The sequence below is a fragment of the Pipistrellus kuhlii genome, unplaced genomic scaffold (genome assembly GCF_014108245.1).
Source record: "Pipistrellus kuhlii isolate mPipKuh1 unplaced genomic scaffold, mPipKuh1.p scaffold_m20_p_18, whole genome shotgun sequence".
NCBI lineage: Eukaryota > Metazoa > Chordata > Mammalia > Chiroptera > Vespertilionidae > Pipistrellus > Pipistrellus kuhlii.
The window spans coordinates 6011630-6154501 of NW_023425493.1; the positions used below are offsets into that span (position 1 = coordinate 6011630).

A 142872-nucleotide genomic window follows, 5' to 3' on the forward strand; every position below is an offset into this window, starting at 1 on the left:
AGCCCCAGGAGGCAGACAGCGAAGCCCACGGAGGTCCTGGGCCCTGGCTTCCCTGCCACAGGCCACGGGGCCGCTCCCTCCCCCGCTGCCATGTCCCGGGCAGATGTCTCCCTGTCTTGTCAACAGCAGAGCGGCTGTCAGGATTTGCATTATTTATCTGCTCTGTAACATTTACTGGGATTTAGTGTTTAATAACTGTCATGCCAATATATCTTTTCTTAATCCCTTCAGATCTGCTGCTGAAGCAATTTTAAATATTTATCAACAGTGTTCGTGTGTTTGCTGGTCGGGTTGCAATTCTTTTGTAATTAAAGATTTACAAGACACCGCCTGAGATTTAGGGAGGGCCCGGCAGAGATCAAAGTGGGAGGAGAGGGAGGAGCTGGGCCTGGACAGCCTTGCTGGGAATCCAAAGCTGGAGTAGACCTGCCCCCGGGGAGGGCAGACACCACTGGCCCCCAGGCTCTCCCCTTCCCCAGTCACACAGCTCCCCATGTGTGAGGGGGACACGGGAGACGCCGGCCTGCCTCCTGCTGGAGCCTGCCGCCTGCAGGCCTTGGCCTGGGCGCTGGGGGCCGCCCGGACGGGGAGCGAGACAGAAAGTCCCTGCTGACACGAAGTTCACATTGTAGCGGTGGAGATGGACAGTAGACATGCTAACGCATTTCAAAAAATCAATTTGAATTTTGAAAAATGCTATCAAGGGAGTAAACAGACAATGACTAAAGCTGGGATGTTAGCATCAGAGCCTTTATTATGTATTTATTTACATATTTAAATATATTTTATTGATTTCAGAGAGGAAGGGAGAGGGAGAGAGGTACAGAAACATCAATGATGAGAATCATTGATTGGCTGCCTCTTGCACGCCCCCTACTGGGAATCAAGCCCACAACCCAGGCACGTGCCCTTGGCAGGAATCGAACCTGGGACCTTTCAGTCCCGCACACAGATGCTCTATCCATTGAGCCAAACTAGCTAGGGCTATTATTTTTTTATTTTTAAATTCTTTATTGTTTAAGATATTACCTATGTCTCCTTTCCCCCTCATTGACCGCTCCCTGCCCGCTCCTACCCTCCAGCACAGGCCCTCACCCCCCTGCTATCAGTGTCCATTGGTCATGCTGATATGCATGCATACAAGTCCTTCGGTTGACCTCTAACCCATGAGGGTCTTGCATCCGGTTCTTTATCGCAAGCAATAGAAACCAACTCAGGAAAACTTAACCAAAAAGAAATTTCTGGAAGGTTAAGGGAAGTTCATAGATCAAAGAAAAGAATAAAAGAGAAAAAGAGTAAGAAGGCACAGAGGAGGGTTGTTTTGTGGCCGGCACCAACATTCTCCTCAGAGGGGGTGGCCTTGGTGACCCATGTCTCACGACAGTCGTCTGTACTGGGGACACTCTGCCCAGGAGTCACAATCCGGGGACAGATGGTTCTCACTCTTTGGCCGGGGGAGGCAGGGCACCTGGACTGACAGTTTTACCAGAAGGGAATCCACTGGGGGAGGGGAAGTTCTCCAAAGCAAACACCGAGTGAGGAGCCCAGGAGATGGGCTCTGGGCCAGGGGCAGGCTGAGCCAGTGGGGGAGCATTACCCAGAAGGCCTTTCTGAGGATGTCTGACCTGAAACCAGCCGCTGAGAAGGAGCAGGACGCGTGAAGAGCTGTGTGAGGAGGGAACGGCGGTGCAAACGCTAAGGGGCTGGTTCCGGATGCTCTCACAGATTGGACTTGGGAGTGGGTCCAGCTCCAGTCCCCAGTGTCTCCAGGGGCCATGCGATGAGCCCAGGTTTTTGTTGATTCCAAACGGAATAAAATAGAAGGCCAGGCCCAGAGGGCATTCTCCTAGCTCCTGGGACAGGGAAGCCAGAGAGGGCGGAATTTGGGTCAGAGAAGTCATGTTTCTGGAGGCCTGTTGTGTTTGGTAAATAGAAGCTGGGAGGGTGGTGCATGCACTGCTTAGCTGCTCTCCCGTGGGGAGATGTGAACAGAGCATCACCTCAGGGCAGTGACAGAGTGAGCTCTCTGACCGATGACTTGAACCTTTCTCCTCTACTAGGTGTTGAGTGTTACCCATTCCCCCCAAGTACAGTTTTAGCAGCACCCCGATGACCTCGATTGGTTGTGTTTCAATTTGCATTCATTCCAAAATGCTCCCCAATTTCTCTTTTCTTTGGCCCATGGGTTATTTAGAAGTGACATTTAGTTTTAAAATATTTGGGGATTGTCTAGTTATCTTTTTATATTGATTTCTAATTCCCCCCCCCCCCCATTGTGCTCAGAGAAGAGACTTGGTATAATTTAAATCATTTAAAATTTATTGAGCTGTATTTGTGCTCAGGAGATGATCTCTCTTGATAAAAGTTTCATGTTTACTTGAAAAAAACGTGTCCCCTGCTGTCATTGTGTAGAGTATTCTGTGAATGTTGATGAGATCAAGTTGGTTGATAGTATGGTTCAAATATCTTGTGTCAAAATATCCTGACAACTTGTTCTATCCATTATTTAGAGGAGGGTATTAAAATCTCTGACCATGACTGTGGATTTGTGCATGTCTCTTTGCAATTTTATCCACTCTTACTTCATGTGCTCAACATCCCACAAATGATTGGGTTTTCCAGGCTGGCCAGTAGGAATGGGCCCTATTCCCAGGTCGTGTGTGCTGAGCAATGTTTCCTTAATTCTTAGTTTATTCTTTGCCCCACCTCCCAGATTCCTTGTGGATATGTGCTGATCAGTGCTCAGCTGAATACTTGAGGGGGACTCAAGTTAGATCTCCAGACTTCTCCCACTGTGGGACTCTCTTCTCTCCAGTTTTTTTCTTTTTTTAAATATATATATTTCATTGATTCTTCACAGAGAGGAAGGGAGAAGGATAGAGAGTTAGAAACATCGATGAGAGAGAAACATCAATCAAACATGCCCTTGTCTGGAATCCAACCCGGGACCATTTAGTCCGTAGGTCGACGCTCTATCTACTGAGCCAAACCGGTTTCGGCTCTTTTCTCTCCAGTTTTATTTGCTATGAGATCCACCTGCCTTGTACTCTCAGCCTTGTCTCCTTAACTCAGGAAGTCCAGCAGGCTCCACCTGGGATCCCCGTCCTACCTGAGACCTGGAAATTCTCCGAAGGTAGTAGGCTGGGGCAATCAGAGGGTTGACCTTATTTATTTCCCATTTCGAAGAGATCGCTGCCCGTCATTGCCTGGTCTTGTAAATGTCTTATAAATGGTCATTGTCTTAAAAATAGTTGTTTAACATTTTGTCTGTTTTGTTGTTGTTGTTGTTTTAGGTGGGACACAGTAAATCCTGTCTCTCTTACTTTGTTTTGGCTGAATACCAGTCTCTCTGAATTTGGGAGACCAATCTTGAGATACCACGTGGAGCCTGTGGCAAACTCAATAGGAAAATCCCAGGAGGGTCTAAGACTTTGGGAGCGAACAGATGCTCTTTTTGCCATGTCACTATTCTCTTGAGAAACAGTTTGGCTTGTTGCTGGCCTGAGAGACTAAACCACTGACTGCGGGACACATGAGCATTCAACCAAAGCTGCTCATCATGGCTGACTAACACATACACTCAGGCTGTGCAAGCAGCACTCTATAACCAAGAGCAAGTGACATCTGTGGGACTGGGCCAAGCGGATGCCAATGGCTCGTGTAAGGTGTAGAGCCAGTCACTCAAGCTCTCGGTGTGCTCATTCCTGTTGCTCTCCTCTTCCTCAGTCTACACGTATGGCCTCAGGGAGAGTTGACTGAGGAGGAGGAAAACCAAGACTGCATTGCAAAACTCTTTAAAAAACATATATATTTTATTGGTTTTTTACAGAGAGGAAGGGAGAGGGATAGTGAGCTAGAAACATCGATGGGAGAGAAACATTGATCAGCTGCCTCCTGCACACCACCTACTGGGGATGTGCCTGCAACCAATATATATGCCCTTGACCGGAATCGAACCTGGGACCTTTCAGTCCGCAGACCGACACTCTTATCCACTGAGCCAAACTGGTCTCGGCTGCTTTGCAAAACTCTTGATGACATGTTGGTATCCACCCAACGTAAACAACTTTAGCATGATAGCTTCATCCAGGAGCCCACAGAAATCCTGCCAGCAAGAGGATGTGGAACAGTACCACCGATGACTTTGCTTGAGAGGAGAGAGGGCATAGGTAAGGCTCTCACCAATTCACGTGCTTTGCCAATGACTTGGCCAGATGGTCAAGAACTTGGAGGGGGTAAGATTCAAGAACTGGTGACAAGGAAGTTTAGGGGAAAAAGAATGTAGATGGGCCTTTTGGAATGGGTGCAGAACATGAGGATATTTGTCTTCCATGTGGATGTCTACCAAGCTCTTGTTAGTAATCGGGTAGACAAGATGGCCCATTTTCCCTCAGGAGCCACAGGGTTTGCTCAGTGGGTTTATGAACAGAATGGTGGCCAAGTTGAAGGCTTGGCATAGGCTCCGTTACATAAGCTCAGCAAGGTAACCTGATGGCCACCATTGTTAAATGTCCAACACCCCCCAAACAGAACCCTACCCTGAGCTCCTGACGTGGTACCATAGCCTAGGGGGACAGGCAGCTGCTTGAGGCCAGGCTGGTTATTTCAGACCCCAGCCATGGAGGGGCTGCGATTCATTCTCCTGGAACAGACACCTAGTCCAGTAGAACAAGGGTTCTTGCCAACAGGGCCACTGTTGTGAAGATGTAGGTTTGTTTGTTTGCCCAAAGAATAGAGATTAGAATAGAACGTGGCCATGGCAGACAGACCTTGCTGCCATGGATGGATCATTAAGAGGGTCTGGAGACAGCCTGTGAGGTGGCACATGAGCCAGAGATGGCTGCAGGAATGAACAAATAGCCACGTCTTGAACCATCCATGCTGAGCTCAGGGCTCAGTAATTGTCATGTTGGTGAGGGCATGATGGCCTGGCAGTGTGTAGACGTATGTGTTGCATGCCAACATTCCTGCCTTCTAATCAGCGGGGAGGACTTTTTTTTTTTTTTTTTTTTTTTTTTTAACGCTTTATTTTTATTTCAGAGAGGAAGGGAGAAGGAGAGAGAGATAGAAACATCAATGATGAGAGAGAATTACCAATTAGCTGTCTCCTGCAGGCCCCCTACTGGGGATTGAGCCCGAAACCCGGGCATGTGCCCCTGAGTGTAATCAAACCCGGGACTCTTCAGTCTGCAGGCTGACATTCTATCCATGGAGCCAAACATTCTACGGCAGTGGGGAGGGCTTTAAGGCAATGACTAAGAGGTCTCAGACGAAAGGCAAGAGCGTGAGGCAGTCTGATCCCTTGTTTATTCGGGGTCTAGCATAGTTTCATCACAGAGTAGTTTCATTTGCTGAATGAGAAAAAGAAAAAGAAAAAAAAATGCACGAGCGGGTTTGCATGTCCTTGGAGGTGTAAGAGATCTCAGAGGCAATCTGGTCCCACTCCAGCCGCTCTGAGACTGTTGGTTGGCATCCCACACTGCTTGTCCCTCTGTAGGACAATGGGTCAGCTAAGATGCATCAGCGCTTTCCACTCTACTTTATCTGCATTAACCTCTTTTAAGCCTCCTAACTCAAGGCTTGGGAAAAAATAGTTCCAAGTAACCTCCTCAAAGCCATGCAGTTAGTAGAGGACAGAGTAAGAGTTGCAGTCAGATGTGCTGACTCGGTAGCCTGAGCGGGGAATGCAGTGATAGACTGTCGGGATACGTATTGTGACCGGGTTCTCACCGCCTCACCAGATGATTTGCACCCTCGGCAGCCAGTGTCTGAGTGTCCTGCCTGCGACTTCTGAGAGCCACGCTCTTCCCACTCCCACTGCCCGCCCCACAGCTGTCTGCCATGGCTCTCCCTGTGAGTGTGGAAGGTGGCGCCTCCCTCCCCACCCTCCTGCCGGTGCCCTGGCCGACCGGCCCTCGTTCCCGGAGGCTCTTAGCATCGGCTCTCAGGCAGAGCCACGCGAGTCTGAGCCACGTGAGTCTGAGCAGGGCAGAGTTCCGGGCCCAGTGCCTCCTGTCTGGACACGAAGTGTTATTAATGCCGGCTCCCCTCACATGAGCTTTTTAGGCCAGAGAAATTCTTCCCCTGCTCCGGCTGCTTGGTTGAATCGTGAAGGACTCAGCTCAAAGCTGGGAGTCCCAGGAGGGCAAGAGCAGCACGCTCCCGGGGCCTGGCCTGCTTCATGTGTGATTCTGGTTTCTGGGTCTCAGTGCTGAGCAGAGAGGGAGGCACGAGGCTGCACAGGAGCTGGGATGCTGCTGGTGTGTGGGGTGATGCTTGGCAGCCGTCCCAGCTGGGGTGGAGCTGTGAGGTGTGTGTGTGTGTGTGTGTGTGTGTGTGTGTGTATGTGTGTTCGCATGTGTGCACATTCACGTGTGTGGGTGATATAGCAGGGAATCTTCTAGAACAGCTGTTGGGCGTCTGTCTCAGCCTCATCTATCTGAGACTTTCCATTCTCCCTAATCTTGTTTCATTGGAAAAAGCATCTTCCAGACTGAGCTGAATTCCACCCACGAGTGGCCTCTGGACCTTCCCTTGTCCCTCCAGCCCGGTGCAGGGAGATAACTAAGGAGGCTGCCCTTGCCGGTAGCCCAGGAGGCCCAAAGCCCCACTCTGGTGACCTGGGCCAAGGCCACAAGGGGTCAGCACTGTGCCTCACCTGCGCCTGCACAGGCCTCAGCCTCTGCCGGGGTGGGTGGCCGTGTCTCTCCTCCCATGTGACCCCTAGTTAATCGCCTTGCGCTTCCTCTCAATGAAGAAGTAACATGGCTCCTGACGCACAGAAGAGGACAAGGGTGAGGGGTCTCCGAGGCTGTGTGTGACCTTTCCGAGTCCCCAGATGGGTGAGGGGTGGAGGAGCCAACCGAGCGAGGGGAGAGGAGGGTAGGATGGGGGCAGGGCGGGGTGTCGGGGGGACTCTGCTCTGCTTCCCACCACAGCATGGCTTCCATCATGACATTGCCCTGTGCTAGCTGGGCCACATTGCACTGCCTGGCACCTTGGGTAGGCAGGCACCAGATGAGGATGGCACTGGAGAGCAGAAAGGGTGTGGGCTCTGGGATTCCACGGACTCTGGTTTGAATTCTGGGCCTGCTGTTGGTAAGTCACACAGACTTTATAGTTTCTTTATCTTTTGAATGAGGTTAACACTTCCCACCTCCTGGGACGGCTGAGACATTGAAGATCGTGTGCGTAAAAGCCCTGTCTCACAGGGGACACGAACAAAGCAGAGGAGTGACCCTGCCTGCCCCGCCCACTCTCTCCAGACTGCGTGGGGGGCGGGCTCTATTCTTCCGGGCTCTGCCGGCTGTCGTTGGCTGGAGTGGTGATGGCAGCAGCATTTACACAAAATTCCCTGATACTCTGTGTTTTCAGAATGTGCAGCTCCGAAGGCTCCGGGGAGCCATTGGCAGTTGGGGTGCATCCCTTTCTGTGTGCCCCCTCCCCCCCGGAAACGGCTCTCCTGGATGTCCCCAGCCCGGGGACTGGCTGTTTAGCAGCGTGTGCTGTCGGGGAGATTTTTGTCTCGCTAGGTCTCCATGCTCCACGGGGAACGGCCATTAGAGTCCCGCTCCCAGAGATCCATCACTGTCGCACCTGGCTCCCGGCCCATCAGCCCGGATGGCTCCCTGGGAAAGGCCTTAGATCACAGCGTCTCTCAGCAAGGCTGGGGAGGCAGGTGGGTCACTGGACAGACACTGGGAAGCCAGGAAGGGCTGGGAGAGACCATATCCTTGTCACCACTCAGGGCCACAGGGCAGAGGACAGCCAGGTAAATTCAAAGATGGCGTTAATGCAGAGCTTTGGGACAATTTCCGAAAGAACACCCGGGACTGGCTCATTGGCATGGCCTCCCTGTCCTCATTGCCCCTGAACTTGGAGGAGACACTGAAGGTCAGAGGATAGGAGATAAGCCAACTTCTCTGGCTCAGAGGAGGCCTAGTTAAGGTGACCAGACGTCCCGCTTTTGGCAGGACAGTCCCGATCTTTAACAATTTGTCCCGTGTACCGCAGCGTTTTAAAAAAAGTCCCGATTTTAGGAAAGATTCTTTTAAATCTTTTGGACTTTTTAAAAACGCCATGGGACGCAGGAAAAATAGTTAAAAATCGGGACTGTCCTGCCAAAGGTGGGACATCTGGTCACCTTATATTTGGAAGGTTAGCTGTGCCAGAATTCCAAACTCCTTTGAAGAGAGCATTTGGAACTGGGTCTGAAAGTGGCTCCGTCTGATCCTTTCTTTGGTCACTGCCGCTGCCCTCTCGTGATGCGCTTGGTAGCAACTCAGCCTCAGCAGAGGGTGCTTCTGTCAGCCTTATGCCGAGTTTCTTGAGGCCACATCGGGCTGAACAAGTAAACAAAAGGACTCAACTTCCTGTTTTTCGGGAAGAACTTTTAACAAGTAGAATTGTTCAACTAGGTGGGCTGCCTTCTAGGTAAAGAGCTCTCTGTCACTCAAAGTAGGAAAGCTGGGCCTGGCTACAGTGGCTCCGTTGGTTGAGCACTCTCCTGTGCCTCTAAGCGTTGCTGGTTCGAGTCCCCGTCAGGACACATACCTGGGCTGCGGTATGATGGGGCTGTGCTACAGAACTTCTATGGTGGGTGTGAGGTGGGGCTAGAGGACGCTTCCACATCAGAACGTCTATTATTCTACACGTTTTGTGCTTATGGTACAAACTTTTGAGGACAGGACTGGATTTTACTCATCCCTCAAGCACCCCATAAACCCAGGGATAGCAGCTTGGCTGATGATTGAGTGAATGATGCCTTAATGGGCAGATGAGCCACTGAATGGGTGAACTAGCTCTCATCTTCCACATGGTCCTCAGCCCCTGGCCACTCTGGAAGCCAAAGCCAAAGTTACACTTTCCTGCGGTCCTTCCCAAGGGAAACAGAGTGGGAGATGGGACCCAGGAGAAAGAAAGGAGACCAAGATCTGAAAGGAAGGGCAGCTGGGTAGCTCATAAAGTGTTTCAGATGTATTGAGCTTCTCCTACAGTGGCTTTCCTGTCTGTGCATTTAAAAAAATGTCCTCATGTCTGTATCTCACCCCTGGAGACTCTGATTTAATTGGCCTGAAGTGCTGGGCATCAACTGTTCAGGCTCCCAGGTGATTCTCATGCCCAGCGCCGGCGGAGAGCCTCCTTCTCACCAAGTGCTAGCTGCTTCACGTATATTTGCTCACTTAATGTTCACAGGCACTCATGTGTCAGGTCATGGCTTCTCAGAGCGTGGTCCCCAGCCAGAAGCATCCCTTCGAAGACTTGTGTGAGAAAATGCAAAATTTCAATCCCCACTCCAGACTCTCGGAGTCGGAACCTCTGGGGTTGAGCCAGGAGTCTGGGTCCCTCCTCCTGCCCAGGTGATTCTGGTGCTTGCTCCGGTTTGAGGACCAGGGGGTTAAGTCCTAGCAGCCCTCATTCATTCACGGGCGAGGCAGACAGGTGGGTAAGGATCCCAGCAGGGACTCAAATCCAGGTACAGGCCTCTGTCCAGATGGAATGTCTCCCTCTTACTTAGGGCGCTCCCCCGCCCCCATGGCTTATGGGAGGTGACTGGGTTTGCTAGCCCCGAGCTCATCCTTCCTCCTTCTCTTCACGTGGTGCCAACATGCCGTGCCATCTGGAGCCAAATGCTCTTGTCCTGGGGAAACAAAGGGCAGAACCCCCCAGGGTTCCTTCTAAGCAGCTTTATTAGATGCTTAAAATAGCTCTTGGCAGATGGCGTGTAGAACGGGGCCCGGAGCAGAGCTGCAAATGACATTCACAACGTGTGTTTGTACAAGCACATGTGCACACAGCACGTGTGTATGTGTGCGGGGGGTGTCCGAGAAGTTGAGGAATTGGGAAAGGGGTGTAAAGGAGAACTAGAGAAGGATGGGTGGTTCTAACCGACCCAAAATGACAAAGGAGAAGGGCTTGAGACTGGGTTTCCCAAGTGTGGGGACGCTAATCAGTCAGAGTAGGCTGGATGACCAAGGCCCATTTGCCAAATCCATGTGTGCAGGCGAGGACACAGCAGTATCACTAGGTGACAGGCCCTTTGGCCCTACGCATGTGGGAGGGCAATGACTCAGTAGAAGCGATATACGAACCGTGCAAGCGCACCCTATGCAACCTGTTTATCTTTATGTAGCACAAGAGTCCTCTGAGTGTGTATCACTGACTGGCACGTGGCCTCCTCTGTCTGCGTGTATCACTGATGGGCACGTGGCCTCCTCTGTCTGCGTGTATCACTGATGGGCACGTGGCCTCCTCTGTCCCCGTGTATCACTGATGGGCACGTGGCCTTCTCTGTCCACGTGTCTCACTGATGGGCACGTGACCTCCTCTGTCTGTGTGTATCACTGATGGGCACGTGGCCTCTGCGTGTATCACTGATGGGCACGTGGCCTCCTCTGTCTGCGTGTATCACTGATGGGCACGTGGCCTCTGTCCGCGTGTATCACTGATTGGCACGAGGCCTCTTCTGTTTTCGAGTATAGCTGATTGGCACGTGGCTTCCTGTTTACGTGTATCACTGATGGGCACGTGGCCTCCTCTGTCTGCGTGAATCACTGATTATCATAAGGCTTTGTCTGTTTGAGCGTGTATATAAGTTGCCATGGAGCCGAAATCGGTTTGGCTCAATGGATAGAGTGTTGGCTTGGGGACTGAAGGGTCCCAAGTTCAATTCCGGTCAAGGGCATGTACCTTGGTTGCAGACATATCCCCAGTAGGGGGTGTGCAAGAGGTAGCTGATCGATGACTCTCTCTCATCGATGTTTCTGACTATCTCTCTCCCTTCCTCTCTGTACAAAATCAATAAAATATATTAAAAAAAAAAAAAAGTTGCCATGGACCAGCTGGTGCTCAGAAGGGACTGGCTGAGTGAGCTCTACTGTGGCTCTCAGGGTTGGGGGACCCACAGGGCTGGCAAGGGAGTGGGAGGCAGGGGTGCAATCAGAGTCAGAAAGCTTGTATGTTTATGGGCTGGAAGCTTGAGCTTTGATTTGAAGGTTAAGGGCAGACACAGGAGCCCGTGCTTGGCAGAGGAAGACACTGGGGACTCACTTTCCTTATTTTAAGGGCAATGTCCTTCATACACAAACCTGATTCCCATTTAGGTGCGGAGGTGGTGGCTGCTCATAACCTAATCCCCCTGACAGAGCCCCAGGTGTGGGTGGCAACTCCCAGCTGCAGTCTGGAACCGTGGCTGTGACTCTCAGACCCTCTGATGCAGCAAGTTTTGGTTTTTCTGGGTTTCAGATCCAGAAATTTCAATCCAAGGTGGCTTCTCCCAGAAAATTCCACACATGCCTACAAGCAGGAAAACTTGTCAGCAACTCACAGCAGCGCATGGCCCCTCCATGTCCACTTTGAACCCCTGAGGAGGATGGCCAGTGAATCAGTCCAGCCCTGCCCTGAGCCAAGAGACCAGGGTCTAACTTCTCTCCACCCTCAATGTGAAATGAATGGAGATGATGATGATGGTGAGGCCGTTCGCAAGCAGGGGCCTGAGCTAGGTGGTTCTGCAAGGCAGGCTGCGGCCGTGGGGGTTTCACCAAGCAGTGGCCTTGTCTCCCCAGGGCTCCTTGGCCTCAGTCAGCTCCACCCTGAGGGGTCCTGGGACCTGCCAGCCACGTGCCCAGCTCCTACAATCCTTGTTGGTGCAGGTGGTACCGTCTCCTCCTCCTCCTCTGTGGTTAGTACAGAGGCTGGCATCCCACACCCCACAGAGGAGGGCACTGCCCGCACGTCCTTGTGTTTAGGTAGAAGGTGGTTAGTGTGGGCAGGTGATGAGAGCATGGCAATTCGGAATTAGAAGACCTGGGTTCGAACTCCAGCTCTACCCTTATTGGTGGTGTGACCGTGGGTAACTTCTGTCAAATTTCCAAACTGCAGTCCCCTTGCCTGCAAAATGGGGATTACAAAGTAGGTATCCATGAGCTCAGCCACAGGCCAAACGTAACCCATGTTATTTTAAAAAATATTTTTATTTATTTCAGAGAGGAAGGGAGAGTGAGAGATTGATAGAAACATCAATGATGAGAGAGAATCACTGATTGGCTGCCTCCTGCATGCCCACCACTGGGGATTGAGCCTGCAACCCAGGCATGTGTCCTTGACCAGAATCGAACCGAGAATCCTTCAGTCCACAGGCTGATGCTCTATCCTAGGGGTGTCGAACTCAATCAGAGAAGGGGCCAAAATCTAAAATCCAGCCTAAATCGCGGGCTGAATGGTTTACTGAACAGTCATAAACTGTCATTGTGATGGAAACGCAGTGGAGTGCAGTGATGACAGCGAGGTGCGGGCCATATTGCAAGGCCTGGCGGGACGGATTTGGCCCGCAGACCTTGTGTTTGACACATGTGCTCTATCCACTGAGCTAAACCAGCTAGGGCCCGCACGTTATTCTTTTCACGTGGGTTGAGCCTGGGTTCCTTCTTCCCTCCTCACAGGCTGACAGCCTGGCTTTTTTTTTGACTCCTGAGGTGGCGATGAGCGGACGGGGAACAGCTCTTTAGTACTCCTTCATCCTGCTGTGTTCTCTTGTTGCCAAGGGAGCTACCATTTTCCAACAGTGGCTTTTCAGGGCTCCCAGACACCCAGGCTCAGGCCATTAGGCCCCTTTGCACACAGCGGTGCTGCAGAGGTGGGTGAGGGACTGCAGTGATTGGAAATCTCTACCAATAGGGGGGTGGGGGGAGAGCTCCTTGCTGGGGACTAGAGAAAAGAGAACCCGAAGGGGCACGAAGCTTCGGGGGGTATGGCGGAGTCAGGGGTGGGATGCCGATTCCTGAGTCCCGCTGGGCAAAGGAAGGTCAAGCAGTGGCACCAGCTTTTGGGAAGACAAAGAGAGATGGCTCAGGAGGGCACTGGGGCATGAGAATGCCTCGGCCATGTGGCCTGAAGGGGCCCTAGGGACTGTGTTTTCTAACCGATGCTAAGAAATGGGTGCCAGGGCCAGGGGAAGCAGTGGTGGGCACTCCTGTCACCTGGACCCCGGCTTGGGCACTGCTCAGCTCAGGGTTGAGCTGCTGATCAGCTCCTGGCTTGCCAGCTATGTCTGAGCTCAGAGGCTGGACACCAGAATGGACCCCCTCTCCCCAGGGGCTCCCCCTGCTCTCCCAAGGCTTCCTGTCTGCAGCTGAGGTGTCCGAGGGAAAGGAAGGTAGCAAAGAGGCCTTCCGCCTTCCAACCCAGGCATGGCTGGGCTGCTCTGAGCGCAAAGGAAAGGCGCAGGCAAAGGCTGCTCTGGACATAATTCCAGCAAAGAAGAACTGATTGGGGAGGGGAGAGAGCAGAGCCCCCAGAAGAAGCCACTAGGGGACTTTAGATTTCATCGTATCTAAAGAAAGGAAGGAAGGATGAGGGGGGCAAAACGAAACACACCCAGACTTCTAAAGCGCACGTTTCAAGAATTCAGATGCTGTGATTCTCAAGACAATATAGTTCAGAGGTTTTAAAACCGAAGTCCCGACAATGAAGTCATAAATTATCCTGACTCAAAAAAGAGGGCAGCATCTAAAAATAGAAGTGGCTGCATGGGGAGATCTCTAGAACCTGCACGTGGCTTTCAGGAGTTCTCATGTTCTTGAAAAGCTCTCGACATACTTTGAAAGTAGATGAATCGAAATCTGTCTTCGGAGCAGGGCGGGGAAGACAGAGCCTTTGAACCCGACCCTGCCACCTACTTACCAGCTGTGAGACCTTGGACAAGCCAGTTAGCCTTTCTGAGCTCTGCCCTCTACATCGGTAACATGGGGACAAGAGTATTTACTTGGTAAGGTGGCTGCGAATGAAATACAGTGGCGTGTGTGAAATCGGTCCTAGAATGGCTAGCACACAGCAGGTGACAGTGTCAGCCATCATCACGATTCTATGAAAATACAGGGAGATGGTGTTGATCAAAGGGCAGCTGCGGAAGGAAAGCACAAGTGGGTAAGGACCGTACTGGGGAGGTGAAAGCACGTGACCTGACACATGGGAAACCCATGAGGAGCACACAAGGGTTTTTCTTTTCTTTCTTTTTTTCTTTTCAAAATCATCAATAAGGAAGGTAGACCTGAGGCCTGGAACAGCCAAAGGGTTGTCAGCGGTGACAGAGCAGGGCAGGACAGGGACTCCTCTAGTCGCCGCTGCCTCCCCCTTGGGATGACATGCGTGAATGACAAGCACCGCTGAGGCGGGACGGGAGGCCAGTGGAGCTCGTTCCTCGCTCCCTGGCATGATGAGTTCCGTGTTCTGTGTCACCAGGCGGGGCACTGACAGACGTGCAACGTGATCTTGGAGCCTTAATCTGTGTGAGCTGCTTTTGGCGATTCAGGGGAAAGGCAGAGGGGTCAGGAGCCTGCGAAGGAATAAATGTGGCTTTGATTTTCAAAAATGGAGGGAAAGATAGATTTAGAAGATATGGGAGGTATACTCGGTGGCAAAGTCCTAGAAACGGTGCTTAAACTGAGATGATTATCGCAGTGGGCTGACTCCTAACTGGCCTCTCTGCTTCGGCACTCAACACCCCACACCCTGGGACCCCAGTGCTGCTCTCAGTCTAGCAATCAGAAGGGTCCCTTAAGTCAAGTCAGCTCAGGCCCCTCCCATGGCTCCCCCTCTCGCTGGGAAGGAAGGCTCAGTGCAATTGCCTGGCTGTTCTCTGACCTGGGGCTCACTGTTACTCTCCCCCCTCCCTCTCTCGCTCCTGCCACACTCGCCTCCTTGCTCTGGGCCTTCACCCATACTACCGTATTCTCTTTGCCTGGATCAAGCTTCCCGCAGATAACTGCTCGGTCTTCTCCCAAAGGTCACCTTCTCCTCAAGGCCTGTGCTGAGCCCCTAGGTGAGCCCTCACCTCCCCTCTTATCACATCCCCTCTCACCTTCTTCCCTCCCTGACATTTCCCCCCATCGCCATCGCCATCACCATCCGGCATTCTGTATACTGACGTATCGGGCCTGCTTGCCAAATTCCTCCCCTCTCTAAAATGCAAAGCCGGGCTCAGAATTTCATCTGCACCCCCAGTTTCCAGAACTGCGCCTACCACACAGTCAAGTTCATGAACTATCTGTGATCACGAGGGAGCGAAGAGAGAGGGAGCGAAGAGAAAGGGAGCAAAGGAAATGGCTTGGCACACTTAGGAAGAGTTCACTAGCCCCACCAATGTGGCTCCGTGGTTGAGCGTCGACCTATGAACTAGGAGGTCGCGGTTCGATTCCCGGTCAGGGCACATGCTCGGGTTGCAGGCTCCATTCCCAGTGTGTGGAGTACAGGAGGCAGCCGATCAATGATTCTCATCATGGATGTTTCTAACTCTCTCTGCCTTTCCCTTCCTCTCTGAAATCAATAAAGATACATATATAAAAAAAGACAAGAGCCCTTACTGATTTGGCTCAGTGGATAGATTGTCAGCCTTCAGACTAAAGGGTCCCAGGTTCGATTCTGGTTAAGGGAATGTACCTTGGTTTTGGGTATATCCCCAGTAGGGGGTGTGCAGGAGGCAGCTGATCTGTTTCTCTCTTATCAATGTTTCTAACTCTCTATCTCTCTCCCCTCCTCTCTGTAAAAAATATATAAAAAAAAAAAAAAAGAGCTCACTAGACTAGGGTGACCAACCATCCCAGGTTGCCCCTAGACTGACAGCTCCTAAAACACAGGACTTCCAGTGCTAAGACCAGAAAAGTCCCTCTGGCCATCCTATGTGGGACAGCCAGCCTCTTTTCATCTGTGACACAGGGACTAGACTCAGATTCCAGGACTGTCACAGACTCACTGTCTCCTCGTTTTGACAGTGACTCCAACGAAGTCAGCCTAGTGGGAGAGAGAACACAGAAATGCCAGCGCAAGATCGTACGGTTAAGTGGTTTGCAGTTGTCTGAGCGACCACGCCAGGCATGCTGATTGATGGCCCGTGTCAGGCTGGTGGTGAGCCACAGCCCATGCCCACCCAGGTCTGCTCCGCAATCTGTCTGAGCCGGGGATGGGGACATGGAAGGCAGGACTGAATGGAGCAGTGGCATGCACTGGGGAGGGAACGCTAACATGTACAGTAGTTAGGCTGGGTTTTGAAATCATCCTGATAGATGGAAATGATAGGCCTTACATACTTAACATTTAAACAGAATTAAATTGTGCTTTCTATTGAGGGTTAAAAAAGCAACCCTCCACGTACAGAAGAGACCGGGGAAATAGCTATTTTGCTTGTTTTAAACGCAGCATGTGTAGCTGCCTACATGCTCAGTCCAGTGTGAATGCTGACTTCAAATGCCACTTGGCCTGTGTTAATAGACAGAAGGGCATGGTCCCCGCCCTCCCGCCTGCTCGCAGGCACCTGAGCACATGCCGGCTCTGAGCCGGGCCAGGCGGCCCACTCCCATTCCCTCCGTGTCTAGCTTTTCTAGGAAACAGCCCCCCACGAGGAGCCTCTTTCTCCTTCTCCCTGACGGACTGTGTCCTCTCTGTTCACCTCACTGCTCCTGGCAGCCAACGCGCTGAGGACTGTGGTCGGCAAATTGCGGCTCGTGAGCCACATGCGGCTCTTTGGCCCCTTGAGTGTGGCTCTTCCACAAAATACCACGGCCTGGGCGAGTCTATTTTGAAGACGTGGCGTTAGACGAAGTTTAAGTTTTAAAAATTTGGCTCTCCAAAGACATTTCAATCATTGTCCTGATGATATTTGGCTCTGTGGACTAATGAGTTTGCCGACCACTGGCTTAGGACATGGGGATCCGGTTGAAAGACAGGTTACGTCGCCATAACTGCCTTTCCTCCCCAGAAGAAGGGGTTCATTTGCAAGGACTCAAGCAGCTGTGGCTCCAGGGCACCTGGGAAGTAGCAGTACAGCCAGACACTGGGTGTGCGGAGCCTGGACACCGGAATAGACCCCCCCCTCTCCCCAGGAGCTCCCCCCCCCCCCCGCCCCTGCTCCCCCAGGGCTTCCTGTCTGCAGCTGAGGTGTCTGAGGGAAAGGAAGGTAGCAAAGAGGCCTTCCACCTTCCACCCAGGCTGGACGTCCGGGCTGCTCTGAGCTGGTGGGAGCTGAGGCCTCGGGCCTCCCCCTGTGCGCTGCTCACTGTCCGGGTGGCTCCACTGGGCCCAGGGCTCCTAGGGGAGGTGTGGGGTGGCAGCAGGTGACGGGAGGGGGCTGCAGGGCTCCACAGGCTTCCCAGGGCTTCTGGGTGCTCACTTAGGGGAGCAAGAGCTTGAAGCTCTGTGCCATGTGGGTCCATCCAGAAAGGCAGCAAAGAGAGGGGAAGGGAGGGGAGAGGAAGCAAAGGGAGGAGAGGGGAAGGGAGGGGAAGCGAAGGGAGGAGAGGGGAAAGGAGGGGAGAGGAGGGGAAGGGAGGGGAGGGGAAGGGAGGGGAAGGGAGGGGAAGGGGAAGGGAGGGAAGGGGAGGGGAGAGGGGAGAGGAGAGGAGGGGAGAAGGGAGGAGGGGTGAGGGAAGTTGAGGGGAAGGGAGGTGTTGATTTTCAACTGCAGTTTTCCATGATCCGCAGAGGCCCTGCCCACCTCCTCCCCTCCTGCTTTTTGGACCTCGGATGGCCAATAGGCTAGCTCCCAAGGCCAGCTCCAGTCAGTTGGCGGAGCTGCCCAGAACGTAGCTGTGGTGACCCCAGGGCTCACCAGGAGAGAACACTGGAGGCCACAGAGCCCAGGTTGTGGCGCCGGTAGGGGCGGGAGCGTGTTTGCTGTCTCTGCTTGCCCACCCCCTCCACACAGAGCACATCACCACCCCTGGGAGCAGCCCACCAGCGAAGTGGGAGGAGCAGAGGCCCCACCCGCTCTCCCTTTGGGGCCTGGGGCAGGAGTGGGGTGTTCAAGCACGACATGCTGGGTAGAGCCCTGAGGACCTCAAAACGCAGCCCCCAGACCATCAGGATCACTGAACACGCGTTAGAATGGCGGAGGCTCGGGACCTTCCCAGGGCTAGGCTAGAGGCTCCGCGGGGAGCCTGGGGTGGGCCCCACCACCCATGGGCCCTGGTGACTCCGAGGCAGGCTGAGCTCAGGGGCAGGAGGCCTCTGGGAAGATCTGCAGAGAACCCTGCTCTCCTGTGCTCCCCCAGGGAGGAGCACTCCCCTCTGGCTGGGGTGAGGTGCTCTGTGTGGGTCCTGGGCCGATGCTCTGCCTGGCCTGGCTTCCACCAGTGACTCCATAGCGGCTCAGCGCAGCCTCTGAGGCATCTGCTGACATGTCTGGAGCACAGGGCCCTCAGGCCCACCTCCTGCTGCTTTTCAGTTCCAGTAGCTCCATCACTTTCTCCAGACACTCCCCAAAAAGCTGCCCCGCTGCCTGGCCCACGGCAGCCCCTCCCCTCGCCCCCGTGGCCTCTCATGTCCTCTTCACCCTTGGGCTTCGGAAGTCGATCTGTTTAAAAAAAAAAAAAAAAAAAATTCTGTGAAAGCAAACCAGGCTCCCTGCAGATTATACTGAAATGGACCGGAAAGATAAATGCACCGAGTTCATTGTCCCACGGCCCTCACCCCGCCCCCATCCCCTATCACCCCACACAGGCTGCGGCCCCAGTGAGCCAAGTTCTAGCTGTCTTGATGATTTGCAATTCTCGGCATGACTCTGCCCCTTGGGTTTGCTTAATTAGAAAGAGGCCCGGGAAGTGCTTCTTACGCACTGGCATGTTAATTGCTTATCAGAGAATGAGGAGGGGGTGACAGTGTTTGGTGATGGAAATTTCCACTCCCTCCTCCATCTCTGGCTTTTTCTCCCTTTCTCTTCCCACTCTCCTCCTGGCCGCCCACCCATGCTTTCACCCTCTCGTGTCAGCCTCTCGGCTCTTTGTCCCTCTTCCCAGCTCCGAGGCTCAGTTACAGGACTGTCTAGGAGGCCAGGATTGAAAACTGAAGGGAAACCAGTGCCCTGGTTCCCCATTTCCCCTCCTTTTCTTTCTCCTCTTTGGTTCCCACCCCTCCCTCGCTCCCCTCTAGGCTTACAGGTATAACCCCCCCCCACTCCCGCGGCCTCCCCCCTCCCACAGAGAGCTCCAGTTTGTACTCAGGACTCAAAGGACTATTTTCCTTTTGTCTCCTTTCCCTCCTTAGCATGTTTTTCTTATTTCGTTTTATTTTTTACAAAACAGGAGAAAAGAGCGAACTGGGCTGGGGGAGGTGACACATTCCTCCACAAAGGTACAAAATCGCCTATAGAAAGTCAGCCTCTGAGCGCGCGCCATCCTGGCTGCCAGGAGGCGGCGGTCCTGGGTAGCCTCATCCTTCCGAGCGGTGCCCACGGCGGGAGGAGAGGCCTCCTTCAGCCCTTGCCCTGGAGGGGGAAGAGCAAGCAACTGAGACTGAACAGAGGAACGGCGGAGGAGGGGCACATCTTGAGGGCCTGGGGACACGCAGGGACAGCCAGGCGCTGCCCAGGAGCCTCTGGGCATGTAGACAGCTGGGGAGGTGGGAGGTGTTCGCCAGAGTCCTCTGTCCCTTGCAGATGCTCCTCCAAAAGGCAGCAGAGGAGCCCCCCGGCAAGGTGAGGGCCGCGTTCTGGAGGTGGTGGGGAGCAGCCCCCGGGGCCACCACGCCCCGTCTGCCATGGCCCAGCTGTCTGGCCTTGAAGCCACGGGTCCATGTCACTTCCGTGGCAGGGCGTCTGGCCCAGGTGGCTTCCCTTTTGTTAGAAAGTAGTCCTCCTCCTCCTCATTTCTCTACGGCTGAGGACAGGCCGAGCTCCAGGGATCGTGAGACAATGGTGGTGACAGCGTCTCTTCTCCTTCCAAGGACGCGGGCAGCTTCCTCCCCAGATTCCAGGGCCGGACGAGGGGTGCAGACACCACCCGGACCGAGGGGGCACCCCAGCCCCAGAAGGCCCAGGCTGGAAGGAGAGGCCGCCCGCCCACCCCCTGCCGGGGCTGGCCGGGGCCACGGTGGGCGGCTATGCCGGCGGTCAGCAGGAGGACAGCCAGGGCCAGGACGGCTATGAGCCCAGGCCGGCCCCCGAAGGCCCGGTGGCAGGGAGCGGCCTCCTTAGTCCTGGCCCACACGCAGGCCACCTGGGTGTGGGCGTCGGCGAAGGCCACTCGCAGGCAGGCCCAGTACTCTGTGGCCTGAAGGAGGCGGGTGATGTTGTAGCTGTGGGTGCCCCGGGGCAGGCGGGCCAGGGCGGCGGCCCCCTGGCCCCGGGGGGCGGAGGCGGCGCTGGACCAGGTGAGGTTGGCGGCCACGGTGTTGGGTGGGGGGACCCAAGAGAGCAGGATGCGATAGGGGTGGGTCTCCTGCACCCGGAGCTCCAGCCCCCACCCCTTGTCCCGGCCTCGCTTCCTGGGAGCCCGGCCCACCTCCACACTGACCGTCTTGGTGTCGGCCCCCACCAGGTTCTGGGCCACGCAGGTGTACAGCCCCGCCTCGGCCGCAGTCACCCTCCGCAGCTCCAGGGTCCCCTCGGGGTGCACCCGGCGCCTCCTGCCCGCGCGGGCGTCCGCGGTCAGCCGGGCCCCCGCCGGCGTGACCCAGTAGACCTCGGGCTCGGGCTCGGCCAGCGCCCGGCAGTGCAGCGCCAGGCTCTGCCCGGCGGCCACGCGGAGGCTGGGCGGGAAGCTGCGGGGCGAGATGAGGGGCAGGCAGCGGTCCGCCATCTCCCGGAAGGGCACCTCCCGCAGCGGGCGGCGCTGCAGGTCGGGCGGCTCGGCGCACAGGGTGGACTGCGGCTCGATGAAGCGGACGCGGGTGCCGGTGGCGTTGGCCCAGCGGATGACGCAGTCGCAGCGGATGGGGTTGCCGTGGAGGCCCACCTCCTGCAGGCGGGGCAGGGACTCCACCGTCTGCCGGTGCAAGGCACTGAGCGCGTTGTTGTTGAGCATGAGGGTCTCCAGCCGGGGCAGGCGGTGGAAGGCGCGGGGGTGGACGAAGGACAGCCGGGGGTTGTTGGCGACGTCCAGCTTGGTCAGCTCGGGCAGGTTGACCAGGGCGAACTTGTCGATGGAGACCAGCTCCTCCATGTTGTTCAGGCCCAGCTCCTTGAGGTGCAGCATGTTGGCGAAGTCCCCCGGCCCCACCCGCTGCAGCGGGTTCTTGTTCAGGTCCAGGAACTTGAGCCCGGGCACCTGCTCCAGCGCCCGCCGGGGCACCCGGGCCAGCTGGTTGTCGTAGAAGGAGAGGCTCTCCAGGCTGCGCAGCCCCTCCAGGGCGTAGCTGGAGATCTCCCGGAGGCTCATGCCCGCCAGCACCAGGCTGCGCAGGCTGGCCAGCGGCCGGAAGTTCATGTCCAGGAGGGCATCCACCTGGTTGCCGCCGATCATGAGGATCTCCAGGCTGGGCAGCGCCTCGAACCAGCGGCTGTCCACGGCCCGCAGCAGGTTGGAGTTGAGGTGCAGCCGCAGCAGGTTGCCGAGGCCGGCGAAGGCCTGGGGGGCGATGCGGCGCAGCTGGTTGTGGTTGAGATAGAGCTCCTGCAGGCCGGCCAGCCCCGCGAAGCTGTGGTCCTCCAGGCGGGTCAGCTGGTTCTCCTCCAGGTGCAGGCTCAGCAGCTGGGGCAGCGCCCGGAGGTCGCAGTCCCGGGCGTCGGCGAAGCTGTTCTGGGACAGGTCCAGCTCCGTGAGGTTGGCCAGGTAGCCGAGCTCGCTCCGGCCCACGCGGACGATGCCGTTGCTCTGCAGGAGCAGGGTCTGCGTGCCCGCGGGCAGCGCCGGGGGCACGGCCGTCAGGAACAGGTCGTTGCAGTCCACGGTGGTGGCCTCGCGGTAGGACGAGCGGGGCGTGTACCAGGGCCGGATCTGGCAGGCACACTGCGGGGGGCAGGGCACGCGCCAGGGGACCACGGGCACGGCGGCGGCGGCACCCGCCACCCACGCCAGCAGGAGGGCGGCCGCGAGGAGCCTCATGGCGGAGCCGCGGGGGAGGGCACCATCCACAGGAAAAGTCTCAGGTCCTGCCCTTAGCGGTTCGCAGGCTGAGGGTCAGCAGCCTGCCAGGGCCTGGGGAGCCCCGCTCCCAAGGCAGTCATGGGGGCCGGCTGGGCGTCACTTCCCGCCCTCCTGGGTGCGGCTCTCCATCCTTGCCCGAGGGGCCCGCTCACTCATCGCCATGCCCAGCAGGCAGCCCTGGAGGAGAGCAGGCAGAGTTAGGCAGGCGGAGAGAAGCAGAATCCATCCCTCCTCCCCGCTCCCTTGTCTGACTCAAGAGGCGCGCCAAGAGCTGAGCGGCTGGGTCTCCTGGGCCCTGACCTGGATCGTAGGCTTTAGTGTCTCTTTCTAGGACCCGAGGCGGGAAGTGGGTGACTGGGAGGCTTCAGGGCAGGAGGAAGAGGTTGGGCCTTGGAAGCTTCTGGAAGACTCGGGAAAGGTGTGTGTGTGTGTGTGTGTGTATGTGTGTGTAGTGGAGAGGGGACGCTGCAATCATTGTCACGTTCAGAGTCCTCTGAGCCCAGAGAGAGGTGGAGTGGATTCTCCAACCTTCCTCATCTCTCTCCATCTGCCCCCTGGGCTCCCTCGGTAAATGGAAAATGAAGGGAGTCTGCAGACGTCCCTCTGAGTGCTCTGGGCAGAGGATGGTGCGGCTTCTGCCTTCCAGTGTGGGCTCCCAGGACCGTCTAAGGCAGCGCCCGCTGACCCCACCCCAGACTGTCTGGGGAAGGCGATGGTCCTGCCTGAGGGATGCTTACTCCTCCTGGGCGGGTGCGGGATGACCATGGGAGGCATGGCGCCCGCCCTGCGCGGGAGAGCGGCATGCCTTTTACATCAGACTCCCTCCCTCCCTCCTTCTTTGGCAGCCACCTGGGTGCATTTTGTCACGGTTGTTTTTCCCAACCAGGACTTATGTGGGCACTGACCCATAAAACTCAGGGCAAGCAAACACATGGGCACGCGTGCACCTACATACGTGTGCAAGGGGGGCCTGAGGGGCCCAGCCACCCCAGCCATGCCTGGTGGCCAGGATCAGGGGAGGGGGTTTTGCGGGACACTCCTTGGGTGGAGAGGCAGCAGGGATAGCTGGTTCCCAAAGGGCCTTGTCATGGAACTGGGTCCAAGGCCAGAAGTCCCGCTTCCTGCCTACACCTGGCATGAAGGGCAGAACCCACCAGCAGGAGATCTTGCTGTTACACACACACCACTCCCACCAGAGCGCCGTGGGAACAGCTACTGACTTCTGGGAGCTCCTGTTCCTCATTAGGGGGAAGGGAACTGTGTTGCACACGGAAAGAGTTCAAGAAATGTTAGTTTTGCTGAAACCGGTTTGGCTCAGTGGATAGAGCATCGGCCTGTGGACTGAAGGGTCCCAGGTTTGATTCCGGTCAAGAGCATGTACCTTGTTTGCGGGCACATCCCGGGAGGGGGATGTGCAGGAGGCAGCTGGTCGATGTTTCTCCCTCATCGATGTTTCTAGCTCTCTATCCCTCTCTCTTCCTCTCTGTAAAAAAATCAATAAAGAAAAAAAAAAAAGAAGAAAAGAAATGTTAGTTTCCTTCCAGCTCCATTCATCCCCCGGGGTCGGAAGGCCCTCTAACCAGGGCTTTTAGGAGGAACAGAAGTTGGGCCCTAGAACTTGACAAGCCTCTACCGTGTTTCCCCGAAAATAAGACATCCTCCGAAAATAAGACCCACCTACAGGTTTCCTTCTGAGTGAAATATAAGGCATCCCCCCGAAAATAAGGCCCCGCTAGGCTAAACATGAGAGATTTGGTCCACTGGTTCTGAAAGAAATGGAGTCACAAGAAATTCACCAGCAAATTCAGGAATTGGATTGTTATGATGATGTTCCAGAAGATGATGACATGATTGTCATTGAATAAATGAGTAAATTCTTGATACTGTAGGATTCACAGTTTGTCTGGTTTGTGTTGACTACTACCGTACCGTATACAGGTAATAAATTTCCTTTATTTTCATTTAACAATAAATGTGTACCGTATTCTTCTTCATGGAAAAATAAGATATCCCCTGAAAATAAGACCTAGCGCATCTTTGGGAGCAAAAGTTAATATAAGACCCTGTCTTATTTTCGGGGAAACAGGGCATTATGGTATGCTTGCCAATGGTGTGCTCAGTGTTGCCCCAGGTGATGGGGTGGGGAGATGTGAGCAGAAATACACAATAGTATGCCCCACCTTCTAGGACTGCCTCTCTAGGCAGCACCCAAAATGCAGTGATTGCGAGAGCCCAAGACCATTCATGGGCAGAGAAGGCTGGAGTGGGTGGGGAGGGGTCTTCAGCTGAGCCCTAGGCATCTCAGACCCTGCCCGAGTCCAGGGTGTCTCTCCTTTGTTCTAACAATTTTGTGATGGAGAAACCATTTAAAACAATTAAAACCGCCAAAACCGGTTTGGCTCAGTGGATAGAGTGTCAGCCTGTGGACTGAAAGGTCCCGGGTTCGATTCTGGTCAGGGGCATGTGCCTTGGTTGTGGGCACATCCCTGGTAGGGGGTGTGCAGGAGGTAGCTGATTGATGTTTCTCTCTCATCGGTGTTTCTAACTCTCTATTAAAAATCAATAAAATATATTAAAAAAAACACACACACAATGAAAACCCTTCAGGGCCGGCCAGCGCTGGCCTTTCCCTGCACCCCAGGCTGGGATGGGTGATTGAGGCAATGCTCTGGCCTCACCAGGAGGCCAGGCCCTGGGTGCAGCACCCAGAGAGAGAGGCAGGGGCCTGATGACTCACCTCTGATTCTGAGACTTAGCAAAGGCCCGAAAAGCCCCCCATACCCCTGCTGAGCGTGCAGCCCGTCCAAAGTGGAGCTCAGAGCTGCCCACTCACCTGCCATCGCCATGGAAGGCTGCCTTGCACGCGGCCCACTCACGCAGGCTGATGAGCCGTTTCTGCCAGGAGCGCAGAGAAAGCTAATTGTCTCGTATCCATAATCTCCCGGGTGAGCAGGAGTTCAGGCTAATCATGTGTGCCTTTCCCAACGGGGTTCCAAACTCCTGGAGCAGGGGCCGGGTCTTACGTGCTGTTTGTGTCCCCACCGTGCGTCAGAGGGTATGTGTGAGTGGATACAGATAGGGAAACGTGTCATCTTCCCACAACCCTGCGTGTAGGCATAGGAGGGATTTAGTCTCCCTTTGCAGGGAAAGCAACGGAGGCGCTGAGAGGCCAGCTGACTTGCCAGACTCGCACATGTGTCAAACACAAGGCCCGCGGGCCAAATCCGTCCTGCCAGGCCTTGCAATGTGGCCCGCACCGCGCTGTCATCACTGCACTCCGCTGCGTTTCCATCACAATGACAGTTTATGACTGTTCAGTAAACCATTCGGCTCGCGATTTAGGCTGGATTTTAGATTTTGGCCCCTTCTCTGATTGAGTTCGACACCCCTATGCCAGAGGTTGCACAGCTTCTACAGGTGGGGCCAGGATTCAGACCCGGGTCTTTGACTCTATAATGTGAGCCGCCAGCCCGGCCCACGCTCCCTGCCCCACGGACCAATGCCTGTCTCATAGGAGCAGAGTGCAGGGCAGCCTCCTTCTCCCTGGCTACCCTCAGGCGCCACACCTAGGCTCCCGGCTACAGTGACCCACTGGCGGGATGGCGGAGGGAAGAAGACTCTGTTGCTAGGTGAATGTGGCTGGGCCTGGAACCGCAGGGCAGACAGCCAGCAGGCCTCACGCAGACTCGGGCCTGCCTTCTGACTGGGGGCTGGGGCTGTGGCTCTTTGCCAGCACTGCTGCCCGCACGGCCTTCAGCTACGGGAGGCAGAAGGCCCAGGGCCTACAGTCAGGGAAGCAGGGTTGCCCGCTCCGGGGGCCAACGTTTCTCTTGGAAGGGCTGGCTCTGCAGGCCCCACCTGCCCCAGGCAGCTGCTCTGGACTGAGCAGAGTGTGGGCCTGATTATTAAACGAAGCTCTGGAGATGCTGCTGTCAGGAGCCAGAGCTGCCTTTTCCTCCTCTCCGGCCCCGCGCCCGCCCCGCACAGTCCCCGTGCTCCTGCCACATCTAAATTGCTGCTCCTCCAGCCACTCACAGCCTCCCTCCCAGAAATCCCCCCTCCCTGGCGCCTCCACCCAACCCCTGAGAGCTGGGGTACTGGAGGGAGGGGAGGGCGGCAGGCGGTGATCGATTGCCTGGCCTTCGCAGCGTCAGTGCCAGGCCCCCCTGAGCTGCGCAGACAGATGGGCAGCATAATTGAGTGGAGCGTTGATAAACTCTGGCTTCCTCGCTGGCAGATAAGCGCCGGGTGGAAGGGCTGCAGAGGGAGGGAAGCCATCTGTCCACCTGGCCTCTGCCCCTCCTGGGAGGTGAGCACGGCCCGCACTCCCACCTCTCACTTAATCACAGGCAACTAGGACCTCAGGGCTGGAGCAGGCCTCGGCGGGGCGCAGGCGGTGTTTGTCTAGTCTTCCAGAGCCTGAATTCCTTGCATGACTCATGCAGCGGGGGAGAGAGGTGAAGGGAGGGCCCTGGGCTTTGCAATCAGTGTGAACCTGGCTCTGCCCCTCGCAGTGTGACCTTGGGCAAAGTGGGTGATTCTCTGAACCTCAAACGCCCAGGCTGGGGCGTGGCTCACAGAATAGCTGTGGGCGTAAGGGAGATGCCATGCCTCTTAGTCCCTTCATTGGCCCCTGATGTTGTCTCTTATTCCATCTTCTCTTTTACTTTTCATCTCTCATCGTCGTTTGTATTCAACCTTTAAAGAATATTATTGGGGCGTAATATTTGTCCAGGAGAGTGCACAAACAACACTAATTCTAAGGGCACAGCTGCATGAATGCCTACATTTGTGGATACCAGTTTAACTACCGCGGAGCTCAAGACAGAAATATTTCCAGCATTCTAGAAGGTTCCTGGAAAGGTTCCTTTCCAGTCTCTTCCCGCCCCAGTCTGGTGTTAGCCACTGTCTTGACTTCTGTCCCCTAAACAAGTCTCATCTTTTTTGTTGTTGTTAATCCTCCCTTGAGGATATATTCCCCACCCATTGATTTTTAGAGAGAGTGGGACGGAGGAAGAGAGACAAACAGAGAGAGAAACATTGATGTGAGAGAGACTCATCAATTGGTTGCCTCCCTCATGTGCCCTCGCTAGGGCCAGGGATTGAGCCTTTGACCAAGGTACGTCACCTGACCTGAATCGAACAGGGGACCCTTCAGTCCCCAGGCCACTGCTCTAACCACTTAGTCAAACGGACTAGGCCAGTTTCATCTTTTTAACCCAGATTTCCTTTCTTTTTCCATCACAACCAGGGACATGGTCTTTGGAAACTTCAAAGGATGCCACAAAATCAGACTTCAAGTTCACCTAGTGCATCCGTGTGTTTCCTGAGGGCTACAGCTTCTCAGGGCCTCATGCTTCATCAGCCTTTTCCAGAAAGGAAGGCTGAGTCCTCTTCCTCCTTCCATAGTTCCTAGAAATTGCTCTACGCCTGAGGGCCCAGCTCAGGCTGGATCCTGGGGCCCAGGCCTGTGAGTGCCAGGCTGCCCCGAGGCAGGGAGATGGCAGGGTGACCTCCTGGCCCCGTGCGCCCCTGTGACTCCCCTCCCCAAAGCCCTCTGGGTCCTGGCCACTATCTGTGCAGTGCTGCTCACCCCCTTTCTGCTGCAGACTCCCCCTCCCCCCGTCTTCTCATGAGGGTTCTGGGGCACTGGGCAGAGGACAAGCCCACAGGTGGTCAGGAGGGAGGGGCCCAGCCTCACTTCTAACTGCCCCCAATGCCTCCACCTGCTTGCCTCAGAGGCTCCTCCCACTCAACGTGCCCCAAACTCAGCCATCGTCTCCATTTTCTCCCACCAAGTCCCATATCTGTTAGGCCAGTGTTTCCCAACCTTCTCTCATGATGAGAATCACCTGGTGGAGTTGTTAAACCACAGATTCCTGAATCCCAACTAAGAAGTGCTAAACTAGAATTTTTGAGAACATATAGGTAAAATTGCATACCTAACTTAGTGCTCTGTATATAAAATCTGTCTTAGAGCACTAGTTAAGTATACAATTTTACCTATATGTTCCCAAAAATTCTAGTTTAGCACTTCTTAGTTGGGATTCAGGAATCTGTGTTTTAACAACTCCACCAGGTGATTCTCATCATGAGAGAAGGTTGGGAAACACTGTGTTAGGCAGCACCGTGTCCTCCCCCCACCTCCTCCATGCTCTTTGATCTCTCATCCTCACCCTTAAGTGAGCCTCTCACGCCCAGTCACCTTGTGCTCCCACTCAACAACCAGACTTGCTGTTTCTTTCACCCCTTGGGCATCTCAGGCTGCCTGAAAAGCAGCTTCAACCACTGAGCTCCTCTTCAGCTATCAAAACCCCTCCTAAATGCCCCCTCCACCCAGGTGCTTTTTCAATTCCCTCGAGAAGAGTGGTTACGTGGTTACCCCTCCCCTCCCCCCGAGGACCAGAGACGCTGGGACAGACCTCCACACGGCATGGTTCCCGCTGTCAGGCTGCAGGGCTGCCGTCCCAGCCAGGCTGCGGGCTCCTCGAGGAAACAGTACTTCGCTATTGATCTCTGTCTCTCCAGAGGGTGGTGCAGGGCAGACCTCGCCTGCAGGGGCAGGGCGTGCTCTACTGCCACGAACTGTGAAGGGCAGCCCATTAGTGGGTCATGAAAACAGTTTAAAGCGGGTTACAATCTGCGTTTTAAAAACAGAAATAAAAACAGAAACATCAGAGTGCATTGTATGTAGCTAAACACGGTTGAGAAGTCCCCCCTCTATTACACACACACACACACACACAGAGACACAGACACTCCCTTTATTACACACACACACACACACACACACACACAGACTCACTCCCTCTGTTACACACATACACACACACACCCTTTGTCCCTTTATTACACACACACACACACAGACACTCCCTCTTTTACACACACACACAAACACACAGACACACTCCTTCTATTACACACACACACACTCCATTTCATACACACACACACACACTCCTCTATTTCACACACACACACATATACTCCCTCTATTTCACACACACACATACACACACACACACACACACACTCCCTCTATTTCACACACACACACATATACTCCCTCTATTTCACACACACACATACACACACACACACTCCCTCTATTTCACACACACACACACACACACACACACACACACAGCCCGTACAGGGACATGATGAAAAGGCATGCATTTGGCCTTGGGTTGCAGGTACAAAAGCTCGAAAACCATTGACCACTGAGCAGCTCCCTCTAGGTAAGCGGAGTCCCTTCGGCTCTGGTTGGCAGCACCGCACGGATGCAATACTAGCAGGGGTCCTCAAACTTTTTAAAGTGGGGGCCAGATCACGGTCCCTCAGAGAGCTGGAGGGCCGGACTATATGAACTACTAATTCCTACTGTAACACCTCGGCTGCGCTCACTGCCCAAAAAACCTGGCGGGCCGGATCAGACTCCTCTGCGGGCCACATGTGGCCCGCGGGCCGTAGTTTGAAGATGCCTGCGGCATAGAGCCAAGCCCCGAGGAAAGACGCGCCATTCCTGGGCCCTTCTCCGGCCGGGATCTCTGTGTGCTGGCCGCACCCCGCAGCCTGGCAGGAGTGCTTTGTAGGCCAGAAACCCCAAGCTCAGTGGGCCAGCCCAAGGCCCCACAGCGAAGTGTGGGAGAAGCAGGATGAGAGCCCGGTGGGTTCCACTGGCCAGCCCTTGCTCTTCCTATGATTCTGGTGCCAGAAGCTGGCTTCTAAGAGTGGATGGTGGTGGTGGTGGGGTTCTGGAGCAGAGCAGGAGGGAAACTGGAGGCACCCCCTGGGGACAGAGGAGGTGCCTGGCGTCCTTCCCTCCCCTCCTCTCTGGAGAGGCCTCAGGGTTCCAGTAAAAACCCCTTCTAGGCTGGGAGGGAAGGGACCTGTCCAGACACAGCTCTGTTCCCCGGCCTCCTGGTGGCCCGGCAGAGGGTGGTAGAGCTTGGGCCTGGGAGGAAGCCTGTCCCCTTATTTCTTAATCAGGAGTGGAGGGCGCCAGTCTCTCTGTCTGGTCGCACTGCACCAGAAGGACTGCAGGGAGTGGGGCCGTCCTGCCGGCCCGGAGAGCAGTACAGGCTGGTCCCACCCCTCCCTCTCCGGGACCCCTCTGTGCCCTAACCTCCCTCCGTCATAAACTACCTGTTTACTTGTCTGTCTGTCTCTTCCACCAGACTGTGGGCCCCTCAGGGGAAGAAGGGACTCTGCTCCACGTGGCCAGTTCCTCCAACTGTCTGCACATAGTAGGAGCTCAGAAAACATCTGTGGCAGCGGGAGAGAAAGGCAAGGAAAGGAGGGCAGGGAGAGAGGAGCGGCTGGTTGCTCCAGAGCTCCCGAAGGCCAGGTGGCTGGCTGTCTGGGCTCAGGCCCCTTCCGCCTCCTTCCTCACCAACTGGCCAGAGACACAATGGCCCCCAGAGCCTGGCTTCCTGGGGCCCGCACCCTGCCCCTGCCCCTGCTCCTGCCCCTGCCCCTGCCCATGGCTCTCCTGCTCAGCCACTCCCCTCATGGAGAGAAGGCACTTCTCTCTGACTCAGTTTCTGCTTCTGGATTCGACACGATCCTCTGATGATGCTCACCCTTCTGGAGCTCTCTCAGGCTCCCCTCTGGCCAAATCCTGTGCACTCCAGGCTCCCCCCCCCCCCCGTCCCCCCTACCCTCCTCTCCCCCTGTCCCCCCCCCCCGTCCCCCCTGCCCAGCCAAGGGCTTAGGCTAGTGGTTCCCTGTGAATCCTAGTGCTGGCCCTCTGGCCTTGGGCATCCTCACTCAGGTGCTCCTGTCTCATGGGGTGGGGTGTGTGTCCATAAAGCACCTGGTGCTCAGTAGAGTCCCCTTCCCTTCCACCCTCCTCTGTTTGCTGAGGCCCAATCCCTGGCCCCTAGACCACCAGACAGGCACTGGGAGGGTCAAGCGGTCCCTCCGGCCGAGTCTCAACGTCCCAGCTTGACAGCAGCCCAGTAATTCCAGAGGGGCAGCCAAGCCCAGATCCATGAGCCCTCCAGCCTCCCTCCCTACACCCCCCCCCCCCCCGCCCCGTTCTTTCTAGAATCAGGTGGGGGTGTGGGGCAGACCCTGTAGCATTCTCAAAAGGTTCCCTCTGGAAGCCAGAGATTGTACCTCAGGACACCCCTTTGGACACAATGGGTGCCTGAGAGCTAGACACCGGGGCAGGGAAGCAGGGGGAGCGGTCAGAGAGGCGCAAGCAACACTCCGCTGCTCCAGTGCCTTTGCACATGCAGGGCCCTTGCCTAGAAGTTCCCTTTCTCAGGTGTGTAATGTCTGCCCATTTCCTTTCTCAGGTGTGTCATGTTACACTGCACCTCTCTCTCGGAAGCTGTCCCTGACCACAGCCATCACCATGAACCAGCCCCTCGCCCCTTCCCGCATCCTCTGAGAATCCGGTCCAGTATGATGCTCATCTCTTCTCTCAGCCTGTGAGCTGCTCCAGGACCACAGGGAAAGCACCACAGATCTTCCAGTCTTGTTCAAGGTGGATGGGGGAGTTCGATGGGGGAGGGAGTGTGTGTTGGGTTTCTCTCTCCAGTGTTTGTGCACAGAGGGAGGGACCCCCAGGGCATGGGGGAGGAGCTGGCGGGGTGGGGGGAGGGGGGGAGATGTTGGGGAGAGCCTCGGGGGCCTGGACAGCTGAGGAGGAAGGGCAGTGAGTGGATCAAATGGGGAGGCGAGTTAAACAAGGAGAAAGGCCGAACCTCTTCTAACGGAAAAGGAAGATGAAATGAGAATGAAAATTGATGAGGCGGAGAGAGAAGGAGACTCGTTTCATCAGCAGGTTTGCCAGATGAAGCTGAGAGATAAATCGCTGGTGGAAGGAGCCTGGTGTCTGCCGGGCTCAGCGCCTGCTCCCTCTGTCAGCTGTCTCAGGCAGCCCGCGAGATGAATGGCTGCAGCTGAAGCCTGCAGCGGCCCCTTCCTACCCCTCCCCCGCCTCGCCTTGACTGCGGGGAGAGTGGCCGTCCTCCCTCACCTCCTCCTGCAGGCCTGCCCTGGCCACTCCTTCACCTGGACCCCGCCTTTGGTCCCCTCTCCAGTCCCACTGACCTCTCCCCCAGCAGCTTCTCCTCCGTCTCCCCTCCCCAAGCGGGGCCTAGGCCTAGGGGAAGCTCTGTCCACCTTCTGCACCCCTCAGCCTGCTTCTCTGAAGCCGGGGGGGGACGTGGGGGGGAGGCAGAGGCCAGGACACAGGCCTGGGTTTGAGTCTGGGCTTCAGGACAGGCGTTGGAACATGTCCTCTCCTTTCTCCAGGCCTTGGCTCCTCACCCAGGAAATGGGCGGGCTGGGCCAGAGCAGCAAGCGGTTCTTAAGTGACGGGCCCTGAGCCCCAGCATCAGCACCGTCTGCAGACTTGTTAGCAATGCGGTGTCTCGGACCCAGCCCCCTCCAGACTCAGACTCTCTGAGGGTGCGGCCAGGGGCCCAGGCTTGCCCAAGCCTCCAGCTGCTCCCCTCTGAGACCTGCTGGGCTGGATAATGGCCAAGTTGAGATTAGAATTATGTAAGTGTATATGTACGTGTATGTGTACGTGTATATGTATGTGTATATGTGTGTGTGTGTGGTGTATATATATATATATATATATATATATATATATATGTACATGATGAGCTTCTTATCGTTATCCTGACAGTTTAGACAGTTTAGAGTTTCCAGAACCCCCCTCACCTCCACTGTGTACACAAAGAGCATTCACCGAGCCCTGACTGGATGCTGGTGTGATGTGGGTCTTGGGGTACAAGGTTATGGGGAGGGCGGGCAGGAAGGCACAGATAGAAAACCGCTCTGCTGCAGCATGAGCACCGGTGTCACCGGCATTTACCGAGGGCAGCAGGGGCACAGGGAGGAGAAAACACAGGTGGGATGTTGGGCCAAAAAAATCAGAGCAACTTGACCAAACGTCATGGAATTGCCCCTAAAAATGGGTGAATTTGATGGCATGCAAGCTCACCACTTCAATAAAGCTGTTTTTTTTTAAAAAAAAAACCACAAGGGGAGTGCTGCCGGACTCAGCAGGTCAGCAGGCGCGCAGATGGTGGAAGGCACATGCGCATACTGGAGACGGACTGGGTAAAACGCGTGGCGTGAATCCCGAGGTGGCTGCCCTGAGGTCCCGTGTGCATGGCGTGGGGAAGAGGCCGGAGCGGCGCGCCAGACTGAACGGTCTGGACCCGGCAGTGCAGGAAGAGGGCCGCCAAAGGGCACATGTAGGGCTCCGACCACTCCAGCCATCACTGCTCCTAACCCGTCAGGAGGGGATTTCTCTTGCAATTTAAATCCTTCCATAGCCACCATCCTATGTGATTCTCACAATAGCCCTGCAGGGTTGTAGGTGCCGTCACTCCCGTTTCAATGGAAAGGATAGTAAGTGAGTTGCCCAAGATCACACAGCAAGTGAGGAATGGGGCCAGGGCTAGAAGATAGACTGTGATGCCAAGTCTAGGCCTTCTCTTCTCAGTGGGACAGCAGCAGTGACCATGGGAGCCACCGACTGAGGACGGAGCCAGGCCCTGGGCTGGGGCCTGCCCTGAGGGGCTGCACTACATGCTCACACACTGACATGGATGACTGACCCACATCACTAGTGTGAAATGCTCAAGGATGCACAGCTGGTCCAGCCAGGACCCCAGCGTGGTTATGGCTGGTGCCAAAACCTGTGCTCTACATCTTGACCCCACGTCCCCTCCTGCAGAGCCCACTGCCTAGCTCTCCTCAGGCCTGGAAGGGATTGGACAACTGCCAGCTGACTTCTTATTCAAACTCTGTGAGCCGGGGCCAACCCAAGAGACAGCCCTGGCCCCTGGCCTACGCCAAGCAGCCCTTCCTCAGGGGAGGGCCCTTCCCAAGCCGGCCTAGAGGCTCCCTCTCCCAAGCTGGTCTGCACCTCCTGAGCCCAGCACCCCCCCTGGGGGACCCCTGGCTCCCAGCGCCCCAGAGTCTGGTGGCTGGAAAGGCTTCTATCCATGATCAATAACAGGCATAATTCAGTGCCTGCAGCAAGTACAAAGGAGTGGAGGTTAAATCAATATTGAGAAGTTTCGAAATTAAACTAATTAAGAGCAAGCCTTAATGATTTTTACTGTCTGGGAGTAGCGAAGACAAAAGGCCCATATATTTCATGCTTCTACCCTAGCGTCTTGGGAACTTGGGAAGCAGAAGCTGGAAAGTGCTCCCAGCTCTCTGTCTTGCAGGAGAGGAGAGCGCCTCATGCTCGGGAGTAAGAGAGGGGGAGGAGGAAACGGAGGCTTGAGCACAGGATGCAAGCTGCATGCGTGGAAGGCCGTAGGCCTGGGTCAGGGACCAGTGTGGTTGGACTGTGACCTCTCATCTCCGTGAAGATATATTGAAGCCCTAACTCCCAGTCCCTGTGAATGTGACCTTCATTTGGAAATAGGGTCTTTGCAGAGGGGATCGAGTTAAGAGGAGGTCATACTGGATCACAGCGGCCCTAACCCAGTGGTTGGCGAACCGCGGCTCGTGAGCCACATGGGGCTCTTTGGCCCCTTGAGTGTGGCTCTTCCACAAAATAACCACGGCCTGGGTGAGTCTGTTTTGAGGAAGTGGCACTAGAAGAAGTTTAAGTTTAAAAAATTTGGCTCTCCAAAGAAATTTCATTCGTTGTCCTGTTGATTATTTGGCTCTGTGGACTAATGAGTTTGCCGACCACTGCCCCAACCCAATGACTGGTGTCCGTATAAAAGGAGGGAAGTTCGGATGCAGACACACAGGCACCGGGAGAATCATGTGGGGATAGCGATGGAGATTGGAGGGCTGCAGCTGCAGGCTGAGGAGAGACACCCCCAGAAGCTGGGAGCGGTGAGGAAGGAGTCTCTCAGAGGGAGCCTGGTCTGACCGACACCTTCATTCCAGACTTCTGACCTCAGAGCCGCGAGACAACGGATTTCTGTTATTTAAGCCTTGTGGCTCGTAGTGCTTTGATATGGCAACCCTAGGGCACGAACACAGGGATCCCGGGTGCTAGTTCCACTCTGCACAGTGACGCTGTGCAAGCTGGGCAAGACGCTTAACCTCTAGGAACCTCAGTGTCCTCCTCCGAGAGGCAGGGACAGAAGTCTTTTGCACAGAGATGTGAAATATGGACACACGAAAGCACGAGTGTGAAATATGGACGACGAGCTGTACGTGCTACAAAAACATCACCTGGCTCGCTGCTAGTGGGAAGAATCTGGGAGGGACTCGGGAGCCATCCGTCCGACGGGCAGGAAGCTCCCTGGCGGCTCGCAGGGCTGGCCTAAGCTCCAGTCAGATCACGGGCGTGGGGTGTCTTTGCATCATCAGAGACATATGTACAGGAAGGCTATTTATTGTTGTCCTCAACAGGGATTTTATTTGCTGCCCACGTGGCCCAAGTTTTCTCATCTGTAAAACAAAAGGGTTGGGCAAGGCTATTTTATTTTATTTTATTTTATTATTATTATTTAAAAAAATCATATTTTATTGATTTTTCACAGAGAGGAAGAGAGAGGGATACAGAGTTAGAAACACTGATGAGAGAGAGACATCCATCAGCTGCGTCCTGCGGACCCCCTACCGGGGATGTGCCTGCAACCAAGGAACATGCCCTTGACGGAATCGAACCTGGGTCGCTTCAGTCCCCAGACTGATGCTTTATCCACTGAGCCAAACTGGTTCTAGCTGGGCAAGGTTATTTTAAAGGTATTTTTCAGCATCATCCTCTGGGCTTATTTATAGACAATAAAAATATAAAAGTCTTAGCAGCCGACCTCATCCTTCAACCTCCCTCCTTAGCCCCGTAGTCGAGAACCATTCAGAGGGACGCCACTAAGCACTGGCTTTGCATCCCTCTGTCCCCTGTTGCCTGGGTTCAGGGAGGGGCCGGTTGCCCTCTGTCCTCTCTCAAGAGTGTACCCGGAATGGAAGGACAGGAAACCACACAGGCAGCAAATAAGATCTCTATCGATCATGAGGCGGCAGGCATCCCAAGTCCGGCTGGCTCCCCGGTCTGCTCATCGCAAACTAACCTTCCCAATGACCCTCTCGCGCTGACTCCTGGGGCCGGGCCTGGCAGTGGACCAAGGCGGCTGAGCATGGGCGGCAGCACGCAGTCCGGCATCTTCCGGGCTCCGGGGGTGAAGGCTCTCGGGTGGCCTCAGCCTTTCGGAAGGAGCTGCGCCTTGCAACCATGGGATTCTTTTGTTTATGTGACAACCAGCATCTCCCCAGGCGGGTGTCAGGGGGCGAATAAGCATCTGTCTGCACATCACCCTCAGAGGTGGCATCAGCAGTGTCACCATGATCATCACCCGGGGACCCCACCTGCAGCCCATCACCTCTATCAATAGCATCAGACCCACAGCTGCCGCTGTCCTCAGCTGGGACAACCAGGACCCTGTGCGCGCTGCCATCCTATCGCTCGGAATACCCTCCACCAGCATCACTGTCTTTCCACCTGCTCCACAGTCGGAGTCATCGCAAGCACCCCGATAAGCAAACTAAAGTGTATGTGGCTTCATTGCTGCGACACGCACAGCATCTCAACCAGATATGGTGTCTGCCACTAGGAAATAGACACGACCCAAGGACACCCTCTGTAATGCTAGCAAGAGAACAGCAGATGCGCCTGGCCCACAGTAAATAAACAAAGCGTGAACTTAGAGGTGGACCGCATTCATGGACAGCACCTGGAGTGAAGGGGTGGGGCTTAAAGGACGTGGCTGGGGGAGCTCCACATTCTGCTGGGCCAGTGGTCGGCAAACTCGTTAGTCACCAGAGCCAAATATCAACAGTAAAACGATTGAAATTTCTTTTGAGAGCCAAATTTTTTATTTATTTATTTTTTAAAAATATATATTTTATTGATTTTTAACAGAGAGAAAGGGAGAGAGATAGAGAGCTAGAAACGCGATGAGAGAGAAACATCGACCAGCTGCCTCTTGCACACTCCCTACTGGGGATGTGCCCGCAGCCAAGGTACATGCCCTTGACAGGAATCGAACCTGGGACCTTTCAGTCCGCAGATCGACGCTCTACCACTGAGCCAAACCGGCTTTGGCGAGAGCCAAATTTTTTAAACTTAAACTATATAGGTAGGGACATTGTTATTAACTTAATTAGGATGCTCCTAAGCTGGCCTTTGCTGAAAACTCAAGGGGCCAAAGAGCCGCATGTATCTTGCGAGCCGCTGTTTGCTGACCACTGTGTTGGGGGGTAATAAAAACAAGAATCGCTGCCCCATGTCCCTCTCCAGACCAATCAAGTCAATCTCTGGGGACTTGGCATTTAAAACACACACAGAACTCGCCAGGATTTCTTTGTGTGTAGATTTAATGTCAAAACAAGAAAACAAACACCCTATAAAACAAAAGTTCATAGTTGTACACACTGAAGAATTTAGAATGACATGGACGGATGTCTGCAATTCACTGGGAAATGCACCCAAAATAAGAAGGACTGAGGGACAGATGGAGCGCAAGCCTAGGCGAAGGTTAACGGTAGGGCCTGGAAGATGGTGGGCTATCGTTGCTCACCGGAAAATTCTTCCAACTTTGCTGTATATTTGAGTTTTCACAAAATGTTGGTGACAAGATTCCCCAACTGGTTTTAATGGGAAGCCTGGACTGAGAGCCGCCGCAGCTGAAGGAAAAATCCAGAAAGAAGAGCCATCCCCTGTCCCCCACCCTCCACGTGAGAGAGCACACACTCCTTCCATTAGGCCAGTCAGCTGGCCCAGGGCCTCCCTCCCTTCTCCTGCGGGAGGTGTGCAGAGGACGTGTATTTGTGAGGTTCCTCTGGGGAGGGGCTGCTCCCCTCAGAGCCCGGGCTGGGGAGATGAGGCATACTGCTGCCCCAGGTCCCCCCAGGCTGTCCTGAGTGCCCAGCGCTGGGCCTGGGGCTGCCACAGCCATCCCAGCGGGCCAGCTCTGCTTTGCTCAAATGCCCCCATTGCCATCCTGAATCTCCCTTCCCAAAGTCCAGGCTCAGCATTCTTAGCGACGATAAACCCTTTCCCAGGACAGCCAGACCAGAGCCTGACTGAGTGTGTGTGTGTGTGTGTGTGTGTGTGTGTGTGTGTGTGTGTGTGGACACGCAGGCTTTGGGGTGGACACTGTGGGCAGGGGCCACCCCCACGCCTCATCTGTATGCTCCTCCACAGCCGCCGGCCCTGTCTGTCGGGGGTGCCATGGCAACACCATGCTCCTTAAACACAGGGGCTTGTGCTGCCTTCGCAGAGCGGCATCGGGCAATTTAATTAAGGAGCTGGCAGCAGACAAACTTTGGGAGTTAAAGGCATTTTATTAAATCCCATTGTATTATGCAGCTCAGTTCCTGAAGGAGCCGGGAGCGGGGAGCACAGAGGAGAGACTGCTGGGGTCTTCTCTTCTCCTCTTCTCTTCTCTTCTCTTCTCTTCTCTTCTCTTCTCTTCTCTTCTCTTCTCTTCTCTTCTCTTCTCTTCTCTTCTCTTCTCTCCACTTTTCCTGGCCTCTCTCCTGCTCCAGGAAAGCATTCCCTCAGTGTGGAGGGGCCCCAAATGGGAGTGCCTGTCTCCACCCCCCTCCCCCGCCCCCGCCCGCCCCCAGCATTAGGCCTCGGCCTTGTCTGCAGACAGCAGTCTGGGGATCTAATCACCAGCATTGATCCCACGTGTAACGGTTCACAGAGTTATCCCGGCCAGGCCTCCACCCTCGCTTCAGCATCCACAGTGGCAGGCTGGATGTCGGCACCAAGCACAGCCTTCCAGCGCCTGACTTCGTTGAATCCTCCGCCCCCGTGGAATGGGAATGGGGCCTTCCCATCACAGACCCAGACACCGAGGCCTACAGGGACCTTCCCAGACCGTGGAAGAAGTCTGTGGCAGAGGCATGGTTCAAACCAGCTCCTGCCACCTCCTACGGCTGCTGACCTCTTATCTCACCCTGAGAATGGCTTCCACTCTAGCCACAGCCAGGCAAACATTCCTGCATGAGGTGGGGGGCCTGGGTGGGGAGAGTTGGGGGGTGGGGGAGTGGGCTCTCTGGGACTCATTTCTACCCAACCCCCAGCTTAGAATGTGCGTGTGAAAGGTCACACCCAAGCCCCAGGGACTGGCCAGCACACGCAGGGGGCCCAGCCTCTGTTCCTGGCCATCACAGGAGAGTGTCTGGTGGGGCCAGAAGCCAAGTCCATCTCCTCTGAGGACCAGGGCCAGGAAACCAGACATGCCATACGACACCGTGGCTAGGGGTGGGGGAGAACTTCCGGGGTAAGAGAGAGGGTGAAACCAAAAGGCATGACTGGCCAAGAAGTCACCTGGCACCTAAGCTGCCCTCAAAGGAGCGGGGCTACGGGAGTCACCCCGGGCTCATACCCTCCGGCGTGCCCCGAGACTCAGCTCCTGCCTTGGGGGGTCCCTCCTTCGTGCGCAAGTGCAGGGAGCCCCCCAGTGACCCCCTCTGTGGAGAGGCCGCTGTCCTCCAGGGCTGCAGTCCGCTTCTGGCCCAGCAGGGCCTCCTGTCTCCCCAGGTCAGTCTGGCTGGGGGAGAGCCCAGGCTTGGAGCGGGGCCAGCAGGGGCCACTCTGCAAACACTGAGCCTCACACTGCCCGGTCCACGGCTTCACATGAGGAAGACAGAGTGCCCGCCCCCCACACCGGTGCTGGGGACCCGCCTCTTGGGCTCAGCCCCCTCAGTTCTAAAACGGGGCTGTCGACTGAATAAACAAATAAAAATAAATAAAGTGGGGCAACGACCTATGCCTTGTATAGCTAAAATGGATGCAAAAGATAGCTGATTTCATTAGGGGCTTATTCTCTGCCGGGACTTGCCACCCACTATCTCTTTTCATCCTCGTAACAACTCAGATTACCCCCACTGTGCAGATGAGGAAACTGAGGCTAAAAGAAGTTAAGCCTCATGCCCAAGGTCAGACAGCTAGTAAGGAGTAACAATCCCATTCTCTCTCTCTCTCTCTCTCTCTCTCTCTCTCTCTCAACAATCCCATTCTCTCTCTCTCTCTCTCTCTCTCTCTCTCTCTCTCTCTTTCTCAGCATGCGTGTGTGTGTGTGTGTGTGTCATATGTGTATCTGTGCATGAGCAAGCATGAATGTGTGTATCTGTGTGTGTGTATGTGTGTGTGTGTGCGTGTGTGCATGTGTGTGTGTGTGTGTGTGTGTGTTGGACGACGTGGCAGGCACAGAGGCGCCGTGCCCGGCCGCGTGAACCAGCTTGGAGGGGAGCGAACTGGGAGACTGTACTCTGCCAGTGCTTGTTCTCCTGGGCACTGGGCCTGGGTGGTGCCAGCTTGTTTTCCAGGGAACTAACGGGAACATTCTCCTCGGCAATAAGGATAAAAACAGCAGTAATTAACAGGGCTGTGGCTGATATTTCCCCAGCGCCTCTGTCCCCAGACCTCCAAACGCTGGGTACGCAGCGAACCTGCTGGCTTTATGGCCACAGCCCTGGGCCTGGGGAGCCTGAGGACTTGCCCGATTTTCTGTCTCCTGCCGCCGGGAGGCAAGTGCAGGTGCACACTCCAGACCGCCTGTGCCAGGAGCTGCCCTTCGGGCGCCCATGGCAGAGCTGGGCAGCTGGCTCGGGTCCTCTCCTCGGGGCCCACGAGCAGCAGCGTAAGGGAGGGAGGGAGGGAGGGAGGGAGGTGTCAGCTGCCTTTGCCCCTCGTCCCCGGGGCTCCCCAGCCAGCCAGCCCTGCCTGGGGAGAACGCCCTGCTCTGCAGTCTGTGGGGCCCCGTGTGCCCAGGCCTGGTCCCTGCAGAGGCCAGCGGATGGCTCTCTCTGGGCCAGCCAGGAGTCACTGCACACCACGGTTCCAATTTAAACAAGTGATTAGGCAGCTCTATTAGGACCGCACGTGCTTCCCGCCTGGGGCAGACAGGAACTTCCCGAGGGGGCCTCCAGCTCTCCCCAGAGAACTCAGTGGAAGGGGAGCATCCCGGGTTCTGAGAGCCAGCATCCTGGGCAGCGTGAAGAGGGACCGATCTTTAGACAGAGCCCCTCCCCACTGTCCGGCAGCCCGCCCACATCTGGCATGAAGGGCCATAAGCAATTTAAATGGACAGACAAGCCAAGACTCTCTTGTGGCCAGTGGCTTCAACTCCCCCCCCCCCCCCTCCCGCACACCTGAAAAGCAATGACTGGGTGTGAGTTCTAGTCCTCTGCTTTCTCCAAAGCTATGGGACAAGGGGGAGAGAGGGCGCTCGGCCAGGACTGGCCCATCCTAAGCGCATTCCCCCAGCATGTCCAAGAGAAAGCCTACTTACCCCTGTGGGTGCAGTGATGAGTCTGGGAACAAGCGCAGCTGTACGCAGACACTTTTGTGAGGGGGTGTGTGTCACGTGGGTGAGTTTTTCTGGGGAGAAGGCCCAAAGCTTGCATCAAATTCCAATGGCGCCAATGACTGTTCTGAACACGGTGGGTTGTCGCCTTCCATAAAGGGGACTCCCTTTCGGAAGCCGGTGGTGGGTTTTGGGGACCGGACTCTGCCTGCTTGAAGAGGGGGCTTAGGGTGGGTTTGGGGACACGGAAGCAGAGTAGGACAGGCAGGGGGCTGTGGCTGCCTCCGTTACAGCGGCGGCGGCAAAGCGCCTTCCTCAGCACCTCACCTTCCCCATGTGACAGCTCCGTACCTACTGTTTCCTGTCACCTAGTGACAGCCTTCTGACGATGAAGGCGGCGACAATGTCATCTAAATCCCCCCAGAAGCCCGGGGGCTAGTCAGAGACCAGGCTCAGGAAGCCGGAACTAAATGCTCCGCAGGGCAGCGTGGAAGGAAAGGCCTTTAGATTATGGAAGACCCCGGTTCAAGTCCAGCTTCTGTCTCTTACCAGCTGTGTGACCCTAAACAAATGACTCCCCTTCTCTGCGTATCAGTTACTCTATCTGCAGCACGGGACTTCCTCCCGGGGTTATGGACAATTAAGCGAGGTCCTGCTCAGACTGACGTGGGCCCGCACACAGCAGGAGCTCAGTGAGTGAGTTCTCGCTCCAGCAGGATGGGGCGGGGCGGGTACCCCTCTAGCGCTGAGCTGCACCCCTGCAGTCCCAGAGAAGAGGCTGCTTGGTGAGATGTGGATGCAGCCAGAAGCTATTCCCCCTACACCGATGACCAAAATCTCCCCATCCCCCTGGCTCACCCGGCCCCCTCTCCTCCTAGAAGCTCCCCTTACACTGCTCTTCCCTGACACCCCACCGTTCCCGTCAGAGCGCTTCTCCGTCTCCTGCTGCCTCCACTCAGTGTCTCTCTGATGAGAGAGATCACCGGCTCACCTTGATCAGAGAGCAGGCCCCTCAGCTGCTCCCACCCCACCCTGCCCACCCTCCCGGCCTCGCCTCCTCTCCCTTCCCTGACCTGTGAGGAGCTGGCTGCTCTCGGTGCACTTTGCAGGCCTTTGAGCTGGTTGCTAGTTCCTTTCCTCCCATTCTCCAAGTTGAGAGCCTTTAATTATCCTCCATGTGTCAGCTCCGTTCTCATCTCCTTGGTGACACCATGCCTGCCTCCTGCGCCCGCAGCACCTACCCTAGTTTAGCAGGAGCCGTGGAGGGACCGTCTGCCTCCCTAGACTGAGCTGCCCAAGCAGGGGCCGAGCCTGCTCCGCCGGCTGCCCTCTGCCTTCCAAGGGGCCTGGCACATGGTGGGTGGGTGCTTAGTACATGACGGCCGGGGTAGGAGGACAAATGGTGGGGTTGCCCATGGCTGGCAGTGGGGTCCCTTTAACAGAAGGCTTCTTGTAAAGGCGGCAGTCCCCTGTCACGGGTGGCTAGCTTGGGTCCTGCTGGAGCTGGTCTAACCCTGTCCAGGCTGGATGAGCAGGTGGGTGATGTGTGAGGGCTAATGCGCTCATCCCATCTAGAGTCCACACATGTCCACTCCCAGCCACGGAGCCAAGGCAGACAGAGGGCTTGCCGGGCACCTAGAACCGTCCCTGCCTTTTGCACCTGCACGGGGAGGGAGAGGGAGAGGATGCGGAGGGGTGAGGAAGGGAGCTAACAATGGTAGCTGGCCGTGTTGGGTCTCGCTCAGTGGGACTGGCACCCTTAGCTCATTTCACAGATGAGGACACCGAGCCCCCTCTGAGAGGACTAACTTGCCCACAGCCGTGGAAGAAGGTGCAGAGCTGGACATCGGAGCCTAGATTGAGTTTCCTTTTTTCTTTACGGGGTGGGGAACTTTGTTTCTGCCAACGCCACTTGGATATTTATAACACTATGTGTGAGCCGTACAAAATTACCAGCTTAAAGATTAGCCTGCTCTGTGTGGTCAAACATTGAACTATCACACCCCGAATGGCTTGGCAGGGCCAGACCCAATGGTTTTGCGGCCTGCAGGCCACACGTCCCCCACCCCCGGTTTACAAGACGCTGCCTTCGTAGAAATCACAGCACAGCACCACAGAGACAGGAATGGGGCAGGGCTCATGGGGAAAATGTGTGTGTGTGTGTGTGTGTGTGAGAGAGAGAGAGAGAGAGAGAGAGAGAGAGAGAGAGAGAGAAAGAGAAAGAGAGGGAGAGAGAGAGAGAGAGGGAAAAAGAGAGAGAGAGAGAGAGGGAGAGAGAGAGATTTCCTTCACTGACAATGAAGACACAATGGATAGAGGATAGCTTGAATCAATTGCCAAGATATCTTTCCTCCAGCCTGTCTGGATGGCGCCCTGGGGTTTAGGTTGTGTTTACCAGGCAACCCTCTGAGCAGGCACCCCCTCCTGAGGAATGGCTATTTCAGCCGAGCAAGTTCTTCCTCTAGCTCCGCTAGCCACCTGGGGCCTGTAGTCGCCCATTTCTATCTGCCCGTTTCTATCCAACCATGTTTTTACTTGCATCACTTGGCCAAAGCCTTGACCCCAAAGGGGTGAGGAGGAAGATGGGAAAAGTGAGGGGAGGGGAGGAGGAAGCCCTCCATGGTGAGAGGAGTGGGGGGAGGAGGAGGAGGAGGGGGAAGGACTTCAGACAGAATGGGGGCCAGGTTGCTGGGACTGGGCCAGCCCATCTCATCAGGGAATTGAGTGCCTTTATTTCTGATCAGAAATATGTGACCTGAAAAAACGTGGGACTTATTTCTATGCTTTTTTGATGCATTATTGTTTTTCTTTAGTTTTTTGGTGAATGTTCCTTTCCAAAAAAAAACAAAAACTACTTCTGTTTCTGTTGAAATTGAGAGGAAACAGGGATGGCAGGCACCTGCAGTACAGCCCCCCAGGGAGAGCAGCCGGCAGCACAGAGGATGGGGAGAGGGGAGGACCGGCAATCACATCCAGAAAGGAATGATGGCTGGGAAGAAGGTGGTACTTCCTCCCGCACGGGAGCTGTTCCTGCCCCAGGTGAGCTTCCTGGACCTCTGGCAGCACTCCATTCCCAGGGGGTATCTGCAGCAACTTTCACATCTTCCTGTGCCCTGCAGTGAGGGGGTGAAGGGGGCGGGCCTGCTCCTGCAGGAGTGGGGGAGGCGGTGCCCACGGGTGGCCTGCAGCGAGGAGACTCTGGCTCCACGTGGGGAAGGAGCAGGGAGACAAGGGAGAGGTTGGAAAGTTAAGGGGGAAAGGCCTCGAGGAGCTGCATGCGGCCGGGTTCATAGTTCCTCTCCCTCAGGGGAGGTGCCATGCCCCGTTGCATGAGTAAAACTCTCTGCGACTGGGAAGGACCTGTTGCACCGTGTATTAGGAGCCACCGCCCTGTGACCCCTCCGCCAGCCACCAGCTGGGTGACGGATGACTTATCAGAAGCCGCTGTGACATTTCCAAGCGAGATGTTTTGATAGCGGTGCCGCTCAACAGGGCCAAAGAGCCAGACACACTCCGAATGTAAATGAGGAACATTCGTCACCTTTGTCTCAGCTGTTTAAGGGGGTCTTGTCTGACAACAAGGCCTTCTGTGGGGGGGGGGGGGGAAGGGAGGAGAGAGAGGTGTGCTGGAAGATGGGCGAGTGAGAGGGCAGGGGAGGGCTCCCCACAGCAGTAGAAAGTCAGGGTGATATGGGACAAAGTGGTGGGTCCTTTTCCCCACGGGTGCTGGAGTGGCGCCCTTCGGATAAGAACTTCCTGAGACTCGACGGGAGAATGAGGGGTTTTTATTTGTGCGGAATGATACCCCTGGGTTTCCAAAGTCCCACATCCCTTAGTTCGTTCGGTCATCCAGGAGGTGCGGCTGGGGGGTCAGTACTGCGAGAAGCAAAGCCGGGTCCAGAGCTCCTTTCCGTGTTGCATTTGGGTCCAGCACAGCATCAGACCAGTCACAGCCCATGAGCCCATTGTGTGTGGGGGTCACATGGCCATGGCCACATAGGCGAACGCAGGAGAGCGCCACAAGCCCAGGTCACACAAACCCCGAGTCCCAAGAGCAGCAAGAGCAAGCGAGTGCACTCCTGTGTTCAGGGGCTCGCACATCCCAAATTTCTTGCCTTTGCAGTGGCCACACCCATTCTGCCCAATGACCTTTGCTCTCAGGGGTGACTGACAGCAAGCACCTTCCCTATGTCACCCCAATCTTCCTGGACATGCGTTCACCTCCCCTTTGTTGGACCCCTATGTCTAGTCCATGCTAGATGAGCAGGTCGGTGACGTTTTAGGGCTAATGAGCTCATCCCATTTGGAGTCCACACATGTCCACCCTCAGCCACTGGGCCAACGTGGACAGAGGTGTAGCTTCCTGGAGAAGCTGCCCAAATGACCTGCTTCTAATATCTGGTCTTCCCTCTGCCCCTTTCCTGTTACTAATAACGAGGTTAATGACAGCAGTGTCGGGGGCAGCGGACGCCAGGTGTGGTGGCTCTCACAGAGAAGGAAGGCCTGTGCCGTCCGGTGTGGAGGCCCTGACGTGGCTCGGGAGCATTTGGAATGTGGCCCGTCCATGCAGAGACGAGCTGTAACGTAAACACACACCAGCTGGGGAAGACTCGATATGGAAAAGGAACATAAAGCATCTTGCCGATAACTCGGTTATGCTGATCACATTTGAAAAGATAATGTTCTGGACAGATTGGGTTAAATAACGTACTGTATTCATTTCACCCTTTTTACTTTTTACACGTGACTGTTGAAATATTGATATCACCTATGTGGTTTGCATTACGTTCCTACTGCACAGTGTTAGTATAGAGACTGTGGATCAGAAAGAGGAGGTTGGAGTCCCAGCTCCACCACTTACTCAAGGACTCCATTGAGTCACTTAAGCTCTCCGAGGTTCTACTTTCTCATCATTTCAAATGTGGAAATATGGTCCTGATTGGGTGGCTCAGTTGGCCAGAGCATCGTCCTGGGCACCAAAGGGTGGTGGGTTCAATTCCCGGTCAAGACACATACCCAGGTTTTAGGTTTGATCTCTAGTCGGGGTGCTATAGAGGAGGCAACTGATGGATGTTTCTCACATTGATGTTTCTCTCTCTTTTCCTCTCTCGAAAATATTTTTTTTTAATGTGAAAATACGGTGTGTTCTTGTGAGATTGTTGTGAGGTCTGAAAAAAAATGATACATGGAAAATACCTGGCATGAGACCGGCACATGGACGATCAGGGACTGTCAGTCAGTCCCCTTCCTCCCCTCATTCCTGGGAGCCATCGCTGACCTCAGCACTAACTAGCTTCGTGCTTAGCTGTTCTACGGGCCCTCTGTGAGAATCTGGGAAACTATTGCCTCTTTGTAGATATCTATTCTCTCAACTATAAAACGAAGGGATTGGGTCAGATGACTTCTGAGTTCCCCCAAAAGCTATAGGGTCCTTACTCTGAATTCCCTAACTTCAGTGGGCCTGGCTTTCCTCACCAGAATTATGGCGAGGGGTAAGAACTATAGCGACATTGGCCTGAACAGAGAGGGGGCACCATCAGCTCTCCCGCCCTCCTTATGGCACAGACCCCACTGCCATTAGGGTCAGAAACCCAGGCCGTGAGCAGCTGAGTGAGCCTAGGCGAGGAAAGCGCTTGATCATAAATCGTATCCGGAGAAAGTGGAGGAGACCTTCAAACCTCTGGCCAGGAGCATGCGCAGTGCCTAACCCCCGGGGAAGTGGACATCTCTCCTAGAGAGCTTGTCTCCGTTCCCAGCTCCTCCCCCGAGGCCCCCTTCCCAGGCCAGCGCCGGGGGGATGGCAGTCAGCATCACCTGGGAGACTAAGGCAGGAAGAGGATGCTGGCAGCAACCTAAAGACCTAGGGCCAGCAGTCCTCTGGGCCTCTGACCGAGGCCAGGAGAGGGCTGCCGGAGTTTCTCCCTGACCCGACATGCCAAGCCCTGACACATCAGGACATAAGAGCTTTCATGGCAGGTCTGGAGCAAGCACGGTTTCAGGGGGTGGTCCGTGGCTCCCTTCAAACAGAATCACCAGCCAGGGAGCTTGTTCATCGGGAAGATGCCTACGCTCCACCCCAGACTTCTGGAACCGAACTCTCCGGAGGCGAGACCCAGAAACATGATGCTAAACCCGTGGTCAGCAACCACATGCGGCTCTTTGGCCCCTTGAGTGTGGCTTTTCCACAAAATACCACGGCCTGGCCAAGTCTATTTTGAAGAAGTGGTGTTGGAAGAAGCTTAAGTTTAAAAAATTTGGCTCTCCAAAGAAATTTTGATCGGCGAAGGGGTTTGAGGAAGGCCCCAGAGCGAACCCATGGCAAAGCCAGGACAAGAGCTTAGAGTCCTGACCCCAAATGCAACTCCTCCAACTGGGGACCGGGAGCTGAAAAGCTTCGCACGTGGAAACCACCAGGCTGTGGGGTCCTTGAGGACAGGGCTGGTCTCATCTCTGCGCCCCAGCACCCTGCACGGTCCCCAGCACACAGCTGCTGGGACGAACCCACGATTGAAGTGCGAACGAATGAGTGACACCGAACCAACTGGAAATGGGGCTGTGAGGGGGGTGGTGAGGTGGAGGAACAGGGAGGGACTGGGACTCAGGACTCGGCCTCCTTCTCTCCTGCATCAGTGAGTGCACTGGGCGTCGTGCTGGGTGCAAGCCATGGGCAAGCGAGGGAAGAAGTGTCCCCAGAGAGAAGGGACACAAAGCGACAATGGGGAAGCAGGATGGGCTGCGTGTCCTGCGGAGCCTGACCTTTGTGTGACCCCGAGCAAGTCCCTGGCCTCTCCAGGCCTCGGTTTGTTTAGTAGGAGCTGGGGGTAGGCGGGATGACCTGAGCCCAATCCCCATACGGCCCCCCGTGACCGGCATGGGGTGGGCATGCAGCCCCTCCCCGCTGCAGAGCATTGTGGGAGGTGGGGGGAACCGAGGCCAGGCCGAGGCACCGGGTACCGGGGAGGCAGACGGACACTCCCGGAAGCTGGGTCCGCAGAGACCGCGCAGCCGGAGGTAACTGGCTGTGACGGAGGAGCAAGCCCACAGTCAGTTACATTCAGTAACCGCTGATGCCGGGGAGCCCCGTACACAGCAGGCCTCCGTCGCCCCTGCCAGCACCCGCTTTGCTCTGTTCCCCCCAGCCCCTTGCCAGCTTGGACATGGCCCTCAGCTCCTGGGGGAAGGTGGGCAGCTACAGGCTACCTGCCTCTGGGCAGGTGGGGGGGCAGCGGAGGAGGAGGAGGAGGAGGAGGAGGAGGAGGAGGAGGAGGAGGGAGCCGGAGTCACTTAGCCCTCATTAGTCCAAATTAGAACCGGGAGTGAGATGACAATTACAATTTGCAGTGGGTTAATTGTTTTCCCTCAGAAGCTGAGCGCTTTGCAGATTGGGGAAATTAATTGTTTCAAGTCCCAGGTGGATTGGCTTTGGCAAGGAGGCAGCTCTGCCTCCTCCCGGGCTGGACCTCCACCTCTCTGGCACCCCTTAGCCCAGCCACCCAGCCGCAGACTCGTCCTCTGGGGGCCTCGGACAGGGAGAGACTGAGGGCCTGGGGTCCCGGGTGGGAGGAGGCACTGGCAGAGAGGCAGGGCTAGGAGGCAGCTGGTCAGAAGGTGCAGTTGGTCAGAAGCAGCAGTGAGGCTGCCAGGAGGGGGCGCTCTAGCCTGCAGGTGTCCCTGCCTGACGGCCTCTCACCTGCCCCGCTGAGGGGTGGGCTCCAGGAAGCCTCCGTGGACTTGCCAGAAGTTCCCATTTCCACAGGGCATCTTAGAGTCATTGCAACATTCACCCATTCACTCATTCACCAAACACCAGTGCCTACTGTGTGCCACGTGCAAAACACACACTACCTCGTCTCCTGTGAAGCTTACAGAGGGGAGGAAGGATGGAGAATAAACAGTAGATAAGATGGTGCAGAAACCGGTGTGGCTCAGCGGTAGAGCGTCGGTCTGCGGACTGAAGGGTCCCAGGTTCGATTCCGGTCAAGGGCATGTACATTGGTTGCAGGCACATCCCTGGTAAGGGGTGTGCAAGAGGCAGCTGGTCGATGTTTCTCACTTATTGACATTTCTAGCTATCTCTCTCCCTTCCTCTCTGTAAAATATCAATAAAATATATTTTACAAAAAGATATCAGATGGTGACCAGGGCCAGGAAGGAACATGGTGAGAATGGCCCTTAAAGGTGTCCACACTCTAACCCCTAGCACCTGTTGAACCTGTTGCCTTTCATGGCAAAAGGGACAGTGAAGATGCAATTAAGGCCATGGACTTTAAGATCAGGGCGTGTCCTGGAGGATCTGGGCGGGACAAATCTAAGCACGGGTGCCTTCAAAGCCCAGCGCTTTCTCCAGCAGGAAGCAGAAGCGGGAGCCAAGCGGGAGAGGCCTTGGTGTCCTGCCTTTGGCTCTGAGCCGCAGGGGGTTGTGCACAAGGACTGGAGAGGCCTCTGGAGCCGCCAGCCAGCAAGGAAAGGACCTCAGTCCTATACCCACAGGACCAGGCTCCCAGGCACCCGGAGGAGCTTGGAGGCCGTTCTCCCCAGCGCCTTCGGAGCTGACTCCTTGATTTTGGCCTTTGAAACCTAGAGCAGAGGACTGAGCCAGCCCAGGTAGGTTTTTGACCCACAGAATATGTGTGGTACAGCAGCGATTGGAAAGGAGCTCAGGAGCTCCGGGGTGGGGAGGGGGTGGGTGGGGAGGGACAGGATAGTGTGGCTGGTGCTGCTTTACTCTGGGTGGCCTAGAAGGCCTCTGAGGACCGAGACCTGAATGACCAGGAGGCAGAGCAGGGTGACCAATCACCCCTCCTTCCCAGTTTGAGACTTCAACCCCGAGTCTCCCCCAAACCCCTCAGTCTTGGGTGACCACGTGGTTGGTCCCTGTAAGGCAGAGGGGACAGGAAAAACTCTGAGGTGGGGCTTTCTGGCGAGATGCCCCAGCCAGCCCCCCTGGAAGGAAGGCTGTCCGATGCAGGAGCAGGTGACAGGGCTGCTGGGAACCTCACACAGAAAAGTTAGAAAGGGGACTGGGCAGTTGTAGCTGACGTGTGGGGCTGGGGGAGGGCTCTCCTATCTGGAATCCTCTGGGCCCTCCCTCCAGCCGAGGGGCTTTAGAATGACTGCTGCCTTCACTGTCCCACCCCAAGGCTATTTCCTTTCCCCCCTGCTCTGTCTCTCCCGTCCCCCCCCAGGGCCTCCCCCGCGGCCCAGGTGTCTCCCTGGTGCCAGGGTACCAGGCGCTGCTGCTGCATCATCTCCTTGGGGAGGGGATGTTGGTGCATCTTAAGTTAGTGAGACAGTGGGAGGCTGGGAGGGAGGAAGCCAAGGTGGCAGGCTTCTGCCCAATCAGAACAGCACCTTTGAGCCGTAAGGATGCCTGAGAGGCAGAGAGCCCCACCCACCCTCCTCAGGGCTGCTCCACCTTCACCGGAACCATCCCTCTCGCAGTTCTGCTGGCGACTCCTGAGGCCTGGCAGGCAGGAAGCAGCCGGTTCGCCCCAGAGCAAGGATTTGTGACTGGGAAGAGCAAAGAAGGAGCCGAGTTACCTCTCTGGCTCTTGTCTCGTTAGCTGTGTGATGCCTGGCAAGTTAATTGCTCTGGGTCTCAGTTTTCTCTTCTGGACAATTAGAGTGATAATACCTACTTTGCAGGGTCGCTGTTGTAGAGATTAGAAATGTCAAAAAGTGCCCCACGTGGAGCAGGTACTGGATAAATGGTAGCTATTTCAATTATGAGCACTGAACCTCCTCTCCCGGATGCCAGTCCCCTTAAGCCGACGTTTGGCAAACCAGAGCGAGCCGGAGTCACCTGCGTCACCACGCAGACACCGGCCTGCTCCTCTGGTCCGGCCTGCAGGCCTGGGGTGGAGCCAGCTTCCAAGCAGGTGATTCTGATGTAGGCGGCTGGGGCCACGTTTGCTCCTGGAAAAAATACGAGCTGGCCCAAGGCTGTCCTGTACCTGTACCCACAGTAGAAGCTGCCTCCACCGATGGAGAGAGCTGGCTGGGAGTGAAGCCTTCATCCCCCCCCCTTCTGCCCTCACCTGAGGGTCTGTGCCTGGGGCAGTCTCACACCTAAGACAGGTGAGCTGATCCTCTCTCTTGGGATGTTGTGGATCCCTAGAAGATCAGAGGTGGAAGGCACCATTTTTAAAAATTTTTTTATTTTTGTTAATCATTACCTAAGGGTGTTTCCATTGGTTTTGAAACTGGAAGAGAGGGAGGGAGACACAAAGAGAGAAACATTGATGTGAGAGACACACATGGATTGGTTGCCTCTGGCATGCGCCCCAACCTGGCCAGAGATCAAGCCTACAACCAAGGTACACGCCCCTGACCAGAATAGAACCCAGGACCCTTCAGTCCTTGAGCTGATGTTCTCTATCCACTGAGCCAAACCGCCTGGGGCCAACCCACCTCATTTGCTTCCTTGTTTCTCAATGGAAGAAACTGAGGCTCAGAGCAGGGAAGTGACTTGTGCAGGGCACACACTGCAACTCTAAGCTTCTGCCTCTCGTCTGCAAGATGAAAGCACTTGGCTACATGACTGCTAGTCCCCCTGAGTTTGAGGAATTATTGACTTCAGGATTGGCTCCACCAGCCCAGGTGGGGAACTGGCTCCTGAGGGATGCCCAGGGCTGACTGACTTCCTTGATCACTAACTGACCTGATTTCCCAGCCAGCAAGTCTGCAAAACCCTCATTGCATCCCTACTCCAGGTCTTATTCTGTTTATTGTCTACATTTGGAGGGATTTATCATTTTTCCTTTTTCCTCCTCCCTTATTCTCTATATACATTCACTGAAGCATTGACTCCTGCCTGCTCTCTGCCAGGCACTGGGATCAGACAAGATGAACAAGATGCAGCTGTCCTAGGAAAGAGTCATTTAGAAATGATAAGTACTATTATTGAAAGGTTAGAAGACATGGAACACACATGGAGCAAATGCAAACGGCCTCCTTTCCACCCTAATGCTTACCGCTGTTACTCCTGCATATCCTTCCAGGTTTTTTTCCATGGTAATACCCATTCTTCCTGTTTGTCTTTCTCCCCGGTCTCATGTCTGAATCTTCCTTGTTTTGGTGGACCACACCCATAAGTTACTTTTGAAAAAGAGGCATGCTACTTGAAAATTTACATGTTTGAAAATGTCTTTATTCGATCTCCATAACTGGTAAGATTGACAGGAAATATAATTTCAGGTAGAAAATTATTTTCCCTCAACAAGGTTTCACTTATATGTAAAATCCAAAAATCAAAATAAACAAGCAAAACAGAAACTCATAGATGCCGAGAACAAACTGAAGGTTGCCAAACGAAACGGGGGTTAGGGGATTGGGTAAAACAGGTGAAGATATTAAAAAGTACAAATTGGCAGTAACAAATAGTCACAAGGATGCTAAGTACAGGACAGGGAATGTAGTTAATAATACTGTAATAACTATGATGTCAGGTGGGTATTAGACTTGACAGGGAGAATCACTTCTTAAGTCATAAATGTCTAATCACTATGCTGGACACCTGAAACTTGGTAATATAATATTGAATGTCAGCTGTAATTGAAATATAAAAAGAAATAAAAGAAAATAACTTTCTCTTGTGTGTTTCAGGAGCATTTTCCACTATCTGCTTGCTTGCAGGGTTCCGTTGAGAAGTCTGCTGTTATTCTAAGCCTGTCCTTTTCTTTCTAGATACTGCAGACTCTTCACTTTATCCCTGACATTTTGAAATTGAAAAACGTTGTGAATTTGTGAGGGTCTATTTTTCATTAATAGTGCTGGCCACCTAGTGGATCTTGCAATCTGGAAAGTGACCATTTTCATTTGAGGGAACGAAATATAGTTTCAATTTCTAACAGCTCACTCTTGTTCTCTGCATTTTCCTTAAAAAAAAAAAAAAATCACCAAATGCCCCTCAACTGATAAAATGGATAAATAAAATGTGAAATAGATATATATGCAATATTTTTCCTCCATAGAAAGAAATGAAGTACTGATACGTGCTACAACACGGGTGAACCTTGCAAACATCATGTGAAGTGAAATAAGCCGGACACAAAGGCCACATATTGTATGATTCTACTTAGGAAATGTCCAGAATAGGCGAATGTAGGGAGACAGAAAGCAGATTAGTGGCTGCCAAAGCCTGGGGGGTGGGGTGGAGGAAAGAATGGGGACTGACTGCTTATGGGCCTGAGATTTTGTTTTGGGAAGAGAAAAACGTTTCAGAATTAGATTGTGGTGATGGTTACACAACCTTGTAAATGTACTTAAAACACCTCCCCCCCACTGAACTGTATACTTTAAAAGGTTAAATTTTAATGATGTGAATTATACCTCAATTGTTAAAAAAGGCCCCTTGTTCTCGTTCTGTGGGAACAAGACAATCTCTTGTTTCTCTGAGAATATAAACCATGGTGGTGAAGGTGGTTTTTCTTTTACGCCCTGCATAGTGTTCGCTTTCTTCAAGCTGTTTTCTATTTATTTAGGCTTATGCCTTTTTTATTTTGGAGGCTTTCCTTAATAATCTAGGAATCCTTGGCTGACGGCTCATATCTACGAGCGAGGCACTCAAAGCTGCCTGGCAGCTCTGTGCACGGGCAGAGCTTCTAACTGGTGGGTCTTGCCATGGGGGGGGGGGGGTTGTTTCAGTAGAGTGACCCAAATGCTACCATTTGCCCAGCCACCCAGAGCCCTCAGGAGGAAAATGGCAAGGAGTTTTCCCATCTGGCTTGTAAATTTTCAGCAAATCCCCATTTTTCAATATATGGCCTCATCCCCACCCATACTTGTCCCCATGTCCCCAAGCCAGCACTTCCTGGGTTCAGCCTCTGGTGAATCAAGTTCTCCTAGGGATGTGGTTTGCGTAAAGCAGGGCTAGTTCCTGGTGAAGTGGGCTGAGGAACCACGCTGGGGTATCACGCTCCTGATTTGGGCCCCGCTCTGTGCCCTGTCTTCACATGGCACCCGTTTCTGAGCTTTCTGGGGCTCCAGGGTGGGAATCTGCCCAGGCCTCACTGCCTCCTCTTTGGGGGTCTCCAGGTTTTTCTCTCTCTGTCCTGCCGCGTCAGTCCGCTTCTCAACTTCCCACTGACACGCCCGTCTCCTCTCCCGTGCCCTTGTGGGCTTCTACCTTTTTTGCTCCTTTTCTCTTGCGTTAATGTGGCAGCAGAGAGAAACATGGAGGTGTTCGATCTACCAAGCTTAGTCACAATCCCTCTTTGCTATCTGTCGTTTGAAAAGCGGCAGACATTGGCCTTCTCAGGTCTATCATAAGGTGGATTCTTGTAACCACCAACCCTGATATTGTGGTAGCAGTTAGGCAGACACGAGCAGAGCAAGGACGATGGGCCAGGCACAGGAGGTCACCAGGATAGGAAGCCCCAGGTGCCTAGCAATGGACAAAACTGGGAAAACAAGGACCTCACCCTCAGGGGAACCTTTCCTCTCCCAGTGGGCCATGGGGTTTGGGCTTTTTTTTTTTTTTTAATAAATGTATTTTATTGATTTTTTACAGAGAAGAAGAGAGAGGAATAGAGAGCTAGAAACATCCATCAGCTGCCTCCTGCACACCGCCTACCGGGGATGTGCCCGCAACCAAGGTACATGCCCCTGACTGGAATCGAACCCGGAACCTTTCAGTCCACAGACCAACGCTCTATCCACTGAGCCAAACCGGTTTCAACGGGTTTGGACTTCTTGACCTTTCCTCCCTAGAGATAATGTCTAGGCCTCCGTTGTATTTCAGCTCCAGGCCCAGAAAAGCAGCAAAACCAGTAAGTGACTCCTTGGCTGACATCACGACCAGGTGCATGGACTCATGACTTTAGAGCACATGTGTCAAACACAAGGCCCGCGGGCCAAATCCGTCCCGCCAGGCCTTGCAATGTGGCCCGCACCGCGCTGTCATCACTGCATTCCGCTGTGTTTCCATCACAATGACCGTTTATGACTGTTCAGTAAACGATTCGGCCCGCGATTTAGGCTGGATTTTAGATTTTGGCCCCTTCTCTGATTGAGTTCGACACCCCTACTTTAGAGTCTTAGAGCCGACCAATCAGTGGAGACCAAGACATGAAGGCCCCACCTGGAAAGCTAATGAATATCCTACTGCGGTCCTCCCCCTGGGACCTCCCATAAGATCTCCAGCCTTAAAAGCTTTAGGATGAAGGATCCAGCCCAGGGAGCAGGCTGGTGCCTCTTCTTTCCCCTTCTCTCTTTCCCCCCCTCTCCCCTCCCCTCACATGTCACCTGTACCTTCCTCACTTCTAAGATCCAAAGGCCCTTCTTTTGTCTCTATAACTTGTTTTCTTTTTAAAAAAATATATATATATTATTGATTTTTTTTTATAGAGAAGAAGAGAGAGGGATAGAGAGTTAGAAACATTGATGAGAGAGAATCATCAATCAGCTGCCTCTTGCACACCCCCTACCAGGGATGTGCCCACAACCAAGGTACATGCCCTTGACTGGAATAGAACACGGGACCCTTCAGTCTGCAGGCTGATGCTCTATCCACTGAGCCAAACCGATTTCGGCTCTATAACTTGTTTTCTAAGCCCATTACTTCTATGAATGACTTCTGCTTGTGATTTTTCTAAATAAAAGCTCTCTCAAGTTTGAGTCTTGGCTCTGAATTCTTTCTTAGCCAAAACTCAAGTACTGAGATTGTTGAACCCAGGTCTGGTCCCACCCCACCGGCCAGACACCTGGTGGAATCCTCACTGCTGCCAACATGATGTGAAAAGGTGTGCTGTGCTGACTTGCAAGCACTGTGAGAGCGATTGAGGGAAGGCTCCTGGTAAGCTGAGAGTTAGGGGACTGCCCTCGCTAGCCATCATTACATCTCTCAGTCATACTTTACTGCATTTTATGAGGAAAATTACATGGTGTCTCCAATCCATGGACACGTGAAGGGCTATGATGTATCCCTCGAGAATGTCAAGGGTCCAGTGTACCTCTGTCGCTATGGAAACTGGTTCCCTGGCGACAGTCGGGCTTAGCAACATTCACAATGGTGCAGCGCACATTCTGGCTAAGGTAATGGGCAGAGCACAGCTCCTGGAGAGAGGGCCACACTCATCCTAATGAGCAGCCATACCCTGCAGGATGTCTCCTGGGCCTCTTCTCCCTGTGAACAGCTAGCATGGGGCCTGGCTGGAGCAATTCTCCTCAGAAAACGAGGAGGGAGAGGGTGAGCCTGTCTGGCCCACCACGATCTGGGTCCTTGAAATGCTCCTGGAACTGCTTTCAAATCCAGCTCCCAGGACTTCTGCTTCACAGTCCCCCACGTGAGGGAGAGAGCTGGCTCAGAGCTCTTTCAGTGGTCAATAGTCCACCATCAACTTTCAGAGTGTTTTTCTGTGTCTGCTTTGTGTCCTCTGTCTATTCCCTCCTTCTCTCTCTCTCTCTCTCTCTCTCTCTCTCTCTCTCTCTCTCTCTCTCTCTCTCTCTCTCTCTTTCTCACACACAAACACACACACTTACATTTGCTAGCTTCCCCTCAAAGCCTTTGGGGCTGCCCCTCTGCTTGGCTGGGTGTTGGGAGGTTGTGTTCCCACTCCCAGGAAAGCCTTTCTGACCTCGGCTGCAGGAAAGGCCTAAATGGGTCGCCCAGCTCAGCATGTCAGGACTGATACCTGCTGATGAGGCCCCGGCTTGTTCCGTGCAATTTCCAACTCATTTGTCTTTTCATTTGTAGCTTAAATTGGCCAATTTCATCTGGAATGTGCTTGGACTCTCTGGCAATCCACACATAACAAATGAGTGTCCCCATAGCTGGAGCAGAGAGAGGCTGGCAGGGGAAGGGGCCCAGGCCCCCCACGGCAGCACAGGACGTCCTGACTCTCTAGAATAGGGGTGTCGAACTCAATCAGAGAAGGGGCCAAAATTTAAATCCAGCCTAAATTGAGGGCCGAATGGTTTACAGTCATAAACTGTCATTGTGATGGAAACGCAGCGGAGTGCAGTGATGACAGCGCGGTGCGGGCCACATTGCAAGGCCTGGCGGGACGGATTTGGCCCTCAGGCCTTGTGTTTGACACATGTGCTCTAGAAGCACGCATGCTTAAAGGATGGGGACCAGACCTGATGTCCATGGGCCTGAGGTGGGAGGGCAGGACCAATCTGAAACACCCATATTTTTTCTTTTCTTATATTTGTTCCTATTACCGACCTCCCCTCCCCCCATCTTGAGGGTGAGTGTCAAGTACAGGGGGTGGAATACATAGTTGTTTGGCTTTTAAGAGTAGGCAGCACTGACATACTGTGGAGTGAAGGAAGCCAAATACTCTGATCACATGAATTCAAAACCAGGCAAAACGAATCCATGGCGCTAGGACTCTGAGCAGAGGTTACATCTTCAGGTGTCACAGATAAGTCACGGGGTGCTGGATCTTAAACACCAGTCATAAGGCTCTACATTTGCCACAAATCCCTGTCTGGACACTGAGAAACACAGTCCAGCTCTGGCATAAGTTTTGGAGAAGTTGGGGATACGCTGCTTGGAGCACACCTTGGCTTCATGATGACCGGAAATGGATTTTGCATGAACTCCTGAGGGACTGACATGAAAAATGGCCTCCTGGGGAACATGGATATTTGAGAAGGTTTGGTGAGGAGCTCGCAATTAAATAGGACACTGAGGTTGGAACTGAGACTAGCACCCATGTTTCCTCAAAGGAATAATTTCCAGAGGTCTTCTGGGAACTTCCTTCTGTCCCATGGTCTCTGCCTCAGGGCCCTCCCCTCCTTCCTTCATTTGGACCATGATTGGATGCCAAAGGTGAGAAGAAAGCATCAGCCATTGCTGGGGGAGAGGGCGAGAGAGGGTAGGGCAATAGCCTCTGAGATCTTCATGGCAAAGAGCATCCAGAGGCATCAGCTCATGGACCTGGGGCACATCATCAAGGGACAGGTAGGGGCAGGGAATGTCATACTGGATCAGTCCTGACATTACCTATAGGGGGTTCTCCCCCGTGTTCTCCCTGGTTAAGCTGGCCATGGAGGAGTCCCTGCACAACGTGTGAGGAGTACGGCGATGAGGAACCTGTGATCTGGGTGACCCGCCAGTATCTGGACCGCCCTGATGTGCCACGTCTTCAAATAGTGACAGCCATTCCGGACCCTCCATTCTGCTGTGTGCGCCCCTGGGGATTGTCTGCCTGTGGCTTCCCCAAGCAAACAGTCTTTTCCCGCCCTGGTTTCTCCCGGCTGCCTCATCTACTCTGGGAAATGCAACCCGTGTTCTCCAAATCAGACCTAATTAGGCCAGCAAACGGGTGGCACTCAAGTCATCACAGCACACTCCAAGCACGAGTGCAAATGCTGTTTGGATTACCCTGCAAGCTGCTTGTTGCGTCTGTTTGTGTTTCCTCGGATTACTCCGGCCCCTGCTCCCGCCTCCCATCGCCTCCCTAATGGAGAGGCAGGATGCAGTCCCCGCAGGCCCGCATTCATCTTCCCGGCCTGACCCTCTCGCAGGCTATTAAGCTGCTGTCGAGAGATAGAGGAGGGGAGAAAAATGAGAGCAGTGCACGGAGAGCCGTGGAGGGCAAATGGGATTCTCTTAGAACGGACCCATTGACAAATCGGGCCAAGAGGCAATGGCCTCAAGCTTTGCAAAGGAGAGAGCGCCCCGCACAGCAGGCCAGGTGAACGGACCTCCTCACTGGGTGGCTGGCAGGAAGAGGCCGGGCTGGGCGAGTCTCTGCAGGAGGCTGGACAGCCTCGGGACCAGGCAAAGGTTAGGAAGACCATCGCTGCCCGACTCAATAAAAAAATTTAGCAGCTCTCCCTCCCCTGCGCCTGATCCTCTCCTCCCAAAGAACCGCGGGAAGAAAAAGAAGAAGCCGAAAGCCCAGGCCTGTTGCAGGGTCAAGCTTCCAGCTTTGCTCATCTCTCCGCTGCGATCCTTTTATTCCTGGCACACCCGGCTTCTTGCTGTGCTCCCATCGGCACGTGACCCCCGGAAAGATGACCTTGCCGACCTCATGGGGCTGGTGGGATGGACAGGCGTGACCTCCTTTGCCCTCCACCCGTGCCTCCTCCTACGCCCCGTCCTGCTGCCCATTCTTTCTTTCTTCCCTCTGACTTAAGGGAAGATGTTTCCTCCTTTTAAAAGGAGGAAACCACCCTCATCCCATCCATCTGCTCAGGAAACTCAGTCCTTTATTTACCCTCTCCGCTTTTAAACCACCGTAAAAACGGTGCTCTTGTCTATTATCCCCTCTGAACGCAGACCCTGCCTGCTTCTAAATTGCTTTCATCTCACAGCCCTTCTTGATCCGCCAGCATTTTCTCAGCTCTCAGTCCAGCACAGCTAAGAACCTTCCCTTTTCGAAACCTCTCCCTGCCTTTGTGCTTTCCTGGCTCACCCTCCCTCTTGGTCAGCGCCTCCTGTGCCCTCATGCAATCTCTTGTCACATGGGCAGCTCGACCGCAGTGACAGCCTCATGCTGTCACTGTTTCTCCGCCTCCAGTTCACTAGAAAACCAAGCTTCCACTTGAGCCCTTCGAACACGGGTCCTAACTCAGACACGTCGCGCCCTCTGCCCCAGTATTGGCCCCACTTCCTACCCAGCCCACCCTCCCAATAGTCCATTTAATCTCCCCAACTATTGTTCCACTAGAGGCCCGGTGCATGAAATTCGTGCACAGGAAGGGGGTCCCCTCAGCTAGGCCTGCACACTCTCCAATCTGGGACCCCTCAGGACCTCTGGCTCCTAACTGCTCACCTGCCTGCCAGCCCAATCTCCCTAACTGCTCTCTCCTGACAGCCTGGTTGCCTCTAACCTCCTCTGCCTTGGCCCTGCCAACAGGGCTTTATTGGGAAGGATGTTCAGTCTAATTAGCATATTACCCTTTTATTAGTATAGATTCTCTTTAGGGAGATGATTCTTCAGCACTTCCTGTGAGGTGTCCCTGGCAAGAGGGTGCTCACGTGTCCCCAGGGTCTGAGGACACCTCCCAGATGGCCTCTAAAAGGTCAAAATTGCTTTGAAGTCTTGTTTGAACCTCTCTGTGAGCTTCACACGAGGTCTGCATTTGCTTTCCTCTAGCGTTTGCTCCCCAAGTCTCAGGCAATGAGAACCATGTTCCTTATCTCTCAGCCTCCAGCATGAGCCTCACCTCCTCAGGCGCCTTTGCCCTCTCTTTCCTACCAACTACCACCAGCGTCCCAGCCTGGACAGCTGACTTTAGCATTTAATTCTTCTCAATTGCCTGAGGGTGGGTCAACGCCATTAGCAGCACATGGAGGGAGGGACCACAGTCTCACCCTTTTAACTTCACCCAGGACCCCTGGCCTGGGTAAGGCTTCTACTGGACTAAAGCCACGGTTCACTTTTCACATCATGAGACCCCTCATCTCCACTGCGTCCCGGGAGGCCAGCGTGGCTTTCCTGTCCCCTCCCCTCTCCAGACAGAGAAATGACAGCGGCGCTTAAGCAAGTCCATCTCCAGGGTGGAGACTAGTCCAATGGTGGTTCCTTTGCACTCGCTTAATTGCATTTGGCTCTCCACACCTGAGGCTGAGGACGTCCAGCCGCCCCACAAATCCTCCCTAATTAAACCTCCCGAGGCCCCTGCCGCTGCAGGAACCGGGCTCCTCTGCGGCAGGGAAAAGGCCCTGGCGGACTTGCCAGCTTCGGGTGGGCACGTTCAGGACCCGACCACTGTTTCTGCCGACGGCACTGGGCAGCCTGGCCCGGGAACAGCTGGGAGGGCGGTGGTGCAGGAGGCAGGAGCTGCAAGGGTGTCTCTGCCTTGTGCTAAAATGGGCAACCTGCAAATTAGGTACAACATACCGTGCAAATATGACGCGTATTAATTTGGTGCAATTAGCTTTGGGCATTTTAGTCAATAACATGCCAGCCCTGTAGGTGATGATATTTATTGCCCCAAATGTCCTTTTCTGGTATTCCCAAGCAAAACCGAAGGTGCGGTTATGTGAGATTTTGAGAGAGGTGTATTCCTCTCTTGTGAGGGTCTGGGCACAGGGGTAAGGTGGGCATTACTGCCACCTGTGTAAACATAGATGCCACTCTACCCACTTCCTCACTGGCAAACATCATGGAGCCTCTACTCCACATGGAACACCAGGCTGGCTGCCAAGAGAAGAACAGTCTGTTGAGCTCGGTACATCACACATCCCTGAGGTGCCTGCTGCCAGACATTTATTAAGTGCCACTCATTATTCATGTGACCCTGGGCAAGTGAGCTTTCTCGCCTGTAAAGTGGGGTGGTGGGTACTCTGGCACACCCCTCTCACAGAACACGCCTCAGCAGGAGGAACAGACTGCCGAGACAGGCAACGACTTGGATGAACTCACGGAAATTATGCTGATAAAAAAGCTAATAGGAAAAAATTATAGACTCTGTGATTCCATTTACATAGCGTTTATGATACAACACACAGAGATGGAGAATAGTGGCTGTCAGGGCTTAGGGATGGGTATGTGGCTCTAAAGGAAGCCTTGTGATGGCAGAGCTAAGTGTCTTGGTGTTTGTGATGGCTACACATACACACACACACACACCCCGATGAATGCATAACCAGTGAAATTTTAAAAAGCACCATGAATTATATGAAGGCCAGCTTCCTGCTTTTGATATTACACTATAGTTATGTAAGATATTAATATTAACATTGGGGGAGGCTGCATAAGAGGACTCAGGACTTCCCTGTACGTTTCTTTGCAATTCTATACTTATACTGAGTGGCGAAGATTATTATGATCTCTGCACGCATAATAATCTGGCCACTCAATGTATATCCTATATATTAAAAGGCTAATATGCAAATTGTCCCCTCGACCAGGAGTTCAACCAGCAGGCAGGCCGGCCAACCACCCTTGTCCCCTCCCCCTGGCCAGGCTGGCTGGACCCCACCCATGTATGAATTCATGCATTGGGCCTCTAATATATATGGGCCTCTAACACACGCGCGCGCGCACACACACACACACACACACACACACACTGAGTGGCCAGATAATTATGTATTCAGAGATCATAATAATCTGGCCACTCAGTGTATTTTAAAATAAAAAGTTTATACTTATTTTAAAAAATAGGTATAACATAAGGTCATTTTTAGGGTTTGGTGAGTTAATATAAAACACTGAACATTGTGCCTACCATATGGTAAGCCCTCATATGCCATCGTTATTATTACATGCCAGACAAGGGGTTCCAACGTGGATAAGCCATAGTCTCTGTCCTCAAGAAGCCCCAGCAGAAGAGGAAGCACAGCAAAGAGCTTTAGCAGAACGTGCTGAGTGTGCTTAGCACCCACAGGGAGGTCTCTGGGCTTTGGGGGCGGTTCCTGGAAAGGATGTCAGGAGAGCCGAGTCGGGTTTGGTGGCACGACGGGCACGGGGCAGAAGGAACAGCCGGGCAAACTCAGCGGTGCGGAGCAGCTGGCGCGGGGGAAGCAGAGGCTGCTGGGCTTCCTGGAGCATTGGAGGCAGAGAGTGGAGGAGGAGAGGCTGGTAAAGCAGGCAGCAGCCAAGCCAGGGAGGCTGTGTATGCCCCCTGCCCGGACAGCATCATACTGGAGTCCTCCAGAAGCCTCTGCCAGGCTGGTGCAGGGCTCTGTGGGTACTCTGGGCACTCCTACTCCTGGCCCCAGAGCCAACCCTGTAAGGCACTCTGTCCCCGGCACTGAAGGAGGGACCACTGAGTGTATGAGGCGAGCAAGAGGCCACTGGGGCCTTCACTTCGGAGGTCAATCTCCTACAAATCCAACCGCAGGCCACATTCCTGACACACCTTTTCCCGCCATGGGAGTGTGTGGGAGGCGACCAATCCCTGCATCTCTCTCTCATCAATAGTTCTCTCTCCCTCCCTCTCTTCCACTCTCTCTCACTGGGAAAGCAATGGAAAAAAAATACCCTCTGGTGAGGATTGGCAAGAAACACCCCCCCGCCCCAAAAAAAAAAACCACACACAACACAAAAACAAAATCAAACACCCCACACAAAAACAAAACCCTTTCATGATGAATTCGCTTCCTCAATATTTTTGAACACTTCCTCTGTGCGACAATGGTGAACTAAAAGACAGGGTCTCCTATCTGGGGTCAGTGTCTAGTGGCAGAGAGATCTGACCTAATAAGCGCCCAGTTCCGTCATTAGACCTCACACTGTGCTGAAGGGAGCACGGGGACACTCTGAGTGCTTCCCAGGGTCACATTCTGCAGGTGCCTCCGGGGGCTTTGCTGAAGGGCTGTTGGAGGTCTGAAGGTAATTAACGTTGAGGCTAAAGTAGGGAAAGTGACAAAGGGCCATGAAAGAGCGCATGTGGAGGCCGGAAGGCAGAAAGGAGCTCAGCAGGCAGGGCACTGAGAGAGGCCAGTGTGCAGAGCGGGCATGGGGAGGGCGAGGGAGCAGGAGAGGAAGGCCAGTTGGGTCCTGCCAGGGGCTGCTGGCTGCTGCTCTCCCCACCCCCCTCCGAGAGCGCTCGCTGGGAATCACTGATGAGCTCTGAGGGGGTGAGAGCGGCTGACCAGGCTGTGTCCTTAAAATGTCACTCTAGCAGCTATCTGGAGACCAGATTAGAGGCGTGGGAATACCAATTAAGCGATTCCAGTGGCCCAGAGAGAGGTGAGGGCGGCCTGATGTGACACAGAGGTTGTGAAGGTGGGGAAGAGTGGATGGGTTTGGGTGCTGTTTTTCTTTGTGCTTTTGTTTGTTGTTGTTGTTAATCCTCACCTGAGGACATCCCCCCCCCCCCCCTACTGTTTTTTTTTTTTTTGTTTTTTTTTGTGTTTTTTTTTCCACAGAGAGAGTGGAGAGAGGAAGTGGGAGAGAGAGAAATATTGATCTGACAGAGCCACATTGACTGGTCGCCTTCTGCATGTGCACCGACAGGGGGATGGGGAGTGAACCACAACCCAGGTAAATCTCTTGACTGGGAATTGAACCTGAGACTCTTGGTATGTGAGCGGACACTCTAACCACTGAGCAACACCAGCCAGGGCTGGGTGCTGTTTTGGAGGTAGATTAGACAGGACTTGGTACCTGGATCTAAGGGGTAACAACTCCAGCTTTATGGCATACAGAACTGGTGGGAGGTGGTACCATCCTAAAAAACAGGAAATGGTGGAGGGGGACTGGACAAGGGGACCGGCAGAGACAGTGGCAGATTTAGGAGGAGAATTATGACTCAGACTTTAGATCTGCCCAATATGAGTTTTCTTGAGACATCCAACTTAGCTAGGCAGGTGGATATAAGGATATAGAGCTCAGATGAAGAAATTCAGGTTAGCCCTAACTGGTTTGGCTCAGTGGATGGAGCGTCAGCTTTTGGAGTCAAGGGTCCCAGGTTTATTCCAGTCAAGGGCTTGGACCTTGGTTGCAGGCACATCTCCGGGGTGTGTGTGTGTGTGTGTGTGTGTGTGTGTGCAGGAGGCAGCTGATTAATGTTTCTCTCTCATGGATGTTTCTGACTCTTTCTCCTTCTCTCTTCCTCTCTGTAAAAAAATCAATTATATATATATTTGTACAGGTTACAGACTTACACCCCGTGTCACCTGAACGTGGCTGATAACAAAAGCCACTACCAATGAGATGGCCTGGGACAAGAATCCAGTCAGAAGAGAATCCCTTGAACCAGGCCATGAGGAATCCGTGGTTTAAAGACCGGGGAGGGAAGGATGACTCAGCAAAGACGACTTGGTCGTAACCAGAAAAGCCAGGCCTGTGGGGGCAGGAGCAGCCAGGGGACAAGAAAGTATCGGAAAGGAGGGGAAATATTTTTCAGGACTAAAAATGTTCCCTGCATTTAGCGATAGGGAGAGCTGTCTTAGCAGAATGATGGGGGAGGAAGCCAGACTGAGGAGGGGCAGGGGAAGAAGTGGGAGGTGCAGAAATGGAGAGCGTTAGCTCAGCCAATTCCTTCCAGAGATTTGGCTCCTGAGGAGAAACGAGACGAGGTGGTGGCAGAAAGCGGAGCTGGGCTTGAGGAGGGCTTTGGTGGCGGCTGGTGAGGATGGGAGGGCCTTGGGGATGGTGGGAAGGAGGTTCCTGAGACCAGAGGACAGGATCCAGAGCAGAGGCGGTGGAAGACCGGCCTGCCACGGTAACACCTCCTCTGCAGAAGCAGGAGGGAGGAGGGGAGGCTGGTGTGGAGACAGGCGTGTGCGGGGCTGTGGGATGAGAGAGGGGGGTGCGGGAATGCTGCCTGCTGACTTCTCTTGCTCTGCGGAGTACGTGAGGTCCTTAGCTGAGCGTGAGAGTATAGGCGAAGGTGTAGGGAGGAAGGTGTGAAACAGGCATTGTGGACAGAGAGAGAGAGGGAGAACCAGGGGGAGGTGGTAGGAGCAGCAGGCACTTTGGAAGGATAAGTTGGGCTGGTGATGATGGTGACTTCTCAGAAGTCCCAATCTGCCTCACTCCGTCTTACTCTAGCAGGTCGAGTCGTCTGTACAAGGGCGGAGAGAAGCAGACAGAGTGATTAATCCAGACTGGGACTCGGCCAGCCCGGGGCAATAAAAAGACAGAAGGTCAAGAGAGTTTAGGATATTGGCAGGAGAGCTCTTAAAATGACAGAACATGGAATCTATCTGGACTCAGAGAAGCAAGGCAGAGGAAGGCAACGGATGGCAAGGAAATAGAGGTGCCAACGGACAAAAGATCCTGCTAGGTCAACGAATGGCTGGGTGGGAGTCGGTGAGCAGCAAGCTGGCAGACCAGAAGGAAGTCACCAGAACACCGGAAGCAATACGAGGCGATTTCCAGGTGATGGCAAGGCCTAGGACGTGACCTTGGGAGCGAGCGGCTCAGGTGGAGAGGCCGGTGAAGGGGCTGATGGTCTGGGGTAGGATGGGTGGCTCATTAGTCACTGGTCTCAGCCAGGGCAATGGATAGACTGGAAAGGGGAGGGTGTCTACGAGGAGATGCCAAAGGCTTCACTGAGCCAGGAAGGTGGCTGGGGGTGCTGAGGCGGAGGGGGAGAGGTGGCCTGATCTTAAGAGATTTGGGGGAATAATGATGTCTTAGAGAAATTATGTTCCTTCCACCTGAAGTACATTCTCCAGGGTGAAAGAGCAGGAAAGCAAAAAGGAAGGAGCCTGAGAAGAGGTGATACCCTGTTTCCCCGAAAATAAGACAGTGTCTTATATTAATTTTTGTGCCCAAAGATGCGCTAGATCTTATTTTCAGGGGATGTCTTATTTTTCCACGCGCTAGGTCTTATTTTCGGGGAAACACGGTAGGCACAGCACAGGGCCAGAGGTGGGTAGATTGACAACTAGTCCTGGTGCCACCAACATGCTTGGGGCCCTGGGCACGACCTTTTCCCTCCCTGGGCCGCAGGTTTCTCATCGATTAAAACAAGTTGGAGGAGGTAGTAAGGTAGAGCTTCCGGCTGATGTTAGGGAGCCACAAATGGATTATGGCTGAGATCCCGATCACACTGCTCATATTTATTGGAGTAGATAATTAAGAGATTACTTTAAAATATTTTTTTTATTGACTATAGAGAGGGAGGGAGAGGGAGAGAGAGATAGAAACATCAGTGATGAGAATGATTGATCGGCTGCTTCCTACACGCCCTATCAATGCTCTATCCACTGAGCCAAACCAGCTAGGGCATTAAGAGAGTGCTTTAAAAATTCTTTCATAGTTATTAAAGCCTCCTATGTGCCCAGTATTTTACAAATGTGAGCTGGTTTCCTTTTCAAAAGCCTGTGAGATGGGTATGCTAACCCCATTTTATAGATGGGCAAACTGAGGCTCAAAGAGAAGTTAAGAGGCATGGCCAAGGTCATAGAGTTGGTAAGCAGTGGCCACAGGATTCTAACCCAGATGTCTCTTTAGCACCAGGCTGCCTCTTAGGAGGGCATACACAGAACAGAATCCACCGGAAACAAAGAGGCTCCCTCTGTCTTGTTCGGGGGAAGTAGCTTTGAGGCTGGTAAGCTCTGTAGAGAAAAGAGGAGAGTCAGGCCCTCACTCACCTTTCCCCTTTGATTGCCCGGCTGGCTCACCCACCACCTCCGCAATCTGGCATTCCGTCCAGTGCCACCTGGCGTGGTTCTCTGAGCCTGAGAGGGGCCAGAGCTGTGAGGACCTCTCCTGAGAATACTGCACCCCTGCTCCCCTCCCCACGAGGCAGAGCGACTACTGGCCCAGGGGGTACCCCTTATTCTCAGGGCCCAGGGAGCAGCAGGGTGGCAGAAACACGAGTGGTCTGACCTGCCAGGGATGAACATAGCGGCCAGCCCCTCCGACGGACAGGTGAGCAGCTGTGCTCCACAGCTGTCTGTCCATCTGCCTCCTGCTGAGGCTCCTCGCAGAGGAGAGGACCTGGACCTGCGGCAGCAGGGAAGAGGGGGTGGGGCAGGAGGAGAAATGTGCCCTTTCTATCTCAAACCAGAGCCCCTCTCCACTGCAATCCCTCTCACCGCCTCCTGCCCTCCCCACCACTCGCCCAGCTCTGCCTGCCAAGCTCTGCAAATCACCACACATGCCAATAAGTCATTAGAAACCAGAATGGCAAATGTGGGGTTGCTATGGAGACCTACACCAGGAGCTGGCAGCCCTGGGGGCCAGCCTGTGGCTCAGGTGTGCTGTGGGGAGAGCTGGGAAGCCCCCCAAAAACCTGGCAGTGGGGAGGTAACGCATTATGCCCTATTGGGGTGCTGTTTCCAGGCAGGGCACCAGGCTCTGTCGCCTCCTCTACCGCTCCTCCCCAAGGCTCTGATCCCACCACCTGCAGCTTGTTAGGTGTGATACCTGGCATAGAGGCAGCAGAAGGGCAGGTGCAGGCTGGGCCAATGGGCCAGCCCCCTCCCTCCATAGACCTGCCTCACCCACAGGAGGTGGCTGGAATACAGCCACTTGGGGACCAGTCCCCAGGGCCAAGGACCACGGACAGCCCTTCTTAGCCACCTGAGCTAGCTGCCTGTGTTTGGAGGAAACTGAGGCCCAGCGAAAGACTGAGGGCAGAACCGCACTTAAGCAATATTCTCTCATCTCCCTGACCCTGGAACTCACTTTGCTTCTGCCCAGTGCTGGGCACAGTGTGTGGGCCCTTGTAGGGCAAGCTCGTGCACACATGCGCGCGCACACACACACACACACACACACGCACGCACGCACGCACACACTTGTTGAAAACCGCTGAGACAAGGTGTGCAAGCATCCAGAATTTCTGACCAGACAGCAGCAGGCCCTGCATGGAGGTCTCAGCTCTTCCCTAACTCGGTGTGACCTCCCACAAAGCCACGTCTCTCTGGGCCTTGTTTTCATCACCAGGAAAACAACCGGGAGGTGTTTCAGACCCAGTCTATTCCAAAGCGGGCTCTCCAGGGTTAGGAAGCGATGCCTGGGGGTCGGGGATCAGGAGGAGGCTGTCAGGGGGCTCTGGTCCACCTGCTGTGCCAGACCGAATGATTTAGCGCACATGTGTCAAACACAAGGCCCTCGGGCCAAATCCGTCCCGCCAGGCCTTGCAATGTGGCCCGCACCGCGCTGTCATCACTGCACTCCGCTGCGTTTCCATCACAATGACAGTTTATGACTGTTCAGTAAACCATTCGGCCCGCGATTTAGGCTGGATTTTAGATTTTGGCCCCTTCTCTGATTGAGTTCGACACCCCTAATTTAGCGGGTCTTCTACGGCCTGTGGACCGGACACGCCCCACCCCTGCCCTAGAAGCAGTACCAAGTTCAGGAAGCGTAGGACTCAGAACCTTCCTGCTAGTGCCTCTCCAGGACCACGATGATGCACTCCAGCACCTGCAGGGGAGGCAGGCTCTGATGTGCCCTGAGGAGAGGGTGGCTTCTCACTCGCCCCCCACACCACACAGCGCCGGTAAGATACCCTCCGCCAACCGCCTGAGACCCAGTGGGGCTGCATCACACAACTCTGAGGAGAACAGGGTCCTGGATAATAATCACAGCCCCCGTGCTTCAGGATGTTATGCAAATGACTCACACTCTCTCCGCTTTATTTTTCCCCCTTGGTATAAACCGGCAGCTCCCTCTGATTCCTACCTCTATCCTATGTCCCCGGGGACCCGGGAAGAGAAATGTGATGAGGGAGGGGAGAGCTGTTTTTTGGAGGGCGGGCCCCGGGGAGATGGAGGGGAGAGGAACTAACGTTTATTGAGCGTCTACTTTGTAGCAGGCACTTCACACAGATGAGCTCGTTTAAGGCCGAGAACGGAGAACCGGGAAGAGGTGGGGGCTGCCACTTGCCAGCTGAGTGTGGCCTTGGGCAAGTTACTTAATGTTCCCCAGCTTTAGTTTCCTCCACTGCTAAGAGGGGGGAATCATACCCATGTCCCAGAGTTATGTGGATTAAATGCGATCAATGCAGGGAGCTTTATGCACATCATAAGCACTCAGCAATGTGAGCTCCCGTTATTAACAACCAGAAGAAGTGGGTGCTACTAACCCAGATTTGCAGCGGGGCGGGGTGTCGGGGAGAGGGAAACTGAGGCTCCGAGGGGTTAAGTCAAATGCCCCAGGGTGTGTGGTTAAGGGACGGGGGCTCTAACCCACCTCGAAGGGACCCCAGTTTCTCCGGATGATGACTGTAGGCCTGGGATTTAGAGACTGTGCCCACACCTCCAGATAGGGTTGGAGGGCTCTCCTTGCTCGGGCTGCCAGGGCCCAGAAGGGTTGCCCACCTGAGTCTTTTTTCTTTAAAAAAAAAAATATTTTATTGATGTTCCACAGAGAGGAAGGGAGAGAGATAGAGAGCTAGAAACGTCAATGAGAGAGAAACATCAACCAGCTGCCTCCTGCACACCCCCTACCGGGGATGTGCCCGCAACCAAGGTACATGCCCTTGACCGGAATCGAACCTGGGACCTTTCAGTCCGCAGACCGACACTCTATCCACTGAGCCAAACCGGTTTCGGCGCCCACCTGAGTCTTGGCTCCTGCTCTTCAGCTGGGTGCAGGGTGTGTGTGTGGGGGCGGGGTGGGGGGAGGAAGGAGGAGGGGAGAGTGAGACGTACTAGGGTCCCCACTCCCGGTCACTCTCTCTACAGGTCAGAGTGAGCCAACCCCCAAGTCACAATACCCAGGCGGCCTCTCTCCAGGGAAAGGAAGACTCATCCTGCACTGGGGAATGTGTGCTCCTCTGGGTACAAGGTCATGTCCAATGCACTATCTATGAAACCAACTGGCTTGCTCTAGGAGCGACCTACCAACCTGGAGCCCCGGCAGGGAGAGGCAGGGGACGAGAAGCAGGCTGCAGGCTGGGCAAGAAAATGCAGCGTAAGGAATGGCAGAGAATTGGGCCCACCGTCAGCGGGCCAGGGGGCTGGTGACAGCAACCGATTAGGTCTCAGAAATGGGAGAGGGGCCTTCCTCAAAGCAAGACGTGTCCAAGGGTGGAGGTCGCTGGCTCCGCAGAGAAGGCACGAATGCGGGCCAATTTGGTCCTCATTCTCTGAGAAAGGGCTGCTCTCCTCTCCAGAGAGAACAAGGGGACACCAGAAACCCTAGGACAGGGAGGGGCCTACTCCAGACGCAAAACTGCTCCCTGCCCAGGGGCTCCCCATTTGGCTGCCCCTCTGCCATCCCCACCCCCAGGAGCTGCTCCTTCCCCTCTGCAGACCCTCCCCTCCACAGATCCAAACCCCAGCCCATCCCCAGGCCCCGGCCAGCCGCACCCCTCTGCGGCAGCATTCCCTCTGCACTCCCACACAGTTCACAGTTCTGATAACATTTATAGTCTAAATCACACACTTTAGCACTTGGTTTTAAATACTGTCTCGTATTATTCCCTTGTTATTTCTTGGCAGTATAAGTTTTGCCTCCCCAGTGGATCTGTAGATTTCCTTTCCAGCAAAGCCTGGGACTTCGGTTCTTTGGATTCTCCCGACCCCACACCCCACATTAGGACGGTGCTCCAAAGGTATTCATTGGGTGGGGGGTTGGAGGGGGAGTACTAATTGGCTGAATTAGCTCCAATGGCTGGAGAACCCCGGACTACCTAGTGAAACGCGGAAACGGAAAAGGATGGCCCAAATCCTGGGTTTTAAAAGGTCAGGTCATGTGACCTCCTCCCCAAACCTTGCCAAGTGTGCATTTCCCTCTGAGGAAAGACCAAAATCCTCACTCCCCAGCCCCAGGGCTTTCCGAGATCTGGCCTCCACAAACCCGCCAGGCCCGGCCCTGCCTCTGAGCCCTCGCACCTTGTGTTCCCTCTGCCTGCTGTGCCCTCACCACCCTGCAGCCACTTCCTCTTTTTAAAAAAATATATATTTTATTGATTTTTTTACAGAGAGGAAGGGAGAGGGATAGAAAGTTAGAAACTTTTAAAAAATATATATATATATTTTATTTATTTTTTAAGAGAGGAAGAGAGAGGGATAGAGAGTTAGAAACATCGATGAGAGAGAATCATGGATCAGCTGCCTCTTGCACACACCCCCACTAGGGATGTGCCCACAACCAAGGTACATGCCCTTGACCGGAATCGAACCTGGGACCTTCCAGTCTGTAGGCCAACGCTCTATCCACTGAGCCAAACCGGTTTCAGCGACAGAAAGTTAGAAACTTGATGAGAGAGAAACATCGATCAGCTGCCTCCTACACACCTTGTGGGGACGTGCCCACACCCAATGTGCCCTTGACCAGATTCGAACCTGAGACCTTTCAGTCCGCAGGCCGACGCTCTATCCACTGAGCCAAACTGGTTTCGGCGCCACTTCATCTTTACTCGTGTGTCAGTGAGGTCTTCCGGGACCACTCTGTATGAAATGACTAACTCCCCTCTTCCTCGCACATTCTCTCCTACCCCCCTTCCTTGCTTCATGTTTTTCTTTAGCACTTGCCACTTTCTGATCGACTGTCTCCCCAGACAACCAGGTATAAACTCCGTGAGGGCAGAAATCTGTTTGCTGGTTGCTCACTTTTGTCTACACTGGCAGGCCAGGCACAGATTGTAAACAAACACTTGCTTAGTGAAGAGATTCCAGTCCGCTCCGTGTCTGACACAGCCGAGACGTGGCTCTGCAGAGACGGACAAGGGACAGGCGATTTCTGTAGCTTCCCCGGATGTGGGATTCCACCCTTCCACCCTGCGCCAACTCTGGGCAAGCCCTTCTGAAGGTCAGGGGCCCGGAGCTGCGTGAGCCCCCGCTACCTCCATCCCGTAGGGAGGTCTGTCCAGAAGTAGACGATGGAGGGGTGGGGGTCGAGGTAGAGTGTCAAGTCCTGCCCGCCACATGCAGGGCAAGCCCGCCAGCTGCCCTCTGAGGTCGCTCCATCTCCTGGCATCACCACCTCCACCCTCCCAGGCCAACCAAAGACAGGTGCTTCCATCACCCGCCTTGGAGAACACCTCTCCTGTCTGTCTTACCTCTTCCTTCCTTTTTTCTCCCCTGAGAGGATCAGGGAAGACAGACCTACTTTACAGGGGGAGCCATGCTGGTTGCCTAACAACCACTGCTTCTTCTTCCATATGTGTGTTTTTGTTTTTTTTTAAAATATGTTTTTATTGATTTTAGAGAGGAAGGGAGAGAGAGGGATGGAAACATCAATGATGAGAGAGAATCATTGATCGGCTGCCTCCTGCACACCCACCTCCTGGGGATGGAGCCCGCAACCCTGGCATGTGCCCTGACCAGGAATCGAACCGTGACCTCCTGGTTCATGGGTGGATGCTCAGCCACTGAGCCACACCGGCCAGGCTTCCTCCATATGGTTTTCCCCCCAGAAGGATCTGCCTTGTGAGTTTCTGAATATGAAGGTCTGTACTCATTCTCTCTAGGACACATGAGGGTCCCTTGTTAGAGACTCCCATGGACAGTACCATTCCCAAATATGCTCAACAGGGGCTGTGTCATCCTCTTATCTCCCAGAAGTCGTCCCTACACTCTGGTGGCCACGGGGCCTGACTCTTAGGGTCCAGCTTCTCTGGGGCCCCGGGCTCTGTGTGGACTCCGAGGCACTTGGCTGAGGCAGAAGGAAACAATGTTGGCTCAGGAGCTGTGAAAGACCCCAAAAGGGGACAGGCAGCCCCTGGCTGGGACAGGACGTCTGGAGCGTCTTATTGTAGCAGGAAGGGAGGGGAATGGGCTGGGTGGCCCCAGAGCACCCTCCAGGTCCAAAGGGGTGGCTCAGGAGCAGGAGCCCTTGGGTCAGAAAGGCTAACTCCTCCATTGTTGTCCTCCCTGCCCCAGCTTTATGTCTTTAAGCAAGGTACTGAACCTCTCTGAGTCTGTTTTCTTGAATTTAAATTAGAGACAGCAAGAGTACCTACCAAATAGGGGTATTTCTGAGGATTTAATGGGGTAACGTAGTAAAGCACGTGGCACAGTGTGTGGCACACAGTACATGCTCAATAAGTGCCAGCTGCTATCATTAGTGCCATCACAATGTGAGAAGTGGAGGTTGAGGAATAGCTATTACCCAAGGAACCCTCTCTGCCCGAATCTTCATCTTGGAACTCATTTCAAGCCCATCAAATGCTGAGCAGCGGGGAAGGTGTGGGCGGGAGGAATGTACAGAGAGAAACTGAATTCTAAACCAAACCTGGTTCAGCTCATCGCCTATCAGGCAGGCAGCTCCCTCAGCCCAAGGTGGTCCCTGGGCTCCCAGGAAGTGCAAGTAGCCAGAGGACAAGGGCCCTGGCAGCTCTGGGTTTAAACGGAGCCTCTCAATGATGGCTTAGAACATTCAGGAAGCCAAGGTCGGGCGGACAATCCCAGCAGGGATGCATCAGGTCCCCGCCCACTGTTTTAGGCTGGAGGATGCAGGGATGGTCCTAGTGACTAGTCAGCCCCACTGGAAGCTCAGCTCCAAGCATTGGAAACAGAGGCTGAGGTGGGCCATGACCAAGGTGTTCCTGATACTACAGGAGCCAACCTACACAAGGCGGCACCTCGTCACACGCTAACCCTGAGCCCATATACCCTGGGCACCAGTGTCCCCAGGCCCACCACCTCTGCCAGGCTGACTCTGTTTCAAGCCTCACCCCAAATACCATGTGCTTTGAGAATCTTTCCCTAATCTGCATACAGAGATAGCACCTCTTTATCTGCTCATCCTGTATTACAGCACTTGTTTCATTATTGTGAGACTGACTTCCCGCTCTGGCCAGTGTGGCTCAGCTGGCTGGACACCCTCCTGTGCATGGCGCAACCGAAAGGTTGCTGGGTGGATTCCTAGGTCGATCCACGGTCAGGGCACATGTCCAGGTTTTGGTCTTGATTGATCGATCGATCACCGACCGGTAGGGGACACGCAGGAGGCAACCAATTGATGTTTCGATCTCACATTGATGTTTCTCTCTCTCTCTCCCTTCCTTTGTCTCTAAAAATCAACAAAAAAATCTTTAAAAAAGAGGCTGATTCCCCCAACTGAATAATAATTACAGAATAATATACTTATATAGTACTTACTATGCCAGGCACTGTTCTCAGCTCAATACATGTATTAACTCATTTAATCCTTATAACACCTCTCTGAGGTAGGAAACGGAGACACAGAGAGGTTAGATGACTGGCCCAGGACCACCCAGCTGTAAGTGGTAAAGCCTGGATTTGAACCCCAGGTGTGCAGCTCCGAATCTATATGCTTCCTGTGAACCCCTGGAAAACAGGGGCAACATCTGATTTGTCACTTTGTCTCTAGCATCTAACACGGGTCTGAGCACCCAGTAGGCGCTTTGAAAAGATGGGCTGATTAAATAAGCCAATGCCTGGTGACTATTCTAGCCTCTGAGCTATGGGACTGAGAGACCAAGGCCCTCAAGGCAGTATATGGTGTGGGCGTCCTTACACACGCTCTCAGCAATCCCAGCACACACTGCTCTGTCCTGGCTGGTTGTGTCTTTGCTTGTGTGCCTCTTGCCTTCTGATTTTTATTTCTCAGTGTATCCTTTGTTCTCCTCCCCGACTGTTCCTGGCCACTCTCCCCCTTTCATGCCCCATGTACCCTCCGTCCACTGTTCTTGTCCCTCTCTGTAGTCCTTGCAGGCTTGACAGCTTCCCGCCCCCATTCTCTGCCTTGGAGCATTTATAGAGTACAGGCTTGTCCAAGGAGGCTGAGGACCCCAGTGACATTGCCTGTTAGATGGGCCATGGATGAAGTTCCTAACCCCTGGCCCTCAATGAAACAGCAATTTCCCATCTACTTGGGGTCAAGGTATGGGTCGGGGTTGCCTGCCTACAGCTGTCACACATCTGTGCAGCACCAGAAAGACCAATGCTCCGCTCCCCCTCCGTCCTCCTTCGGGGTCCCATCTCCTCCAGCAAGCCTTCCCTGATCCCTCAAGAAAGCATTAGCCAACCTTATACCTTCTCATGTTCTAACTGAGGAGACAAGGCATGCTCCTGAAAACCCAATTAAAATGTAATCTTCAGATAACCGTACCACTTACCAGATGTCACAGACATCCGGGGGCCAAATGAACTGCAGGCAATCAGTGATTTCAAAGCGTAGGCCTACGTGACCGGAGGCAAGTGGCTGATTCTCTGTTTCCTCAGCCATACCAGCCAAGCAGGGGATGGTAATCCAGGCCTTAGGAGTTTGTCAAGAGGATTGAACGAGATCATTTTTGTAGAGCTCCCGACACACTGCTGCTTAGTAGGCACTCAATAATCTATTTGTGTCTTTCTCCCTCCTCGTCTAAAGCATTGGACTTCTCTACTCAGCCCTCCCTGATAAACGGTAAGATAGGAACTGGTCCGCCCTTTTAGGTCAGAAATGCCTTAAGGACAGGCTCTGTAAGCTTTGTGGTACCTGGTATCTTGTACGGCGATGGGCCTGCCATGTTAGAGGTCACCCAGCATGATGATGACAATTCACCAGGACTGTCCACGCTCGCACCCCTCCCACCGAGCAGCGGATCTCTGAAAGAGCCTGGTGGGCACACAATAATCACCAGGGAAGTCCAGGCACAAGCTCATTCTGCCCTGAGACATGGGGGTTTGTCTAACTGCCGTATCCTCAGCTCCTAAAAGAGTACTAAGCACATAGTACTTAGTACTCAATAGTGCTCAATAAATTGTCGATGGGAGGAGTTTTGTTTAAAAATCAACCGATTTTCTTTTTCCTTTCAAATAAAAAAGAGGGCCCAGGAGAAGCGAGTGGCAGGATACAGGAGGCACGCCAGGGACACGCAGCCGCCAGGCCCACCAGGCCCACCAGCCCTGGCTCTCTTCTACAAAGGGAACAGCAAGCGTGTTCCCACCATCAGAGCGTCTGGAGCACAGAGCCCGTGCCTGGCTCGTGGTTAAGACTGCGGTTTATGGAGGAAAAGTGGGGGGGAGAATGGGGACAAAGGTGGCGACAGAGGCCTGGAAGGGAGGGAGGCAGAAGGCCACGGGAGAAGGGGGAGGGTGAAAGAAGAGAGAGTGCTGTGAGCAGCAAGGGAGACTCGGGGAAAGCACGCGAAGAGGGGAGGAGAAAGAGGAGGAAGGAGGGAGGCCCGGGGCGGGAAGGGGAGTGGGGAACCAGTCTCCATCTGGGTGGAAATTGTCGTAGCAGACCTCCGGGTTCCCACTGACACTTGGGGGCTGGCTGTACTGGGGGAGGGTGTGGATTTGGGGGACTCCTAGACGGGTTGTTTTTGTCTGCCAAACCCCGGGCAGGTTTCAATCCCTGGAGCACTATGACCTCTAGTGCCATCCTTGCCAGAGGGACCCCCAGGCAGGAAGGAGGAGACTCAGTGAGAGCCAGCCCAGTGGGGAGGCAAAGGGTAAAGCCTCAGACCCCTAGCCCTGCTCTCCGCTTTCCGGCTTCTCCTCACAAGGGCACCCGGTCAGCCAGAAAAGTGGGTCAGGCACCCACATGTGACTTTTTCTGACAACAACAGGGCCCACCAGCAAACACGCGGGCCTCAGTGCCTGGTTGGCAGCCTTGCCCCTTCCCCCGGCCCAGCGCTTCCGCTGGAGGGGCCGTTAGGGCGCAGTGGGCAGTGGGAGCACCGTGGCCTTCTCATCCGGGAAGAGGACACTGGGCCAGAGCCTAACCCAGGCCGGCGGGAGAGGGCAGTTGGCCTGTGGCTGGGTTCCTGAGAAGATCCAGAGCTCCCCATGATGGTGACCAAGCAGGCCGGGAGCCATCTCTATGGCCCTGACCCCGAGGGGGAGTCAGTTCTCTCTACCGCCCGCCTCCTGGGCTCCAGCCCATCTCTGCCCTGCCCTCCCTCCCTCCGACCTGCCGGTCCGTCCATGAGAAACCGAGCGGCGCCCACAGATGGAATGGAGCTGCGGCAGCCAGGGAACAGAGCACAAAGCCCAGCTGACATGTTCCTCCCTGCTGTCTGATGGGGAGGAGAGCCAAGGGGAGCGCAACAGCACCCCGCGGCCCTCGCCCAGGGTCCAGGTCTCAGGCTCCTTCAGCGTCTCAGCTCAGCCCCCATCCCCCGGCACCGGGGGCTCCTCGCGGGCTGGGCAGCCAGAGCCTGCGCCGCCCTCGGAGGCAGGACAGACGGACCACCTGTGGCTGGCCATCCCCGCCCGCCTCCCGGGGGCTGCGGTGGGCCCAGCGCGGTCTCCCCGGCGCCGCTTCCACTCCCAGCGCCCCAGGCGGAGCCCGGGCGCCCATCCCCCACCCCGAGGTCCCCTCCAGGCTGCGGGCGGACCCTGCCCGCCCGGGAGGAGCCTGGCTCGGGGTTCCAGATACTTCGGACAGACACCGAGGCCCCCCTAGCACCCCGCACAGACACCCACCCGAGTTCTTCCCAGGAAGGGGGAGTCCAGGGTCCTGGAGCGCCGCGCCCCTGCCCGCCCCTGGCACGCCCTCCCTAACCTCTCCGCCACCTCTCGGCTCCCCGACATCTCAGGGCCCCTCCCTCTTCCCCAGCAACAGTTTGAGGCGGGTCAGGCCCCTGGGGTGGATGCCGCCCGGCGCTCCCCTCGTCCGCCGCGGGGGTCTGGCCCCGGGCAGTCGGCCACCTCCTGTGCGCCCCAGCCCCTTCCCCGGGCGCCGCGGCCGCCCCTCCCCGAGCCACCAGCTTCCGCCACCGCCCCCCCACCCCCCGCCCCCGTCAGCGGAGCCGCGCACTCACCCGCGGCCGCCCGCAGGTCCCCGCGCCGCTCGGCTGCAGCCCGGGCCAGGCCAGGGAGGCTGGTCCGCGCCCTTCCTCCGCGCGCTGTCGCCAGGCCGGCCAGGCTCGCCTTCCCGCCGCGGAGTTGTCCGGGGAGGGGTGCCGGGCAGAGTCCTGGGGGCGACGGAGGAACGGCGATCCGCTCGCCCACGCCTGGCGCCCGGGGATCCGCGCCGCCCTGCGCGCCGGTGGCCGGGGCTGCGGGCTCCGCCGGGCGCTCGCTCCGCGCGCTCGGCCAAGCGCGCCCCGCAGGCCCGGCGCCCGCGCTCTCCGCGCCGCCTCCGGCTCCGCCGCCCTCCTCACTGGCTTCGCCGCCGCTCCCCCAGCCTCCCCAGCCCACTCCGCCCGCCGCCTCCCCGTCTGCGAGCCACGCCGCCCGCTTCCAGCCCCGCTGCCGTTTTAACTCCTGCGTGGCCAGAGGTACCGTCTCCCCAGCACACACGCGCCCGCACGCTGGAGGGAGGAGCTGGGTGGGGCCCGAGGCTCAAGCTTGAGTGTCAGGGGCCAGCGTGTACTTGTGCCTTCAGGGCAAAGCTTGGCTGAAAGAAGTGGGCTCAGGCCTGAGTCTGAGCGGAGAAGGAAGGGGCAGCTCTTAAGGTCTCTCTCTTCCCTATTTGCAAAGGCCAATAGGTTCTAGGCTTCGGAAGTGAACTGGGGACTGAGGAATTCAGTGGGTGGGTTAGAATTTGTTCAAGGGACACAGGCACCTCTTATCCCAAAAAATGGAGTGGAATACCCCTGGGCTCTCATGCCCTTAGGGCACTGCCCCCTGAGCAGGGCAGTCACGGCATCTTGGATCAACACTCCCCCCCCCCCCCCCCCTAGCAAACAATGCCCTCTACTTAAGTATTAGGCAGGAACCAGCCAGCCCAACCCGGGGCTTGGCTTTGTGGGGTGCTCACCCCGCACACTGGGCGTTATGAACCCCTGGAAAGGAGAAGAGCTGGTGCGTGCTGATGGTGGGTGGTGGGCTGCTTCCCTGAGAAGGGCTGGGTCTGAGCCACGAGTCTGCCTTGGGAGGCTGGGCCTCCTGCTGGAGCTCGGGCTGAAGGCCGTGCTTTGGTGGGCCTGCCACCTGGACCCCTCAGAACGGACACCGCAAGCTCAGCTCCCACGCAGGCCACACCGCGGCTGGGTCTTGGCCAGAACCTACAGAACCCACAGCAGGGAGGTGTGTGGGGTGGAGTCCCGGATGTGGGGTGTCCTCTGAGGAAGGCATTCAGGGTGTCTTCTGTCCTCCAGAGCTTGAGCTCAGCGCCTCCCTCGGGGTGAGATCTGGACAGACGAGGCCGGCTCTCTGGCTCTGTCTTTTCCAAGGGCACAGCCAGGGGTGACTCCATGCCCAGAGGCTTTTGTGAAGTTGCCTTGAAGGTCCACGTGGTCTGTATGCACAGGTGGGGTCCTCACCTTCATGGATGTAATAAGCACACATGATGCTCCCACTGTACCTCTGAGGCAGCCCTGTGCCGCCACCCTCCACCCTGCGGTGGGGTATAATAGAAGGACAGTTGGAACTACAGGAACCAAATGTTAATGTTTCAAGGCCACGGAAGAGCCAAAGAAGTACAGGCAGCAAGAGCCACCGTGGACTAGGGTTATTCATAGAAGGCTTTATGGAGGAGTTGAGATTCAAGCTGAGTCCAGATGGAGGGCTGGGTTTTGAACTGGCGGAGAAAGCACGGACCAGGCTCCCTGGCAGGAAAGCACAGAGGAATGGGTCACCTGGAAGGGAGGGACAAGGGAGGGAATTTATCAGACCACCATTAGGTGCCGGGCCTTCTCACATCCCTCATTTAATCCTCTGAGTTGACTCTTACCCCCTGGAACTGACAGGAGGAGGAAGGTTCAAAGAGTTTAAAACCAACAGTCAGAATTTGAACTCTCTTTGAACCCACGGTGTCCTTGCCTCAACACCACTGTGGACATGCAGAGTGGAGCCGCTCACAAGGAGCCGCATTGCCCAGGCCGAGTTTAGCTGGCCCGCGCTCACATGCTTGGGGATGAAAGAGGCAGGAGGATGGGAGGCTCGGGCGGAGGCTGCGTAGGGCTGAGGGGGAGGGGAGCACTGGGAAGGGACGGCAATGGGACTTTGTGAGGGAGACCTGGTAGAGCTGTGACACTGTGACACCAATTGAGTGAACGGAGCCCAAACGTGGCTCCAAGCGTATGCGTGTGACTGCTTGGGTTCCTTGTCCATCGGTGGAGCGAACACAGCATCCTGAGGGCCAGGGTCACTGTGTACAGGTCGATCGTGAAAAGGGGGAATGTTACCACTCCTTTTCCAGCTCAAGAGCCTGGGCTCAGGACTCCTGTGCCCCAGCCTCCCAGCCCCTCCGCACAGCCTAGTGCAATGGTTGGCAAACTCATTCATCAACAGAGCCGCAATTTGCCGACAGCTGGCTTAGTGTATCTTAGTTCCCAAACAGTAAGTTTCGGGGGGTGGGGGGTGGGGAGCAAAGCCTGTCCTACACAGCATCAAGGCATGACCGGTAGGTGCTCAGTACCTGATTGTTGAAGAATAAACGGGATAAAAGCAAGACCCTGTAAGACACGTGCTAGGCGAAGGGCTGGGGGATTGCACTGCCCGTGGGGAGAGAATGGGGAGACCGTCTCTTGAGCTGACTCCAAATCTCTCACAACCCAATGGGACTCAGGAAAGAGCAAGAATTTTGCAACCCTGCATGTCACTTCCTCTGTGTGGCCTCGGGAGAAGTGCTTAGCTTCTCTGAGCTCCAGTGCCTTCCCGCGTAGAAATATTAATTCAAGTAAGAGCGGTTAATAATTGTTGAATATCCACTACACGTAAAGCATGATGCTAATCACAATTATGCATGAACTCATTAAGAATTTCGCCAACCGCAGGACCCTAGAGAGAGGAGGGGGGAAAGGTGTGCCATTTACCTACAGAATGGAGCTGAGACCTGAACCCAGGGCTAGCTCTGCTGGTGGAGGCTAAGCACCACACGACCCTGCAGCACTTCCTGGCGATGAGGGTGGCAATCAGGCTGCTGATTCATACTCCCAGGATGGGTGTGGGATGGCACAGGGTACCAGGGTCTGGCAGGGAGCAGTGTCTGGCACATGGCATGTTCTTCTCTCTCCAATTATGCCATCATGCTGAGCCAGGTGCTTTTCTGGGGAAAGATGGGGCCTCACTTCAGCCCTTAGGAAGCTCTTAGGTAATGGCCCAGAGGATTTAGTGGCCCCGTTACCTACCTTTCTCCCTCCAAGTTTAATCGCTAGGGTTAGCCATGCATAACTTCCTGCCAGGGAGCCTGGATGCTAGGATTGCACACCCTTACAAATGATCCTCGGCTCAGCTCCACTTGATTCTTTAATGTAGAGTCAGACGCTGGGCTAGCAGGCACGCTGTTTGTGGGGTGGGATGGGGGGCGGGGGCAGTGAGGGGAGGAGGGCTCTGGAGCCTGGCACAGGAGCCAAGTCAGAGAAGGGAGGCTGGGGATGGGGTACCACCTTCCTCAGTGGACCCTCTACTGCTGGATGTAGCCTCTGCCCAGTCCCCACCTCTGGAGGTCTTGGATGGGGCCTTTGGAGTCACTAAGGACTATTACCCCCCCTGCCCCATCCCCAGTGACCCATCTAAGTAGAAGATGGCCCTAGAGCAGTGGTCCTGAGGCTTAAGCACCTTAGAGTCAGTGTACAGATGCAGATCCACCGGCTACCCCAGAGTCACACTCTGCAGTTCTGGAACTCTGCACGCCGGCAGACTCTCCAGGGGCTTCCGGCTCAGGAGCCTGGATGAGCCCTGCTTTGGGAACACGCCGGCCTGCGGTGCCCATCGCCCTCTGACCTCTCCCTGTCTGGTTCAGTGACAGCAGAGCCCGGACACTCGCTCCTAGGGAGAGAACACGGGGTTCCTGCCAGAGGCAGGTTCATGGTGAAGTTGATGGAGCGTAAGCTGTAGGGTGGCTCACTTGTGGGGCTTAGCGGAGGGCTGGCCATGAGGTCTGGGAGTCATGGAGCGTTCTATATAAGGGAGGAGAGGCTAGTTTGCAAACAGGGAGCATTGCTGGTTGAAACTGGACGAAGAGATGTCACAAGGAAGGGATGTAAATTTCCAAGGCTGGTGTAACTCGGGATTTTTCCCGTTCTAAAGAAACATTACTATTGGACCTAATTTCGTATTTGTTCTTTTCCTTCAGAGGGCCCCCCCAAACCTGGAGCTTGCCCTGGCCCTGCCCTCAGGGAGCTCCCAGCGTCCACAGACAGCCTTGGGCCACAGCGAAACCAGCGAGGCAGGAGGACACTGCAGATGGCAGAGCGGCAGGGAGTCCTCGCGTTCCTGGAAAAGATACTGCAGGTAAAAATGATGTAAGCTGAGTCTGTTTTTTGCCCAGAAACAATGTGATAACGGAAACTACATTCCTCACCACGATCCGGGTGCCCAGATTTTTATAGGAATAAGTGCAAACACCATAAACACCATATTTATTCAACTGTGACGGATACACCTGTACTCTGTATTTGTTAAATTAAACATGAGTATATAAAACAGCGAAACCGGGCAATATGGCAACCAAATCCCATGCTGTTTGGTTTAATGTATTCAAAAGATTCCTGGGAGAAATGCTATTTTGGGGGAGTGGGTAGAGGGAGCCCCGGAGAGGGTGGAGGCACCCACTTCCATCCTTAGAAAACCTGTATGAGCAAGAGGGAGACTCCCAGGGTTGGATCTGGGGGACAAGGGTCTTGTGTCCCATGGCACACCTGGAAACATATCGAGCCAGGCAACACCACGTGGGGGTCCAAGTGGCCGACTCTGACGTGCTTGTCTCTGAAGTCAAGAGGCTGCCTACGCACGGGAATGGGCCATGGGAGAGGGCTTGGGGAGCGTGGCGTTGGAATAGGATGATCTGGGGTGGCTCTCTGGAGGAGGAAGGCTGTGAGAAGATACTTTGAAGGCAGGGGAGGCGAATGGCTAGGCTTCCTGAGAGGCCAGTCCCAGGGACCCTCGGGGACCTTTTCAGTTGACCTCTGAGCCACCTCACAGTCCGCCAAGAAGCCTTTGTCCCTAAGTGCTCATCACCGACCGTCCATCCATTTCAATGTTCTTCACACTGCAGGTGGAGACCTGTTAGTGGGTTACAATAAGAGCTATTTTTTTTTAGAAAATGAACTAGAAGAGGATAGAACATCATATTTTTGTTCCCGTTTCGTGTACACATATGGTGTCCTGACGTGTGCTGTTCAGTGTATTTCTCACCACGTGTCTCCAATCAAACCTTGGCTATGTATTCCCAAAGCCTGCCAATGAGAGACACAAGGGCTACCTCACGTGTTGGAAATAAGATATTTAACCAAATCTGGCCTTTCTATGTGGCATGACTTCTGTCGATCGTCTTCTTTTCCAATCAGAGCCTGTTCCTTTCTGAACATTCCATTTCAGGGATGGTTCACAGGGCAAAGAGCCGGGTTCTCCGCATCCTAACCCCAACCTTTCTCTCTGTACGGCCTCCGACCCCTACATTTTCCTCCTTATTTTCCCTTAAAGGAGGAAGTCTTTGTGGTCTTACTTCCAATACTTGAACTAATTCCAACAGAGACCTTAGAGCTCACAGGGCTCTCCAAAGAGCGCTCCTAAGTTTTTTTCCCCAGCAGCCACCTGGATCTAGCTTTGCTTTCTAAACCTGTGCAGAAGAACCACCTCGGGAACTGACTAAATTACGGTTCCCTGGGTCCCACCCAGCAGATCTGAAGTCTGTCCCCTGAACTGCATTGCTGACCAGTGGTGCCCCGTGGGCTTCTGAGGACCACACTGGGAGGACCATCATGAATCATGGAGAAAAGGGAGCTCCTTCCCGGAGGCTTTCCTGGTTGCCTCCTGGCTCTGATCACTTCCCTGTTTCCCTTCTGCCTTGGTTTAGGCCACTTTAAATATATTCTTATTGATTTCAGAGAGGCAGGGAGAAGAAGAGAGAGATAGAAATATCAATGATGAGAAGGAATCATTGATTGGCTGCTTCCTTCTACCCTCACCCCCTGCCCTGCCTCTGGGGATGGAGTCCAGAACCCGGGCATATGCCCTGATCAGTAACTGAACCCTGACCTCCTGGATCATACAGTGTTCAGTCACTGAGCCACACCAACCTGGCTTAGGCCACTTTATATGTATTTGCCATCATTTGCACATTGAAAAATTACTGTCTCTGAATCCCATCTTTCTATTTAAATTTTAAATTCCCCCAAGGAACTGCGTGATTCATTATTATTTCCCCTGAGTGTCCGGCAGAGGACCCTGCTCACGTCCACCTTCCCATAGTTCTTTGTGCATAGGACAGAGTCCTCCCCCCCCCCTCCCCCGGCTTCCATCCCCAGGTGGGAGTCCGGCCCAGGAGTGCTAAGGGAAGGGTGAGCGTCTGAGCTGTTCCCTGGATCGAACAGCATTATTGACTGGGTGATTTGGCTGTCTGACTTTCTCCTTTCCATCTAACCTCCAAGGTTTAGGGAGAAGTGAATTGGTAAAGACGAATGAGTCCTGATGACCCCCTGGGGTTGCAGCTTCATCAAAGGCTCTTATATTCTTTCCATCTAGAAGCACATGGAGCAGCAGAGGCAGAGGGCTGAGCAGCAGGGCCAGCACTAGTGAGCCAGCTAGCCCAAAACAGCCCGAAGCAAGCACCCAGGCCCTGAATGCCAATACCTCGGCCTTAGAATGGACAGGGGAGAGGGCTGAGGAAGCCCTGGGCACAGCCCTGTCCCTGGACTAAACACTTCCTCAGGCAGAGGTCGGCTTGGTCCATTCTCTTGTCCTGAGGAACTGTCCTACGTAATAAACAATTTGGGTAAAATAATAATTTTATATATATATATATATATATATATTCATTCTTTCTGCACATAACTAGTTTATTGAAGATTTTGATTCACTGAGATACAAATATGGAATGGCTTTATTTTTTCCCCCCAATCACTGCCTTTAACTGTGTTGAATCTACATTTTCAAATCTCTGATGAGGTGCATAGTCTTACCCACTTATCCCACTTTAAATCCTCAATCTCATTCCCTTTCTGCAACCTCATTCAGCCTGACCCCGGCTAAGGGGGCCTGGGAGTGGGGGTGACATCCTGGTTTATTCTTTTGCTTCTTCCCCTCATCCCTCCTCTATCTCCATCTCTCTTCCCAGGCACTGGAGTGGAGCTAACACTGGATTCTCTGTGCCTTTGAGGTCCTCTCTGGGTGGACATCATCTGTCCTTTGATGCCATTAAGTTGGCAGGCATCTTTCTTGAGGAACATGAGTGAGTTCTTCCTGAAACCAATGAAAAGCTCTGAGTTGACCTCTTCTGACCCACTCTCTCCTCTTGCCGAAGCAATGAGGGTAACATTGACGCTGAGCCTCGATTCTGTGCGGGGAGCCCTCAGTGAGTTGTCTCACGTTGTCCTTAGGAGGGTCACAGGGGCTGGTCTCCCGCCAGGTGAGGCCCAAACTGGACTCAGCACCGTGTCCTCTGGTCAAAGTCCTCTGGGTTGTTGTTGTTCTTTTCCCCTCCAAACCCCCCTGGCTCCTCATGGAAAGGAGACCCCACAACCCCGAGAGAGCCAGTTGTCAAAGGGATTAAACTCTCCTGTCAGAAAGCTCACCCTTGTGTCTTCTTCTTCCCACTCCTCCTGCCGGGAGTCACATCTGTTCCTGTTTGAACCTCAGCGGAGGTGAAGACAGCCTGTCACTGGGCACGGCCTCCGCCTGAGGTACCCAGGGCCTTCGGTCCACGAAGCCTTTTCTGTCTTCCTCAGGTGCTACGAACGCATCTCCTTTGCTGGGGGGTTCTTTTCTGGAAAAAGAAAAGTCATAGGGGAGGAAGGAGAAAGGCAAGGGAAGAAGAGGGATGAGGAGATAAATTAGCACCACTCTCCCCGAGCTGAGGGAGACTGATCTGCCTGAGCCATTTATGCAGAAGCATGCAGAAGCGGCCCGAGCTCCTGGACTCTGCCCAGTATCCTGGCCTGCAAAGAGTCCTGAAGGCAGGATGTGAGGGAGGGGTGAGCCCCAAAATGCTGGGCCCCTTGCAGGCCAGGACGCTGGGCAGAGAGTCCAGGAGCTTGGGCCACTTCTGCGTGCTTCTGCATAAATGGCTAATGGCCCACCTCCCTCCACGGACCGCAGACCCTGCCTCTGGAAGGGAAGATGGGTGACGTGGCCTCCGGAATGCCTCAGTCACAGGTGGATGGCATTTGCTGACTCTAGAAGGGAGAAGGAAAAGCTGAGGACAGGGGTTAGCCCACTCCTCTGTCCCCCTGCCATTCAGAGCCCATCTCCCCATACGTTGCGGAGGGCGGCAGGAGCGGGTGACTAATGCATGTCGTTTTCAAGATGCTCTCGCTGCACAGGAAGAGTACATTCAGACCCAGGTTTTAATTGTGTGTGATTTTAGCTGAGATGGCGTTAATTTATTTCCTTTGCTACTTCAGCGCTTCTCCCTCTTTCATCACCGTGAAATTATCTGGAATGTGTCTTTTTTTCTTAAAGACAAAGAGAAGAAGCTGATCTTGCTCCTTTTCCATGGATCGAGGTTTAGAACATTCTGGAGGCTGCCAGATGCTGCTCAGCGAGGGCTTCGGGTTGGAGACCCTATGGTCTCCCTCTCCCTCGCCTCCCTGTCCTCAGATTTCCCCCAGGGAGTGCTGGCTAAGGCAGAACCTCACTATCCAGCCAGCCCCTCTGACAAATCCACCACCAGGCGGGAATTTCCAGCCAGGGCTGGCTCCAGTCAGTTTCCAAAACGAGAGATGCTTTCTTCCTTCTACAACCTTCAGGGAAAGGGGAAACAAAGCATTTCTTGGAGGAAGGGGACAGGGTTACTCAAAGAGGGTCAGGAGGCACCCAGGGCCTCCGGCTGCTGCTCTGAAGCTCATGCTTCTGACTTTGGCTGGCAGAGGATGTGTTGTGTAGGAAAGTGGGTAGGGCCAGGGTGAATATGCTACCCCCTAAGACAATGTTTTTAATTTTGCTCTTTTCCCCTCGAACGCTCTTTGTGCTAAGCGTAAAAATAGCACACACACTCCTTCAGAGATTCTGCTGCATCTTGCCCCAGAAATTTGCCCTCTTGGACAATTATTTTTATTTTTCTGTGTGTCTGTACTAGTGAAGACCATTTTATCAAGCCTGCTTTACTCCAGTTTTTATTATCAAAATAAAATAATTGTTATTTTCCAAATATAGAATTATAGTGTCATCTTGAATATGCTTTTTCAACCTCCATGTTAAGTCCCAAATTGGAGTTTAAGTTCCTCGCCCCTCCCTGAGGGAGAATCAGAGAGCCATGCCTTCATACCCAGAGCGAAATCAGAGAAGCACTGGCCGTGCTAGACTCTGGGACAATTTAAAGACCCTTCTGCCTTCTTTGCAAGTTGCTCTCCCCATCCTGTGAAATCAGTGTCCTCTTTGGTCATTCTGGCACATAGTAGGACATTCAATAGTATATGTTGCATGAGTCTGACAGTATTAAATAATTACGAGGTGCTTGGCACTGTGTTGGTTCCTGGTACCCTACAAAGCGCTCAATAAGCATTAGCTCTTGCTCCTAACGCCCCTGACACCCTGCCTCTTCCACGCGTCCTGTTGTCTGCTCTCTGTTAAGAAGTCCAACTGGCCCAGCCAGTGTGGCTCAGTGATGGAGTGTTGACCCATGAACCATGAGGTCACAGTCCTATTCGAGGTCAGGGCACATGGCCTGGGTTTCGGGCTTGATCCCCAACAGGAGGCGTGCAGGAGACAGCCAATTGATGATTCTCTCTCATCATTGATGTTTCTCTCTCTCTCCCTCCTCTCCCTTCTCACTCTAAAAATCAATAAAAACATTAAAAAAAAAAAAAAAAAAAAGAAGCTCCAGCTGGTAGAGATGCCAGTTTTCTTGGGGTGAGATGGGATGGCCCTCAACATCTTGTTTTGCAGAACTTGCGTCCCACTTCCAAATGGTGACTGCCTGTCCAGATACTGGCTTCTTCTAGTTGAGTCATAAGCCTAGCACAGTGCTATGCACATAGTAGGGCCATTTGTTAAGGGAGCAGAGCCAGGGGGGAGCTGTGGCTGGACCACACGGCTGCTTCCTGAACAATAAAGCCTCTGACTATGCTCTTTACAGTGTATGGGTCTCTGATGGACCAGCACATTCTCGTGGCTTCAAATGCATCCTGGGCAACCCATCATTCTAGTGTGTTTAGGGGTTTATTAGAGGCCAGTATCACTCTGCTGTTTAAAACTTGTTTCTGAATCCTCCCTGGATTGCTTTGAATAGCTTTGGAGTCTGGACAGCTCTCTTTTCCAATTGCTTTTGGTCATTTCCTGGCTGTGTCTGCTGCAGGCTCAGTCTCTGCAGCGTGATAAGCATCAGCTCCTTTTCCAGCCGGGCCCAGCCTAGATTTAGTGGATGCCTCTAGCCTGGATGGAGACATTTCAATTCCCAGATGTGCCTATCTGTCCATTTGCTTGACCTGCAGTTTCTTAAAAACAAAACATATACTTATTATAGTATAGGCATGCAATCACCTTTCAGACATGCGTCCCGAAGATATGAGCACTTATGTCTACATAACGGCTTGTTCATAAATGTTCATACAGTTTTATTTGTAACTAGAGGCCTGACACATAATTCATGCACAGGTGGGGTCTGGCTGGCCTGCCTCGCTGGGGGTTGATCGGGGCCAGACCCGTAGGGGTGGGGTGGGAGGGAGGGGCTGTGGGAGGTTGGCCGGCCGATGGGGGTGTGTGTGTCATAGCAACCAGTCATTCCAGTTGTTCTGTCATTCAGGTCGCTTGGCTTTTATATATATAGATAGCCCCAGACTGGAAGCAACTCAGATGCCTTTCAGTGGGTGAATGGTTAGACAAATGGTGGTCCATCTATACCACGGAGTACAACTCAACAACAAACAGGAACAAACTATGGATACATAACAACTTGGATAGATCTCAGGGCCTTGTGTTGAGAGAGAAACGCCAATTTCAAAAGGTTACATACTGCATGATTTCATTTATGACATTCTCAAAATGATAAAACTGTACAGATGGAGAACAGATTAGCTGTTGCCAGGGTTTGGGGAGGAGGAGTGGTTAAGGAGGAGAGGGGTATCGTGCTACTGTGAAGGGAATAGTTCTGTATCTTGATTATGGTGGTGGTTACACCTGATAAAATTACAATACATAGCACGTGCGTACACACACACACACAGAAGTGAAATCTGAACTAGATCTGTGGACTGTACCAATGTCCATTTCTTGTCAGCTCCTGGTCTGCCTCTGGTCTCCAGCATGACAATCACGGTAGGTTTCGAAGGCCAGTCTCAAATACCAGGAATATAGCTAGCATACGTTAGTTCTCCCTTTAACTGATCATGAATTCATTTTTTCTGGAATCAGCATAATCTCTTTTGGGAGCTCTACATATTTCCAGCCTCTGCCTTTTCTTGAGGTATTGTATTCTAAGTGGATTATCTACCCTGTGAAGGAGGACTATAAACACATTTTGTTTATTTGATTATTCTAAGCCTAATCCTTTCACCTTCAAGTTCAAGGAGGATCCTGAATTCAATTACCACAGGACTGCATTCTATTGCTGCTTTATTGTGTGGCCAAGTCCGTATTCTCCAAGCCCCTGTTTTGCTCTTGGTGGTCCAGGGCTCCACCCTGCAGTTGTCATGGGATACGAAGTGCCGCCTGCCCTAGAGGGGTCCCGGGTGGCGGGCATGAAAGTGCCATTCTAAGACTTGATTCATTTACACCTTCTCTCCTCACCCTAAAATCTCTGGAAGGGAAAGACACAGGCCTCATCCTGCCCAATCACACTTCATCTCCCTGCTGTTCATCTAGGCCCACCCCCATCTTTTGCACCCTGATTGTGTGGAGCTCTCAAGAAGGCACACAATCATCCAGGAATGTAACTTACCCTTTGTCCTATTTTGTGGGTGAAGACCCTGAGACCCCATTGTAGTTAACGGCAGAGCTGGTCTGCAGCTCCCCGAGGTACTTCCAGCTGCTCCTCTTAGAGAATAAGTTCCATGAATGTATTCCAGTTTTGTTTTGCTAATTGGGGAGCTTGGTGACCACAGAGGTAGGACTTCGCCTGAGCTGTCCTTGCAATAACGCAGAGTTGGTCTTGGGTCTCTGGGCCTCACCCTCTATTTGCCCTGAGGCTGGTTCTTCCAAGGGCTGAACGGAGTGGGGGAAGCTCAGGGAAAAAGGAGGAGATGCCTCTGGGGCATCCCTTGCTTTTTGGTGCTCTGGCTTTGGGGGCATCAGGTTTACATTCTGAAGGGTCAGTCCTGTCCAGGGACAAGAAGGCTGAACCTGAAGGTGTGGGCAGTTGGAGTGATGCTGGCAAGTACTGTGGGCAGACGGGAATAGCATCCTTCAGTGGGTTAAACAAACACCCTCCCCAACCAACTACTCCCATGCATACACACAGGCACCTGCACATACACACATGTACATATATGCACACACACACACACACACACACACACACACACACACACACCATGGGATTTAAGTTTACTTATTCCTGACCTCTAGTATGGTGAATGGTTGAAGACACAAATAATTATACCTGTCTTACCTGGTTTGAATCTTGATTCTGGTCATGTGGCTTTGGGCAAGTCTTGTAAATACTCTTAGCCTTCATCTTCATCTCTAAATAGAGGTTATGAATGGCGGCTATCTCATAGGAATGTCATGAGTATGGAAGAGAATATATGTAAAGTACCCAATCCAGTCCTTGGTACTTAGTGATAGCTCAATAAGTGTAAGTTATTTTGACAATGCTGATCATGATGACAGTGAGCGTGGATGTTTTAAAATCACTCTGTATTTGCATCCTTCATGTTTCAGCATTGGCACCACTTCCTCTAGAAAACCTTGCCTGGCCCCACAAGACTGGAGATCCACCCTCTGGGTCCCCTAGCATCCAAAGTTGTTTACCTTAGTATTTTCACACTGCACCAGTGGTCCTGTCAACCACACTGAGCTGAGAACAGCATCCACACCTTGTTCATCCTTCTATCTTCCAGGTTTAGCACAATGCCTGCCAAATGGTAGGTACTCAAGAAGTATTTGCTGAATGAATGGATAAGTAAAGGGGTGAATGAGTGCATGAGAAGATGATGTGTAGATGTGGGGACTCAAGATTTCCTCTCATTTACTTCTACCTTCTGGAGCATCTGTCCATACCTTTTCATTTTTCTTGATAATTCCCAACCTTTAGGGCCCATCTGAAGTCCCTGCCTCTTCTGTGAAGCCTTCCCTGATCACGCCAACCTGCTGTGAGTCCTCCTGGGTTGGGATTACATGAGAATTAGGTAGCATTGACTTGGACCGCCAGGTATCTTTTTACATTTATGTCCTTTCTCCTCCAAATGTAAGTTCCTAGAGCAAGGATTTAATCTTATTCTGCTCTGTATCTTCAGAGTGCTTTGTAAACCCCAGGGACCCAATATATGTTTATAGGTTGAGAATCAAACGAATTACATATGAGGCAGAGGGTCCAGGAGAGCCCCAAGCAGGAACAACAGTAGTCGTTCTCCCATCTATTAACTGGGTCACCTTGGGCCCGTTCCTTGCTTTCTGTGTCTCATTTTCTTCAGCTGCACTGAGCAGTAAAACTCCAGGGGGTTGACGAGAAAATGAACGTGAAGTCCCTCACACAAGACCCAGTAGGCGCCACATTTGTTTTTCTTCTACATCCATTTCCACTCCTGTGGTCACCATGGTTGCAGGGCTAGAGAAATGTCAGAACCGGGACATTTAAGTCCAGGTCTGTCTGACATGAAATCCATACAGCGTACAGTGCATTCTAGAAAGAGCCCTGAAGTGACATGGAGCAAGACAATAACCCTTCTCGGTTTCTTCACAATGGGGTGGTCCAGCTAGGTGATGTCATAACCGATATCATGTTGTGGCTTTCTACCCAACTGTGAGCTTCAAGGGCAGGAACCAGATAGCCGTTGAGGTCCCTTCCACAGCATCTCTCATTCTCCCTACATAGAGGAGACTCAGATAGCTTGTAATGGATATTAGACAAACGGGCTGTGGTGTGTGAGTAGGAAAGGTGCTGAGTGATGTTGGCTAAGAGTGAAAGGAGATGATGGTAAAACCAAGTGCCACTGCTGTCAGCCAAGGGAGGCCTGGCCAGGCCAAAGGGAGGATGGTTCTTCTGTCTGCTGGGTCTGGGTGAAAGCATGCAGGCAGGAGTGTTGTGACCTCAGCAGTTCTAAGGACAGGCATTTCTGAGTGGGTCTAGGTGAACATGTGGTTTCGGTGGCTGTGGAGAGAGGTGGCCTTGACTCTGAGCTGTGGCTGGACCTGTTTACCTGTGCTGAACCGCAGCGCCCAGAATTCAGCAGCTGAGTAACCATGGCCTCACCACTTTCCATGGCTTGAAATGGCTGTCTCCTCTTCTCTAGCCAGGAAAGTCAGTCTTCAACACTCAGCTCTGTGGCATGTCCCTGGGTGCCCTGGTAGAAGCGATCTGATCCCTCTCTCCTGCTCCTCTCCTGTGATTAATTCGAGGCAGTGCCTTGACATTTATCACCGCCGAGAAGCCTGTTTGGGGCCCTTGATATCTGACCAAACCCATGATGTGTTCAAGGCCCCTGGTCCCCCTCCTAGATGGTCCCGCAGCAGTGTTCGGAGTAGCTCCCAGTCCTCCCTGATGATCCATTTACGTAACCCACCACCTGCTCATGTCTGCCTGATGCCTCCTTCATGTGTGCTTGCCCCCTCTCCCTCCCAGAATCACACCGTTGAATCCCTCATGGGTGGCTGGATCACCTGCCCACTCGGGGCCCAGCTGCCGGTGGGCTTGGCCCAGGAGCCGGCAGGTTTGGACAAGTCTTCCTTTTCCCCGGGTAGGATCGGGAGTGGAGCTTTTTGCTGGGCATCCCAGGCAGTGAGCCAACTGTGGTTTTCCCACTGGCCTCCTGGAATGTGCCTCTCACCCTCACCGGCCCCGAGAGAGTGATGTTGGAGGGTGTCGCAGCTCCCGGCCCTGACACAGCAGACTGGCTGGGAGGGCCCAGGTGGAGGGGGATATTGTTCCTCTGGCTACTTTATTTCTTTGGTTTGTGGCTGTTTGACAACAGCAGTAAAAACAGCTTATAAATTAGGTGCACGGATATAAAGTGCAGACACAGCCGTTGTGCAGGGCACAGAGCGCTCTGCTTCCCGGGGTCCTGCCGGCTGCCTGGCAGACGGGACCATCCTCCCCCAGGGCCCAGGCCTGGGGCAGGGCGGGAGAGGCCCGCTTTCATCCCCAGGCCTGCCCTCATCACAGAAGGGCAGGACCTGCTGGGGCCCCTCCGAGGCTCTTCAAACAGAGAGAAGTTTCTATCTTTTCTGTGTGGTCCCATTTACATCAGGAAACTGGAGCTTGGAGAACATAAACCAGGGATGCAGGGGAGGGATTTTTTAAAAGCTGGATTTAAATCAACTAGAAGATCTCAAATGGGGCCAGTGAGGAGGAAAAGCAAGAAGGAGGCAGGTAGCCTGATCGTCAGTAGCTTTGTGATCTGCACCATCAGGAGCTCAGTGTGACCTCACACACCTTCAGGAGCTCAGTGTGACCTCCTGCACCATCAGGAGCTCAGTGTGACCTCACACACCTTCAGGAGCTCAGTGTGACCTCCTGCATCATCAGGAGCTCAGTGTGACCTCACACACCGTCAGGAGCTCAGTGTGACCTCATACATCATCAGGAGCTTTGTGACCTCATGGACTGTCAGGAGCTCAGTGTGACCTCATGAACCTTCAGGAGCTCAGTGTGACCTCATGCACCGTCAGGAGCTGTGACCTCTCTCTCTGGCTTGTTCAGAAACCCAGTTCTTCTAATGGAGGAGGAGTCCCACAGAACTGAGGATGGGGCCTCAGGGTCCCGGATCTCAGTGCAGCTTGAGGCACTTCCAGGACAGGCCTAGTCTCCTGGCAGCCTTTGCAGACTGCTTCTCTGGCCACATGAAGGGGCTGGCTCAGCCCTCTACGAAGCATTTTCCATCTACCCCTTGGCAGGGACAAAATCTGGTGTCCTGCCACTGCATCTTCCTGCCCCAGGTCCCAGGAGAGCCTGAGGGCCCGGTCATAGCCTGCGAGCAGGGGGCTAACCATCCACCCAGCGGTGCTCATTGCACTCTGCATGCAGGTGCCTTAGCACTAGATGACAATTAGAGCATACGCTTAGGGTTAGTTTCTGAGCACAGAACACAGCTCTTTGGACTCAGCACCCCCATTCTGTTCCTGGGCTCCTCCCATCAGCCTCTGGCACAGCTGCGTACGCTCCTACCACTGGGCTCTGCTCCGCATTTGTTACTGTGTTTTCTTTGCCTACGTCAGTGTTTCCCAAAGTGTGGTACGCATACCCCCAGGGGTATGGGAAGAGTTTGGTGGGGGTACGCGTTGCACCAGAGTTTGGTGGGGACATGCACTGCACCATGCTTAGCTGCACCTAATTCTACGTTCTCTAGAGTACGAGGGGTACTCAACATTATGAAAATTATAGAAGGGGTACACACATGTCCAAAGTTTGGGAAACACACATCATTGTGTGTGCATCCTGCCCACAGGAGGACAGCTTCGGGGCAGGAATGGGAGCTGCTCCTCTTCTAGATCGGGGGTTCTGCTCTAGGAGCAGGCCATAGGATGCCAATAGGTGCGGAGAGAACACCCAGGCACCCAGGGAGAGGGCACTCAGGCATGTGCGAGTGTGTGTACACGTGTACACATATGTGAAAAAATAGACATTGAGGTATAGGTCACAAGTTTTTTGGGGGGTATGTGTGCTGTTTTTTTCAGGCATTTTAGGTTTTTATTTATTCCCTTATGCAGGTGCCCATATATCTCACCATCACTCAAGCCCAGGAGGTCTTGGAGAGGCAAGTTCCTGGGCTATATTAGACCAAGATTAGTGTGTATGTGTGTGTGTTGATTTCAGAGAGAAAGAGTGTGGGGAGAAACATTGATTTGTTGTTTCATTTATTTATATATTCACTGCTTGATTGCTGTGTGCGCCCTGACCAAGGTTTGATCACCTAAAACCTTGACATAATGGGCTGATGCTCTAACGCAGAGGTTGCCAACCTTTTGGACCTCACAGACCACCAGTGGTCCACAGACCACCAGTTGGAAACCACTGCTTTAACCAGCTGAGCCGTGGTTGACAACTGGGCCAGGGCCAAGATTCAATGTGCTTTAGACCAGCAAGCTACAAGGCAATGTGCCATCTATTTTTGAAAAAGAGGACATTTCTGACCCACTGGAAACATCTGGGAAGTACTCTGTCCAATCTAATGAGCTGTGTGACCTTAGGCAAGTGGCTTAACCTTTCTGAGTTCAGAGATTTTATCTTGGAAGTTAGGAAAGTGATCTGTGAAACTGCTATGAAGACCAAATGGGATAAGAGAGATGAGAAAGAGCCCAGAGTGTCTACAATTCTATAAAAACAGTCACAACCACAAGGACCTGCAGGTGTAGACTATGACAGTGATTTTTAATCAGTGTGCTGCAAGCATTTGTAAAATCTTCAATCACTGACTATTTAGTCAGGGCACTTGCCAGTGGTCTTAATCCAGCATCTAGAAGGGTTCAGAAGTCTGGAGAAGGTGCTGTGTGTAAATTTATCAAGAGTCCAGGGACGAAGCATAATTTTGGAAGGCATTATGGGAAGCCAGAGAAGATTTAGCTAAAGGAACTAAGCTCTCCAAGTTCTCTCTTGTCTCAGGACCCCTTGCTTTTTATTCACATAAATTGTCCTAAGGCAAGATAGATATACACATCAGAGGCCAGGTTTAGCATTCAGAATCCATTGTCAGATCGGAAGAATTGCCTATAGCTGTTCAGGTATTTGGCCAGTAGGAGGCAATAACATGTAGATTGAAATGCCCTCAGCTGTCTGGCAGCAAGCAATCATTTATGCATCCGTTTCAGGTTTGGAGAAATGCCCTCAGACATTTCCAGATGATTCAGCCCTGCTGACATGCTGGAACTGGCTTCCAGCAGGCACTGACCTCTTTCCCTTTAGATTGTCAAATAAAACAATGACAACAGCCAACACGACAATAGCTATCTTGTGTGAATGAATAAAAATTACACTTAATTTTTTTTTGGGAGGGGGTCAGATTGGCAGAAAATACATTTTTTTTGGTGTGCCAAAGCATTTTAGTAATTAGTTTATATGTGCCACGAGGTGGAAAAAGTTGGAAATTGATGACTATGGGAAGTACCAGGAGGAAGCTGAGGACTTTTCCACATCCACCCTATCTCCACTTCCATGTGCTTGGCTGATCCTCTCCCTTTTCCTGTGGGGGGTGTGTGTTTCAGTTACTCACACACACCTGGAGCCCCAGATGCTGTGGATTGATGGTTGACCACCCCTGCCACCTGGGGCATCCAAGAACCCATATTTCCCCAAAGTGTGGGGCCCTGAACCAGTGTGACACTACAGCCCTACTGGCCACCCTTAGCCCACACTCAGGGACCCAGGAGACTCTAAGATGACCCTGGATATAAGTCTGGATTCATTTGAGGGGACTCTCCTGGGCCAACAGTTCCTTTGGGGGGTCAAGGAGATATCCTGGGATACTCTTTGGCTGGTCTATGTGGAGTAGCTGTCCCCAGTGTGGGGGCCTCCTGGGTAGGTAGCTGCCCTGAAATGCTAAGGATGTGTGAGCTGCAGGAGACACGTTCATGGCCACCAGGAGCAGCTCCCGCCTCACTGACTGGGTTTACAACCGAAGAAGTCTTTCTATTTTAGCGGAATGGGAATCAAAGGACCTTTCTTGTGTCTGAGAGAGTCTCTCCCCTCATCCCCCCCAATCCATATCAACGGTGCAGGCTGACCCTCGTCCCCACCCAGCACATGGCCGAGGTGTTTCTGCCCCTCTGGGAGCTCCCAGAACAGGGACCCAGGCCTGTCCCACTCTCCGCCTTCATCAGTACATGACTACAGTACATGACTGGTTACCCGGGCTTCAGGTTGGCTCTGGCCGACCGGCAAATGCAGATTCCCCCGGTCTCTATGGGGCTGCACCCAGGATGAGCCACCCTTAGAGAAGTGCCCGTGTCTCCATGGATCTGGAAACACAGTAGCCGCAGGTGGAGGCACACCAGAGGGGGCTGCGGTGGCCCCTCTCTCCTCCCACCAGTTCCCACCGCCAGGAGGGGTGGTGTTGGGCTGGGAGGGGCTGTATCCCCACGGAGAGCGAGCATCTTTGTGTGTGTGTGTGTGTGTGTGTGTGTGTGTGTGTGTGTGTCTGCTCTGCTTCTGCTGTTGCAGGAAGAAAAGGCCTCACACTAAAGCCTTCCTCCCCGCTGTCCCCAGCGCGGCATCTCCCCTCCTACTCCTCTGCTTTCTATCGATTTAAATAGAGAGAAGGCTGGTGGGGGAGAGGAGAGCGGCCATGGGAACAAGAGGCGGACTAAAGCAGAGAGGGAAGCAGAAGAGGACTGAGCAGCAGGGTGGGCGGCAGAGAGGAGAGGCAGGAAGAGAAGGAGCTGAAAGAAGATAAGCAGGGGACTCGGGAGCAAGAAAATCCTCAGGGAGAGAGACAAGGAGAGGGGAGCGGAGAGAAGTGACTCCTCCCAGGCCATCCCTCCTCCACCCAGCCAGCTGAAGGGATTTGCCCCAGTGGGGTCCATCAGAGCCCAGCACAGCCCTTCCTAATCCCCCTCCCCTCATCTCCCACCGCAGGACAGAGCTGTGCTTCACTAGACCCTTGATCCTGGCCAGGAGTATGCATGGGCAGAGCTGTCTCCCTCCCCCCCCCCCTGTCCACTCCCCCACCCCCCGCCCCCGATCTGATGGCACACACCCTATCAGATCCCTCTCTGGAGCAGATGAAGGACTTTGCATGGGGCTCTTTGTCTGTTCCAAGGGGAGAGCGATCTCTGAAAAGAGCCCCTAATCCCACCTCTGGCCGGCGGTCCTGCCCTCCCCTCCCCATGGCAGGCTCTTTGCGGGTGATCTCTGAACCGGGCTCTGCTGTCCCCATTCTGTTCTGTCCTGGGGCTTGGCTTAGGAAGAGACTCACACAGTGGTATTTGCAGGCACACCGTTGAATGTGTCTGTGTTGCCATGGCAACGGCGAGGGCTGCCCCTGTTCTCTCACTCACCCCATACTCCCTCCTTCCACAGGCTAAATACCTCCGGCTCTCAGTTCTCCCCACCCCTCACACACCATTATTCCCAATTCCATGGGGCTTCAGCTCCCCTCCTCCCTCTCCTTCCGCAGGAGTAAAGCTACACAGATCTCTCTCCAGTCCGAACCGTGTAGGTCCCCATGCATCGAGGGTGGAGGCGTGAGTTGCGACTGGGAGCAGAGGGGTGAAGGGCCCTGGCCCAGCGAGGCTTGTGGGCATGCTCAGGTCTCCAGCATCGTCAGAGAAATCGCCATTTCTGTGCTCAGAGTACCCCTCCACACACCCATCCCAGCCCCCAGGCATCCCCAGGACCCCCCAGCCTCCTCTGCCCCAACAGCGTTTGCCCCCTTTTTTCCAGTGCCTGGTCAAGCTTCAGTTCCCCCTAAGCGTTTGCTGTTTAACTCCAGGGCCCCGCAACCCTAGGCCCCACTTGGCCCTAGGTGTTCTCTGGGGTGTTGATCTGCGCTGCTGCTCTTGGCCCCGCCCCACGTCTCTGTTCTGGGGGGATTTGTGTGCAGCCTCCCCAGCAGATGGAGGCAGCACTTAAAAAAAAATATATATATATATATATATATATATATATATATATATATATATATATATAATTATACAATTATATATATAATTGATTTTTTACAGAGAGGAAGGGAGAGGGATAGAGAGCTAAAAACATCGATGAGAGAGAATCATCGATCAGCTGCCTCCTGCACACCCCCTACCGGGGATGTGCCCACAACCAAGGTACATGCCCTTGACCAGAATCGAACCTGGGACCTTTCATTCCGCAGACCGACGCTCTATCCACTGAGCCAAACCGGTTTCGGCGGCAAGATTTTTTTTTCTCTCCAGCACAGTTTGCCATCCCAATGCCCCCGCTCGTTCCGGTGGCAAGCCATCCCCTGTGGATTGGAAGGGTTGACCAGCCCTCTTTCCTTCGTCCTGGCCTATTTGCCCAAGGGCCAGGCCACGAAGCACCTTCCCTGAGACCTGCTGTTAGGACCTGGGACTCTTCCTCTGGACTCCGACCGTAGGACCAGGTAGCCTTGGGCTTCCGGGGCCACATTTTCCACCACAGGAAAAGGCACCAGTGAATGGCAAGAAGCGGTGTCAGGCGAATATATTATACTAGAGGCCCGGTGCATGAAATTCGTGTACTCAGGGGTGGGGGAGCAGTCCCCTCCACCCAGCCTGTACCCTCTCACAGTCCAGGAGCCATCAGTTGGGCATCTTCAGTGTTGCCATGGAGACGGGAGAGGCTCCCGCTACTGCCTCTGTGCTTGCCAGCCGTGAGCTGAGCTTCCGGAGCACTGACCACCAGGGGGCAGTTCCTGCGTGGAGCATCTGGCCCCTGGTGGTCAGTGCATGTCATAGTGACGGGTGGTTCTGCCTTTCGATTGATTTGCGTATTAGCCTTTTATTATACAGGATTAACCCATCCTTCTGGAAACTTCCTCAGAGCAAAGGATGTGTCACCCCTACCAGGTTGGCGCTCTGGGGGCAGGAGCTGGATTCCCCCATCACGCTGGGAGCTTCCCCGGGCTAGGAGGGTTTCTTAAGTGGATTAGGTGCTAACGTCTTTGTAGTTTAGTTGGCAAACTATCAGGCATTTAAGGCTCAGCACGAGGGTTTGATTCCTTATTTGGATAACTTTACAGAAATTGCACCTGACTATAGCTCTGTCTTGCTCACCAGGTGAGGTGCTGAGTCTAAAGAGGAAAGCAAGACAGCCCGGTCTGGGTAGCTCACTCGGTTAGAGTGCCATTCTGATACACCAAGGTTGTGGGTTCAATTCCTGGTCAGGGCATATACAAGAAACAACAAATGAATGCATAGATAAGTGTAACAACAAATAGGTCTCTCTCTCTTCTTCCCTCACTCTCTCTAAAATCAATAAATAAAAATTAAAAAAAATATGTAAAGGCAAGGCCATCGTTGCCGTTGGGGGTTTACAGTCTGGCAGAAAAGCTTGTGCGATGACAGGAGGTGTCCAGTGTCCAGTGGGGCTGTGGGAACGCATGGCAGTACCGTCAGCGGGCAGGCCTGGCAACTTCAGAGAAAGCTCCCGTGCCAAGTGCCAAAAGCGGCAAAGGAGCTTGCCATCTGGGCAGGGCAGAGGGTGGCACTGCAGACCAGGTGGGAGCCAGCCTTTGGGCGTGGGGGCTGTGGGTGTGTGGCAGGTGTGGCAGGGAGGGTGAGCTGGATGCCCCTCATGCTCAGGGCATCCTCCCTGTCCCTCCTCTCCTGGACCCTCCCCGCAGCTGCTTGGCCGCGACAGTCCTTCAGGGCAGAGTGAAGATGCTGGCCACACACTATGCCTAAAGGGACCTCCTTCCTTAGCCCCGGCCTGGGTTCCCATTCGTCAGAACGGTCAGGTGCTGGTACCAGTAAACCATCTAAGCATCCATCAGCTCAGTTCAGCAGGAAGCCGGCTATCTCTCCCTTGATGTCCCTCTCCTCTTCCCCAGCTCTTGCCCCTCATAATTGTTAGAAAAGTCCCAGGGCCCTACCCAGTTTGGCTCAGTGGATAGAGCGTCGGCCTGAGGACTGGAGGGTCCCAGGTTCGATTCCGGCCAAGAGCACATGCCTGGGTTGTGGGCTTGATCCCCAATAGGGGGTGTGCAGGAGGCAGCCAATCTATGATTCTCTCATCATTGATGTTTCTACCTCTCCCTTCCTCTCTGAAATCAATAAAGAAATATATATAAAAGTCCCAGGGTTTGTGAAGTGGGGAGGGGCCAGCAAGTAGATAATGGGAGGGCCTGGCCAGTCTGTACTTCTCTCTGGACCTCAGGAAATGATGCTCCAACAGTGGTCTCCACAGTCCGGGAGGTGTGTGTGTGTGTGTGTAGGGGGGCGGGGGGTTCCGTTGCTGCCTTGATGCCCTTGATGACTGGGTTCGTGAACAGACTGTGCCAGGATGTTCCTCTCTCAGGTCCCTCACATACTGCAAAGAAGTGTCTGCTTCCGTGATCAGCCATTGTCCCCAAAAGTCACCAGCTACGTAGATGGATCGGGGAGAGTTACTCAGCTGGGTAAATGTGAAGATCTAATTGGCTTTTCAAGTGATTCATGGCTCAGGCAGCATCCCATCCATCAAGGAGAAGGGGATTCTGGGGGGCCGTACAAAATGGAAGGTTTACACAGAAAGAAGGTAGGGGTGAGGGAGGTGTTAACAGAAGAAAAGATTATTTGGGGAATGGGAAGATTATTGTTTATACAAATTGCCTCTTCTTTCTGGGGTGAGGCGGGGTGGGATGGAGAGTGTGCTTGTGACAGAATCCCTCATTGGTGTTGATCAGAAAATTCCAGACTGGTTGATTAAGATTATGTTTCTATTCCATGCTTTCATGTCTCTGGATCTATTTGTTTATTACATTCCATGTATAAGTGAGAGCATGTGATACTTGTCTTTCTCCAACTGGCTTATTTCACTTAGCATAATACTCTCCAGGTCCCTCTGTATTGTCTCAAAAGGTAAAAGGTCCTTTTTTTTTTTTTTCCTGAAACCGGTTTGGCTCAGAGGATAGAGTGTCGGCCTGCAAACTGAGAGGTCCCGTGTTTGATTCCTGTCAGGGACATGTACCCTGGTTGTGGGCACATCCCCAGTGGAGGGTGTGCAGGAGGCAGCTGATCAATGATTCTTTCTCATTGATGTTTCTAACTCTCTATCCCTTTCTCTTCCTCTCTGTAAAAAATCAATAATATATATATATATATATATATATATATATATATATATACACACACAATATATATATATATTTAAAAAAAAGAGAGAGATCCTTCTTTTTTACAGCTGATAGTATTCCATGGTGTAAATGTACCACCCAGGTGTCCAGCATTGGATGAATACACAAAGATGATGTGGTTCTTGTGTCTGCATACGATGGCATTTTATTCCGCCAAGAGAAAGGAGAAAACCCTGCTATCTGTGACAAGGTGGGCCTTGAGGGCACTGTGCTGAGTGAGATAAATAAGACAGAGAAAGACAAATATATATGATACTAGTAGCCCTGCGCATGAATCTGTGCGCCAGTAGCTCTCTCTGGTGCCTGGCTACTCCATGCCCACTGCCCAGAGGCCCTCTGCAGCTGGGGTGGAATGCTTGTCTCGTCTCCACGGTGATGAAGCAAGCATTCTGCCAGGCCACTCATGCTGCCCACTCTCAGCCCCCTTTCCCCCCCCCCCCTGCCCCCCAAGAACTGGGGGACTCCGATGGGGCTGAGAGGACTGAGCCCTGCCATCTTGTGACTATGGGCACCTCCATCTTTGTGACGGAGTGATGATTAATTTACATAGTACCCTTTTATTAGATAGGATAGGTGGAGTCTAAAAATAGCTATAGTAGAATGGTGGTTACCAGGGGCTGGGGATGGAGGAATTGGGGCGATGTTGGTCAAAGGGAATAATGCACAGTGAGAAGATGAGTAAGTTCTGAAGAAATAACGCACCCGTGATGATTGTAGTTTATAGCATTAGATGCTTACTAGGAAAAGTTGCCAAAAGACTCCATCTTAGATGTTCTCACCACAAAAAAAAGAAATGATAATTATATGATGTGATGGTGCTGTTACTTCACACTATGATGGTAATCATATTGCAGTATGTAAATAAGTATGTCAAGTCAGCATGTGGTGCACCTTAAACTTACACAATGTGATTCTGTTGAGAGAATTATATCTCAATAAAAAAGAAGAAAAATGCCAGCTAACAAATGTTTAATAAATGATGAAAAGAAAAAAAAAAGGATTCTGTTCTGGGAGAGTTTGAGACTGCAAGTAGACCAGGTATCCTATCTAGGCGTGATGTCATGGGCTGTGAGCATAAGTGTCACCATTTTGGGCCCGCGGTTTTCTCTTTAACAATTGGCTCAGTCCCCTGGTTGGCAAACTTTGGCTCTTGAGCTACATGCAGCACTTTGGCCCTTTGAATTTTTAGCAAAGGCCAGCTTAGGAGTACCCTAATTAATAACAATGTACCTACCTATATAGTTTAAGTTTAAAAAATTTGTCTCTCAAAAGAAATTTCAATCGTACTGTTGATAGTTGGCTCTGTTGACTAATGAGTTTGCCGACCACTGGCCCAGTTACATGCTGTGCCCGGAGCAGCCCCTCTGCCACCAAGATAACAACAGGCTCCAGCATTCAGGCCAGATGGTCAGTCTGAATATTCCCAGGAGCTCTAAGAGACCAGAGTGGCCCCTAGTTTAAGGTGACCAGATTGTCCAGGTGTTGGCGGGACAGTCCTGATTTCTAACAAATTTTCCCGCATCCCGCGGCGTTTTAAAAAAGTCCTGATTTTTTGAAAGATTGGAAACATTGGAAAGATTCTTTCCAAAAATCGGGACTTTTTTAAAATGCCGCAGGACGCGGGAAAAAATTGTTAGAAATCGGGACTGTCCCGCCAACACCAGGGCAATCTGGTCACCTTACCCTACTTGCCTGGTACGGGACCTGGGGGTGATGGAGGCAGAGGACTATTAGGCGCTGGGGGCGGGGCCGGCTCTGGATAGAGGAAGTCTGGCTCTGGATTAGTTTGCATATCAGAGGCTCGCTCCCAGCTGGGCCCTTTGCTCTCTCTAAGAATTGGCTGGGTAAGGCTGGCTCTCCAGCCAGAAATGTTTATGTCATAACATCCCAATATACAGGAAATAAAAATATGAACACGACACCTACTGAGTCAGAAACTCCGGGGGTGGGTGGGGCTCGGCGCTGTTTCCATGCCCTCCACAAGATTCGGATTCTACGACCTACTGACTTATCCCAGAGGGGAGAAGCCCAGCCTCCATCAAGCCACGTAGGTCCCTTCCTGTGTCCAGTGGGAGCCCCGTGGGCAGGCTTTGCCAGCAGGAGGGGCTGCTCTCAGCGAGCCAGCCCTGTGCCTAGGGAGGGGCAGCTGCAGGCCGGAGCTGCTGGGTGCTGTCCAGCCCTTTCGAGCCAGCCCTGCCACCACCTGGTGCAGGGGTCGGCAACATTTAAGACATAAAGAGCCACTTGGACCTGTTTTCGAAGGAAAAAAAAAAATCTGGGAGCCGCAAAACCATTGTGACATTTAAAACAAATATAACACTGCATATATTGTTTCTTACCTTAATGCTATATACCGGAACGTGCAGAAAAATGATTTTTTCACTTAACAAAAAGAGCCGCATGCGGCTCCGGAGCCGCAGGTTGCCGACACCTGACCTGGTGTATGGGCTTGTCACCGCCTCACCTGTGACTCCTCAGCAGAATGAGGGGCTTTCCCTGATTCTGTTCCTCACTCCCAGTCACCCTGCATATAGATAGAGTCCATGGCATGAGTGTGGAAGCATGCGGTAGGCTTGATAATGGCAGTTGAATTTTAAAATATTCTCTTGTCCTCCCAGTTTTGCCAAACCTTCCTTTAAATTATATATATATAAACACACACACACACACACACACACACACACACACATATATAACATCATTGATCGGCTGCCTCCTGTATGCCCCCTTTGGGGATCAAGCATGCCATGGGGGCATGTGCCCTGACCGGGAATCAAACCGTGACCTCCTGGTTCATTGTTCCATGCTCAACTACTGAGCTGGGCGCCAAATCTTCCTTTTAATTTTTATCTCTGCCCCCACTCTGTGCTTTCATCAGGCCTCGGGGCCCTCTCTGCTCCAGAATGGTCTCTTTCCAGAATTAGCATCCTTACAGCCCACAATATTGTGGGGAGGGGAGCACCCGTAGATCGTCCTCAAGAACCAGGTGATGGAGAGTTTGCATCAGGCACCGAGTGAGGGGCAGCCTCAGACATCCGCTCAGCTGCTTCCTGTTACCACCCAATCTCCCTTCCTCTTCAGGCAGGCCTCGGCCAGCCGCTCTGTGCAGCAGCTCAGAATGTCCGTGCCCAGAGGCCCGCAGAGACCCCTGAGCACCTCCCCCACCCCGCTCCGCTCCGCCAGGGAGCCTCTGCCAATGGCTGGTTATATATATCCTGGAGCAGCTGCTGACAGACAGCTGGGCGCTGGGAGGCGGCTGACAGAGACAAGCGAGGCAGAGATGACGGTGGTGGGCGGTGCTGTCACTCTTAGCAGGACTGCTGGGCAGAGCCTCCTCCCCTTCGCCCGGGGAGGGAGCTGTAGGCAGGGCTGACAGGCACACCTGGCAAAGGGCACCTCTGAGGGAAGGGAGCAAGGGCTGTGAACCTGGGAGTGGGGAGGCACCTGGGGTGGGAGGAAGGACTTGGCTCCTGCTGACCTTTGTCAGAAGGAGAGGGAGCAGCTGTGGCTGAGTGATCCAGGCATTCGCCCAAGGCACCTGCTCCCACGCTGTATGACCTTGGGCAGGTCACTCTGGGTGAAGGGAGATGGTTGGACATGATGTTCTCCACGTGAGGGGAGAAGTTACAAACACCGGCACTGGAGTCTGAAGCCTGGCGCTGCCGCTTGCTTGCTGTGTGACCTTGGACCATTTACTTAACCTCTCTGTGCCTCCCTTTCCCTCTTTGTAAAAGGGGGGCTCTTAACAGTGTCTGTATCAGAGGCTTTTTGTAGAACTGAAGTGAGCTAATTACTACATGTGATCGCATGAGAACCGTGCCAGGTACATGGTCATCCGGTCTAATCGGAACCACGAGTCTGTGTTTCTTTGGATGTGTCCCTTTGCTGTAAGGATGTAACTGTGCTGGAAACTATTAAGAGAACAGGGTGGGGCCCTCTTTATATTGTTGCAGGAAGAAGGGGAAGGGTTTGCGGTTATATGTCTTTATCGCCAGACGGGTGACCTGCACATTGGAACATGTTTGGGATAAAGCTACATTTATTCTAAGCCTGAGTCCTCCTCTTCGGACTATCCCTCCGTCAGTGATCTCTAGGGGCTGTTATTGTTTGCTTGAAATGGCAAAAGGCCAAAAGGTTATTGTGCTCTTTTTCTGACGTTGTCATTCTCTTTCCTTGCTGCTCCCCAGCTCCCAACCCCTTTATTCCAACCCCTTTCCAGCCTTCTATTTTAAAAAACTAATACCTGGTCTTGGAGAGAACTGAATCCCAAACATGTAATTAAGTCCCTGGGCACAGCTGTGCCTGCAGCACCCGCTGGCGGTCAGAGGAGGGCGGGGGCTAAGCAGGAATCTGGGGGGAAGGGCCCATCAGTCCCGTCCACCAGCTCTGCTCCCAGCCACGCAAACACACTTGCCCGTTTACAGCGACGCCACCTCAGCTGCGGCGAGTGGGGGCAGCTGAGACCCATGTGGATGGCGGCCCCTTCTCTCGTTTAGAAAAGGACTATCCCCGTGACAGATGAAGCTAAGAAAGCTGATGGGTTTCCATGGAAACCAGCTGAACACAAAGTCTTAGCTTCAGCTAATGCTTGAGTTGTAGCAATACTTCCGTGTTCACAAATTAAATGAACACACACACGTGCATGCATACACACATACACACACGTACACACTCACATACACACACACTGACGTATACACACACACACACACACTCACATATACACACACACTCACTCATATACACACACACTCACACACACACACATACTTACACACCTGTAGAGAAGACGGATTGTTTTTGTTTTTTAAATATATTTTATTGATTTTCTACAGAGAGTTAGAAACATCGATGAGAGAGAAACATCGATCAGCTGCCTCCTGCACACTCCCTACTGGGGATGTGCCCGCAACCAAGGTACACACCCTTGACGAACCAAACCTGGGACCCTTGAGCCCACAGGCCGACGCTCCATCCACTGAGCCAAACCGGTTAGGGTGAGAAGACGAATTGTTGACTCACGCCTCTCTAATGTGGCAGTTAGATTCCAGTGTTGGGTTCCAGATGAGAGTTGAGGAGGAGAATACTCTGTTCCCTTTTAGGGGGACCCTTGCAATTCACTCCTTCCTTGGGAACCTGGAGTACCAGTTCCAACACCCTGACCTTGCCGAGGAGTCACGTTTGGAGAATTACATCCCCGCAGCCTTTGCTGAGCCAGCCGGGTCAGAGACCTCGGTTAGACCGCCTGGTTTCCACGCGTCCCCTGCTTCTGGCCATTGCCACAGGGCTGGGAGAAGGAAGTGTCAGAAATGGTTAGTTATTCATGAAACTTGTCCTGACCACCCCCTCTGCCAGGAATCAGAGGTAATAATAAAAATAATAAAAATGGTGGTCCCTGTCATCACCAAGTTCATAGCTGAGGCAGTGGGAGATATAACAAAAATGATCTGTTACTAATAGTAAGGGATCCATCTTTGCAAATGTTTTTTACAAAGGCAGAAATACTGCATTCAGGGCGAATCCTGGAATGTCTGCGATCCTGAGGGGAGAAAGTGAGATTCGGGGCCACCCCTGGGCCTCCCAGCTTTCCCGGCTCAGTCACTCTGCCTCTGCAGTCACTGCCCCTGCCAGCTGCACAGCTGCCACCCTCCTTCCTTCCCTCCACAGGCTCTGCTGCCTTCTCAACTCCTGGTGCAGGGCTCAGCCTTGTGCTCACAGTGGCAGCCTGGGTGCGGTGAGACCCACAGGGAGGTGTGCACTGCCCTCATGGTTCACCTCCACACGCGGTTACACGGCTTCTCCCTTCACAGTGCGTTGTGGGCCTCAGAGCGGTCACTGTGCACTAGGAAGCACAGCTGGTCTGGGGAGAGCCTGACCTCTGAGGCAGGTTCCAGGCCTCCAGCACTCTCTCCCCTGGGTCTAGACAGGCAGGTCTTGGAGGTTCTGCTCACATGTGCCTGTTTGAGTCCTTCTCTGTCTACTCTTTCCACATTGCACTGTTCCTATCACTCTATTCCCTTCGTTGTTTCCCTCCATAACACGCATTGCCACCAGACCTAACATATGCACTTGTGTATTGTCTATCCTTCTTTGTTAGATAGGAAGCTTATGTCTACTTTGCTCACTGCCATATTTCCTGCACATAGAATGAAATATAGTGGCAACCATACTTTGGTAAAAACTGCTGTTTGAATTTTAACCCTGCTAAGTCTGGCTCCTGCCTGATTAAACACGGAATACTTAGCTTCCAGGTGGAGACCTTGAGGCTAAGGCAGTTTTCCCTTGCCTGGGACCAGGACCACAGGGGATTGATTCCTACTGACTCAGAAGCTTCAGGGATAGAAACTGTAGATAACCTTTAGAGACTAACCGCTGAGCTCTGCTTCTGTGCTATCGCAAGATAGGCCAACATTCCAATATCCAGCAGGATGTGACTAGCGTCAACCCTGTGGGCTGTCCCCAGTCTTTAGAATTTAGTCTTTAGGATTTAGGAACAAAGGAAAATTCTTGCGGTTTAGGCCTTTAAAAAGACTTGCCTACACCTGGAACAGTGCAGTCCTGTGGAGACCACCTGCGTGTGGTGCTCTCTCGGCTGTCCTGGCCAGTTTTTATTTCAATAAATCCTTGCCTGCTTTTTTTTTTTTTTTTTTTTTTTTTTAATTAATCATCAGCCTCCGGTGGTCTTATTTTGAACCCAGGGTTTGACCCCACAACAAGAATATAGTCTGGCACATATTAGGTGCTTAATTTGTTTGTTGAATGAGTAAATGAATGAACACACAGACCTCAAACAGCATCTCGCTGCCTTCTGCTCGGCCCCCTTTGAGGCAGCCCCAGCAGGTCACCAGCCCCCGGCCATGCCAGGCAGGGAGGGGCCCCTTCATAGGGACCAGGAAGCACAGGCTCTGGAGCCCAGGCTGTCAGAGAGACCCTAAAACTTTCAAAGACACAATCACAAATGTCCTGGTTTGGGGATTGGCCCTGTTTCCCCCTCCTCACCCCCCCACCAATCAGCACAGCCCCTCTGGCTGGAAAGGGGCCCGCCTCCCAGAAGTCTCTGCTCTGGTTCCAAGAGCCAACTTCCTCCCACCTGCCCAGCCCTCCCAGAGCGCCAATGGAACCGTCTGGTCTGGAGCTCCAAAGAAAGAAAACAAATTCCGCCAAACACTGTTTATTTTCCCTTCTCTTTGCCCCGAGGCAGGCCTGTGGGGGCTCCTGGGATCCTGAGTGGGGAATCCAGAGTGGTTCTGTGGTTCAGGAGTTTGAAAGGGGGCATTGGGGAGGAGCAGGGAGAAAGATAAAACAGCCACAAAATCTGCCTGACACAGTTATAGCCACATTTGCATAACAGAGGCTGAGCGCTCCTTTAGAAGTAGTGTTAGATTCTCAGGTGATTCCGGACACTTTCCAGCCTGGGGAGAGGCGGAAATCCAGCCTGGAATTGAGGGTCTCTTTTATTTTTATTTATTTATTTATTTATTAAAATATGTTTTATTGGTTTTTTACAGAGAGGAAGAGAGAGGGATAGAGAGTTAGAAACATCAATGAGAGAGAATCATTGATCAGCTGCCTCCTGCACACCCCCTACTGTGGATGTGCTCGCAACCAAGGTACATGCCCTTGACCGGAATCAAACCTGGGACCTTTCAGTCCACAGGCTGACGCTCTATCCACTGAGTCAAACCTGTCTCAGCTTGAGGGTCTCTTTTCGGGTGGTGGGACCGAGGGGTGGCAGACTGTGGGCCTGTTCTGGCCGGGCCAGCTAAGGTTGGCAGCCCAGACAGACCCTCCTGAGCCAGCAGGGAGAGTGTTGAAGACACACAAACCTGCTTTCCATGAAGCGAGCTTCCTGGCAAAGGGACCAGGAAGAGCCAGGGCCAGCCGAAGTGCCTCTGGGCCCCAGGAAAAGCCAGAGGCCACACGGGCAGGAGTGAGGAGGGAGGGGTGGAGTGGGAGGAGAGATCAGAGCTCACGAAGGTCTTGAACTTCAGCTGTGGTCCTGGATGTGACTCAGGAGGAGAGAGGCCTCTGGAGGGTGTTTCCAATAGCAGTGACATTACAGGATTTCTCACGAGGACAGCTCGGGCCACTGTTTGGCATAGAGCCATGGTTGGCAAACTGCGGCTCTCAAGCCACATGCAGCTCTTTGGCCCCTTGAGTGTGGCTCTTCCACAAAATACCACGGCCTGGCCGAGTCTATTTTGAAGAAGTGGCATTAGAAGAAGTTTAAGTTTAAAAAATTTGGCTCTCCAAAGAAATTTCAGTCGTTGTACTGTTGATATTTGGCTCCGTTGACTAATGAGTTTGCCGACCACTGGCATAGAGCAAAGCTAGAGGCAGGGAAGCCCGCTCAGGAGGCAGTGCGGGGTGGGTGTGGGTGGGTGGGAGGGACAAGGACAGTGGGTGGCCGTGTAGGTTGCAGAAAGTGCTCGGAGCGGGCAGAATTGTTTGCTGCCTCAGGTGTAGAGCATGAGAGCTTGTTTGGAGTCCTAGCAGGGAGCACAGCTACTCATTTACCCTTGACCCAAGACCCGTTCTCTCCTCTGAGGGGAAGGTCATCCTCTTGGAGCAAGCAAACAGCTTTGGGAGGGGTGTACATGGGTCAGCTGAATCGGCTCTGGTGATCAACAGGGTGACAGATGTCGCGGCCAGATCACCCTCACGTCCCAGATGTACAATAGAATAAGAGAGAAAGGACTCCAGGGCCGTAGCCCAGGGTTTAGCCTGAGCCACTGGAGCTACCATGTGCTGGGGGTGGGAGGAGGGTGGGGGGAGGGAGAATGGGAAGGGATAAAAGGTCTGCTTTGGAGATGTCGGGTTTCAGCCCCTTAAGGGTCCAGACGGAGAAGTGGAGAGAGCAGTTGGCAATTGGGGCCTGGTGCTCAGGGGCCCAGGTCTGGGTGGGAGCGGCGCATTTGCATACAGATGGCACTTGCAGTGGTGAGAATGGATGAGATCACCTGGGAGCGAGTGCTGATCGGCGGGAAAGGAGGTCTGAGAGGGAGACCCAGGCTGGAGCTGCCGGGAGGTTCTTTCTGGCAGCTTGGTGGTATAGGAGAGAGCCAGTCTGGGTAAACTGAGGCCTAGATTTCAAGCACCTCGGCCTTTGTACAAAAACTCTGCAGCCTCAAATCCCGGAGGCAGCCCAGCGTTGTTGAGGAAGATGGAGCCAGAGGACGGAGCGAGGTGTGACCTGGACAGGTCCCCTCCCTTCCCCAGGCCTCAGCTTCCCCCCCGGAAGAGGAGGGACACATGCCCTGTCCCTAAGGGCCCCTCCTGCTGGCACTCTGAGTTCAGCTCCAGAAAGTCCAGTGCATCAGGAGACATACCTGCCCTCAGGGAGACCGAGGGTGGATACCTCACTGCCCTCACCTGGTTCTCATTGTCCACAACAGCAATTTTCCACTCCTGTGTGGGGTGGGGGTGGGGGGGGGCAGCAAGGGGAGAAAGGAGGGGGGTACCTCAAAATTTTACAACATTCAATGCCATGCCGCCCTAGCTGGTTTGGCTTAGTGGATAGGACCAAAGGCTCGCTGGTTCTATTCCCGGTCAGGGCACGTACCTTGGCTACAGACTTGACCCCTGGCCCTAGTCAGGGCGCATGCAGGAGGCAACCAATTGATATCTCTCTCTCACATCGAAGTTTCTCTCTCTCTGTCCCTCTTCCTCCCTTCCACTCCAAAAATCAATGGAAAATTATCCTAGGGTGAGGATTAACAAAACAACAACAAAAACCCCATGCAATATCTGATTTTTTTAGTGAGGGACCCTGACCTCTTTTTCCTTAGATGGTCAAATAAAAAAATGACAACGGTCAAAACAACAGTAGCTGGTGATGTATGTGAACCAAAATTATACCTATTTTTTTGGTCAGGTCAGCAAATAATGAAATATATTTTTGGGTGTGCCATAGAACTTTAGTAATTAGTTTATGTGTGCCATGAGATGAAAAAGGTTGAAAATCACTGGTCTACAATATACAGTTGAGCCCTGTTCTTTATGGATTCTATACTAGTGTTTGCACATTTGCCTACTCACTGAATTTATCTGTAACACCAAAATCAATGCTGGAGGTGCTTGGGCAGTGGGGGAGGGTGTGTGTGTGTGTCATTTGCAGGCATGTTAAGAAAAGTAAAACATTTTGAGTTGCCTGAGGTACAGGTTCCCAGCTGAGGTCATGTAACCACAGAACCCTCTCAAATGGTCCTAATCTGTTGAATAAGATACTGACTTGCTTTTTCAGAGACAACAGACCAAAACTGCCAGTCATGCAGCCCAAGCATGCGCAGAGGGGAGAACTCTGACCTCCAGCTGCACCGGGGATCCAAAACCCATCGTCTCCCCCAACCAAGGACCAGGACAGAACTGGAACCTGGCCTCCGGAACCACTGCAGAAGCAAAGACTCCGTGGTCCCGGAAGACCTGGTGTCCCAAGGCCAGGTTCTAAGGTGGGTCCGTTAACGGCTGCCCGCCCGCACGTCCACATCCTGCCCCTCCTCACCTCCTCAATGCCTCTCACGGGTCCAGCACACAAGACAGATCTGAGGCACCACTGGGTCTCCCATGCTTTCCGTTCGTGCCTTCTACATCAGCGCACCTTTCCTTACTCCCAACCCTGACATTTTGAGTGTCGGCCTCTCGAAGCCTCGGGTACACAAACTTTGGTCTGGTAACAGTCACACGAGGCGGCTCTCTGCCTTCCTGCCTCTTGCTGGAAGCGGCCCCCAGATGGATGCTGAGGTGCTGCCCGGTGTTCCCAAGGGGGAGAAGGCTGGGATGCGCCTTCTGGGGAAAATGTGATTAGAAAAGCCTCGTTCAGGCGTGAGTGATCGTGCTGTTGGCTGTGAGTTCAATGATAATGCATCAAAACTGCCTGTTAAATGAGGTGTCGTTAAACAGAAATACACATAAAACACAGTTCTGTGTTGATACATTGACAAAATCATCGCGGTCAGGGGCTCACAAGAACCTGACCCGGTACCCGTCAAAGCGATGGCCCAGGATGTGTCAGTTCATGTTTTCAGCGATTTGTAGACTGGAACTACCCTGTTTCCCAGAAAATAAGACAGTGTCTTATATTAAATTTTTCTCCCAAAGTTGCGCTACATCTTATTTTCAGGGGATGTATTATCTTTCCATGCGCTAGGTCTTATTTTTGGAGGATGTCTTATTTTCGGGGAAACACGGTAGTACGGAACAGGAACTGGGCCGGCCTGTAGTGTGTGGGTTCTTGACTTCACATAGAAAAGATTTCACATCATGAGTCCAGTTGATTTTGAGAATATGTTTACTAAAACTGGGACTTGGGGAACAAGGAAGGGCTCAGGATAGAACAAGCTCTAAAAGCCTAGGCGGGCTGCTTTGTCTCTCTAGAAACGTTATGGGAAAGGAGTGAGCCGAGGTGGGGCTGCTTAGCTCACGGGAGAGTCAGAGAAAAGGGGGCCTTGGGAGCAGGTTCGGGGGATTAATCCCAGACGAGCTGCCACTGCCCATTGCTCCCCTGGTTGTAAGTCTTCGGGGAACCCTTAGACAAGAGTAAAGATGCTCCCCTGAGAAGGAAGGAAGGTATGGGTGTGCTCCAGAGAGGGAGAGAGGGTGCCCTGGGGCCTTCGTAATTGAGGGTTTTAAAGACTGGGGGCTAGGAGAGATTTTAGGGGAGGATCTCAATGGAATTACACCAGACTATGCTGATGCACCAAAATGAGATTTAGTCCCTCAATTTCATCTGTTCTTTGGTGTGGTTGGCACAACTGGCACTAATTGGATTTCTGCTATGTCTCCCTGAGTAAGGTGATTTAAGCTATTTATTCTCCGGTTGGAGAGGAGAAGTGTAAACCATTTACTCTTAAGTGTACTTGGTTAGAGAAGATGGGGTTTTGCGATTTACTAGATGGCTGTAAACTGCTTGGCAGTTTAATTATCTGTCTGAGTTTCCCTCTTTCACTTGTCCTAGTTTACTGGCCTCTCTCAGCAACTACGGTGAATAGCAATGACAACAACAAAATCAGTGCATTTAGTTGTTTGTTAAACCTTAGTGTGTGCACACATGGAACAGTTTCAGAACTGCTGGTCTATACCCTGTGTGGAGCAATTTCAATGACGAGAGTGTGGTTCTTGTGTACAGTTTTGTTTTTTTTTTTTGTTATTGTTTTTGATCTTTAGTTTTATAGTAGTCAGTCAAAACTGGTTTCCAAAGTTGCTTTTCTTTCCTGTCCCCTTCAGTATGCATATGATTCATCTACATTAATAAAAGAGAAAGATGCAAATTGACCATACTTTTGTGATGCCCACCAGCCAATCAGGAGTGAGTATGCAAATTGACCCAACAAAGATAGTGAGTTAATTTGCAAACACAGATGCCAAGCAGTCGGGGGGAGGGGGAGAGGGAAGGAGTATGGGGAGGGGAATGGGGAGGGGGAAATGCCGGTGGTCTGCACCACCCCAGCTGCTCCAGGCCTTTGGCAGCCTGGGAAGGCGGAAAGCAAAGGCAGTGCTGGCAGCCAGGGGAAGGAAGGCCCATTCATTTTTTTTATTTTTATTTTTTTTGGAAGGCCCATTCTTGCATGAATCTTCATGCATCAGACCTCTAGTTTATAATTTATTTCTTAGTTTGCATTGCATTTTAAGTTCCTCTAACATTCTGTGTATGTGTGTGTGTGTGTTTTTTTTTAATTTGCACATAGTAAATTTACTTTTTATGGCATACAGTACAATACCTTGACTAATGCAGAGTTGTGTATCTACCAGTGCAGGATGATATAAAACAATTCCATTACTCTCAAAACGCCTTTGTCTTGTTCCTTTAGACCTAGTCCCTCTCCCCACGACGATCTACTTACTGGGCACTTACTGATCTACTTTTTGTCCTGATAGCTGTGCCCTTTCTGGAATGTCTTATACATGGAATCACCCAAAGTATAGCCCTTTGGAACTGATTTCTTTCACTTAGCAAAACACACTTCAGATTCATCCATGCTGTGTCAATCAGGAGAGTGTTCCTATTTGTTCCTGGGTAATGTTTTAGTTTGTGGAGGTACCACAGTTTGTTTATTTATTTGCCAGTTAAAAAATAGTTGGATTGTTCCAGGTCTTGGTCATTTTCAAGAAAGTTGCTGTGTACATTCGAGTTCAGGTTTTTGTGTGAACAAGTTTCCATTTCTCTCAAGTACAGAAAAGTGGGACTGTAGGGTCACATGGTAGGTGCATATTTAACTTTATATAAAGCCACCAAACTGTTTTCTAAAGTGGCTGTATCACTTGTAATCCCAGGGGCAATGAATGAGAGTTCTTGCTACTCTACAATCTTATCAGCACTTAGTAATCTCTGTCTTAAAAAATAAAAACTAGTCATTCTAATCGGTTTGTAGTGGTATCTCATTGTGTTGATATATATATATATATATATATATATATATATATATATATATATGATATATATATGATTGATTTTTTACAGAGAGGAAGAGATAGGATAGAGAGTTAGAAACATCGATGGGAGAGAAACATCTATCAGCTGCCTCTTGCACCACCCCTACTGGGGATGTGCCCACCACCAAGGTACATGCCCTTGACCGGAATGGAACCTGGGACCTTTCAGTCTTCAGGCCGACTTCAGGCTCTATCCACTGAGCCAAACTGGTCTCAGCTCATTGTGGTTTTAATTTAAGATTTCCCTAATGACTAATGATGTTGAATACCCTTTCATATGCCTATATCTTCTTTGGAAAAGTGCCTGTTGTAATCTTTTGTCCACTTTATTTTTTAGTGGGTGTTTGTTCCTTATTGTTGAGATTTGAGGATTCTTTATATATTTTGGATATAAGTCCTTTGTGAAAAATGTGACTTGCAATATTTTCTTTCCATCTGGGGATTATATTTTTATTCTATTATCAATGTCATGTACAAAACAAAAACTTTCAATTTTGATAATATCTAATTTATCATTTCTTTCTTTTATGAATCATACCTTTGCTATTCTATCTAAAAACACCTGGCCTAATCAAGGTCACAAAGATGTTCTCTTAAGCTTCTCCCAGAAATTTTAGTTTTTGTGTTTTACATATGACCCATATGTAAAATGATCCATATGATCCATTTAAAACTAATTTTGACTTAATTTTTGTATACGGTATAGAAGTATAGGTTGAGATTCATTTTCTGCATATGCTTGTCTAGTTGTTCTAGCACCATCATTGCAAAGACTAACCTGTTAGGGTTTGGCCGGAGATATGGGCTGAGAAAGAATTCACAACTTAAAGAAGAGAGAGACCGGAACTGCCCTGTTTCCAGGGTAGTTTATTTTTACTTTCCAAGGGAGGAAAGGACTGGTGCATTTCTAATCAATACAGGGCAAGAAACAAAGGGTGGCTTCCCCTTTTAAAGAGTAATGGCTGCTGTTGCTAGGTGACAAGGAAGGGAGGAATATTTGGGACTGAAGTTGAGCAGACATCAAGGGGGTTGTCTTGAAAAGTTATAGCTTGTTTCCTTTCCAAGAGATAGTCTGGCAGATGTCCTAGGGAGGTGTCTTATCAGTGTTTTTCCCAAGCCTATAAACATGCTTAGAGCAATGTTATGAAGAGTTCAAAAGAGGCTTATTTGAAGGGGAAGGGGGAAAAGAACTCTCTACTAACTAGAGACTCTTTGGTGTGCATTATCCTTAAATTCTGAAAACAGCAGGGAGGAGGGGGAATTCAAGAATGTAGCCTTGAGAGTAGCTTGTCTTATAGTTTGAACAGAGGAGCTGTTTGAATCAGAGCAGCTAAGAATCTTGGGGTTTAAATACCAGCTGCTTCTCATAAATTGTGGAAGGTCACAACAAAGAAAAAGAGAGCCCTTTTTCCTGTCCTTACATAACCTTTGGGTAGTCTTTTTGAGTCAGTTGAGGAAAATGACTGAGTTTCACAATGGATTGAAATGGTGGTCCCATTATTCTAATACTAATTCTGAAGTGTGTGTTTTTCAACACCACCAAGCAATTAACTCAATTCTGACACTGTCTACCTGGAGAGAGCATCAGATCCCACAGGTTAAGGACTCAATCCCACAAGCTTGCCCTCCTCCTCCCTTCAGATGCCAATCACAAGTTCAGGTTGTCACCTGTGCTTCTGACTGGCGATAAATCAGAGGTTCCCACGACTCCAGACCCCCTACTTGGGTTCCATTAATTTGTTAGAGCAGCTCACAGACGGGAAATTATAGAAAGTCACAAGCCATTGATGTGGGGAAGGATTGCAAAGCCATCAGGCAGATCTTCTGGGGAAGGTGGCTCTAGCTGACATCCAAGTACCTCTCACAATGAGATGCATTTCTCTCTCCCAGTTCTAGCTCCTTGGCCTGGCTGGGTGAGGTAGATGCTGCAGCCTGGTCAGGAGGCCAGGCAGCCTCATTGGCCCAGGGTGAGAGTCTAGGGGACAGGTTGTTTTGTTGCTCTCACAGTGAGCTCTGGCAGTAAGAGCACCAAGGTGTCCTAGTGCGTTGACTATTCTCTCCCTGGGTGCCTAATGGAGACTGACAGAATCTAGCAGTTCAGGTAATTCTATTGTCAGTTTGTGCAGCCTCCTGCGCCTCATTAGACAAAAGCAGAGAGAAATGAGCAAAGAAGGAATGTCAGCCCCAGAGCCGAGGGGGCCTGTCAAAGTGAGCAGCCTTCAGGAGATGACAAGGTAGTGAGAAACTTACTTGGGCACTCCATCCAGCCCCACTAGGCCATGCTTGGAAAACTGGGGCATTTGTACAGAGCTCTGTAGAGGGGAGCCCGTGTGGACTGTTGAGGTTCAGCAGCAGGCCCTACTGCTCTCTGAGGGACAGGGCGAGGGAGGCTAAAAAAGATCATTTCTTGAGTTGCCCTGCTCCTGGGTCACAGTCTCCACCTAGTAGTGGAACCCATCAGAGTGTCTCTGGGTGGCTGGGATGTGAGCAGCAAGTGGATAGTGTTGGAGCTCAAAGCCTTATTTGATTTATCTAGACATTTAGGATTTCACCCAGGGTGGATAAATTGTAACAGACGATGGAAGATACAGAGAAATGGGAATCTGTCATGGTCCCACACTAGTATTCTGTCCCCAGACCTGGCCAAAAGTACACTCAGACTTACATAGATACACAGGTAACACACCCAGCCCTCACATAGAGAACCTCCTGCACAATATGCACAACCCTCACTCACCCACCCATACACATTTTTTAAATACACAGAACTCTAGACCGAACATAGGTACCAACTACACATCCATACAACACCTACAGGTTCATGCTGAACGTGTTTGCCTACAAAGATTTTGTCTGTGGCTTATGGCATCAGACTCTTTGTCATCTATTTACATCGGATATATATATATATATATGGCTCACACACACATTCACACCCACCCACCATCCTCACAACACACAGCACACACACAAACACATTCACATGCACACACAAACATACATGCCTCTTCCACTTCATCATGCATGAAAGCTCCTGACCAGACCTGGTCACTGCGATGCTACCTCTGTGCTCCCACGTGCACACCTACCACCCACTCTCCCTCCCACGGGCACTAGGCGGGCTGGGCTAGCAGAGCAGGAGTGCTTTCCTCCTCCCTCCTGTCATTGACATGCAGCACCTGTCCTATCTTTAGTTCTTTGCACTATGGCTTCGATTGGGTGGAATGCCAGAATCTGCCTGGCACAGAGCCCAGAGCAGCAACTGAAAAGCCAATATCCTGTGGGCATGAACCTCCACGAACCCGGCTGGGTGCATGCCGACTCTGGAAGGGCTATCAGGTAAACGGGCTGCATAGGTGGCCCCCACCCATCACCACTGCTGTAGAGAGCCGTGGGATGAGTCAGCACATGGCATCCTCTTTTCACTTCTCCTTTCTCCTCCTCAAAATCCTGCCATTCTGGGTATTCCAGGCCTTTTCCAAACTAGAACAATGAGTGAGGCCCGAAAGAGATATCGGCTTAGAGAACCCAGAATTGGAGTCTGGGCTGTTCCATTTATCATTAGCTTTTGGTTGGGCATCACTATAGTCCTGTAATCTGGAATGTGCCTGGAACAACTAATTTTAACTGAAAAAATATGAATGTATGTTGCCTTGTGAAATAGGACCCACACTGCTCTCCCAGAGACATCTGTGCATTATAATGAGACATGCAACTGTGAGGAATGTTTGCTGTTATTGTGGCCAATGCCAGATAGATAAATCATTTTCTTCTCCATTTTACATCCCCCACCCCCACCCCCCGGTCTTACCTACTCCCTGTATCTTGCAATACCTGTTGCTAAATAGTAAGACTAGTTACCATTATTTGAAAACCTGTTCTGCTCCAGGTACTATGCTAAGTACTTTATCAACATCTCATTTAATCCTCACAACATACTTGTTAGATGATATTACTCTCCCCTTTGTATAATCATGGAATCTGAGTCTTGAGAGGCCAAGGATATTGCTCAAGTTCACTCCTCTGGTAAACGGCAAAGATAGGATTTCAACTCAGGTCCTCGTTTCTCAAGCCCATGCCTCCCTCCCCAATACCAAGTGCACATTTATGATCACTAGTTATAGAATACAAATTCTGTTCATCTATCCATTGTCTAAGCCTAACCCCCTTTTGTATCTATGTCCATCTCTCACTCTTATACTGTAAGCCAGACTGTGAATAGCAGGAACTGCGTTGATTGAGTTTATTTCATAGTGCTCAAAATACTTCAGGAAAATATAGTATAGATAACTTTTTTAAAAAAAGTAATGGTTTCATAAATTACAAATTGTATCTGAAGTCAAGAGGCCAAGTTCTAGCTCTGTTCTTAGGAAAACATGAGCTTCAGAGAGGCCTGGGTTTGAGTCCAACATCATTACTGACACTGTAATGTTCCTCTTGTCGTTGCCTCTCTCTGGCCTCAGTGTCCTGTGCTGCATGTGATGATTGCTTGGGTTCCCTCCAAACATGACTCTCCAAGAAACTTCTTTTTTTTTTTTTTTTTTTTTTTAATATATTTTATTGATTTTTTACAGAGAAGAGGGGAGAGAGATAGAGAGCTAGAAACGTCGACGAGAGAGAAACATCGACCAGCTGCCTCTTGCACACCCCCTATCGGGGATGTGCCGCAACCAATGTACATGCCCTTGACTGGAATCGAACCTGGGACCTTTCAGTCCGCAGACCGACGCTCTGCCACTGAGCCAAACCGGCTTCGGCTCTCCAAGAAACTTCTGTGTCACGTGATACATAATGGAAGTGGTGTCTGAAATCATTTTCAGTGTGAACAGAGGAGACCGCTTCCTGAACGCCAGCTCTTGCCTCCTCCCATGCATTTCTCTGTTGGTCTGCTCCTGAAGAATCCAAAAAGCCAAGAAGAAGAAAAAGAAATATTTATAATTAACCATTGACTGTGATAATCATGTCACAATGCATACAAATATCAAATCATTATGTTGTATACCTGAAACTAATATAATACTATAAGTCAATTATACCTTAATAAAAATGAAGATATAGATAAATAAATAGGAAAGAAGAAAAAAAAGTCAAGAGGCAAGGCCCTCTCGTTGAAGAACAAGTCACTCTTTGACAACTTGCCTGACAAGACAGCTCCCAGGAGCTTCCCACAGCCATGGTCAGTCACCCAGCAGGTGCCAAGCATCTCATGTGGTGAACACTGAGGGAAACATACGTGCCATGTTTCAACAAACAAACCAGGGAGCTGCCTGAAGGGCTTTGAGAAAGAGGGCTGCAGAGGGACAGACGAGCTGAAGACGTGGATGGTCATTCTCCTGGGTTGACCAGGCCTCCACATACTTGCTGACGGAAGTGGAGGGAGGCAGATCCCTACTGGTGAGAAGACAGCAACAGCCATGCAGGCCAACGCCACACGACCATTTCCTGTCATCAGCAGGTGCTCAAAAACACAGCGTCGCTGTTGTGCGAAGAGCTAGTCCGTGAGGAGGATTCAGGGTTCTAGACCGGGCTCTGGGGCACTGATTGACTCCAGGCAAGTCATGCACCTCTCCGAGCCTCAGCATCCCCATCTGTATGCAGCCAGGCTCTTTCAGGCCTCACTATCACAGAGGTGTAACCAGAGAATACAGGTCACAGGAATGGTTGCAGACATGTAGGGTCTAGTGTTCCCCAAATAGGATCCCCCAAATGCTCTTCTTTTGGTTCAAAGGCTTCTTGGACAGGAAAAAAGTGGCCATGACACTCATCTTCTCCTCTAGCATGGTGTCCATTCTCTGTCCTCTGTCATTTTCCACTCACTTGCCTACTCTCTCCCTGTGAATCTCCAGTAACTAGAAGCTTTGGTCTCAGTATTCTGCAGGCAAATGCTTAACTATGGCCTTTGAGTGAGGGGAATGCCTGATTTGCAGGGTTTGCCAATTGCCAAGGTGTAAACACTCCCACCATAGCTAATTGTAAGATATCAAATGTGCTGTCACTGAGTGCCAAGCCAGGAAGAGATTCATAGCATACCATTATATAGTATTCTCACCGCACAGATACAAAAGACAGAAATAGCCTCAAGAGCGCAGATAATAATACAATATAGTAAAATAATTAGGAAGTGATGAATTTCCTTCATCACTTTGCTTTTATAATTTATTTAATCATAGCTTTATATAATTCACTTTTTAATAATGACTATGCTTAACAACTGTCTCATAAAAATTCCTGAAAAATGCATGGTCCTTCCCATTCAGCCCTTCTCAGATAAATCTCAAAATTTGTAGACATGCATAGTTGAGGTTCTAGCTGTGGGAGCCTATGGGTTAAATGGGCATTGGTTTCTGCATGCCTGATTTAGCTCCCTCATTAACCTGTTTCCCCATCTGTCATATAAGACATCCCTCTCCCCCCCAGATCCCTCTCCCTTTGTTAGAATGGTATTGAGAGAAATAAGATCAGGGCAGTAGTAACACTTTGCTCTTTACGGAACCCTACAGTTCACTAAGCCCAAACCTCATATTAATTTTTCACATAGCAATTCTGTGCAGTGAGGTCGATGGAGCAGTGAAGTCAGTGAATGGGCCATTTTACCCCGGGTCAGCAAACTTTCCTGTAGAGACAAATATTGGGGTCAGGTTCAATTCTGGTAGAGGGCATGTGCTTGGATTGTGAGCTGAATCCCCACTAGGGGCATACAGGAGGCAGCTGATCAATGATTCTCATCATTGTTTCAATCTCTCTCCCACCCTCTCCCTTCTTCTCTGAAATCAATAAAAAAAATTTTTTTTTTAAAGTCAAACCAAAGAAAAACCTATCTCAGCAAGGCCTTTAGGGACACTGTGGGTCCCAGGCTTGTCCTAGCTCAGCAAAGCCTTTGCTGGATAGAGTTGGCTCCACGGGGAGGGGAGGGAGGCTCCTTCGGGATGGAGCTGGGGAGTGGTTTGAACCCCAGAGGGGAGTGAGGTGGTGAGGGAGGCACAGGTCCTGTGAGTGGAACCCTCCACACCCACCAGCTATGCTCTTTTGGAGTCTGGAGGACTAGACCCTCTGAGCAGCCCTCACGTCCTTGAAGTTTGGATGATGGGCAGAAGCCTTTCCCCACGTGTTCTCAATTCGGTGACTGTCCTGAACACTCAAACCACGTGAGGGAGGGAAGGGGTTACCCCAAGCACAGCGGAACATTCCACCAGCGAGGTAGGTGGCATTTCAGTCATTTAATTTAGAGAATTAACAATCCATCCTTGGAGTGTGCGTGGTAAGGGGGAACAGGGGCCCCTCACAAGCTCCAACGCCCCCTCCCAGCCTGGGGAATATGGTGAAGGCCCTCAGTAAACTGACTGTGAGACCTTGGAGTCTGGCCAGCTCCCCGTCAGGGAGAAACTGAGTGTGAGTGAGCCCGGATAGTAAACGGCAGGGAAACATTTCATTTCACACAGCCACCCTGCTGTTTGCTCTACGAAAGTTTGGGTGGCAGCAGAACAATGACACCCCACCCCGCCCCCGCCCCCACCCCCATTGGTCACTGGTGCGCATGGAAATCCTAATAAACCCCTGTCTTTCACAGCCAGTCCTCTGGGTTATTTTCTTTGGAACCCACAAACAACACTCGGAGTTATTTTTCGGACTTTGGCTCTTTGCCTAACAGTATTCCCTCATTCTTTTTTCCCCCAACAAGTCCTGTCTTGAGCGATGTGCCCATGGGATTGGTTACCTGGCAGAGAGGGAGTTAGGGACGCTTGGAGGGGTTCTTCCCCTCCCGGTGGCAGGTTTCTGGTAACCGAGATCTGGCTCCAGGGTCCCCACCTCCCACCTGCGGGGAGGAAGAGAGCCTGAGGAAAGGGCCAAAAGGAGATGGGGGAGCAAGCCAGCAAACTGGATTCCCCTAACCTTTGACTCCAGACCCAGAGACAGGATCTCCTGCTTCCTCTTATCTCCCACGTTGCTTTTTCCTGTAGCTGGTCTGCTGGGGAGTAGAAGACAAATGGAGCGTGAAAAAAAATTCAGCAAAGCTAATTACAGGTTCCAACAAATCAATGGGAACTGTGTAAAGAGCTTCAGGCAGGTGCCCGAGTCAGGCTCTTCAGCTTAACCCTGACCTCCCACGGCAGCGCCAGTGTGAGTCCCCAACCGGAGACTGGCATCAACCATGGATGTGCCGCCTGAGGAGGTGGATGTGGGTCCCGAGGTTGTCCTAACCAGCTGCTGTCAAATGGGCAGGGGACTCCACCCCTCCTAGCCTCAGGTTCGGTACCTCCATTGAGATAACAATTGTATCTACTGAGTATCTGCCATGGGCTGTCAAAGGACATCAATCTCAAAGGACTTAGTAGAGTCAAAGGTGCTTTGGAAGCTGTATAGTGCTTGACAAAAAAATCATTGAATCATCATTTTAACTTCTGATTATCTCTTGAATCCACCCACTCCTCTCCATCTCTACCAGAACCTCCTTAAGCCAGCTCCCACCATCTCTCATCTGCTCTGCTGCAGTGGTCCCTTCCAACTGTGTTTACTGTGTCTACTCTGCCTCATTTCTTTTTTAAAAATATATTTTTACTAGAGGCCTGGTGCACAAATTCGTGCATGGGTGGGGGCCCTTAGCCTGGCTGGTGAGAAGTTGGCCAGCCATGGGAGGTTGGCTGCAGGAGTGCACTGACCACCAGCAGGCAGCTCCTGTGTTGAGAGTCTGCTCCCTAGTGGTCAGTGGGCATTATAGCCACCAGTCAACCAGTCATTTGGTCACTTAGGCTTTTATATATATAGATTGATTTCAGAGAGGAAGGGAGAGGGAGAGAGATAGAAACATCAACTATGAGAGAGAATCATTGATTGGCTGCCTCCTGCATATCCCCTACTTGGGATTGAACCCACAACCTAGGCAGGTGTCCTTGTCAGAGATTGAACTTGGACCCTTCAGTCCGCAGGCCAATGTTCTATCCACTGAACCAAACCAGCTAGGGCCACCCTGCCCCATTTCTAATCTCTTCAGTGGGCCTGCAGCTGGCATTATCTTTTAAAATCCAAAGTCTGGACACGTACCAGGGTTGTCTAATCCACTCAAACTGGAGGGAAAAGAAGAATTGAAGGTTGAGGGATGAAAGGAGGTTCAGATTAAGAGAAGGAAGCAGAGCTGGAGAAAGGGTAGAAAAGTTTAGTGTGTTTGGTGTTGTGAAGGACCCGGTACTGTTGTGTCTGCCCTCGTGTTGCTTAATAACTCCACGGGAAGACGGAGTTTGCAAATGTGAAACAAATGGAGTGTAATTAAATGCGATGGCGCGTGCTTCTAATTTGTGAAATACTTCTGTTTGCTGCAGAAGCCCAGGGAAGCTGCCAGTGAAGTCTGGGTTTGATTCAGAACCTTCAAGAGCCAGCTGGGTTACAATGAGGAGGGAAGGATGGGCTTCGGGATGAGGGATCAGATTGGGCCACTGGGGCAGGGGACAGCAGTGTGGGCATGTGTGGTGGGAAGAAAAAGCCTAGCATGGGAGCGAGCTGGCTGGACTCTGCTGGGTGGTGGAGTCAAGTAAAGCAGGACTTTAAAGTCTAGCCTGAGGAGGTGAGCTCTAATTTAGACTAAATGTGGATAAACGGATGAATTATTGATTTGTTCAATGGATAATTTCATAACTCAGAAGTGGAGGAAGCAAGGAAGAAACACACTGCTCTGGACTTCACTCTGACCAGCCCCAGGGAATTCTGGTTGGCAATCAAGTGACTGGGGCCTTGAGAGAAACGACAGGCAAGGTCACCATGCATGGCAGTCGCTCAGGCTAAGCCTGAGGAGACGGCCTGTGAAAGCCCTACTTGGCAAGACTGCAAGGTCTCTCCTGGGCAGAGATGTAGGGATGGTGGTCATGGAAGTGCAGGGAGGGGTGGCTGGGACTGGCCGACAATGGAGGCTCTGATAACGGAATTCTGCAATACAACTAAAGAGAAGGCACTACCTCTTCCCCATTATTGCACAAGTGCGTGCACATGCGTACACACACACACACACACACACACACACACACACACACACGACATGCTCCCTGCTCCCCACGTCTATTAGGCATTCAGGCAGCTAATTCTCCCACACACACCGCTGAGAGCACCAGGAGCCTGGCTGAGTTGAAAATTGGATGGCGTGGCAAGGCTCATTATAGGATGCCTGAGGGAGTTCAGGAGGACTGGGATTTCCCTCCCTCGGCCTCAGCAGGAGGTTCTGTGCCTCTCTGCCTCAGCTCCAACCCACCTCGCAGGCCCAACCCTCGCTGCTCACACCTCGCCCCTGGCTCCCGACCAGCCCTCTTCAGTTCTGTGCCTGATCTCCAGCCATGCCCATCCTCTCTGTGTCCTATTCAGGTTCCTGATCTGAGAAGCATCATTTGCCCTAAGCTTTTTGGAGGAGAAGAGGATGGAGCAGGCGGCAGGGAAGTAGGGCCTAGAGAGAAATCCCAAGCCAGCCACACCACCTTCCATCAGCATTAGACCAAGACAGCTCACGGAGAAGTGAGGGCTGTGTTCCCGTCCCCTTTCCACACACACCAAGCACACGCTGTTAGAAAGGGTCCTTTTGCTACTCAAGGGGTGCCTGGCACAGGGCAGGCATTTGGATGAATGAAGGGATGTCTGAAGTACTGAGCTCTTGCCCTGTGCCAGGCGTCATTCCTGGCACTTGGGATACATTAGTGAACCAAAGTGACGAGAATTCCTGCAACATTTAAGCTTGCGTTCTAGGAAGGGGACAAGGACGATTGCCACAAGCATAACAAACAAGTAAATTATCCTATATAATAAAAGGCTAATATGCAAATCGATGGAACGGTGTAATGACCAGTTGCTATGATACGCACTGAGCACCAGGGGATAGACGCTCAATGCAGGAGCTGCCCCCTGGTGGTCAGTGAGCTTTCACAGGGGGAGAACTGCTCAGCCAGAAGCCCTGAGCCCTGCTCACAGCTGGTGAGCACAGAGGCAGTGGTGCTTAGGATGTTTGACTGCCTGGGAGTGGATCTAAGCCCTCAGTCGGACATCCCCCAAGGGCTCCCAGACTGCAGGAGGGCACAGGCAGGGCTGAGGGATCCCCTCCTTTCCCATGAGTACACGAATATTGGGCACTGAGCCTCTAGTGTAGTATATTAGAAGATGGTAAGTGTTATGGGAAAACAGAGCATCATAAAGGGATGGGGAGGGGAGGGAGCTGGGCTTTCCAATAAGGTGGTCAGGGATAGCCTGGGTGGAAAGGTGACATTGACACGAAAGCTTGAAGAGGTGAAGGAGCAGTAGCATTGCAGGCGGTAGAAGCAATCAGAGCTGGGCGCTTTGGAGAAGACAGCAAGAGGCAGAGGGGAACCGAGTGGGCAGAGCACGGCGACTTGCACAGGAAGGAAACCTGAGTTCAGGCCTCTGAGCAGAGAGTCCCACTATCCAGGTTCTTCCTTGCTGGCTCTACCCAAAATAGTGTCCCAGGCCCCAGTGCTCTGTCGCCTCAATCTGCTTCAGTGTCTCCATCTCTCCCACCCCCACCCCCATGTTATGCACGTGTTTATGTTGTCTGCCACCCTAAGAAAGGCTGTCAGCTTCATGGAGACAGGAACTTTCCCTGTGTCACTGTCCTATCCCCAGGGCCTGGCACGCACAGTAGGTGCTCCATCAGTATGTGCCCAGTGTCAGAACCCTTAGTGAGTGTGAAGAGGACAGGGTGCCTCCCGCACAAGAGGCTGCTGAGGGGCCCTGCCAAGGCAGCTCGTCACCCCTGAACTGAAGGGAGCTTTCCGCCACACGTCGATGATTGTCATCCCAAGGGGCAGTGCATAGTGGTCAGCCGCAGGGCCTTTCACTGGCCTTGGGTGAGAGCAGGGATGAGCAGTGCAGGCAGAGAACGGCTCTGTAAGGGTTGTTCTTAGGCCTTCCTCATAGGCATGCAAACATTTTTATTTCATGTTTTCAACGATTATTTGTTGGACACCTACCATATGCCAAGCGCTGAGCTGACTGACCTTGGTTGGGTGAAGGAGGGAGGGGCAGTTGAAATATTGCCACCCTTCCCCCTGTCTAGGACCCCCAGGGCCAGCTTTCATTGTGCAAATGAGCAGTGTATGCCAGGCACATGACAGGCCCTGAGAGTACAGAGATGAATCACACAGCACCTGCATCAGTCAGGCCGCCGACAATCTAGCAGATGCGAGAGACATGTAAACATGTATCTGCAGATCCACTGTGATAAGTGCAACGACTGTGGAGGCAGAGGACAGGGAAGGTCTCACACAGGAGTGGTGCCTGCGTTGGATGGAAAGTGAGTGATTTGATAGTGCGGTGTGGACCGGAACTCAGCTGTGTGATTAAGCATTGTCCTGTGGTCTGAACATATTGATATTCCCAGGAGAGAAAAGAGCGTGGCACACAATGCCCATGATTACCTTCCTACGTGTGAGGAGACCGAGTGCTATGGGAGAAGGGTTGATGGAGAGAAGGGAGTGGGTGAGGGACCCTCTTTCCCAGTTCTCTGTCCCCCCTCCACCTTTAATGGTGCCATTGTTAGGTGTCAGAGTTTTCAGGCTATCTGGGATGGGGGAGTTGTCTCTAATCCTAGAGGGAAAAATTTGATGTTCACACACCCTAATAGGCTCCTGATCTGGGCTCTCGGCACAGCTATGCTTTCTTCTCACCTTTGTTGCGTCCCCTGGGGCACAAGTTCAGTCCCCTGTGCAGCTGGATGTGGCTTCCTGAACCCCTTCCTCACTCCCTGCCTCTGAGGCCAGCCCCACCTGCCATGTCTTGGCCATGGATAAGACTTGATAAGTATAGGGTTTCCTGATTTTAGCATGAATTAGACAAAGACTCCTATAACTACCTGTGTGGCTAAATTAGAGGAGTAAATTGGGTGATGGTATGTTAGATGGAGATTTTGTTGGTCTAAGAGCCAAAAAGAGGGCTGATTATTGTCAACACAGGGCTTTTCCATTGACTTTGACTTTTCAATATTTTAACCAGTGACTCAGATAAAGACTAAATGGCAAAAATCTGAGAGACAAAGACAATATGAAAACCAGCAGAAGCAGACATGTGAAGACTAGAGGAGAAGAGACCAGCCAGAATGTGCGCTGGCTGTCTTCGGAAATTCTTGTGTGCACCGGCAGAGTGCTGGCTCTGTGCGCGGGCTTCAAGGACTCGGGTGCACACCATTGCTGATACACAAACTCCTCACTTGCATTGGGGGATAGGATATTTCTCATGTCAACAAGGTGGTAACCCAGGTTGCAAAGCTCAGGGTCTGTTCTTTTCCATCTTTATCATTAACTAGTGGCCCAGTGCACGAAATTCATGCATGGGCGGGGGATGTCCCTCAGCCTGGCCTGTACCCTCTCCAATCTGGGACATCCCTCTCGCAATCCAGGACTGCTGGCTCCTAACTGTTCACCTGTCTGCCTGCCTGATTGCCCCTAACCACTCTACCTGCTGGCCTGCTCGCCCCCAACTGCCTCCCTGCTGCTCTGTTTACCTCCAACTGCCCCCCCCACCAGCCTGATCGCCCCTAACTGCCCTGCCCCCCCGCCAGCCTGCTTGCCCCCAACTGCCTCCCTGCTGCTCTGTTTACCCCCAACTGCACCCCCCCGCCAGCCTGATCGCCCCTAACTGCCCTCCACTAATGGCCTGCTTGCTCCCAACTGGCCCCCCCTGCCGGCCTGCTCACCCCCATCTGCCCCTCCCACCCGCCTGATCACGCACAACTGCTGTCCCATACTGGCCTGATCATCTACAACTGCTCTCCCCTATTGGCCCCTAACCACCTTTACCTTGGCCCTGCCACCGTGTCTTTGTCCAGAAGATCTTCCGGAAGGTCTCTCAGTCTTATTAGCATATTACCCTTTTATATTATTAGTACAGATATGCAAGGCAATGAGGCACTGGATTCCCTCTCTTGGGTCACATACTCACTCCAAGTCATGGTTGGCCCAAATTTGGGTGGGGCAAGGGTCTGGGAGAAGTGTACCTGTCCTGCCAGCCATACGCCTGAGAATTTCCACTTTGACTCTACATCGTATGTCACTTGTAGTATTCCTTGCCCTTTATTCCACAGATGAGTTAAAACAACAAAAATTAAAAAAAAATATACAAGATAAAATGTTACATAAGTAAATCTGCTGCATGCAGACTAAAAAGATCAATTATATAAGTCCACAAACGGGGGCTTACATAATTGATCACAGCGTGAGAGATAGCCATGAGGGTAGTGGACTCAGGATGAGGGAGGGGAGCGAGCCGGTGGCGGAGAGGCCTGTGAGGTCTGAGGCTTCGTTAGCAGATGCAGTGTCTGGATTTCAGGACAGGGCGTTGGGCCCGTCTTGCCAGCCCTCCCCGGGACAACTGTGCCCAGCGGTGCAGTTCATTCTCGGCCCAGGGAGAGGCAGGGCTGGCGGCTTCTGCTGATGCACACACAGCACAGTGCTCACACGGCTGGTGGAGCAGCCAAGAGAGCCAGACGGGAGCAGAGCAATTGGCTGAGGCTGACGGGTCCAGAGTCAAGCTGGGCCAGGCTCGGGTCCAGGATTCTAAAGCAGGAGGGAGGGTCAAGAGAGGGAATGGGCCTGGATAACTGAGAGGAGCAGATGGAGAAGCCAGAGTGGGCTGGAGCCTGTGGTGAGGGGACTCCATCAATCCCCAAGGAGAAAGCTGGTGAGGCTCCAGGAAAGGCAGAGCTGAGGAGCTCCCCGGAGAGGCTGGATGCATCAAGGACGCTCCTGTACCACCATCCGCCTTATTTTAGAAAATATTTATCCTTTTTTAAAAAATCATACCAATGCATAGGTACATAAAAAAAATTGAATAGTGTCACTAAGTCTACAATGAAGATAATGCAATCCTTTCCTCCACTTTTTTTTAAATTCCTGCTTTATAAGAATAAATTTTGACCAACTCTATTCTCTGTTCGACTGCTTCTCCCACCGCCTCACCGCCCTGGGAGATGAGTGTGCTGGCTGAACCCCGCCTGCCGCAGGGCAAGTGGGTCCATTGGGGAGAGCACCCCGCTCTGGTCAGAGATGAGTGAACGGGGATGGAGGGGATTCTCACTTGACCGTGGCCTGGGCGGACATGCCTGCGTTCCCCTGGAAAACCAGGTTCCCAAGGCGTGGGACACGCCGGCTTTTCCTGAGGTACTTGGTCCCTTATCAACTGCTGAGCCTGGCCAGGGCTCGGCAGGCCCACCGCACGCTTGGGGGGACCAGAGGCCCACCACGGGCTTGTCTTAGCTTCCTCTGTTTTTTTTTCTCCCTTATACTTAAAAGCTGCTCGTGTGACATTAAAACAAATTTAGAAAGTATATATAGGGCGTCCCCCCAAATGGATACACACACTTTGAATAATTATGAAGGCAGTGTGTATGAAAAGACATTTCATTTTAAAAATTAAGCTATCAGCTGTTAAAGTGTATATGCATTTTTGGGGGACACCCTGTAAATTTATGCCATACAAAGGAAAAATAAAGATTTCAGCCGACCCTCCTATTTCAGCCTCACCCTACAAACTCCCATTTCAGAGGTCCCAGGTGCCTTCACTTCCAAAACCTTCACAAATCTCTGGAGGGCTAATGGGCTGCTTCTTACTCGCTTGTTGAAAGTCAGCTTTTCCTGGTCTGCTGTGTCAGTTACCATCTGCACACCAACATTTCAGTTCCTAAATCTTTCAAAACGTTTTCTTCTACCTTTGACCTTACTCTCTTTGAACTTGAGGGGTTATGCCTTGAGATTACTTTACTCTAACTTTAGGGAGAAATTAGAAAGAAGCTCAGGTAAGTTTGTGTAATGACTCTGTGGTGCTTTAATGGAGTTATGACCGCTTTTGAAGAAGGTGATCCCGCATCCTTTGGCAGTATCCTTGCTGAGATGCAGATATGCCCTCCCTGTCACATCCTGTACATCAGTGTTTCCCAAACTTTTGACATATGTGTACCCCTTCTATAATTTTCATAACGCTGAGTACCCCTCGTACTCATGAGAACGTAGAATTAGGCGCAGCTAAGCACGGTGCAGTGCATATCCCCACCAAACTCTGGTGCAACGAGTACCTCCACCAAACTCTTCCCGTACCCCTGGGGGTACACGTACCACACTTTGGGAAACACTGCTGAGTGTAGATAGTTGGGACCCCTTCCTCTGGTTCTTACAGGTTCTGGACCTCCTGCAAAAGAACAGTCAAATCAACAATCCAACTTCTCATATCAAAAACCTAGAAAACAAAAGCAGGAGAAAGGAAATAGCAAAGATAACAATGGAAATCAATAAAATTGAAACCAGTCATACAATTTCAGAAATCCAATGATCTGGTTCTTTGACAGATCAGTAAAATTGGCAAACCTCTAACAAGACTGACAAAGAAAAAAGAGCAAGCACAGATTACCAATATCAGGACTGAAAGATAATAAGGGAATGCTGCAAATAATTTTATACACATACATTTGACAACTTAGATGAAATGGATCATTTTCCGGAGAAAAACAAACCACCACAATTCACTCAATATGAAATAGATTATTTGAGCAGCTCTGTGACTATTAAAGAAATTGGATTCATAATTAAAACATTCCCCCAAAAGAAATCTCCAGACTTTATACCCTTGCTGATTTTTAGTGTAATTGTTCTATTAATTGCTGAGAGAGGGATGTTCACATCTTCAACTACAATTGTAGTGTAACTGTTCCTTCCTCCACTTGGTTCTACCAGGTTTTGCTTTACATGTTTTTAGCTCTGTTGTTCTGTGTGTACACATTTTAAATTTCTGTGTCTTCTTTTTCAAGTATTGTTATTAAGTTAAAAAATTTGGTTCTCCTTCATAGCTTCCATTTCTTTGCTGAGACTTCTTTTTCATGTCTTTCAACCATATTCATGATTGTTTGTTAAAGCATTTTATCATGGCTGACTTAAAAATCTCAGGTCATTGTCATCTTGGTGTTCACATCTATGTAAAATTTTTATTTATTGATTTTAGAGAGAGAGAGAGAGAGGGAGAGAACGAGAGAGATTTGTGTTCCACTTATTTATGCATTTATTGGTTGATTCTTATATGTGCCCTGACCAGGGATTGAACCTGTACCCTTGACGTATCTGGACAATGCTCTAACCAAGTGAGCTACCTGGCCAGGGCAATGTTGACATCTCTTGATGTCAGTATTTTCCCATTCAGTTTGAGATCTTCCTGGTTCTTTTTGTTTGTTTGTTTTAATGTTCATTTTATTAATTTCAGGGAGAAAGGGAGAGGAGAGAGATGAAACATCAATGAGGAGAGAGAGAATCATTGATGGGCTGCCTCCTGCATGTGCCCCACTGGGGATTGAGCCCACAGCTCATGCATGTGCCCTGACCAGGAATTGAACTGTGACCTCCTGGTTCATAGGTTGATGCTCAACTGCTGAGCCACACTGGCTGGGCATCTTCCTGGTTCTTGATATGACAAATGATTTATTGAAATCTGGACATTTTTTAAAAAATATGTTTTTATTGATTAGAGAGAGAAAGGAAGGGAGAAGGGAAGAAAAAGAGAGTGAGAGAAACATGGATGTAAGAGAAATATCAGTGGGCTGCCTCCTGCTGGGAAATGAGCCCAGAGCCTGGGCATGTGCCCTGACCAGAAACAAAACTAGTGACCTTTTGGTGCATGGGACAACGCTCAACCAACTGAGCCACACTGGCCAGGGCGAAACCTGGACATTTTAATATTTTGTTATGAGACTCCAGATCTTATGTAAACCTTCTATTTTATCAGAATTTCTCTGATTAAGCTCTAGCAGGGGAACAGGGTAGGTGGAGCAGCTAACCCCCTTATTATTGCCAGGTGAAGGTAGACATCCAGTTCCCACTTGGCCTCAGTTGACAGCCCAGGGAGGGAGAGTCCTCACTGATGCTGGCCAAGGGTAGGAATTCCAGCTCCCCACATGGTCTCTGCTAGCACCGTGGTGAGGAGGCGTGGTCAGTACTCACTGATGGTGAGAGTCCTGAGTCTCCTTTAGGTCTCCTCTGACAGGACTCCAGTCAAGAAGGGGGGAGGAGCTTCACTACTGGGGATGGGGGTTGGGGGAATGGAAGTCCAGGCTTCCCATGTGATCTCCACTGACACTGAGGTGGGCTTTCACGTCCCTAGCCATCAAAATGAAAGTCCCAGCTTCCTACTTGATCTTCTCTGACAAAACGCTGGCAGGAATGTCAGGACACCTCATTACAGCTTTGTGAGGGTGAAACCTATGCTTCTCATGTAGCCTTCACTGGCCTGGATGGAAGTGAGTCATGTATTTTTCTGGGGTGTTTGGCTAGAGTCGAGTAGTTATTGTCTAAACGTTCTCTGTTCCTCTTGGCTGCCCCCTTCCTGGTTCTTTAGCTCAACCAGATTTTTCTTTGTTTTTTTCTGTGCCAATTGGTTTTTCTGGGTTGATGGCTTCTTCAGCTCCAAGTCTGGAATGTATGAGGCCAAAAGAAAACCCAAGGACCTTACTACCACGCCATTCCTCAGGCCCTGAGGTTCCTGGCCACTCTGCCTTCAGCTCCTCACATTTCAGAGTCTTCTCAGGTTTGTATTGTACGTGATGTCTGGAGTGTTTAGATGTCCTTAGCAGGAGGAACAGGAAAAGGACATCTATTCCATCATCCCAGAAGCAGAAGTCCCCAGTACATTATTTTTTCCATTTCATAAATGAGGAAACAGATTCACTGATGTGTGTCCCTAATCACAGGATTCGAAGTAGGGTACAGAATCATTACCATGAGCCACTCCTCCTACCAGAAACCAGGGAGTCCCATAACATGTAAGAACCAGCAGTAGAGACTCCAACCTACCACAGGCTGTGTGCCCCACATCGCACAGCAGGTAAAAGCAGAATGGGAATGAGATCTCACATTGGTGTGACTCTATACCTGGTACTCATTGCCACACAGCCCATGGGGCCGAGGTCCAAATATAAGAAGAGTGGTTATGTGAGATAAAGACTAGACTGACTTCTCGTGGATTCACAGTGAAGAGCTGTCCAATCAGAGAGCAGAACCCATTCATCGGCGATGCTACCAAAGGCATGGTTGGTTCATGGACCGTCTGCATAAGAATGTTAACCATTTCTGTATGTAACTGTTCCTACATTTAGGAATGCAAATACTGAGGTGATTGTGTGTGTGTGTGTGTGTGTGTGTGTGTGTGTGTGTGTGTGTGTGTGTGTCCTGAAAATTGGTAATCACTGCTACAAAGAAAAACGTAGGGAAAATTCCATGACCTCTTGGAGTCTCTCAAACTAAGACTGTGATTCTCTTGAGGGAATTGCCCTGGTCAACCCACAGGGGTGATATTTCAATTTCTGGTAAAACTAGCCTGGTGAGCAAGGCCACAGGGTCCGGGCTTATGGGAACATGTCATGAGCCTTGGGCATCAGGGAGCTTTCTCCAGGGGAAGGAAGATTGGGGGAAGAGGCGGAGGAGAGACAGACCTAGTCAGAAGTGGCAGACGGTAGGAGACTAATGGGATTAATACTTGACATTCATTAGCCAAGGATGCTGGAGCCTTGCCAGTCCTCTCCAGAAGATGGCCCCAAATGCCCTCTTAATGGCATTAAGTGAAACTACAAATCAGAGATGCTAGCTGATCCATCTCCTTGGGGTTTCTCTACAGACACTGCCATGGGGGTGGGGGTAATCCTTCAGTGGGGCTGCCACTGCTTCTCTGCCAGCAGCTGCAGCATTTGGTCGACTTGGCTCCTTCCTGCTCCTCTGATCTGGAAGGAAGGAGCCAGACAAGCAGGTCTGGTTACAGCCAAAGCTTCTTTCTTATCCCATCCTACCCACTCCATCCCAGAGCACAAACCCACCTTTCAAGGGGGAGCCAGGTAGAGAGCACAATTTATTTATGTGCTCATTACATTTATTTTTAATTATAGTTGACACACAATATTATAAGAGTTTGAGGTGTACAGCATAGTAACCAGACATTTATATACCTTATGAAGTAATCACCTCAATAAGAGTAGTACCCACCTGACACCATATGTAGATATTATGATATTATTGACTATATTCCCTGTGCTGCACATTACATCCCTGTGGCTATTTTTGTAACTGGCACTTTGTACTTCTTAATCCCTTTCACCTTTTCCGCCCATTCCCCCATCCCACCTCCCATATGGCAACCATCAGTTTGTTCTCTGTACCTGTAAGTTTGTTTCTGTTTTGTTCATTTATTTCCTTTTTTTTTTTTTTTTCCAATTCCACATATAGGTGAAATCATATAATATTCGTCTTTCTTGGTCTGAGTTATTTCACTTAGCAAAGTATCCTCTAGGTCCATCTATGTTATCACAAATGGCAAGATTTCATTCTTTCTATGGTTGAGTAATATGCTATTATATATATTACCCCATCTTCTTTATTCATCCATCTACTGATGGATACTTAGATCACTTCTGTATCTTGGCTATTGTACATAGTGCTGCATATCTTTTCAAATTAGTGTTTTGGATTTCTTCAAATAAATACCCAGAAGTGGAATTGCTGGGTCATATGGCATTTCTATTTTTTAATGTTTTATTGATTTATTATTTTATTTCTTAAATTAATTTTATTGTGGTGACATTGGTTAACATGAGTATATAGGTCTCAGGTGCAGGATTCTATTATATGTTACAAGATCTGTATATTGTACCATGTGCTTGCTACCCAAAGTCGAATCTTCTCCTGTCACCTGTTTTTATTGATGTCAGAGAGAGAGGAAGGGAGAGGGAGAGAGAGAAACTTCGATGAGAGAGAAACATTGATTGGCTATCTCCTGCAGGCCCCTACTGGGGAAAGAGCCTGCAACGTGGGCATGTGTCCAGACCTAGAATCGAACCAGCAACCTCTTGGTGCATGGGTTGACGCTCAGCCACTGAGAAACACAGGCCAGGCTGGTAGTTTTATTATTATTATTATTATTATTATTATTATTATTATTATTATTATTTTGAGGAACCTTCATTCTGTTTTCCCATGGCCACAAAATTTAGGTTGGACTCATTATGGAATGGGACCAGGTGGGACTTCCTTTTCCTGAACGTAGCCTGAGCCTAGGTTCCTTAGAATCCCAGGGGCCTCAGATTGTGAAGAGGGAGCCCTCATCCATTGGGCACCACTTCTCCTTCCAAAGCCAGGCGCTGGGGCTGGGAACCTACTTGGAAGCCCATTTGGGAGTTAGAGTCTTGGCGAGCTGAGTTATTTCTCATCCCTTTCAGCGTGTCATTCATCACAGTTCTTGACTTGGCCTGATGGACATTTCTTGGAATCTCCAGCAGAGGCCCTGCTGCCTCATCAGACCACTTACTCACGTTCTGCACCGCCTTGGCCTAGCCAGTGGGGTTTATGGTGATCCATCATCCTCCGCTCCTCATGACAAGCCTTGATTACCTTGTTGCCCATGCCCTTCCTTTCTTTTAGGAAGAAGGATTGGGAAGTGAGAACAGACAGTTAAGCGGTGAGGGCTCCTGTGGAGTCACTGAGGCTCTGAGGAGACCAGAGCTGGTGTGCCAGGTGGGAAGCACCTTTGCTCCCAGCATGCTTCTGTGTCAGCAGCAACCATCAACTCTGCCTGCCAGAATTTCATTGGCCAGGCCTTGTGTCCTGCCAGGAACAGAGTCTTTGCTCCTCGCCGAGACCAATCAGCAGCACCGTCAGCAGCAGAGTGGGCCAAAAGCAATTTCTCCAGGACATTTCTGAGGGAGGGAAGGATTTAGCTCATTGTGCATTTCTCTGGGCTCCCTGAGGGTCCCATGGCATCCAAACCCACAGCCAGCTGGCACCTCAAAGGCGGGTGGTGTGTGTGTGTGTGTGTGTGTGTGTGTGTGCGCGCGCGCGTGCATGTGCTGTGTGTGTGGTGGTGGTGGGGGTGTGTGTGTGTAGTCCGATTGAGGACTTCCACAGTTTTGCATGCAACAGCAAGCACAGGTGCTTCCAGGTGCCTGATGAATAATCCTGTCTATATTACATCAAAACGGGAAATCAATTCTGGTAATTACCCTATCCCCTCGATTTCAATACGCCATTGATTATAAGAGGCATCATGGATTTAATAACTGCTTCAAAAAAAGGGAAACTTTGCAATAAATATGTACATCTATTTTAAGACATCCTTATTTTAGAAATGTAAAATGTGTGTAGGGGAACGGGGAGATGCATGTTATAATTAAGAGAAAATGGTAATTGGGAGATACTCAAGCCAATTGCCTGATTCAGTTCCCAAGTAAATGTAGTCAGCAAATTTTATTGATTATTTATTGGTCTGTACTGTGAGAGAACATTTTTTCATTGATTTTAGAGAAAGAGGAAGGGAGTAGAAAAGGGAGAGGATGGGAGGAGAGGGGAGGAGAATGGAGGGGAGGGAAAAAGAGGAGAGGAGAGGGAAACATCAATCAGCTGCCTCTTTTCTCTACCAGTTTTGGTTGGTATACAGCAATTGCATGGTTAAGAAATGGCTCGTTCTTCAAAAAGTGAAACATAGAATTACCATATGACCCTGCTATTCTACTCCTAGGTATATGACCAAAAGAATTTAAGACAGTGCTCAAACAAATATTTATACATGTACATTCACAGTAGTACTATTCACAATAACCTAACAGTAGAAACAACCCAAATGTCCATCAATGGAATAAACGGATAAACAAATGGTGGTATATGTATGTATATTTATATTTCAACCATAAGAAGGAATTAAATATTGATGTATGTTACAATGTAGATCAACTTCAAAAACATGCTAAATGAAAAAAAAGACACAAAAAGTCACATATTGCATGATTCCATTTATATAAAACTAGAGGCTCAGTGCACGAAATTCATGCATGGGGGGGGGAGTGTATGTCTTCCTCAGCCCAGCCTGCCCCCTCTCCAATCTGGGACCCCTTGAGAGATGTCTGGTGGGATTAGGCCTAAACAGGCAGTTGGACATTCCTTTCCCAATCCAGGACTGCTGGCTCCCAACTGCTCGCCTGCCTGCTTTCCTGATTGCCCCTAACAGCTTCTGCCTGCCAGCCTGATCACCCCCTAACCACTCCCTTGCCAGCCTGATTGATGCCTAACTGCTCCCCTGCCATCCTGCTTGCCCCCAACTTCCCTCCTCTGCCAGCCTGGTCACCCCTAACTGCCCTCCCCTGCAGGATTGATCACCTCCAACTGCCCTCCCTTGGAGGCCTGGCCCCTCTCAACTGCCCTCCCTTGCAGGCCTGGTGCCTCCTGACTGCCCTCCCCTGCTGGCCATATTGTGGTGGCCATCATGTGTCCACATTGGGGCAGGATCTTTGACCACATGGGGGCAGCTATCTTGATCTTGCGTGTTGGAGTAATGGTCAATCTTCATATTACTCTTTTATTAGATAGGATAGAGGCCTAGTGTATGGGTGGGGGCCAGTTGGTTTGCCCTGAAGGATGTCTCAGGTCAGAGTGAGGGTTCCCTTAGGGTGGGTGGCCGCCTGGCTGAGGGGCCTTTGGTGGTTTGCAGGCCGACCACAGCCCCTGGCAATCCAAGCGGAGGCCCTGGTATCTGGAATTTATTTACCTTCCAAAATTGAAACTTTATAGCCTTGAGTGGAGGGGTAGGCCAGCAAGGGCAGGTGGAAAGCTTGGCTTCTTCCATTGCCTGGGAAACCCAAGCCTCCCTCCTGCTCTCTGTGGCTATAGCCATCTTGGTTGGGTTTATTTGCATACTTGCTCTGATTGGCTTGTGGGTGTGGTTGGTGGGTGTGGCTTGTGGGTGTAGCAGAGTGATGGTTAATTTGCATATTACTCTTTTATTAGGTAGGATGTCCAGATAGGGAAATCCATAGAGACATAAGCAGAGTAGTGAGTGCCGGGAGCTAGAGGAAGGGGGCATGGAGAGTGCTGCTTCTATACACAGCAGCTCCTTTGGAGGTGATGAACATGTTTTGAAAGTTGGTAGAGATGGTGGTTACATGACATTTTGAATGTACTAAATGCCACTAAATTGTTGACTTTTGAATGGTAAATTTCACCTCATTAAAAATTATTATGATTCTAAAAAAGAATAAGTGGGCTTTTATTTTTTCCTTTTTTTAAAAAAAATTTCTTTATTGATTAAGGTATTATATATGTGTCCTTATTCCCCTACTTCCCCCCCATCTATCATTCATGCCCCCATTCCCCTGATGTCTGTGTCCATTGGTTAGGCTTACATGCATGCATATAAGTCCTTTGGTTGATCTCTCCCCTTTACCCCCACTGTCCCTTACCTTCCCTGAGGTTTGACGTTCTGATTGATATTTCTGACTCTGGATCTGTTTTTGTTCATCAGTTTATGTTGTTCATTATATTCCACAAATGAGTGAGATCATGTGATATTTATCTTTCTCTTTCTGGCTTATTTCACTTACCATAATGTTTGTTTTTAGTGACGCTCAGCTTTTACCTTGTATTCTTGACTCATTTTCTGGTCCGTATCACATAAAATGATGTATGTCATCTTGACCTGGTCCAGCCAGTCACATCATCCTGTATGTACTCCCTTTAAAGACATCGGGGAACTGGCTGACTTATTTTTCCTTAACTCCGTGGACTCTCCCCTTGGGTGTAGTTCCTGACAATAGAAAATGCATTTCTAATATAGAGAATGATTCTCTGTCAGAGATCATTTGCTGAGCAATGATGAATGACATACCTGGGCTTGATACATTTACTTAGCTAATGTTCTCACTTCCATCCACTTCTGGGGCTTGTTAGCTTCCTTTGCACCATGCCTGCCTCACTCAGCAGCTTGTCCTCCACCCCTGTCCCCTGGGTGCTGTTTAGGAGTTTGGGGCATAGATTTTTTGTTTTCAATATGTTTTTAGGGCTTTTAGAGAGGAAGGGAGAGGGATGGAGAGATAGAAACATCAGTGATGAGAGAGAATCATTGATCCACTGCCTCCTGCAGGTTTCCTACTGGGGATTGAGCCTGAAACCCGGGAATGTGCCCTTGACCAGAATAAAACCTGGGACCCTTCAGTCCGCAGTCCGACGCTCTATTCACTGAGCCAAACCGGTTTTGGCTGACACAGGACCTTTTATCCCTCTAGAGCAGCGTTTTCAACCGCTGTTCCGCGGCAACTAGATGTTGCCTGGTGTGCCGTAGGTGCAGACAAGACAAGAATTTTATAATTTTTCACTATTTTGTTTACTTAATATTTCATAATAAAGTAATTATAAAATACTTTCTTTGTGTTTATTTGATTCCTATTCAAGAGAATTACTTTATATATAGTCAGTATAGGCACAGAGTTAAATTTTTTAACATTTTCTAATGGTGGTGTGCCTCGTGATTTTTTTCATGAAACAAGTGTGCCTTTGCCCAAAAAAGGTTGAAAAACACTGCTCTAGAGTAGACTGTAAGCCCTTTGCGGGTAACAAACCATGCTTTAATTGCTGCTATCTTCTTAGCGCTTAACACAGTGCTGGTATACAGCATTGCTCAATCAATCTGAATTAAGTGAATGAACAAAACGTAACAACACACAGAGAGGTAGGAAAAAGATTATTTTCTCAAAAGAATAAACAACTTGATTGGAGCCATTCTCTTGTGGAGAGAGCAGCTGTTACCTGAAATCAGTGGATTGTTCATTCCTGGAGACCAGCACAAAAGAGCCATTATTCAGGCCGATAAGCAGGCAGGCTCGAGGAAAGAAACGAGCTGTGTTATAAATGGGAAGCGAGGGCTCAGGAAACGGCGGAAGGGGCTCGCTGGGGGTGGTCAGAATGGAGAAATCAGTCCTGCTCCCTGGGGCAGGGCAGGCAGAGGCAGTGGGGGAATCCAGCCAGGCAGTGTACGCTGAGTGTGTGCAGATGGGCACAGGGGGTGCTAGAGGGGGTGGTCTTAGGGAAGCTTATCAAAGGGGAGAAGAGAGGACCCCAGCATTAATGGACCGTCGTAAGGGGTGGGGGGTGGAGGGTGGGCTGTGAGCAAGGGGAACTGGAAGCAGGCTGGGCTCTGGGCAAGGTTTCTGGACAGAATGATAGAATTAAGAATTAAGAATCCTTGGAGGGCCAAAACCGGTTTGGCTCAGTGGATAGAGCGTTGGCCTGCGGACTGAAAGGTCCCAGGTTCGATTCTGATCAAGGGCATGTACCTTGGTTGCAGGCACATCCCCAGTAGGGGGTGTGCAAGAGGCAGCTGATCGATGATTCTCTCTCATCGATGTTTCTAACTCTCTATCCCTCTCTCTTCCTCTCTGTAAAAATCAATAAAATACATTAAAAAAAAAAAAAAAAGAATCCTGGGAAAACGGATGGGAGTAAGACTTTGGAGGACCAAGTTTTTTTTTGTTTTTGTTTTTGTTTTTTTTGCAGGTAGTCAGGCCTACATGGGGTGTTCGGTGAGAATCTGGACACAAACAAGGCCCAAGAACCAGGACATACCTTCTGAGCAAGGGATTAGTGTGCCTGAGTGCCTGAATTGGGTCAGGCTTCTTACACTGCCATGACTGAAGCCAGGATGATCCCTGGGGTTGAGGCAGGATGGAGCATGCAGACGGGACTCAAGTGCTAGATTTTAGGGTGTAGAGTCTCTTGCAGTCCCCACTAGAGAGTGGGGATGTTGGGTCTTCAGGGAGCCAGAAGACAGTAAAAGTTAAACCTGTGAGAAGCAGACTAATGTGGTTGCCACGCTGGATTCAGTGTTCAGGCTGGGTGCCTATAAATTACTCCACTGGATTTAATGTATATACATTTTAAAGATTTTCTTCCCTCGTAGCAAAGTAGATTTACAGTCTGAATGCCTGGGCTTGTTAATTCTAATAACCCTCCCTAGAACGGAAGCATATGAAAGGCTGTGAATTAAGGGCCTGTATCCTGAGGAACAAGAAGATAGAGGAGCCCTCCCCGATACCCACAGCTATAGTGAGTGTGGGGTATTGTCTGGGGTGACTGTGCCCTGAGAGGTTTCTCAGGCCTCTTCTCCCCTCCTTTCCAGGGGGTGTGTCTCCGTCCCTGAGGACTTCAGACCAACAGCTCCATCTGTTCTCTTACTCAGTGGTTGGGTTGTCCAGCTCTTCCTGAACGCGTTCACCCCAGCTCTCCATAGAGCATCCCAGGCCAGTACCTGGGAGACCCGTAGTAAGTTCTGAATGGAGGGCTGGCTTGGCTGAGGTCTGGCTGCCTTCTTGCCTGCCTGTCATTTGAGTGTGGATCTCCAGTTGTCTGTCTCAAAATTTTATTAGTTAGATAGTATTTTTCAGTAAACTACTTTTCAGATTATATCAGTCTAAGCCAGTCCTGATGTTTACAATGAGAAACCCTTTAGGTGGTGACAAAACAACAACAACAACAAAAAAAACCACAACAAAACAAAAACAACAACAACAAGCTGTTAGAGAAATGAGGGATTGGTAATCTGCCTGGTTGGAGCCGAAGGCAGGGGAAACCCTAGCAGCCTGTGGCTCAAGCAGCAAAACA

At 52.1% G+C, this 142872-nt stretch overlaps 1 protein-coding gene across 1 annotated transcript; it reads right to left on the reverse strand.

Moving 5' to 3' along the window:
* Window positions 1-19019: 19019 nt before the first annotated feature.
* LRRN2 (leucine rich repeat neuronal 2) lies at window positions 19020-78453 on the reverse strand. The gene is made up of 4 exons (XM_036441835.2): window positions 78101-78453; window positions 35034-35252; window positions 28274-28491; window positions 19020-22028 (listed from the first exon to the last, which is right to left on the reverse strand). The coding sequence occupies exon 4, from the start codon at window positions 21807-21809 to the stop codon at window positions 19638-19640; it is 2172 nt and encodes a 723-aa protein (XP_036297728.1). The 5' UTR covers window positions 21810-22028; window positions 28274-28491; window positions 35034-35252; window positions 78101-78453; the 3' UTR covers window positions 19020-19637.
* Between the last annotated feature and the right edge of the window lie 64419 nt (window positions 78454-142872).

Bases quoted from the DNA above. Each gene is read 5' to 3' on its own strand.
- LRRN2 (XM_036441835.2), bottom strand. From the start codon at position 21,809: ATGAGGCTCCTCGCGGCCGCCCTCCTGCTGGCGTGGGTGGCGGGTGCC.